General features: G+C 34.8%; 17 protein-coding genes, 1 long non-coding RNA gene and 1 pseudogene across 25 annotated transcripts; 11 read left to right on the top strand and 8 right to left on the bottom strand.

Annotated features, from left to right (window-relative positions):
• Positions 1–2006: 2006 nt before the first annotated feature.
• LOC142551763 (putative L-type lectin-domain containing receptor kinase VI.1) lies at positions 2007–4362 on the bottom strand. The gene has a single exon (XM_075661151.1). It carries the CDS (start codon positions 4137–4139, stop codon positions 2100–2102), a length of 2040 nt encoding a protein of 679 aa, XP_075517266.1. The 5' UTR covers positions 4140–4362; the 3' UTR covers positions 2007–2099.
• Positions 4363–10965: 6603 nt separating this feature from the next.
• Positions 10966–11775, bottom strand: LOC142550755 (uncharacterized). The gene has a single exon (XM_075659821.1). It carries the CDS (start codon positions 11773–11775, stop codon positions 10966–10968), a length of 810 nt encoding a protein of 269 aa, XP_075515936.1.
• A 9262-nt stretch (positions 11776–21037) lies between these two features.
• LOC142551762 (patellin-6-like) lies at positions 21038–23069 on the top strand. The gene is made up of 4 exons (XM_075661149.1): positions 21038–21896; positions 22053–22177; positions 22283–22424; positions 22541–23069. The coding sequence occupies exons 1-4, from the start codon at positions 21192–21194 to the stop codon at positions 22787–22789; spliced, it is 1221 nt and encodes a 406-aa protein (XP_075517264.1). The 5' UTR covers positions 21038–21191; the 3' UTR covers positions 22790–23069.
• Positions 23070–24393: 1324 nt separating this feature from the next.
• Positions 24394–27053, bottom strand: LOC142551759 (putative WRKY transcription factor 33). Its single transcript, XM_075661146.1, has 5 exons — positions 26707–27053; positions 26472–26612; positions 25475–26109; positions 25218–25379; positions 24394–25086 (listed from the first exon to the last, which is right to left on the bottom strand). The coding sequence occupies exons 1-5, from the start codon at positions 27004–27006 to the stop codon at positions 24648–24650; spliced, it is 1677 nt and encodes a 558-aa protein (XP_075517261.1). The 5' UTR covers positions 27007–27053; the 3' UTR covers positions 24394–24647.
• A 6517-nt stretch (positions 27054–33570) lies between these two features.
• Positions 33571–41837, bottom strand: LOC142551757 (protein SCAR2-like). Of its 4 annotated transcripts, XM_075661143.1 has the most exons (10): positions 41573–41837; positions 40561–40724; positions 39935–40058; positions 39726–39855; positions 39083–39144; positions 35779–38998; positions 35353–35745; positions 35187–35270; positions 34998–35102; positions 33571–34913 (listed from the first exon to the last, which is right to left on the bottom strand). In XM_075661143.1, exons 1-10 carry the CDS (start codon positions 41725–41727, stop codon positions 34863–34865), a joined length of 4488 nt encoding a protein of 1495 aa, XP_075517258.1. In that variant the 5' UTR covers positions 41728–41837; the 3' UTR covers positions 33571–34862. The 4 variants fall into 4 exon arrangements, with proteins under 4 accessions (XP_075517258.1, XP_075517257.1, XP_075517259.1 ...); XM_075661142.1 differs by having other exon boundaries at positions 35353–38998; positions 41573–41836; XM_075661144.1 differs by having other exon boundaries at positions 35353–38998; positions 41555–41684.
• A 3449-nt stretch (positions 41838–45286) lies between these two features.
• On the top strand, positions 45287–45663 carry LOC142550754 (protein LURP-one-related 15-like). The gene is made up of 2 exons (XM_075659820.1): positions 45287–45433; positions 45544–45663. The coding sequence occupies exons 1-2, from the start codon at positions 45287–45289 to the stop codon at positions 45661–45663; spliced, it is 267 nt and encodes an 88-aa protein (XP_075515935.1).
• A 384-nt stretch (positions 45664–46047) lies between these two features.
• Positions 46048–47334, top strand: LOC142551756 (protein LURP-one-related 15-like). Its single transcript, XM_075661141.1, has 3 exons — positions 46048–46468; positions 46550–46777; positions 46952–47334. The coding sequence occupies exons 1-3, from the start codon at positions 46217–46219 to the stop codon at positions 47096–47098; spliced, it is 627 nt and encodes a 208-aa protein (XP_075517256.1). The 5' UTR covers positions 46048–46216; the 3' UTR covers positions 47099–47334.
• A 6384-nt stretch (positions 47335–53718) lies between these two features.
• On the top strand, positions 53719–56535 carry LOC142551755 (uncharacterized). Its single transcript, XM_075661140.1, has 7 exons — positions 53719–53970; positions 54041–54118; positions 54328–54434; positions 55152–55229; positions 55808–55909; positions 56001–56082; positions 56198–56535. The coding sequence occupies exons 1-7, from the start codon at positions 53844–53846 to the stop codon at positions 56314–56316; spliced, it is 693 nt and encodes a 230-aa protein (XP_075517255.1). The 5' UTR covers positions 53719–53843; the 3' UTR covers positions 56317–56535.
• A 7974-nt stretch (positions 56536–64509) lies between these two features.
• On the top strand, positions 64510–66484 carry LOC142551754 (serine/threonine-protein kinase STN8, chloroplastic). The gene is made up of 3 exons (XM_075661138.1): positions 64510–65166; positions 65293–65466; positions 65554–66484. Exons 1-3 carry the CDS (start codon positions 64537–64539, stop codon positions 66307–66309), a joined length of 1560 nt encoding a protein of 519 aa, XP_075517253.1. The 5' UTR covers positions 64510–64536; the 3' UTR covers positions 66310–66484.
• Positions 66485–67705: 1221 nt separating this feature from the next.
• LOC142551758 (receptor-like protein kinase FERONIA) lies at positions 67706–70833 on the top strand (annotated as a pseudogene).
• A 572-nt stretch (positions 70834–71405) lies between these two features.
• LOC142551761 (thioredoxin H9-like) lies at positions 71406–74775 on the bottom strand. Of its 2 annotated transcripts, none has more exons than XM_075661147.1 (5): positions 74532–74775; positions 74171–74265; positions 73257–73379; positions 71891–72013; positions 71406–71713 (listed from the first exon to the last, which is right to left on the bottom strand). In XM_075661147.1, exons 2-5 carry the CDS (start codon positions 74189–74191, stop codon positions 71579–71581), a joined length of 402 nt encoding a protein of 133 aa, XP_075517262.1. In that variant the 5' UTR covers positions 74192–74265; positions 74532–74775; the 3' UTR covers positions 71406–71578. The 2 variants fall into 2 exon arrangements, with proteins under 2 accessions (XP_075517262.1, XP_075517263.1); XM_075661148.1 differs by having other exon boundaries at positions 74171–74259; positions 74532–74714.
• Positions 74776–76098: 1323 nt separating this feature from the next.
• On the top strand, positions 76099–88696 carry LOC142551753 (vacuolar protein sorting-associated protein 52 A-like). The gene is made up of 20 exons (XM_075661137.1): positions 76099–76279; positions 76373–76455; positions 76578–76635; positions 76732–76827; positions 77216–77317; positions 77721–77804; positions 78063–78143; positions 79019–79162; positions 79663–79754; positions 81707–81788; positions 83615–83797; positions 84597–84712; positions 84861–84919; positions 85159–85259; positions 85982–86032; positions 87139–87318; positions 87421–87555; positions 87865–87939; positions 88113–88170; positions 88259–88696. Exons 1-20 carry the CDS (start codon positions 76253–76255, stop codon positions 88561–88563), a joined length of 2112 nt encoding a protein of 703 aa, XP_075517252.1. The 5' UTR covers positions 76099–76252; the 3' UTR covers positions 88564–88696.
• A 467-nt stretch (positions 88697–89163) lies between these two features.
• On the top strand, positions 89164–90538 carry LOC142551752 (uncharacterized). The gene is made up of 2 exons (XM_075661136.1): positions 89164–89500; positions 90246–90538. The coding sequence occupies exons 1-2, from the start codon at positions 89223–89225 to the stop codon at positions 90448–90450; spliced, it is 483 nt and encodes a 160-aa protein (XP_075517251.1). The 5' UTR covers positions 89164–89222; the 3' UTR covers positions 90451–90538.
• Positions 90539–91322: 784 nt separating this feature from the next.
• Positions 91323–93716, top strand: LOC142550960 (xyloglucan endotransglucosylase/hydrolase protein 3-like). Of its 3 annotated transcripts, none has more exons than XM_075660012.1 (5): positions 91323–91648; positions 91729–91835; positions 91941–92803; positions 92905–93005; positions 93112–93716. In XM_075660012.1, exons 3-5 carry the CDS (start codon positions 92599–92601, stop codon positions 93682–93684), a joined length of 879 nt encoding a protein of 292 aa, XP_075516127.1. In that variant the 5' UTR covers positions 91323–91648; positions 91729–91835; positions 91941–92598; the 3' UTR covers positions 93685–93716. The 3 variants fall into 3 exon arrangements, with proteins under 3 accessions (XP_075516127.1, XP_075516128.1, XP_075516125.1); XM_075660013.1 differs by having other exon boundaries at positions 91323–91835; positions 91941–92019; positions 92691–92803; XM_075660010.1 differs by having other exon boundaries at positions 91323–91835.
• Positions 93717–94996: 1280 nt separating this feature from the next.
• Positions 94997–100098, bottom strand: LOC142551750 (tubulin-folding cofactor E). The gene is made up of 15 exons (XM_075661135.1): positions 99721–100098; positions 99185–99355; positions 98929–98975; positions 98531–98677; positions 98363–98437; positions 97671–97780; positions 97467–97567; positions 97313–97374; positions 96545–96652; positions 96414–96448; positions 96041–96106; positions 95781–95872; positions 95610–95686; positions 95449–95526; positions 94997–95354 (listed from the first exon to the last, which is right to left on the bottom strand). Exons 1-15 carry the CDS (start codon positions 100025–100027, stop codon positions 95256–95258), a joined length of 1575 nt encoding a protein of 524 aa, XP_075517250.1. The 5' UTR covers positions 100028–100098; the 3' UTR covers positions 94997–95255.
• Positions 100099–101105: 1007 nt separating this feature from the next.
• Positions 101106–103352, top strand: LOC142551749 (uncharacterized). Its single transcript, XR_012821619.1, has 2 exons — positions 101106–101305; positions 102939–103352. It is a non-coding gene; the product is annotated as an uncharacterized LOC142551749 (long non-coding RNA).
• On the bottom strand, positions 101792–103637 carry LOC142551748 (GDSL esterase/lipase At1g71691-like). The gene is made up of 5 exons (XM_075661134.1): positions 103131–103637; positions 102915–103036; positions 102549–102788; positions 102216–102465; positions 101792–102134 (listed from the first exon to the last, which is right to left on the bottom strand). Exons 1-5 carry the CDS (start codon positions 103408–103410, stop codon positions 101914–101916), a joined length of 1113 nt encoding a protein of 370 aa, XP_075517249.1. The 5' UTR covers positions 103411–103637; the 3' UTR covers positions 101792–101913.
• An 869-nt stretch (positions 103638–104506) lies between these two features.
• Positions 104507–110550, bottom strand: LOC142551747 (suppressor of mec-8 and unc-52 protein homolog 1). 2 transcript variants are annotated; one of them, XM_075661132.1, is made up of 16 exons: positions 110385–110550; positions 109602–109812; positions 109281–109433; positions 108894–108942; positions 108378–108461; positions 107688–107791; positions 107230–107316; positions 107101–107154; positions 106407–106502; positions 106017–106144; positions 105720–105846; positions 105567–105626; positions 105334–105441; positions 105108–105208; positions 104926–104977; positions 104507–104766 (listed from the first exon to the last, which is right to left on the bottom strand). In XM_075661132.1, the coding sequence occupies exons 1-16, from the start codon at positions 110414–110416 to the stop codon at positions 104668–104670; spliced, it is 1545 nt and encodes a 514-aa protein (XP_075517247.1). In that variant the 5' UTR covers positions 110417–110550; the 3' UTR covers positions 104507–104667. The 2 variants fall into 2 exon arrangements, with proteins under 2 accessions (XP_075517247.1, XP_075517248.1); XM_075661133.1 differs by lacking the exon at positions 110385–110550 and adding an exon at positions 110009–110166.
• Positions 110551–111173: 623 nt separating this feature from the next.
• On the top strand, positions 111174–117401 carry LOC142551746 (uncharacterized). The gene is given in 13 exon segments (XM_075661131.1): positions 111174–111278; positions 111602–111964; positions 112039–112141; positions 112636–113111; positions 113274–113495; positions 113602–113928; positions 114077–114430; positions 115007–115087; positions 115158–115259; positions 115340–115513; positions 115515–115712; positions 116854–116985; positions 117076–117401. Coding segments are annotated over 12 exon segments (2676 nt in total). The 5' UTR covers positions 111174–111278; positions 111602–111610; the 3' UTR covers positions 117229–117401.
• Positions 117402–118562: the final 1161 nt, after the last annotated feature.

The following is a 118562-nucleotide window of genomic DNA, read 5'->3' as shown; positions in this document are numbered from 1 at the left end:
GATAATTAAATTGGTCTTTTAAAATACGTATTAAAAAATATTGGTTTATAGACGATATTAACATGCATGTTTAAATTTTATACCATACAGGAACTGATATAAAATAGATCGGGTCAAATTTTAAACCCGAGAAGATAAAGACACACAAAATTAGTACACACACACACACATATATATATATATATGTATATATATATTAATATCATCATCGTCGTCGTCATCATCATCATTTGTTTCTCTCTTACAACCCATAAATCCATCTTCTCCAAACCTTTCCACCATTTTTAAAACTTTGATAGCCGATTGTGGCTACACAAGTTGCTGAAAAATTTAACTAAATATATGGTTCGAAAGCTCTCGACTTCTATTGATACCTCTTTTGCTGGGTAAAATTGCGACTCTCGGAAAACCATCGGAAATCGTGGCTCAAAACTCAAAATTGATGGAGAGGTTTTGTTCCTTATGTCGTAAGATTTGTTTTGATACAAAATTTTTGTAGAAAACTCGTGACTCGATTTTCTGTGTGATTCTGAATGTCTTATCCAGCGAGTTCACCACCTGTTGCCAATGAGGGTTCGATTTCGGCCTGGGTTTAGCGAGTGTCAGATGGCTATGTCGGGATACCCTCTCAGCCTTGGTCAAGCAGCGCCTTTAGCTGTGTTTTGATGTATCACGTGTCTTTGACTTGAGTGTCAGATAGGATATATGACTATGTCGGGATACCCTCTCATCCCCTTGCTAATGGTTTATTCACGATTTCAAACTTACACAAGGTAAGGTGTCTGAATTCTGATTATTCTCATCCATCAAAATTGAACCTTACATTTTTAATAAGTATAATATAATAACAAAAAAAAAAAAACTCAAATTTTATTGTTTTTATCAACGACAATTAATGCATAATACTCGGTCCACATAATTTGCATTACTTTGAAAAATCAATCATTTCATTTTTTTCTCGATCTGTCCGAGGGAGGAAAATAGTTTACTAGGTCCACGATATTTAAATTTAAACAAATAAATATATTTTATTATTATTATTATTATTAAAATCTCTATAATAAATAGAAAAAAATAAGTCATGGTGATTTATTCATTTATTTTTTAAAATTTTAGTGTTCTTTTTCTTGTTTTTTTTTTTCATTTAGTAATTTTGAATTATAGTATAGCCCTCATTAATTTTTACAAGTATGAGATAATCTATATTTAAATATACTCATTTAAAATTTCACGACTCGTCATTAATTTTTAAAATTATGAGATCATCACTATTTAAATGTAATATAAATTAATTTTTTTTAAAAAAATTATATGAGAACGTAAAGACGTTAATGCATAAATATATATAGATACAATATGTCAAAACACACGCCTTGAGGTGCGTGTAGGTGAAATATTAATTTTTTATAATAAAATTTTAGTATGTTGTAAAAAATCAATGATAATTAAAATAAATAAATAAGATAATAGGAAGGAAGTTATGAGAAGTTAATTAAGTTTTAGATATGTGAAATTATAACGTAGTCAATTCTAATTTTTTCCATCTTTCTTATTTCGGCACGAGCATGACATCATATTTTCCCCCAAATTCGCCTTACATTGTATTTTATATGTAAATTTGATTTCAGTACATATATTAGTAATTTCAAGCACATCTTTCAATTTTTTTTGCTATATTTTACTCAACTAACTAACTATTGTGGATGTGATAAATAATGTTGTAATTTGTTGGATATCGTTTCAGAGTAGGTCTCTTTTGAGATGGTATCACTAACTTTTATTCGTGAGATGAATCAACTATTCCCATGTTTATAATAAAAAATAATAATTTTGTCACTTTTCATAAGTGATTCAATAGAATATATGTCTCATAAAACTGAGTCATGAGATCGTCTCACATGAGTTTTTGTGATTGTTTTATATGTAAAAAATCACGATTAAATCGGTTATTTGAGAAAATCCTTATTTTACATGTAAAAACACATAACTAAACTAATTATTCATGAGAGTTGTAATGTTGTATTTCTGAGTTATCAACAATAATTACATACCTTAAAATTTGTTATCGATTGAATCATATGATTCTGCTAACAAATCATTTATCTACCACTGTGAAAAGAACTAGCAGATATTCTCCCTACAGAAGAAGAAGAGTTGTACACTGAAGCGATAAAGCTATCACTGAAACCCAAACTCAAAAATCTTGATGTAATTTCATCGACTCTCCTTGAGCCAGCTGAACTTAAATGGTCGAAAACTGGTAGCGCTTCATCCCTATTCAGATACCTCGTCACTTGCCTCACATTAGGCCTTGCTTCTGCCCTTGGGTGAGAGCACAAAAGACCAAGTCCCAGTACTATCTCCATCTCTTCACTAACGTAATTTGACCCCAATCTAGCATCAACCGCATCATAAATGTTACCCACTTGCATACACTCCACCACCCAATCCACCAGTATCACGTTTCGAGCCGCCTCGCACACCACCGGTGCCCGCCCGCAAGCCACCTCAAGAAGTAGAATCCCGAACGCGAAAACATCCGTGCTCGTTGAGGCCTTCCCAGTTCGAGTTAGCTCTGGTGCAATGTAGCCTATTGTGCCCACCACGTTTGTTGTGTGCGTGTTTTTCCCATGATCGTATAGTCTCGCTAGCCCAAAGTCTCCTAGCCTTGCGTTCATGTCCGAATCGATTAATACGTTGCTCGATTTCACGTCACGATGTATGACCACTTGTTCCCACTCCTCGTGTAAGTACAGTAGCCCGGATGCAATGCCTTTGATGATATTGAATCTTTGTTCCCAGTTCAAGAAAATGTTGCCATTCTTTGAGTTATTGTACAACAAAGAATCCAGGCTTCCATTTGGGACATAGTCGTAGACTAGGAGAAGATCTTTCTTGTGCTTACACCAGCCCTGAAGATTCACTAAATTCTTGTGCCTTAGTCTTCCAAGGCTCTCAATTTCTGCAGCGAACTCCCTCAATCCTTGCAGTGAATTGTTAGACATGATCTTCTTCACGGCGATCTCAGTCCCATTTGTTTGTAAAACACCTCGGAACACTGAACCAAATCCTCCAATTCCAATAATTTCACTCTCCTTAAACCCTTTAGTTGCCTTGTAAAGGTCCCTGTAACGGAATCTACGGGGACATTCCAGTTCCCAATCCTCCAAATGTTCAAACTCCATCACTCTCCTATACACAAGTATGCTCCCTAAAGCTATCAACAGTAAGAAAATCATAACAGAAAAGGTCACAATAAGTGCCTTTTTCAACTTAACATTAGATGTAGAAGGTGATTTCGAATTGGGCACGATAGGAAGCCTGTCAATATTGAGTGGATCAGCCATCCCATTTAGCTTGAAACTCCATCCCAGGATGTAATGAGAGCTGAATTTTTTTCCTGTGGCAGCCGAAAATCCAGCATACATCTTATCCTTCACAACATTCGACAAGTCAATGGGTTCAGACAACAAAGACTCGATTGGCTTGGAAGAATTTATAGGGGCAAGTGTTACATTCAAAAGTCTCTTCACCCCATCATACTCAATCCAAGCCTGTGTAGGCTCTCCACTCTCCAAGTCAATCTCCTCCTTTGCTCTAGTCCCATTCTGAGAGTACGTAGCCGCATCGGAAGCTATTGGTTTCATCCCATTAACGTTGATTCCGACATGATTCGCATCTCCATCTGACTCTTCGTTATATCCATTCACCGTATCGAATTCCACAAGAAAGATATGGTTTGTTGGGTTCCTATCATTCGTCGAGTTGAAAATTCCCAAATAATGATCTCCCTCCGCGCCAGGAAAGCCCGGTGATGGAGACAATGTGAAGGCAAACCCAAAGCCTCCACGGCTCGCGTAATCAGGCAGGATTTGGAAGACGAAATATGTGGAGAATGAAGAAGCATTGGGGCTGTTATTGAACATGGGAACTGAATCGCGATGAAACGCATGGCCTATACGATTTGGTCTTTTGTCTGTGAGTCTTAGAGCTCCACTCGCCTCTACGGAAGCTGACCCATCTGTAGTAACATCCGATGTATTGAATCCTTCGTAGACAAACTCCAAAGATTGGGAAATCAAGAAAGAGTTGCAGAGGATTATGAAACATAGAATTAAGAAATGGGAAGATAGAGCCATGGAGCAGAGAGGTGGTGGCGGCAATAATTTGGTTGAATTAATTACTATAAACTACTATAAATAGCGGATTCAGACCGGGGAGAAGATTAATTGATTGTAAGGAGTTGAAAAGTCAAAACTAATTGACCTAGACATGGTCAAGTATGCGATATTATTGCAGCTGCGTTAGTCCGAGACTGCAATTTCGGAGCTACGGCGTCTCTTTTCCCCGACTTGGTAAGTGTGATTCACGTTACACTGTTTTCATCCACTTGTCATGTCATATACACGTTAAATAATGAATCATGATTATTCATCTATGTATCATGATTAAATAAGTAATTATAATTTATTCATCTATAATCTCAATCATCAAAATACAATACTGTAACCCGACAACTTTAATTAATATCTTCTTCATTTATTACAAAATATCATAAAAATTATTCTAAGTAAATCTGCACCACATATTTGAATTTTGTAATCATTATATAAATATATATAATATTTGTCATATTTGAAATTTTCGAAAAAAAAAATTGTTGTATAAAAATATATTTATTAATATATTAACTTATCGTATTAAATATCTGAAAATAAATAAAAATAAAAATTTTTTATTTAATAATTTTTGTTGATTATATGATTTCATTTAATTTTGAGCTTCTCTTTTAAATCAAACAACTCTTATAAATTGAAAATAATTTTGATTTAATTGTTCAGTATTATTTGATGAAATTAAAAATAATAATAACACATGCAACGCGTGTGTATCTTTACTAGTATTTATTAGTTTTCAACACCATCTATCATATTAAATAAAATATAATTTTTTATATAGTATTACGTCTTCCGACTTTTTTAAAAAGTGTCATGTGATTTTAGTTATCGATTATCCGTAAATTTCTGTTATTATTATTATTATTATTATTATTATTATTATTATTATTATTATGTATCTTAATTAAAACATTAATAAAATTTTAAAGATATTAAAATTTTTAATCAAAATTGATTCATCTAAGGAACAATAAAAATTTTGATTTTTTGTAAAATATTTATTTATATTTTAAAATTTTGAATCACAAAATAATATATATTTTTTGTTATGTTTTTTTATTTTTTATTAGTAACTATTTCACTCAACCAAAATAAAAAAATCAATTTAAAGTTAAAAGATTATTATCTTTATTTAAATATTATCTCAATGATATAAATATGTTTTATATAAAAATAATATTTAAAATTTAAATATATTCATTATATTATATTAATAGTTTAAATAATATTTAAAATTGCATTTGTGCTTAAATATAAATCCATGATTATTCTAAAGTTAATAAACAAAAAAATATAATTAATTATTAAAATATTTGACTGACTAATTATTAATGATGATTAAACAGAGTCCACAGCTATAGCTGGATCGGTTCCCTTTTTCTGTACATTTATGATTGATTCTTAAACATTATCCGCTACTGCTGTACGTAAGTGTCTAGGTTGGTTAGGTTCTAATATGCACAAATTAAGTAAAATTTTGAATGTGGCGATTTCTTACAATCAAGTTCGGCTATCTTATAAATACAACTAATCGGTATTTTGTTCTTCTCAGTTAAAAAGGATAAATCTAGTCCACCATTTGGGTGAGTTCGAGAATTATCAACTCAATCAACTTATCCATGATTTTGTTCGAATTCATGTCTAAGTGGGATGAGATATATTAGTAATGTGTATCAAATTTGAATTATAAAGCAATTTGTATGTAAATATATATACAGCAGTTGAGATAAAATTAAATTTTATTCGATATGTTTTTTGTAGTTAGGATAAAAGTGTGAATAATTATCCAATGATTTAAATACCCATGTTTTGAATCAAATTTGAAATATCCAATTATTTAAATACCCATGTTTTAAATCTCAATTCCGACGACTATACGTCAAACTAAAAAATTCAAGAAAGAACTTGCCATTTTATGAAATTGCACTAGAATTAGCTCGTAATCAGTGGTTTACCTTGCACAAATTCAGATTTCCGAACAATATTGAAGCAGGCGAAATACTTCGGAGTTTCATAGACCAAACACAGCCACATACTATACCGAATCGAAGTCTCCCATTAAATATAAGAATCCCACCCGGTCTTTGTTTCAAAACACCAAAAACGAAATGTTTTTGTTCTTAACTAGGAATCGTGTTGATTTTTTAACTCATTTTATTTATTTTTGCTTCAGTACTGATAAAATAATTGTTTATAATAGTCACATGCATGGTAAGTTTGTATCTTACAATTGATTAAAATCTCGATCACAATTTTAATCAACTTATTATTATTTGTCTGTTATCATTCAATTATTAAAAATAATCACATTAAAAAATTATCGACTGAATCCCATCGAAAAGTCACCGTATTTTCGTTCAAATATCTAACCAATTGAGCTAAATTGAAACCAAAACATGATACCTTCAAAAAAGATAGTATTTCTAAATAGGAAACTTTTTCAATGATAGATATTTTTTTTATAAATACTTTATTAATATTAATGATTTCTTGTCAGTTGAATCTTTGGTATTGAAAAAGTAGGAAATATGATAATCTATCCTATTTAGTCACTTGAAGATGCAGAGCCAAACAGATTACGAGTCTGTCTCCTTAACCACTCGGACATATCGACGATCCCCTCAAAGTTGCAAACTAACTATTTTTTAATTATTTTCAACTTTCAAGTGGGTATTCATATAGCTTCAAAAAAAAAAAAAAAAACTGGGTATTCATATCCGTTACTGTACATATGTGGGGCGTAAAAACAAATGCCAGGGAACTTTTGAATCAATAACATTAGACGTTATATTGTTTAAACATAAGCATTAGAAACGATGTTTGAGGACTTGTGCCGGATGGCAGAAATACTATATGTTATATTGCCATGAATTTTTTTTATGTCATAAAGAATTATAATGCTGACAGTTGAGTTTCTTTGGGCACCTCTTGTCGCAGAATCTAACTCTGATGATGAGTGGATCACCTCTTGACGAAAGAATAATGCGGTCAGACTCAATTTTTAGGCACTTGCACGATGGGAGAATGCCGATATACTTATCTTTAATTCGTGTCTGTGGTGGAGGCAGGACCCGGTTAAGCCAGTATCTAATTTGGATCCTACCTCAGAGATGCTCGAGACAGATTTAAGAATATTAAAAAAAATTCATAGTTGGTTATGCAAATTTGATTCTTGACACACGTGTCAACGTTGATATATATATTACATGATCAAGAAAACATGATCTGCAAAGAAATTTTGATGGCCTTGGAGGTCCGGAAATGGCCATGGACGCCTGGGTTGATGGGTATCCTCCCATATTGATCCTCTGGAGAAGTTCTTTTTCATGACCATGTCACCTACACATTTCACGTAAGTTTGCTGCCTGAGTAAAATTTGATTTGATATGGAAGCTCATTTCTTTTTAAATAGGATGTTTGAAACATTACTTTGTCTAAATTTGAAATTGACTGCTCTATGTTTTCTGAAATGCTCGAAACGGCTTAAAAATGTTGGAAATGTCCTCGCTTATCACACCAATTTGAAACGAAGTTATATGCCTTACAAAAGAATAGATGATTCAAAAGCAAAAAATTCCTCGAGTCTGCAGCAGTTATAGAGAATTGTGCTTTATGAAACTAATCATTTTTTTAGTTACTACTTCAAAACTTCTGAAACAGAGTGTTTTTTGTGATGATGAAAATCAAAATCCTGAAACCTTTCACGTTAGAGAAAATTGACGACGGGATTTAAGGCATTTTAATTTGTGTAAATGGGTTGATTTTTGGTGAATATAATTTTTATGTTCAAGTGCACATTCATTTTGCTGATTGTTTGGTCAAAATTGGTGATTGATATCTTTGAAAGAACTACGAGATTTACAGTTAACCATTTAGAACTCGTAACCAAATGGGCCACCAAACATCTTAAACAGTTCCATTCGTTCTTGATGCTGGTTTTCACAGCTCTTATTTAATTTTCTTGTGTATCACGAGTAAATGTAATTATTTAAAAAGAATTGTACTTAGTTAATTTTTATTGGATATCGTAAATTGTGTTATTACCATTAATTCCAAATAAAACTTGAACAATATAGACTTATAATCAATGAAATCGACTTCCAGATTAGAATTATCAGAACGGACTAAGTCGACTAATTAAGTCTGCCGAGTTACAAAACATATGTAATAGATAATAGATTGATAATATCTTAATCCGTTAGAATGACTGACCAATCCGTCTCTTCTAATGACAGGTTGCGGGCCGACCCTTCCTCACATTAACACTTGAGATGCTATTGCATTCAGTACGTAACTTGTAGGAGCCGCGCGTCCCAGGTTAATGGACCCAACTTCAGGCAACTGACGCAAACGAATAACCCTAGCTAGATTGTGTGATGAGAATGTATCATCTAGTTGAACCCCACAAATTTTTATTTTTTGGTTGAGATTCACGACGATCGCATTTAATATTGGTATCTATGGCGCTGTACGTAGCCTGAAGGAATAGGGGCCATAAACAAACATAAATATATCTGTGCTCAATTTATTACGAGTCTGCTACTATATATTATTTTTCTTATGTGCAACTTAAAAAGAAGAAAACAAATGGATTAAAAGCGGTGCGCGCGGCAATAACTTGGATGCACGACAGCCTTTCAGCACCATGTCTGCCAATTTACCTACAACGACACATTGGCCGTGGATATTATTAACTTCCAGTTGACATATGATAATCATGTTTTTTCTTTAGTTCGGGGAAGAGTTTTGTCGTATTTGATTATTAAATTTTGACAACAAATAATGACACGCAAAGTCACTATCCCGGGGAGTTTGCGCCGATGAAACAAAAACCAACGGGTGTCAATAATGGGACAAATTAACAATGGCCGCAATCTGCAAGGACATTTTATTAAAAAAAATTAATTTTTTGGTTAACACATGATATAATGAATTTCAAATGAAATTATTATCGAATAAATTTAATATCTTAAACATTGAATTAGACTAGATTGGGCCAAAATCTAATCTAATTGCAACAGCCATGCCTTATTAATTGTGATCACATTTATATAAGCTATATGCTACAAAAATCATACATTATATTAATTGACACTTAATTAATTAATTTCAACCACTAACGAGTTAAAATCTACAAAAAATTGCAAAAAATATATGGGGTTTTAATTTAAAAAATAACGAAAATAAATATATAGTTTTAAACTGAGTCCTGGTGTCAAATTTTCAGGTGGCAAAATTTGTGAAATCTGGGATAGTGTATAAATATGTAAGTACTCACGACCCTTTCTGCATGATACTATACATCAGGTGACCATTCCTCGTCTCGTGGGGCGTGAAAGTGAGTATAGATTTCAGTGTTTTTGACCTTTCAATCTGCCATGCACCCGTACGAGTCAGCGTAAGGTCATAAGAATGTGGAATTTCCTTTGAATCTTCGCTCTAATTTCTTTATAATTTATACTCGGTGGGTCATATATAAATATATATTCTCCTATAGATTTTTTTTTTTTATTTTCAATTGTCTCGAATATATAATCTAGTTTTTATGTTTGGCAAAAAAAATTTCTTATTTTCTATTGTTATATTCTTGTGACTTAAATAATAAAAAACGTACTACAAGTTTTTAAAATGAATAAAAATACGTCCAAATAAAAAAAAAATTTGTTTGTAAATTTTATTTTTTCAATAATTTTCTTAATTTATGTGAAAAATAAATAATTATACTCTATCCATCCCAAATAATATATAGTTTTCATTTAATCCCAAATATACATATTTGTTTGTTCTTTCACACCGATTAAGAAAATAATTGAAAAATTAAATTCACAACCAAATTTCCTTTTTCATTCTTATTTAATTCAATTAAAAAATAGTTTCATATTTTCCAAAACTTTGTTAATAGTGATATATATCTTAGTTTAAAAAATTTAAAATGTTATTAAATATAGAAATCGGAACAATCGAAATAAGAAATATGATCTATATATTTGAGACGAAGAAATATATATATATATATATAATATAAAATATACAACAAAAAGTTATATTACTAAATAACCATTAACTCTTTCCAAAGGATAACAAGTCACATAGGAGTTTGCGGGGCTGCATTAAAATCATATGCTACCTATATCTTAAGTGTGCCTGTGGTTTTCATGACACGAAAATTTAGTCAAAGATTTCGGAGCTTCTTGTCTCTCTACTGGAGAAACTTGATGACGCACGTTGTTCTGTCGTTGCCCATGTGACTCTGCTGCTATAAATACCCACTCACTCTGGTTCATATGTATCACTTCTTCAGTATGAAGCTTTAGTATTCATGTTACATATATTTATGTGTGCGCTCGCATTTCGACAGCGGCTTGAACTAGGGGGATTGCTGCAAGTATGAGCAAGCCATAAAGCTCAGGAGGGATAGCGCCATGGACTGTGCAAGTAATTTCGCCTGATTACAAGTCTCTGTGGCGCTATCCATCCTGAGTTTCATGGTTTTTACTATACTGTCTCGTATGTATATATATAATTATTATCCGTTACCATAAGTGTGTTTTCTTTGGGTCAAGTAAACATGAAAGATCGGTTAATTTATGTTTGACAGCTTCATGCATTTAATTGTTTCATCATCACTGGTCGTCCATACAATTTCTTTAGATTTTAATGGCGGTCGATTTCTCCAAAAAATAAACTCAAATTTAGTAATTCAGTCGCTTCGTATTTCACTTATATGTTAATTACTTGTTTCTCATCAAGGGACGGATCCAGGAATAAGAGTTTGGGGGGCTTGAAGTCAATATGATAAGTTATATATTATTAAAGTAGAAGAAGTGACAATATTAACAATATTGTCCAAATGAGAAAAGAATTCCCAAATAACACTAACATCCTTAGCTGCAGAAACCAATGTCAGTTGTAAACGATATGCAAAACAGTGGACATAGTATGCATAGGGACAATCTTTGAGAAATAATGCTTGAAGTCCATTCCACGCTCCACGCATATTGCTAGCACCATCATATCCTTGGCCTCTGATTTTCTTAACATGGAGATCATGATGAACAAGAACATTTGATATCTCATTTTTCAAATTCATTGAGGTAGCGTCACTAACATTTTTGATGGCAAAAAATCTTTCTGTCAAAATCCCATGATTGTTCACAAACCTCAATATAATGGTCATTTGCTCTCGTTTAGATATATCTCGGGCTTCATCAACAAGAATACAGAAGTATTTATCTCCAACTTCTTCACGAACCATCTGTCGTACTCTATTGGCCATAATATGTAAAATCTCTTTCTGAATTTCTGGAGCGATATATTGGGCATTTTTTGGAGCATTCTCAAGCACAACTTCATCAATTTCTATATTCATTTTTGCAAAAGCCTTCACCAATTCAAGAAAATTTCCACGATTAGATGAAGATAGAGATTCATCGTTACCTCTAAAAGAACAACCTTGAAGTGCTAGCCAACGAACAGCTACAATTGAGGTGCTCAAACGCAGACGATTTTTCTCTTTTTCCTCTTTAGATTGTGCATGCATCACTTTATCAATATGTTGTGAGGACTTCATCAAATTTTCAGCCCTTCTCTCACACATAGTATGAGGTGAAGAAGCTGCAGAACCTATATGGGCAAGAAAAGCACATGTTTTTCCTTGGTTTACCCTTTTCCAATTGTCAAATCCTTCATTGACCAATGCCGAGATATTAGATGAATTAACATCATTCAGGAAAAGAAAACAATAGAAACAATATGCCTTATTTGTTGAAGGCGAATACCCCAACCAATAAAATTTCTGAAACCATTTTTTCTGAAAACGACGATTCTGGCTTCCAAATTTTGTACCTGGATACTCCAACATATCTGGTTGATAAGGCCACATATTTAGATATGAACGTCTTATCTCATCTCGTACATTAACATGATATTCACATATCTGTTTTCTTTTTCTCGGATCTCGTTCAATAAAAGTAGACGAAGACTGATGATCGTCTCTAGGAGAGGAACATGAAGGAATTTGGATATTGGGAAATAGAAGACTTTCACTGGATTGATGTTGCATTGTAAGGACCGTAGGAATTGAAGTATCTTCACTAGCTTGACGATCTCTCTTCTTAAAGAAAGAGGATATCAATGTTTTTCCTTTCTTTGCAGCAGATTGATATTCCATTTTGAAATAGTTCAATTTATAATCCTAAACAAGAATAAAATAATTATTAAACAAATAAACAAGTAATAGTCAATCAACAACTCAACAACAAACAATCAAGAAACCACAAATCACACACAGAGAAGCTATAAAAAACAAAATAAAAAATGTATGGCCGATTCTTACCTGGATTGTTGCCTTGCCGATGAGCAATTCGATTTCTTCAAGAGTCCGCAATTCTATTCTGTCGCTAAAGGACTTGGGACTTGGGAAAGAAATTGTGTAGAATTGAGGTGGGGCGGATCAGAGGATATGGGATGAATTTGGTCTCATCCTTGTAAATGGACGGGACTTGATTGTACTAAGACATTGATGTACGACGGTTTTTGAAACAACCGTCGCTATTAGCAACGGTTTTTCAAAAAACAGTCGCTAACAGCGACTGTTATTAGCGACTGTTTGAATAAACCGTCACTAGTAGCGACGGTGTAATTAAAACCGTCGCCGATCCACATCGGCGGCGGTTTTACTAAAACCGTCGCAAATATTAGCAACGGTTTTGAAAAACCGTCGCTAAATTATTAAAAAAATGGGCTGGGCAGTACAGCCCTAAAATACATCCGTCTCTGTTTCTCATTATGTTTCTATCCTCTCCAAGATAAGCATATGTTTTCAGAATGTTAGAATGCGTTCATCTCAATTATACATAGTTTTTTCGTTTGTCTTAAATATATAGTCTAGTTTTTTAAAATATTTTTATTTCACTAAAAATCTCGAAATACATGTAATTATTTATTGAATAAATTAAATAACGATAAAACATAAAGTTTGTTAATTGTAACTTTGTTTTTCAATTAAAAAAAAATTGTGTGAAAAACCAAACAATCTCTCTGATGCATATCAATAATGTAGTGAGGTGTATTAATGTGTGGATCAAAGTTTAACCGACGTTTAAAATGCTATATACCTTCCAATACAATCTTGTATTTATTTTTAGGCAAATCTATCTATTTTTTTGTTGAGTCAATGCTACACATATATCTTATATTTGTACAAGATGTTTGGCCGATCATATCATTATAGAATAAAAAAATAACGATGAACTCTATATTTTTTGTTTCCAGTATGACAAAAACTAGGGGTGTATCTCCCCGTACACTTTGGGAATTGTGGTCTATATTATAATCTTTGACATCTTTTCGGTGGAAAAATTCAAAGTTTAAAAAGTGGAAAAACAGACGGGTTGAATAGTTGCTAGCTACAAGCATATATATCTATCTATCACATCAATAGGACGGAACATGTTTCTTTCATAACACCATTCATTTCGGAAACTCATTGAGATTAATTAATAATAAATTTGCAAAAATTTACTGTGAGACGGTCTCACGGATCGTATTTTATGAGACAAATATCTTATTTGAGTAATACATGAAAAAATATTATTTTTTATACTAAGAGTATTATTTTTTATTGTAAATATCGGTAAAGTTGACTCGTCTCACAGATAAAGATTCTTGAAACCGTCTCACAAGATACCTACTCTAATAAATATTGGTATTTTCCATAATCATGATATCGAGTTATATGGATTCAATTCTTAATTTATGATACTTTGCACCGTTAATGAAATCATCATTCAAAAAGCTAAAAGTAAAGTAAAATAAAATAATCATGGAACTAGCCAAGACGAAAAATCAAATCAAACTGTTGGTAATTGAGATTGGTTTACCCTGTAACTCGCTGTTTAGATTGATTTTAAAACAAACTAAATCGAAAAAAAACTTAAAGCTTAATTAGATCAAAAAATTCCAAATCCAAACCAATCCAATCTTTTGCAAATTTAGAAAATTATGTAGTTGACTTTATTAGCCTGATGTGGTTTTTTGAATTATCGAAACTCGGTTTTTTGTAATTGATTTTATTTCTTTTCTAAATCTATTTATTTTTCTTTGCTATTTTTCGAGGGATGTTTATTAATGTAGGTCATAACGGGAAATTTCATCATAGCTTTAGGGTATTACTCCAAAGTAAATCTAAAGGTGGACATTTATTTTTATATGTGAGATTCGTTAAACAGAGTATGAACCCGACATGTATTGATAAATATAACCCTTTGATGTATTTTTAGGGCATTACGCTAAGGTTGCGATCTTATTTCTCGGTCATAACATATGATTATTAAAGTTTCCTTCTTAGATAAAACAAAACATTTTGAGTATTTATACTTTTATGTAAAATTTGTAATATCATCGTCATACATTTCATTGTCGTTTATATCAATATTTGTTTATTCATTGCAGATTTTCTATTATATTTTAAAATTAATAATCAAGATATTTCATTTGAAAAAAATAATAATAATATCCAAGTTTAAAATCGACCATCTAATAAACCTGGTTTCGTTCCGATTTTTTCAGACAACTAATTCCATCCATTCCTTAATATCCACAAAACGAAATTCTACATGTTCATAAACAATACTACAATAAAGATAAGTTATGTTAGCAATTAATTTATCGTTTGTCGTTGTTCCTGTCTAAAAGCTGACTATTATATCGCATGAATCAAGTAGTCAATTAACGTTAGAACATGAAGTCTGATTATATATATAGTACCAATGTGGAAGACATCCATTAATATACATAACCCATCGACCTTAAATTGCTGTGAATAACATAAACAACCACTCACTGTTTCGGATTCGCTTTTCGCCCGTCGAAGACCTTGAGCACGAATCTGGTGTTGGGAATGGAGAGCTTGTCGTGTAAAATTGATCCGATGGTGGCAATCAACTTCCTTTTAACCTGCGAATTGATCTCGCCCATGGATACAATCTCAGCCGATGCAGCTGGTTCTTTATTCCCTCCAAATGTTATGGCTACTGACCCTTTCACAAGAATCATCACAAACTGCATATATATATATATATATATATATATATATATATCGAATTTTCATGTATCACACATAGGTGTACATACATACATATATGCATAAAAATATATATATAGTTAATGGACGTACGTTCTTGGGTATGCCGACAATCTGAGAAACAGCTTCTGTGAGTTGGGAAAACATGGACTCGGCGTCCACTTCTCCTTCGTGGATGTTAACGTTGGTGGAGATATCAAGGCAAGGCATCTTGATTATTTTAATGTTCACTTATGTGTATGATAATGAGACACATATGTATGTGTGCATATGCCAACTATTTATAGACCCATTAGCAAGTCACTCTCCAAAAAATGAACAAGACAATAGCTCAAGTCATAATGTCACGTTTCTTTTCAAAAATATCAAGTGAGTTTCCATGTTTATATGGTACTATCTATTATTTTATTACAAAACTCCTATGAGAATATTGTGTTGTGAGTTAATTTTGTGAGACGGATATCTTATATAATACGATCCATGAAAAATATTAATTTAATGTCAAAATATTATTATTAATTCTAAATATGGATCGGATGAACCCGTCTTATAAATTGAAAACCTACTCTTATTTTATTATTTAGATGGAAGGTATTAGAGTTCAGAACTATCTTTTTGATCGGTACTGCAATCGCTCTTTGGTTGGGTATTGGTGGTGTGTATTCTTTAAGTAGTCGAAATCATCTTTGTTCATGATTTTTGTACATTAATATTTGATATTTAAAATTAAAGTCACGGATGCACAAGAATATTTCAATTTTATCCAAATTTATCTTCCGCGTGAAAGACTGTTTCAATCACATTCAAGTTTACCTCATTTGTATCATTCGTAATTCTAAAAATCTTGATATACTCACATGTTGTATTTGGATTGAGTCATTTGAAATCCATAGATTTCGAATTGTTTTTAAATGTTGAATAAATTTAATTTCTCCAAGGATTTGAAATTCATTGTGATTAGTTCAATTATAGTATAAACAAGTATCAGATAAATTTGAATTTTTTTTAAGTTATTAAACAATGAAAATGAATAGATTTCAAGTCTCTTCATCCAAATACAAACCTAAGAACTTTTATTTTTACTTTTTCTTTCGGGGGAAAAAAAGTTGACACCCAAAACACACTTACACTATATAATAGTATAAAACCAATAATTAAAACGCGTGTAAATGGGATATATAACTAATTAATCTGTGGTCCACTTGATGTTTAAGTTGTTAGTTTCCCACACTTCTTGATTTCCCACACTTCTTGGATTTCCCACACTTGTCCTCGCAAACACGTAATTCAAATTACATTATGTTATTATTATTATTATTATTATTATTCTAAAATTTATCTAGACCGGAATCAAATATTCATGGCAAAAACTTGTATGAGACGGTTTCACAGGTCGTATTTTGTGAGACAAATATCTTATTTGAGTCATTCATGAAAAAATATTACTTTTTATGTTAAGAGTATTATATTTTATTGTGACTATCGGTAAGGTTGACTCATCTCACAGATAAAAATTCGTGAGACCGTCTCAAAAGAGACTTACTCAATATTCTTAATGGAATTTGGCTAGGTAAAAAGTGGATGACATGTTTACCTTTTTTTTTGGCTACATGTTTGAAATTTATAAATTGACACGTGGACAAATATTCAATATGAAATTTGGAAATTTTATAGAAGATTATGAAGCTATATTTACTACTCCTTCGATCATAAAGTTAATAATATAGGTCATTGGCATATTAAGAGTGTTTGAGTTGATAGAGTAATAATCGTTTGACATATTATTTCAATTCATCCTACTAATATTGAGTAGGTCATTTGTGAGACGGTCTCACGAATCTTTATCTGTGAGACAGGTCAACCCTACCTTTATTCACAATAAAAAGTAATAATCTTACCATAAAAAGTAATACTTTTTTATAAATGATCCAAATAAGATATATGTCCCACAAAATACGATCCAGTAGACCGTCTCACACAAATTTTTGCCACTAATAAATTTTTTACGAGCATGACGCACAAGGTTTTTCCAAGTACGATTTGTCTGATTATCGTAGTTTGCTATTGTTTAACCAAAACTTTTACCTAGTATGCAATGAAGAATGACGATGGAGATTCCATCGTAGTAAAACAAGTATATAGATCATTATTTATAGACGATCAAAATCTAATAAAGTGATCTACCCCTTAATAAAACTCAATCTAATTGGATAATTATTATTAAATAGAAGAAGAGATTCCGTTTACATAGTAGTAAGATTTATTTCATTCCATCGTTATGTGAAAGTTGTACCCAATTATTAATCTACTTATTATCTCCACACTTTTAGCATCTATTAATAATTAGTTATTGTGATCTCCGTGTTATTTTATATTACACCTGAAATATTTCTCTCTATATATTGTGATCAAATATTAATCTTAAGATTTTCAACATATATGTTAACTTCATCGAAAATGATACAAATTATCCTGATGTATTGTTACTGGAATACGAGGAGAAACAATCATGGTTAAGAATAGACTAGCTCATGATCTTCACAACGATATAAACTATATTATAATTTTTTATTATTCTTAAATTTGTCTTAAAGTTAATAGACCAAATATCGATCGATACAATAGTTATAAATGAGCTACATGTTCTTTTTCACGTGAAATATTAATACATTGCATCACGTGAAAAATTGAAATGATCTCATTGGTTTGTTTCAGATAGGATCAAACTAACATGAGAACGCAATGTACACATTCAAAATGTCCAATCGCTTCTTCTTGTTTTAATATATAAATATATAATGTCGAGATATTTGTCATATGTAGTGTGCGATCCGGAATGACTGAAGTACCATATCATCTAATTGGATATTTTGCATTTGCATCCCTTAAATTTAGTGTATTTGTCGCTTATATCTCTTATCAAATATACATGAGTAAGTCTCTTGTGAGACGGTCTCACGACGAGTCAACCCAACCGATATTCACAATAAAAAGTAATACTCTTAACATAAAAAATAATATTTTTTCATGGATAACCCAAATAAGAGATCCGTCTCACAAAATACGACCCGTGAGACAGTCTCACACAAATTTTTGCCAATATACAGATTATAGTATATGAAAGAGATATATCAATTACATTAAATACAGGAATTAATTAACAAAAAAACTCTTTTCATGATTACAAACAACATAAGATCTAACGAACTTGATAAAAATAAAATCCAGTGTCCTATATTTGAACGAATGGGTGTCATGAGTATATAGATTCATTTTAAATTTCAAAATTTTAAAAAATGAATCAAATTGGAAAAACTTGGCACGCATTTTCTTGAGCATAGACTATTCCATTCAAATAGTAATGATGGATCATTTTCAATGTCAGGGTGACAATTAATCATGTGGGTATGCAAGAAAATTCAAAGGCTAAGCCCAAAAATCCAAATGGGGCCATTAAAGTTCCATACTTAAATTGGGGAAGTGTAAACCAGCCAGTTTTTTTGTTTAAATAAATGTATTTATACATAGGGGGGGCTAGGGCTGGGGAAAAAAACCCGAAAATCCCGACCCAACCCGAATCTTACCCCATTTCCGTTATGAAAAAATTCCGACCTGAATTTTTCTCGACCCGAGTTGTTGGATTTTTCTCGTCTCGATCAATTTCGGGAGAGGGATCTGGAAACTAATATTACTCCGACGGGATTCTCGACTGACCAGATTATTTTAATATATTTTTTTATTTGTTTAAATAAATATTAAAATACTATTAACACATAAGGTTGAAAATTTTTAATTTTAAGTGCAATAATATTGTATCCATATAAAAATTGACTAATATATCTAAAAAGGGTTAGACCATAAATGGTTAAGAGTTAAATTAATTTATTAACCAATTCATCTAAACGCAATAAAAATTCAAATAGACAAATGTTATAAATTATACATAATTTTCTATCCTTTAGCCTAAAATTAAAAGAATGGAGGGAGCACATTGTTGTTCTCACCTCTATATTTAACAAGATATTCTCTCCGCACTCGATGGGATCTCAAACTTTTGGGATATCCTCTTCTTACCCAATCGGATCCCGAATATTCGGGTCCTGATATTATCGGGTAATAGGGTATGAGATGGGAAGGAATAATAGTTTTAGATTTTTATCAGGACGAAAATTATATAGAGAGGTCACATGAAAGGTCTCCACCTGATCTCACCCTTATTTATACATTCTTTAATTTATGTATATCGATAAAGTTTCTAGAAACTCGGTAAACTGAGCCCAATAAATGAATCCAACTAGGCCCAAATGTTGCTTACGCCTATTAACTAAGCCCAAGTTTGTGTGCTCAAATTCAGATGAAATTTTCTTCACTAGAGAGGCAAGTCCAGTAAAATCTATGCCTTCCTTTGTCGGATTTGTAAAAGAGGGGGTTGTGGTGGGTTGTGTTCCAGTCTGCCTTGTATAACTGAAGCTTGCTGGGCTGACCCGTCCTGCCAAATGATGAATTGTGACGGACTATGGGTCGATCTGTCTCGTTGACTCGTTTTGACGACTCTAAATACACTACACATTGCATATCACCACATTGTGTTTTTAAAAGAATGATTTCCTTAATAATTTTTTAATTTTACTGCCGCGTTTAATTAATTAATTGATGCAGTTATATAATGATATTGCATATCATACCACAACATTAATTTTCAGATCAATATCTTTGAGTTTATATCAAATACTATGAACACACGTTCCCGACAATTTATGATTGACCTAATACTCATACGAAGACATCTTTTGCGGAGGAAAATAACGTAGAATATGGCAAGCACAAGGCCGCCTCAGGTCCAAGCGTGTAAGAAGCCCAAAAAATTTAGAAATTGTATGTTAATTTTGTTTGATACCCCGGGATATCCCGGGTCATGGATGGTGTCCGGGTCAGGATATGGATTGTGCCCAGGTTATGGATGATCCGAGACGATTGGTGATGTCTACAAAGAAGTCCGATTCATGTGTGACCCGAGATATCTAGTAGATAACTCGAATCGGGGTGAAACTATAAGAGAGGTCACTAGAGGCCAGACAGTTAAATAACTGAGACGTCTTCTCCTCGGACTATTGGGTGACCGGACTCTCATTATCTTGATAGCAGATTCGGTAGAGCACCCGATCTTGCTCATCTATTTCATCCGGATCGCATCATTGTTGAAGGTAAATTATATGTTAATTTTTAGGCAAAAAAATCGTTTTAATTATAAAATTCATACCAAAACTAGTCAGTAAAAGAAAGAATCATAAATAATAATAAAAAAAATCAACACAGTTGATTGTTAAAAAGAATTTAAATTTAATAAATAATATATAAAAACATTTTTATTAAGTTATGTATTACATATTACTGGTCATTTGAATGTATTGTGTATTTATAGCGTGGAAATATTTATCTAAACATGATAATATTCAAATTAATGATTTTTCATATTTTTATTAAGAATAATAAATTATTTTAAAAAATTAAAAATAACGATTAAGCTTAAGATATGATTGACGATTTTAAAAAATATTATTTTAAAACAATTTTAAAAATTAAACAATAAAATTATATAATAAGAATATAACTATAATTTATTATAAGTCTTCATCAAATCAATTAAAGGTTAAGTTAATACAGAGACACAATTTACATATTAAAAAAAAAAACTTATTAACACAACACGTCACATTACTTATTTAGAAAAAAAAAAAAGAGAGAGAATAAATTACTGCATACGAAGCAAAATTGTAAAAATATACACAATATCAAATTTAGGAGGCCAGTCTGACAAAGCAGAGGCACAAGCCCCCACGTCCGTCGCGTGTTGCTAAATTCGATCTTCGCTCTTCTTTTTCTTTTGCTGTGAATCTGTGATCACTCTTCAACACTCCCACAACTCGAAAATGGAAGCTAGCCAGCGTCTGACTCCTGAATCCTCCCCAAAACCCTTCAACAAAAGCATTGTCGGTTCATTGATCGAGGCTACCTCATTTCGAACTCCATCTTTCAAGGAAGACACATACTTCATAACCCACCTCAAGCACTCCGAAAGAAAGGCTCTCCGGGAGCTCAAGGACCAGCTCATGGCATCTCACGGCCCTGATTCCATGTGGGGCGTCCCGTTGCTCGGGTCCGAAGACGAGAAGACTGACGTCATCCTGCTTAAATTCCTCCGAGCGAGGGATTTCAGGGTTCAGGATGCCCTCACCATGCTGCTCAAGTGCTTGGATTGGAGAAAGGATTTCGGAGCCGACGGCATTTTGGAGGAGGACTTGGGATCGTTCAAAGAGCTGGAAGGTGTTGTGGCTTTCATGCATGGATATGATAGGGAAGGGCATCCGGCTTGTTACAATGCCTATGGTATCTTCAAAGATAAGGAAATGTACGATAAGATTTTTGGAGATGACGAGAAGCTGAAGAATTTCTTGAGGTGGAGGGTTCAGATTCTCGAGAGAGGGATCAAGCTTTTGAATTTCAAGCCTGGTGGGGTGAATTCTATCATCCAGGTCACTGATCTTAAAGATATGCCTAAAAGAGAGCTCAGGGTAGTTTCTAATCACATTCTCTCTTTGTTCCAAGACAATTACCCTGAAATGGTAGCCAGAAAGGTATTTCTTTCCTGAAATTTTTGTGAGTTCAAATCGCGGGTTGTGGTTTGTGGGATTTTCTGATTATCAGATGAACTTGCATAATTTTGATCCGAACCCTTCATCGATGTTGAAAGCACGTATCTTGTGTAAAAAAATTTGATTTTTTTGGTGCAGATATTCATAAATGTGCCGTGGTACTTCAGTTTGCTGTACTCAATGTTTAGCCCATTTCTGACTCAAAGAAGCAAGACTAAATTTGTGATTGCCAAGGAAGGAAATGTTGCCGAGACTCTCTACAAGTAACCCTGCTTTCGTATTTTAGACTCATATCCGAAATGAATCACAAAGATCATGTCGGCCTTTTTATAATGTAGAACTGAGCATGTTATGACGATAACGTGCAGATTTATTAGGCCGGACGATGTTCCGGTTCAATATGGCGGACTGAGTCGACCCAACGATGAGTTCAAGGATTCAGAAACAGCAGCATCAGAGTTCACGGTCAAAGCTGGGGAGAAAGTCAACATTGAAATAGAAGGCATAGAGGTCGATCGTGTGATTTTGTCGTGTATAATAAATTTGGTGTTTTTTAATTGGTTTGTCTGTCTCTGAGTAGCTGTATATTTACGTCTGTATACTATGTGTTGTTTACTGCTTATTAGGGAGGGGCAGCGATTATATGGGACATAGTGGTTGGAGGATGGGAAATAGATTACAGCGCTGAATTCCAACCAAATGCACAAGGTAGGTACAGCATTGCCGTGGAGAAGCAACGGCGGCTCCGCGCCACGGAGGAGGCAATTCACAACTCATTCGCCGCCGCAGAAGCTGGAAAATTGGTGCTCTCCGTGGATAACTCCGCCTCCCGAAAGCGGAAGGTGGCTGCGTACAGATACATGGTCAAGTGTTAATATATCCACCACCAAGTCATATGAAGTATTTGATCAATCGTTTTATGTAATAATGGCATGGTATAAGCAAAATAATAAACTCGGAATGATTGGTGCGTTGGTGGGGACTCAATGGTTTGATTTTTTGGTTGTATTGTGCATGTGGGTTTAGTCCACTTTTGCAGAAAAGGTACGCATGGTGTTTGTTGTGTCCACAAATTACAAATAGTTTGGAGTCAGTTTCTGCTTGACTTTTTCTCTTTGTTTTTGCTTGCGCTGCTCTGAAAACTTCTGAAAACATGCACGCCTAAGGGCCCTATGGCTATGCCCGTTTCCACTCTACTTTATTTATGGAAGAGGAAAAGTCGGAGATTGACAATGATACTGACTACTATCTGTGTGTGGAGAGTTGGAAATTCATGGTAGGTATGGGTGCTATGTTCTTTTACCAAACTAATCTTGATGGTATGGATAAAGAGAAAGTTGCCCTAAAAAAGATGAAACACAATAAAAAATGTTAAAAGCATATAAATCTTGGCTCCTTCAATGTTACACAGTGAGAAACGTCGATGCTTTTTGTTTTGAATTTAGATAATATCTTATGTAAAATGTACCAGAAGTAACAATCATAGACCAAACCATAAATCTGGCACGCTGTTTGTGGGTATTGATACGAGTTTCAACTTTTTGTTGTTTTCCAGATATTTTTATTCTATGCCCAAGTTAAATCTTGAAAGCGAAAACCATAGACAGGATTTGGTCCAAAGAAGAAAAAAAAATCATAGATAGGATAAATTACATAGTTATTTGGTAAATGATTGGATGTAAAAGGAGAATTGGACCTTGTGAAATTTGAATTGCAATATAGCTCAGACAAAAGAATTAAGACTAAAACTAAAATCTTTGGGGTACAGTTCGATGGAACAAAAGAAATACCACTAAAACTAAAATCTAAATACATTAAAAGATCAAAATCGCAAAAAAAAAAATCGAACAGAAGAAAATACGACTAAAACTAAAATCTAACTACATTTAAAACGACAGAAATCCCAAACAAAAGTTCAAAATTACGAATATTTCTTAAAATGTCCATTGTTTTTTTGTCATTGAGATACAAGTACTTCGTTGCCCTGTCTATTTTAACACACCAGAACTATCAAAATACAGCATTTCATCACTCCATTCAAAGACTTCCCGGTTGAAAACAAACACAAGCCCATAGCATGTCCTCTCAGTACTAATACAATTCTCGGAAATTTCACTCGACGCTGGAGCCACACGACTTCATCAACATATATATAAAAATACGTATAATCCTTCTTTCATTCTTTAAATTTGGCTGAATATGGTAATTAGAATGGTCTCTGGAACATGCATGGGCTGGCTGTATCTCAAACACACCAGAAAACGGAACTTAAATCATATATATATGCACTAATTAACTTATCATGCAGGGCCAGGGGTACCCAAGATTCAAGAAACACCTAAATCTCAATCATATCATTGACATTGCATCAGCATCGTTGACATTGCATCAGCATGGTATTCAGAATGAAGGAGAACACAGCGTTTGGAATGCAGAGGGGTCAGTTTATTGAATATTTAGCGGCAGAAAAACAAACCAAAAATTGAAAATATTAAGCTCTATACCATATTTTTGTTTTTTCTACTTTTCTTCGAGTGCTGCAACTATCAGGATACTATTCTAAGCTTAAACGGACTTGATACAAATGAAAAAAATTCCCCTTAATGCTGTTATAAGATATACATATACAACATAAAATTAAATATCTTGATACCATCACAAATAACTGTCCCACAACAGATGCTTCAAAAAGATTTGCATGCCACAGGGATTAACCTTCCAAGCAGCAATGCTTCAGTTGAGAAATGAGTCAAAAAATGAGTCATCTCTAGGTTCTTCCTTGGTTATCAACTGGGAATTCTCTGTCTGTTGCATATGATTGGCATAGGCACCCGTAGAGTTTCCAAAACCAGAGAATCCAAAACTATCGGTGTCGTGCAGCATTTGAAGTGTGTATGGTGTTTGGTGTTGCATTGTTTGCATTCTCGTTGGGTTTGGGTAGCTTGTCCCGTTAGAGTGGTTTCCGGTTGCAGAGGGTCTTATTGCTGTTGGGGCATTGTTAGTGGCGGTTGGTGGTGGTCTGCTCATAGTGTAGCTGCCACTACCGCGTGCTGCGGGAACATCATGGTTGTGCTTCCCTTCGTATGTAGTGACCACTGCCCTTAAATCGTGGGATGCTCGCTCTACATGTTTCCTGACCGGACAACCGTTGTATGTGCATTTGTAGTAGCTCCTGCAGGAATGTGAGAATAGCAGTCATGAAGGTTTATTTTCTTGCACAAGAAACGAGCAGATAAAACATCTGAGATACGTATATATTTGTCTCAATTTGCTCGGCCGACTTAGACAAAGCCAGAAATTTACCTAGGATTTGGGTTGCCCTTAACCACTTTCTGTCCATACTTCCTCCATCTATAACCATCGTCGAGAATGTCGATATCACTTTTCGTTTGAACAACGATTCTTGGCTCTCGAACGGTTCTACTACCAGCAGCTGATACCCCCTCATTCTCATTTTCCCCTTTCCTGAAAAATAAAATTAACATCCTGTAAGATTTTAATTCATGCTATTTATTTGATACATCATCTAAATATAGAAATTTGGTGCTAAACCCACTCACCATCTCTTGGCCTCTGGTTCATTTTCATCGTCATCTTTCGAGTTACTAAGTGAAGATCCCTGTTCAAAATCATCATCTCCAAAAGAAGCAGATGAATTCTCTGGTGGGGTTGCCACAGATTCCATCTGACCATTCTCAAGAAACGAGTTTGATTGATTATGGATTCCAAAATTATTGTATGTAAGATTCTGAACCGAATTAGAAGATGATCTCCTAGTAGATTGAGGCTTCGAATGATTGTGAGTCCCTTTGTACACTATTTCAGTAATATGTCCTTCCAAATTCCTCTCCACCTTCTTCTTCGTGGGACAGTTTGGAAATGTGCACTTGTAGTAACTACGAGGATTTTCGCTTCCCTTGACTTGTTTTTGTCCATACTTCCTCCAGTTGTAACCATCGTCGGATCTTTTTTGCTCCCTAACATATTGAGATGGTTGAGCATATAGGATTGATTGATCAGGTTGTGGGGCAGATGTATTCTCCAAGCTGGTTTGAACTGTGGAAATTTCTTGAGAACTGAAACTATGCATTTGGGATGGTTCTGATTTTAGTGCAGACTTTCTTGTTGCAAATTCAGGTTGCTTGTCAGGTAAATGAAACGTTCCCTTTTCTTGCTGTTGTCTTCTGAATGAATCCTGTTAGATAATGTTTGTTGACTTGTCAGCAGTATTATTAAATATATATACAAGCTCTAACTATATATTTAACTATTGCTTTGACATTTCAAATTGCATATACATAGGTTAATCTAATCCTTGATGCAATTTCACAAGAATTTACCAAGAAATTGCAAGAGATCAGTCCCTTGTGCAAACCTGACAAAGTTGGATTTGATATAATTAATTTTATAACATACAAAACCACTCAATTTCTAACTTCATCGGCAACGGCAACTTGGCAAAGCATACAATACAGCCTATCATTCTGTACATACATGGTTTTTTTTCAAAAAAAGAAAAGAAAATATCCATGATTAAATTAAAGAACGTAAATATACCGTTGAATTTGAAGAGGGAAAAATGGATGATGTAGAATCATGAGAAGGCCTTGTTAGGGAATGGAAAGAGAAATCAGAGAACTTTGTGTCCTCCTGATCCAGCTTAGCAGTAAAAGCCCCGGTAGTTGGAGAAGGAAGAACCTGAACAAACAAATCATTATCGTAAATAAACATAACATCTGTAATACATACAAGGAAGAGAGATGAGAAATGAATCTTGAAGAAACAAACTTACATTAGCAGAAGAAAAAAGAACAGGAGAATCAAGCAGTACAGAAGGGCTCAAACTATGAGGAATGGAAAGATAAGAAGAAGGAGAAACAGGTGGTGGGGATACAGGCAACGAAGATGGCGGAAACGACTTGTACTTTGGGATTTCTAAGCTTTTTTGGTGATCTGAATTGACCCAGTTGAATGGAGATTTCTCTTGATTCATGGCCGATGCCGATTCAGCAGCAAGAAGATCAGAAGTGAAGTATTGATTGGAGAAGCTTCGGTGATGACAGGTATTCAAGCTGCCTCCAGAAGAAGCCATATAAGTTGTGGATATTGAATGGATCAAAGATCTTTTGATGCAAAGTAGAAGGTGGATATAAATACGAATAGATTGTACTAAACGGAGTTTCTTAGAAGCTTACATTTAAATCTGACCGTGGAAAGTTTGGTCAAATTTTGTGGATTTGACCGGCTCTTGGCGGCTGACTCAGACAAGAGTTGTGATCCCCTACGGACGAGTTCACGAATGCATCCCACCCAATCTCACACTACACGTCTATATTTATTTATTTATTATTTATTTAATATAGTATTATAGTATATAGGCTGTAGGAGATGATTCCTCCATTTTTCATGTTGACGTGCATGCTCGTTATATGAGTTAAAGAAACTCCTCAAGCCCAAGATACAAATCCATAGAACTCATTGTATTAAGCCCATAGGATATATGGCAAGCCCATTTATTTAAGAACAATCCAGAGGAATCAAATCAATTACAACGGGAGTGTATATAACTCTGTTCAAATGTAAATGCAATACAGTTGAGAAATGAAATTCACATTACGCGTCTCTTTCTTCCTTCTTCTGTTTTTCTGATTTGGTATCAGAGCCATATCCATGGCTGACGCCATCTCCGGCAGTGGAGTTTCAACTCACACCTCTGTAAATCCATCAACCAATACAAGCTTCCTACTCGTGAATCCAGCTAACCAGATAAATTCAGTTAAGCTTAGTGATGAGAATTTTCTTCTATGGAATCTCCAGGTTGTTGCTGGAATTCGTGGGTTGGGGTTAGAAAATTTCATACTCGAGCACCCTCATGTCCCTCCTAAATTGGTTCCTAATGAGAATACTGCCGACGACGTCAATCCCCAGTTCATTACCTGGAGTAGACAGGATCAACTTCTATTTTCCTTTCTATTATCTTCCATGACTGAATCTGTCCAAAGCCAAATGATCGGGTGCGATACATCCTCTCAACTTTGGCTTCGGGTATCAACATTATTTGCCTCAAGATCAAAAGCTAAGGTGATGCAATACAAGCTACAACTACAAACCATGAAGAAAGGAAATCAGAATATGAAAGATTACTTAAGCAAAATGAAAAACATTATGGATATTTTAGCTGCTTGTGGTCACTCAATCAGTGAGGATGATCAAATTTTATATGTTCTTGGTGGAATTGGATTGGAATACGACTCTGTTGTCGTTCACATTACTTCAAGAATTGATACTCTAGCATTATCAGAGGTGAATGCTCTGCTGTTAGCTCATGAAGGTCGCCTGGAGTCTCATAACGCTAACAATGAAACGTTGCCTCACTCAGTTAATGCAGCTTCGTTTGCTCATACTAAGAAGACTGATGATTTCTTTTCATCACGAAGCCCCTCTCCTGATTCCTTTTCATCAAAAGGCTCCTTCCCTCGAGGCCGCGGTCGTGGCAGAAATACTCGGGGAGGCAAGCGTTTTTGGAACAACAACAATGGCAGACCTGTTTGTCAAATTTGTGGAGTCACAGGTCATGTGGCTGGAATATGTTACTACAGATTTGATGCCGAGTACACTGCCAAACCTCCAAGTTCCGTTCGTTTCCCCTCATCGGGTCCTTCTCGACCACCACAACAAGGTCAATATCGATCTCCTCAGCCTTCCTATCCATTAGCAGCTATTGCAACTACCAATTCTGAATCTGCAGGGGATGAGTGGTGGTTTCCAGATTTCGGAGCATCTCACCATGTTACGAATGATCTTGGTAATCTCACACTTGGGTCCGAGTACACTGGCGGTGGTAAGGTTCATATGGGGAATGGTGCAGGTCTGTTTATCTCACATATTGGTGAATCTACATTTGGTTCATCTTCATTTTCTCGTCCTTTCCGTTTGAAAAACCTACTTCATGTTCCTCAAATAACAAAAAATCTTTTAAGTGTTCATCAATTTACCCGTGATAATAATGTCATGTTTGAGTTTTATCCTTCTTATTGCCTTATGAAGGATCTAGCCACGCGAGTTGTTCTTCTCCGAGGAATTTTACATGAAGGCTTATACAGGTTCAACCTTGGGCCACTTCATTCTACTGCTGCATCCCAACCTACATGTCTTCACAGTACTCTTTCTGACAAGAACTCCAGTCCTCCTTCTTCACATCAGCATTCAATTAAGGCATCATCAAGTGTTCTAGATCAGTGGCACTATAGATTAGGTCATCCTCTCCTTTCTACTGTTAAGCAAATTCTATCAAATTGTAATTTTCGCTTTCCAAGAAATGAACGTATGCATTCATGCGAAGCTTGTGAACTTGGAAAAAATCATAAACTCCCGTTTCCCTCTTCTCAAACACAGTTCACCGAACCACTTGAACTTATTTTTGCAGATGTTTGGGGCCCTGCCCATACCCCTTCTCGAAATGGGTTCAAGTATTACATAAGCTTTGTTGATGACTTTAGCCGTTTTACATGGATCTACTTTCTTAAGTTAAAATCAGAAGTTGTTCAAGTATTTGCACACTTCAAAACTCATGTTGAACTTCAACTAAACAGAAAAATCAAAGCCTTTCAGTCTGATTGGGGTGGGGAATTTCAAGCTATGAGCTCATTCCTTCAAACAAATGGAATAAAGCATCGTCTCTCTTGCCCTTACACTTCGAAACAAAACGGGGTTGTTGAACGAAAACATAGGTACATTGTTGACACTGGACTTTCTCTTTTAGCTCATGCATCAATGCCTTTATCATTTTGGGATGATGCTTTCTCCACAGCAGTCTATCTTATAAATAGATTACCTACTGTAGCTCTTCAAGGACAAATCCCCATCCAATATTTGATCAAAAAGCCACCAGATTATTCCCATCTCAAAACGTTCGGATGTCTTTGTTTCCCATGTCTCCATGATTATAATATTCACAAACTTGACTTCCGCTCAACCCCATGTACATTCATTGGTTACAGTGACAAACACAAGGGTTACAAATGCATTAGTGCTACTGGACGAGTCTTCATTTCTAGACATGTTAAGTTTCATGAGCAAAGCTTTCCCTTCTCCAAGTCCCATGTTGTGTCTAGTCCCACAGTCACACCTCAATCTTCCTTTTACTTGCCCAAAGTCCCTGCATCTACATCTGTTTTTCCTTCACATTCTTTGCCTTCACCCATCCACACCACAGCTCCTTCTTATCCTCCACAATCAGATGATACACCTCCTATATCATCCTCTACTTCTCCTCAATCTCAGTCAGTCCCTACATCAAGTGATACAATTTCCCCATCTCTTTCACCTACTCTCACAGCTCCTATGCCTCCCATATTGAATCTGCATCCAATGGTTACTCGCTCCAAGGACGGGATTTTTAAGCCTAAGGTAAATCTATCTTTGCATTCTAGTATTTGGGAACCCTCTTCTTTCCAGGAAGCAAGTACACTTCCTGAATGGTGCAAAGCTATGGAAGCTGAATATCAAGCTTTGATGCAAAACCACACATGGACCCTTGTTGCAGCACCCTCTAACGTGCCCATCATCGGCTATAAATGGGTATTCAAACTGAAAACTAATCCCGATGGTTCCATTGCTAGACACAAAGCCCGTCTTGTCGCTAAGGGCTATTCTCAAACCCCAGGACTTGATTATACAGATACATTCAGCCCATTTGTGAAACCCACAACCATTCGACTTGTTCTCTCTGTAGCTGTTGCTAAGGGTTGGAAAATTAAACAAGTTGACGTCAATAATGCTTTTCTCAATGGCAAACTTACTGAGCTTGTGTATATGCGTCAACCCCCAGGTTTTGAAGCTCCGAACAACAACAATTCTCTTGTGTGCAAACTGAATAAAGCCATATATGGACTCAAGCAAGCCCCGCGAGCTTGGTTTGCTCGGCTCTGTCATGCTCTCACACTTATGGGTTTTGTTGAATCCAAAGCTGATGCCTCCTTATTTGTTCAAACTCATGCTGATTTTGTCATTTATGTTTTAGTATATGTTGATGACATTTTAATCACAGGAAGTGACAACGCTCGGGTTCGATCACTCATCTCATCCTTAAACAGTCAGTTTTCCCTTAAAGATTTGGGAGATGTGAATTATTTTTTAGGCATTGAGGTTTGTCGATCATTGGATAAATCAATAGTTCTTACTCAAACCAAGTATGTGCAGGATCTGCTTCTTCGCACCAAGATGAACAATGCCAAAGCCTTGCCAACTCCGATGACTGCAGGCCTTCGGTTATCTTGTAAAGATGGGGATCCATTTCCCGACAGTACTCTTTACCGAAGTACCGTAGGAGATCTTCAATATTTAACCATTACCAGACCTGACATTTCATTTAGTGTCAACAAAGTCTGTCAGTTTATGCATGCTCCCTCATATTCTCATTGGAAGGCGGTCAAACGAATTCTACGTTACTTAAGTGGCACTCTTGGTTTTGGTATTCGTCTACATCCTAGCTCTGCATTTACCCTTCATGGTTTCTGTGATGCCGATTGGGGTAGTGACCCTGATGATCGTCGCTCCACGTCTGGGTTTTGCTGGTTTTTCTGGCTCCTCTCCTATTTCTTGGAGCTCCAAAAAGCAACCTATTGTATCCAGATCTAGCACTGAAGCGGAATACAGAAGTGTTGCAAATGCTACATCCGAGTTGTTGTGGATTCAGTCCCTTCTTTCTGAACTCTACATTGCTATCTCAGATCAACCCATTCTATGGTGTGACAATCTCAGCACCATTGCACTCACTGCTAATCCAGTGTACATGCAAGAACAAAGCACCTAGAGCTTGATCTTCACTTCGTTCGTGAGAAAGTTTTGGCCAAACAACTATCAGTACGCCATGTTCCTTCGACTGATCAAATTGCAGACGTACTTACTAAACCATTATCTACAATGATGTTTCATCGACTTCGGTTCAAGCTTAGCGTGGTTCCTCATCCCCTACTAAGCTTGAGGGGGCAAGTTAAAGAAACTCCTCAAGCCCAAGATACAAATCCATAGAACCCATTGTATTAAGCCCATAGGATATATGGCAAGCCCATTTATTTAAGAACAATCTAGAGGAATCAAATCAGTTACAACGGGAGTGTATATAACTCTGTTCAAATGTAAATGCAATACAGTTGAGAAATGAAATTCACATTACGCGTCTCTTTCTTCCTTCTTCTGTTTTTCTGATTATATGTACATACATATGTACGTGTATATATATATATATATATATATATATATATATATATATTGGTGTTTTTTTTTATTACAACACACGTGGGAATGAGAGATCGAACCTGGGAAATCGACTAATTTGGTAAGGAGTGAGATCACTGTACTACAAGTTCGATCTATTATATATTGGTGTTCTGATACATACATGAATGAGCTCCACGTCATTAATGAGTTTTGACTTTTTGGGTTCGTGAATTGTCCTGTTTGACGAAATAACCAAGGAAGTTGATGTTCAACATGTTTTCAAGTAATAACAATCGAAACTAATACTTATATATCATATATGCTTGAAAAATAAATAATAAAAGTAATACCGAATAAATTGATTAATGACTGATTTTACTTGGCCTAGACAACATTTCGAAGTTGAATTCAACAAGATGGATGGATTTTGTTACCGGAAATAGCATTTGTAATGTTATACATGGAATCCTTGTCAACTCGAGTAAACAATACATGCACACTTTAATTCAAATATTACAATTTACTTAGTAATTTCTGGAGGAGACCTATAAACATACATAAAACATGTCGCAATTATTTATTTAGATGAACAATATATACTTTAAAAAAAAGGTTAAATACAATCGTAAGCATGAAAACACTAAGGTCGTGATTAGATTGGTAGATTTGAAATGATTGTTGGTTTGTTTCGATGGACAAAAATTCAAGTTAATTTCAAATTAATTATATATCAAATTAAATAAGTTATATATAGTAATTATAGTGAATTTTAAATATTTATTCATTCCTCAAATCATTTCCTAAAGTTAATGTTTCATAATCAAACTCATCAATCAACACGCAATATAAGCTAATGTTACATTTGGAATGAAAGATTTTGATTTTGGTATGAATTTGAAATTAACAACAATTATTTAAAAATTAACTATTTAAGATATATAATCATTTGTCAAGTGAATTTCTCAAACAAACCAATAACTTCGCAATCCCCATCTTAAAATTCATCAAGAGTAGGTATCTTGTGAGACGGTCTCACGAATTTTTATCTGTAAGATGGGTCAACAGTACCGATATTCACAATAAAAAATAATATTCTTAGCATAAAATATTTTTTATAGATGACCCAAATAAGAGATCCGTCTCACCAAATACGACCGTGAGACCGTCTCACATAAATTTTTGTACTTCATCAATCACATGTAACATAGGAATATGACCGTGGAATATAACCAAATATTTCTTTTCTGATAAGATGTCATTTTGGTATCATTCGAAGGAAAGTGCAAAATACGTAACTAATACACGTGGTTCTATAAAATAAAATAAAAAATGACGATAACGATAAGTCTTGCACAACAGCTTTATAGGAGTAGGACCGACATTGGATACTTAACAGCCACAATATTTAAATTGGCCAGCGTTATACATATATAATTATATTATCATTTATTTAACAGTACAATAAAAGGAAATGAAAGGCTCCTCAACTTTTGAGTGCAAAATACAGGTCCTTTATGTTGTATCAGGAAACACTTGATATACAAATTATTAAGCAAGAAACAAAAAAGGTCTCCTATCAATCCTCCATTGAAACAAACGGAATAAGACTCGCAGTATATCCCAATTGATGGTCACCAAAATACCTGATATACAAATTATTATACAAATAAAAAGAGTACCTGGGAATGGGAAGAACTAACAGTCACGAGCTTCCGAATGTTGGAAATAAGTTGACTTGTGGGAGCTTCAGCTAAAATACCAAAAGTGTGGCAGGCAGCCAAGTCCACTGGGAGTCAAGCTCTCCAGGTGGAGAAGAGTCATGACTTGTAAATAGCTGATTCTTGCTAGGGACAAAACACCTGCGTCCTCAAATATGTACCATACCATACTGATTTACATGGTAAAGAATGATGGCCAAACAACAACCAGTTTTGATCACCAGACTCCAATTTAATACACTTAACCGAATTTATGTAAAGATTGACAGGTCCATTTAGTTTAAGTTTACCCCATGTGTCAATTTTCATTGTTCTCTGTAGCTAACAGCAGCATCCATGCTGATATTCGGGTCAAATGACCACAGCATTTCACTCTCCAAAGCACTTTGCAGGAGACTACAAATCAGGTTTAAGTGAGAAAATCACATATATCAGGGGAGGTCGAGGTCGGAGGGAGGGGGCTCATGTCTGATAAATTGCAGTTACTGGCAGCTCCTTTTCGATCCGTATTGCCATTTCAATACCATTTATGGAAACATTAAACCTCAAATTCACATGCTTCAATTTTTAATATTTACCATATCCATTGTTAAACCAAGGAAACTCGTTTCCAACAGTTTTTATATTCAACATATTGTGTCATATGAAGACAAGCTAAAATGCTGCTAACTAAGAGCAAAACTGAAGAACGCAAGCTTTTACAATTCAAATCCGTGGCATCAACTATACAGAACGTGTGCCCTCGACTATTTACACAATTAAATAATTGCGCATTTATAAGCTTTGCTATTTTCCATGTATAAAACAATATTTATGCCACGTTTCAGGATAAAATCAACACTAGGAATCGGTTATATTTAAGAGATGAAGGGGGGTAGAAGAAAAAACCAAGAGGCCTGTCGCAGCAGATAAAGGATCCATGGTATGATGTTCACCCCCCATTTCACCGTGCGCTATGAAAGTTTCCTATAGCAAAAATGCTTTGGCAAAAATAACTCTTGACTACTTTTCATGAATCACTCCAACTATCCTCAATGTCTTCATCGCTGCCAGCCTGGGCCTGTGATGTTCTCCAGGTTCATTAATATGAATTTGATTTACATAATACTACATCATAAATGCATGTTCAAAGAAAACAACAAACCTGTCGGATTGCATTCGCTTTCTCCAAAATTGCAGCAACTTTAAGATTAGTTCTGGGACCTCGAATGCTAGGCTTTGTCGCCAGTGCAGGTTTCAGGTTGAAGGACTGTCCGAATGGAAATGATATTGAGTCATCTTCTGAAAATAACACAATAGATAGTAAAATTCATGCCAATCAGTGTGCACTCACCTTGGTCCTTATTTGTTCCAACAGTGAATCTCTTTCCTCTTCTTTCTGTATCTCAGCTTTAACTCGTGGGGTAACTTTTCTTAGCTGCAAAACAATCTAAACTGAAAATATGCACTTCAAAGAATCAATATTGTTTTTTTAGAGCAATAAAGTTATAGATACTTACTTTGCTTTTATCAAGAGCAGTAAAAGTATCAATAAGAGGATTTCTCTGTAGAGGCAATTTCCTTGTTCGACTCTCAATTGCATTTCCACCCTCCGCATCCGGTGATGCAAACTCAATCGCTGAAGATGGAACGACAAGCTCCTGCTTTACATTTTCTATCTTTTGTTTATGATCAATTGTCTCACGCGTCAAGACATTGGACTCCAAATTAGTGGAACTTTGCTCAACCTCCTTTTTGCTTGATCCAATGTCAGGGGAAATTTGAGGAACATCTTCCACATATGTCAAAGCAAATATCTTCGAAGATGATATGGTGACCTCTAGCTTCTCATTTTCCGTGTTTGAAGAAATGTCAACAATCTCCTGAATCAAGGGATTGTGCCCTACCTTCTCCTTATTTGATATTGTGTCTTGAGAAAATTGAACCAAACATCCATTCAATTCTCCATGGAATGAACTAATGTCATAGGTGGAAGCGGAAGGGGTGGAGGTTCCTTGAGAGAACTCCTCTTGTTGATTCTCTCCCTGTATGGTAGAAGATGCATGTTGAACCTTTCCCAGTCTCCACTGAATGGGAGGAAGAGGTGGTAAAGGAGGAAATTCTCCCAGATTGAGTGAATTTACTTCCAAAAAACAATTACCAGGTGGAAACATAGAACCTAAAGGATAATTGGAATGCTTAGAAACGTCAACTTCATAGTTGCTTGGTGCTGGAAGCTCCGGTGTTGAAGGCTGATCAGGACAACTAACAAGTGAACAATTTGAAGCGGAATTACTGACTGCTTGATGATCATCGAGCTCTAGCATATGCTGGTCACATGAAGACCCCAAATCCATTCCACCAGAATCCATGAACTCTTGACTGAGTTGGGTAGGTAGCACACTGGCTTGTTCTTGTGGCGTTGTTTCTATTATATTGTGAAAACAAACATCGTGGTATAAAAGGTTCCTTTGTAGGCACAACTTTTGTTCTGGATCTAAGTTAATTTGCTCTGAGGAAGACTGGGTGGTGGCGGTATGGACAAAATCCATGCTATGTTCATTTACTATTGAACCGAAATCCAGATTAACAATGGTATCTGCTTCTTCAGACTTTGGATGATTGTAACTGATACAAAAGACTGTGTCCAAATCTGATTGGGTTACATGTCTTTGACTCACTTCCTCCACTAAGCCAGATTTCCCCTGACTTTCCAAGAGAAAATTCTTGCCATTTTCAAGTTTATTGGGATTTGAATCCTCGAAACAAGGTATACCATCTTCTACCAACTGATTGATACCAAGAGGTGAATAGACACCATTTTGGCCGACATTATCAGCAACTGAAACCACACTGGAGGCCACAATTGCAATCCCTGATACATCAGACTGTGAATCAGGTTCACTCAACGAGACATTATTATCATTCAACGGTGTAAGTTCTGGAGATGCAGGGATATTTGTTGCTTCTTGAGCATAGGAGCTCCTACATGAGGTGATTCCGCCCTTTTCAACAATATCTGTCTTTCCGTGCGGCCCTACAAAATTCTCTTGGATGGAACACAAACTTTCTAGAGCCATTAAATCATGGGAGGGAGCATCATCTGTGATTCCTGTGGCCTTCAACCCCAGAACTTCACAAGACTTGAGAGTTTCAACTGCCAGAGTTTCATTAACTGTTGTCTCCTCATCAAGATTAACAACATAATTGTCATGAGTATCTAAACCTGTCTCTGGCCAATCTTGAGAGCATTTTACATGTGATGCCATTATATTTGGTGAACAAATCTGATTGCGAACTGATCTATTACAACCATTCCCTTCTATGTCAACAGTTTGAGCATTACCAAGGGATGGTTTCTTGAGTTCTTCACCGAGAGAAGCCTCCATGATAGATGAAAAGTCATTAGAAGCATTAGCAAAAGCATTTAATGTCACATTATTCGACTCATCAATTGATTTTTCTTCTTTTGGAAGTGCTGACATGAAACTATGTCCATCATGAGCCGAATTAGGAAAATCAAATCTATAGTTTTCAGAAAACTCTAAATCTCCATCATTTGATTCATCCACGACTAGAGTCTCAGTAGAAATCATTTGTGGCAAGTTATCTTTGTTTGGAGGAAGACAGGTTCGATTGTATAACAAAAAACCAGTAGAATTGCATGATTCATTCTCACTATTTGATCTCTGAACTGTATTGCTTACGGCAGAGGAGCTTGGGGAATTATCTCTTAATTGAGTTTTAGAATCAGAGACACTGAAAGAACATCCTGGATCTATGGCCAGTTTTTCTTTCTTTGCTTCGCTATTGGCAAGGGACAACTTTTCATTACACTCAGGTTCCGACAGGTCCCCCGGATCAGGGCTATCCACTTGCACGAAATCGAAAGACACGGCAATTGGACTATCCGTGGTATGACACAGATTAGTATATGTTGCATTCCCATCAATTGATTTACGTACCAGATGAACTCCTGAAGAGGAAAGCAGGGTACTATGTTCTGACTGCAAAATGAAATCAGAGAAGCTGGGAGAATATGCTGCATCAGTGACCGGATTTGTCTTAACTTCTTTATCTGAAATATTTAACTTTTCAACTAATTCAGGTGCCCTAGATATAATTTCTCCCAAAATGTATTCTGAATCAGAATCTTCTAATGTAGAATCCAAATCTGTAAGGTTCCTATCAGAAGTCTGCTGCATAAAGTCAGGACAGTGGTTGGTGATAGCAAGTGCACCAGTGCACGTATCATCAGAAACTGCAGATCTTGTATGGTGAGCCACAGGACAAACTTCATCTGCCGTTTTATGGAAAAATGGTGCATTGACGATCTCAATTTCAGGTGTACAGGCAGCAACATAATCTTCATATTTTGTACTATCAGCCAAAGTATTTGGAAAGTACAAAGCAGAGAAACTAGAAATCTCTTTCCCAGATGAATGATTCTCATTGTCAGACAACATAGAGTTTCCAGTAGATTGAGAATCTGTAGAATGAAAGTGTTGTTCCTCAGTGGCAATTACATCAAAAGTCGATAGTTGCCTGTCGATATAAGAGGCGATATCGGTCTTCTCTCTGAGTTCAGAGTCCGTATCAAGTTCGGACTCAATGGTTATTGGTGCGTCCACGAAATTGTCTATCTCACTGGCAAAATCATCAGTTAGATAACCAATTAAGATGTCATCTGCTTTACTTTCTCCATCAACAACCATATCCTTTTCACTGGTTACCCGATCACAAGAGTATGTGACACTATCTTCTACAATGCTAGGATAAGAATTGTCTTCCTTCGAGATTTTACATTTGGAAACCTCATCTTGCTCGTATATGGATGGTTTCAGAATAATATCCTCTCTTTGTGGAGATGGAGGACTTCTTTTCCTCTCCACAGTGTCTCTGTCAGCGCTCATTCCAAATTGAAGTACTCCAAAACTAGAGTCATCGTGATCAGTTGTTGGCAATGTCCTCAAGGATGATGAATTCATGGTGATTTCATGAAGCACTTTATGCTCCGGAGAAGGAATTTTTAATATTTTTTCGATGTAGCTCTGCCCAGTTTTCAAGTCGAATGGTAATACATTCAGCCTCCTTTTTAATTTCACACGATCTGCAGAACTGCTTTCACTATTTCCATCATGATCCTCCATGAAAAGTTGATGAAGCCTGAAAATTTAAGATTAAAATAAGATGTATGTGATGTGCAGCAATGGCAAATAAAAAAGGCACCAACAGGTACTATTGTCTCACTTTGCATGCGATGACGGTAAAACTTCAGGGGAGACTCCATTCCTCCAGTATGTTCCTTTTCTCTGTTTGTCATGCAAATAATTAGTCAGTCAATAGACAGTTCTGCAGGAGTGTAATGATGTAGGAGGAACTGATAGACAGAACTAAAGAAAAAGAGAAGCAGGGGCGCGAAGGAAGATTTCTAATGATGCTACCACTGAGGGCTACCATACATGATTACCATACTATTTAGGTGTCCGTATAAATGTACAAGAGAGTATGTCTTTCGAAATAAAAGAAAATTAAGCTGTCATTCTTATTCTTTCCAAAAAGAGCGAGTTTCCAAAATGTCCAGGTCAAAATACAGAGTGTAGGGACTGACCCAGGATGTGGAACAGGATAATCCGAGGTAGCAAAACAAATTTTTTTGGAAGAATTATTTATCAAATTTCAAAATTTTGCTGAATACTGACCCCTCGCCCTTCCTCTCGAATCTCGATTCATCTGAGTGTAGGTGAAATATTATAGGGGGCTATATATTGTACAACAAAACATATGGATTTTTACCACTAAAAAGACAAATGAAGTTAGTGGGAGTTGAAACTCCGAGTTAAAATTCAGCAGTGCTTGTGCTAAAAGCTGCTATCAATTGTTTGGGAATTACCTTGGCTTTGCTGATCTTTTTCTCCCTCTGAATACCTGTACCATTCATTTTAATGGAAGAAGTCTCTGTTTTGAAAAATGACGGATCAGTGTAACGTTCCAGGCATGCCCCAGCTCCCGCAGTGTCAAATCTAAAGGTTGATATCAATGAGATGGTAATTTTGATGGGACACATTAGTCAATCAATCTAAAAGGATCAAAAGCTCATACTTGTCTAAAAGAAATAACCGAGGAGGACCCCTGCATTCTTCATATGACTCCATTATAAAACGAGGTAAATTTCCCTTGGTCACTATATTATGGTCCATCTGTAGATTAGGATGGCAATCAACACCTGCATCCCAATATTTAAAGCATAATTTTTAAATCCAAAACATATTCAGGACTCTTACAGCAAAAGACGTGGCGCGAAAAAAGACCGAGTCCCTTACAAATTAAAATCCTTATAAAAAATAAAATTCATATTACTCTCTAGAACTAGAAGCTGGAGGATGGTATTCTCGTATTCACTCTCACATAGAGCTCAGAGAGGGGAACACGCGGAATAAGGCTGGAAATCCAGTGGCCAGATCTGGAGATTACCCACCTCAACGAACCATTAGTTAAAAAACAGAATGATCTTGCGAGTCAGGCCGCCCATTGGATTCAGCAAATCATTGCGAAAGCCCCAACAATAAGAGTCAAATGAACAACCATTTAGCCTAGATTTTCTCAGAAGTACATAACCAAATTATTATTGTCATCAGGTTGTTGACAAGCAACTAAGAATCCTCCATAACCAGGTTTCCCAGCAAGGGATGAATCAGAATGTAATCAGAACAAGAGTTTGTCCTAACCAGCATGGTACATTAATGAAGAATGATCAGTCTGGGAGAGAAATGCCTTCTGGATGGACGGAAACTCATCCTCGAGTTTTTGGACTCGAGATAATAAGGTGTGTCCTCTTGTAGCAGTCACCATCACTTTGTCATGTAGTTCATGAAAAATCACCGCCGCAAACCTTCAAAGAAAAATAAAAAACAATGATATCAACAATCAGAGGCATTTCTCACTATATTTCAAAGAGAACTATGGGGTGAAGATCAGTTGGTGTGACTGATGGTGGGTTATGTAACATTAAGAAATAACACCATTAATGTAAAAAGGTCCAAAACACATGAAAGAACTATATCCTATTCCTATCTGCATTAAAAAAGGAAACAGAAAAAGGAAGAAAAGAAAGAAGAAAAAATTGAAAGTTGGAAATGCACAACCACTAATACTAAATGGACTGCAGGCTGTTATATAAAATGGATCAGTCTGAAGTGGAATCACAAAGGCTAAAAGTATCTTCGTTTCATGTGAGCAGGCGAGACTTCATATATGTGGAAGCACATAACAACTAGCTTTAGTATAACTGAGAAGGTAAATTCACATTGAAATAATAGTAGAGAAACCATTGTCGGTCCCAAAGGTAGCCTGACCTGCGTTTCTTATCTGTAATAAATAAAAAGAATGGCAATATGGCATGTCCAGATTATTACAACACACACAGTAGTTTATTGTGAAGATATTTCCAGCAAAGCATTTGCCAACATAAAATCCCGCAAGCACGTACATCAAAAGATTTGAATAAAATTCAGGGGGAAAAGTCCGTAGGTTGTAATCTAAATAACAAAATTTAAAAGGACCAGCAACACAAAAAAGAAAAGAAAAAACGAAGTTGCAAACCATAGCCATAAATAACTTGACATAGATCTCAACCCCCACAAGCAAACATTCAACCTGGCTTTTCCCCGCATAAAATTTTAATACAAAAAGGCAAAATTCAGACACAAAGAACATCCAAACCAGATTTAAAAAACTGACTCGGAGAGGTCCCCCAGCTGGCGGAGGAGGCCGACGAAACCAGACATGGCCACCCCTTCGAGCAGTGCCTCCGGATCATCCTTATCGACGGCAGTGTACAGATGCGGATCAGCTAAACTATACTCGGACCTTATCTCGTACCTAGTAATCGGCATTTCCCTATCTTCAAACCCTAACCAGATTTCAAAATCTCCAAGGAACTCTCAAAATTCCAGTTTCTAAACCATCTAACCACATGCTATATTATATGTATGCATGTGAGTGAGGAGAAGGAACTCCGTTAACCTTATTAACTGACAACGCTGTGTTTTTATTAATTATTATTATTAATGTCTATTTTATTTAGTTACATGTGTTAACAAATAATAATAATAATAATAATTTTTTATTTCCTGCTTTTTTTTATTTTTATATATATACATACGTTTATCATACAGTTGGAATATAAAGGCGTGATCTAACCAATAATTTAATAATAATTTTTAAAAGAGTGGGGCTCCAGCAAACTATACATATATAAATAATGTCCGCTAATTGTGGAGGAATATGGATGTCACCGATCTAAAAAGTTGTTTTCTTTGACATATACATGTGTTTGTTAGCAGATATTTACTATCAAACGATCACATATTTTTTTCACTTCTCGTTATTTTCTCGATGTGTAATAATTAAATTTATAAACTAACGTATAATAACTTACGAATTATGTTATTAAAGTAAATTACATTAGACAAATCTTGTGTGACAAGTTTATTCAAAAAAAATTTGATAAAGAGAATCAAATTTCTTGCTATAAACGTTCTTATGCTTCACCGATTCAAAGAAATGTTTGGAACGACATTGGTCTACATTGTAATCACGTAATCTTTACTTTAAAGCAGCTTGGTTATTTGCGTGTTAAGTTTTCTACCATTATGCCTACCGAGGCAAATAATTGATTGTGTGTGCAACTTGTATATAAAATATATATATATATATTAATAAAAAAAGAATTTTTTAAGTTATTTGTGAAAATACTGGCATGTTGTACGTGGGGGGTTAGGAATAGAGGTCGACATAAAACCCGAAAAACTGAAAAAATCGATCGAACCGAAGAATTCGGTTTAAATGATTTGGTTTTTCGGTCGGTTATGATTTTAAAATTTATGAAATTCGAATTTTCGGTTCGATTTTTGGTTTCAATCTCCCAAAAAATCGAATAACCGAACCAGCCATATGATTGTTAAGATAGAGTTTTATGTATAATTGACCATATTATTGTTAAGTATAAGACTTGTACCTATTAGGATTTAGGAACTTGATATCATTACCCCTCAATTTTCAATCCGATCGTTTTTTCTTATTTCTCACAAATTAAATGTTTGACAAATACTGTGATTTAGATTTTAAAGGCATAAATTGACGTATAATTTTATTTCTTAACAAATTTTAGCTAACCGTGTATAACCGACCGTATTACGAAAAAAATCGAACCGAACCGTACTAAAATGGTTTGGTTTTGGACTAGAGATATTCAAAACCGAAAAATCGAACTGTTGTAGGGTAAAACTGCATCAAACCAACCGTTGCCCACCCCTAGTTAGGAAGCAGCCGCCACCTATACATGAAAATAATACTCCATCTCTTGCAATTGTGCACTTGATTTAATTTGGTGGCTGCTTTATTAAACATGCTATGGTGAATTATACTTGAACACCCTAACCTGAATTATTTCAATACTCTATAATACAGGCATTAGTTCGTGTAATTCATTAATGAAATCAGAATTTCGCTTCACAATACAATAATTGTGTATCGGCATTGAGTTTTGGGAAACTCTACATCTCTATACTTTGGGGACACATTTGTTAAGTGGGGGATCTATCAACTCTGTCCTCCCCTTGCCACTGGTGATACTAAAGAACACGGTTAATTTGAAAAAGGGCAGCAGTCAATCTTTTTTAAGAAATTTATTTGTAACCTTCATCAACCAGAGGCACATAATTCAACCTATTGGGCAATGTTTTTTTTGGCAGACGGAGGTCAATTTCAAAGATTAAGTTTGTCCAAGGTTATGTTTTAAATTATTCCCAGTGAATGGATGTGCTCAAGCTAGTATACCGTACTTTGGACTGGAAGCTAGAGCCCTCTAATTTTATTGGCACATATTTGCAGCACTGAAGTAATCTATACAGCTTTCGAGGGTAAATCTTCTGTGAATAGGCAGAGGATGGTGTACAACGCAATATGGGAAGAACTTCAGGACACAGTTCATGCTGTTGATCAGATGACTACCAGAACTCCTGAAGAAGCATCGGGGAAGTGATAGAATGCGACAAAATAGTTGCTATATCGTCTTAGTTATGTTATGATGCACCTGCAAAGAATTGAGAAATTTATTGTGAGCAAATCAATTCACGTTAATCTGATAACGCATTATGCTATCTGTTTTAAAAGTATGTGTTAAGCTTATCAGCTTATGGTTCAAGAAGCCCGAGGAACGTGTGTTTTGTTGATCATATTTTTCTTTATGAGAATAATTCACAAACCAACCATATAATTGAATATATGGTCATTAATATTTGCTCTTTCTTGATTGATCTGATGGACACAATCCTCATCATGGATACTAATAGCATCGCAGATAATCAGCAAAAGCATTCAAAATATTGCCGATGATCATGCAATGAATTCCAGCGGATAAAAATAGATAGTTATTGTGTAGGGAGATATTCTCAAGTTGCTTGCAGTTGGTTTGCATGCAATGATACATTTGAAGGTGTCAAGCAATGTTCACGCCTCATTCCATTTACAATCCCGAGTTACTAAGCATGATAACAGCTTCTTTGGAATAAATTATAACTTCCAAGATTATCTTCTTGCCTCTCAATTGAGGATGATAACAGAATATAGAATATAGTCCTGCCCCGGCCTGGCCACCTCTGTCCTTGATGAAGGAGAACTCGTTTACAAGAAAACAAGTGCACATGCTTTCTATCTAAATGAAGTAAAAGTACAAACGAATCGATGACTTACTTCCACTTAATGTAACCAGGATTGATTTTAAGTTCCAAGCTAATAATAGTATAGATGTGGCTTGAATAATATCAAAAGGTTAAGATCGACATGGATGCTATATGGCGTCTTTTTTCCTCCATAAAGACATGAATCGAGGTCAGAATAACTTTACATGTTTAAGATCGATACGCAATTAATATGCATTTGGTGTTGATTTACCATTTTAATGTGATAACGGACAGGCTATCAACTATGTATGACAAATAGAAATATTCGTCTCTGTTGTGTGTTAACTTTTTTTTATATAAATCGGGCATAGCTTGCAGCATAACCTCTGATGCTCAAACAGAACCTTCTATTTATGCCATCAGAATACATGTTAAATATCCACGAGCCTAGCTCCTACACAACTGAGTTTTAGCTTAATAGATTTGAGAAGAAAAACGGATAGTTCGACTGTGGTAATCAACCCGAGATTCTGTTTTCCAGGGAAAATTCGTTTAACAATTGTGAAGAATATCATGCCAATCAGTGGAGGCAATTTTATGGTCACCAACGATAAAGGCGATGTTATATTTAAAGAGAGAGACTGTTAAGTTTTCATAGCCGCCATGTCCTCCTTGATGCTGCGGGCAATCCCATTGCCACCCTGAAGAAGAAAAAGTTGCGGTTTGCACTTAGGAAGCTTCATCTCTCTTTAAAGTGTTTCAGTATTACATGAGTTTTCTTTGTCTTGACCTAACGCTAGCTCTATCTCTTAAGATTTTGAGTGCACTCGAAAGATGGCAAGTTTACAAGGGAGACAGCTCAGATCTCGGTGATGTTGTTTTTAGCGCTGCCCAATTCAGGACTGATGAAGTAGAGGTAATCCTAGGCAACAAGAAGGAAAAGAATTCATGGGATTTTAAAGTTGTTGGTAGTTGGTTGGAGAGGTCATGGATCATATACAACCACCATTCGACAGGAAATTGCAGGTGCAGATGAAGCACAGATTTAGATACGTGATGAAGGGCAAGGACACTCTGAGCGTGACCGTGAGTCCGGATGTCGACTATTCCTTCGTGGTTGCGTTGGTGGACGGTGGTGATACTTGATCGAATCAACAATGGCGTAGATGATTGAACTCTGGCTGCATTTGGATGGAGATATAATATAAGTTTACAATAACTGAGAATCTTGGTTTCCGTATAAAAAAAAAAAACTCTTGCTTAGATCTTAAGCTGCCAATGTGGTCATGGAAAAAAGAACAAGTTTCAAACTTGATAATGCCGCGTATATAACGTGTTATTGAAAATGATCTACGTCAATGTGTGAACCGCGTCATTTATGAGTTTGACTTGTTCAATTTACTGTTAAAGATGACATGGGAACAGATCCAACGACTTGTATCTTGACACCTTCCTTCCTTATTCGCGAAAGAAACTCTCGAGACTCCTTCGTAAATTATGTTAATAAGAATTATTATATAAAGGAAAAAAGGAAACCTTATCATATATTCGTATCATTTTCCAATTTTCTTTAAATCCTATAATTCTGCACCGATCTATATATCATCATTGGGTGTCTGTGTCGGCAGATATAATCCTCCAAACTCACCGCAAGTGCAGTCCCTGTATTCTTGATCTTATCAGCAGATAAAACATACTTATGATGATGGGTGGATCGAGTTATGCGCCAGGGCCCCAGCAGGTGGCGGTGATCAGCCCGCAGTTCTGCGTGAATTACCCAATCGATCTGACTATTGTGCGGAAGCTGATGACTCTGTCGGAGGGAAATTTCGGAGTTACCGATGTAAACGGTAACATAATGTTCAGAGTCAAAGGGAAACTCTTCAGCCTCCGTGATCGCCGCGTTTTGTACGATCTCGCCGGGAACCCCCTCATCACTTTTCACCAAAAGGTTGTTTTTTTGTTCTTTCTCGTTAAGTTTCTTGTGTTGTGGGAAACTTTTATTCTAAAAAACGTGGTTTTATTGTTTCAGATGCTATCTGCACATAGAAGATGGGTGGTTTTTAGAGGAGATAGCACAGATTCAAAGGATCTTCTTTTCAGCGTGAAGAAATCTTCGCTCTTACAGATGAAGACGAAGCTAGATGTGTTCTTGGCCTCCAACACCAGAGAGGATTCGTGTGACTTCAGGATCGAAGGCAGCTGGTTCGAGAGATCCTGCGTCATCTATGCTGGAAATTCTTCCAACATCATCGCACAGGTAAACGATTCCACAACACACAACATCAATTACATTAATGTTTCGCCGCCGCTGTTTGTCCGTCCCAAGTTAAATAATAAAACAACATGTGTAACTATAACTTGATTCACGTTTACCTTTTTAAAATTTTGTTTTGTTTATTGAGTTAAGTTTTAAAAACTGGAATTGATGCAGATGCACAGGAAACACAGTGCCCAAAGTATCCTACTTGGGAAAGACACATTCGGGGTGACTGTGTATCCTAACGTGGATTACGCCTTCATTGTTGCGCTTGTTGTTATTCTCGAGGAGATCAACGAGGACAGGTCTGGTGAAGACTGAAACAACAATTAGTGCCATTTGTTATGTTAGTTTTTTTTGAAAATTTATAATCTATCCTATGATGTGGGAATGTTGTGTTGTGTTTAGGTTTTTACTTGAGTGAATTCTACTTTATGATCGATTGTAAGACTTTTTTGTAAATTAATTTGCTGCTTTGTGTAAAACATATATATATATATATATATATATATATATATATATTTTAGTTTGCACTTGTGTTTATTCTTGGGATGATCGATCAAGTATCCATCTTTAGCAACATTCCTTGTCAGAGAATCTATGGTTTTAGAATTGAGAAGCCCGAATGATTTCAATAATGCTAAGACGACTGCTAATTAAATATTGAAAAGAAAATTGACAATCAATTCATTTTGTATTTAAGTGCCTAAAAATAATCGTTAATGGGTAGCTTTTTCCATTTAAATTTGTTTTCCTACAATCGGTAGCATATTTTAAATCTAGTAAGCTTCATATTTGTCTATTGATAGTGAGTTTGTTTACTGTAAAATGGTTTTAGATATTTTTATTCGTGATATGAGTTAACTTCGTTCATATTTAAAATAAAAAGTAATGTTTTTTATATAAAAAAATTACTATTTTTTTATGGATCGGATCCTATTGATGATTCATCTTACAAAATTGAACCGTGAATTCTGGTAAAAGTTTTTGTCGTTAATTTACTCATTGGATATATTTTCATTCCGTGCTTATGCAAGAAGATTTCTTATCGGAACACATGAATAATATACTAAATTTGAAAATTCAATAGCAAATGATATACTGTTGTTGAGCGTTACTTAGTTTGACGTAATTAGTTTCGATTATAAAATAATGTCCATTCCTTAAAAAATTGCGAATTTTTTACACTGAAAAAATTCAAGCTAAGAAAAGCTTATATAAATCCAACCCTATTTTAAAAAAAATTTAATAGAAATTTGTAATTATTTATATGTTAATTAATTTAACGGTAAATTCCAAAAAAATACATCTGTCAATCTTTCAATTAAAATTTAGTACCTAGTCATAATTTTTTAGAAATCAGTACCTGACAAATCTATGCTTTTAGTTTTAACTCCTCACAAAGCAAAAGTTACATTTTTACCCTTTATTATTTAAATAAATATATTATTTTAGTCACAAAAATTACATTAATCTTCTTCATTTAAAATATAATTTTATAAAAAATTTGTTTCTCAATTATCATGGAATAAAAATAAATACTTATTTTGATATATAAAGTACCTATTATGGGGTTTCAGATACTTGATTTCGCTCTTTGAATAATACAAATAAATAAATAAAATACTATATTTTCGAGCATTCACCATAAATTCTGTCATTGTTAGTCTTTTCATGAAAAATGCATTAGGATGACTTATTCATGTCATTTTATTTTTTTAGAAAAAACATAGGTCATCACTCATCTTGAAATAAAATTAAGTATTTATTTTGACCTACAAAATACCTATTTTGGAGTTTCAAATGCTTGATTTGACTATTTTAATAATCCAAATGTGTAAGAAAATACTGGATCTTCGAGCTATCACAATAAATTCAATAATTGTTGGTCTTTTCATTGAAAATACATTAAGATTACTTATTCATATCATCTAATTTTTTAAAAAACATAGTTTCTCACTCATTGTTGAATTAGAAAAAGTACTTATTTTGATCGATAAAATACTTATTTTGAGGTTTCAAATATTTGATTTGGCTATTTGAATACTTCAAATGTGCAAGAAAATACTTAAGTTTCAAGTAATATTAAGTAACTTTTGATGATGTCATTTGTGAAGTTAAAATGTGATATTTAAATTGGTACAAATAGTATCTAATTAGAGTCTATAAATACATGATTTTACCCCGTAAATACTCATATACAATAATATTAGGATGCCAAAATATAATTTGAAGTTAATATTAATTGACACCGATGATGATATTCGTGAAGTAAAAATGTGATACTTAAATTAATACAAATAATACATAATTCGAGTCCACAAATACTTGATTTTATCATTTAAATAGTCAAATTCGATTGAGTATGTAAAAATATATAGTTTGAAGATAATATTGAATGTTCTTTGATGATAATATTTGTGAATAAAAAAACGTGATACCTAAATTGGTACAAATAGTACCTAATTTGATTTCACATATACTTGATTTTATCTTTTTAATACTCAAATTTGATTATTTTGGTATATAAAATAATATAGTTTCAAGTAATATTGAGTGACTTTTGATGTGTCATTTTTGAAATTAAAATGTGATACCTAAATTAGTACAAAAAGTATCTATTCGAGTCTACCAATACGTGAAGTACTTAATTTGGGCAAATACTTGATTTCGTAAATGAGATACTCACAATATGTACTAAAATACTGGATATTCGAATAAACAAGGTAGGTTCACCAAGTGTTGGTATTTTTATGAAATATACATTTGGATGACATATTCATCTCATTTAATATTTTTTTATAAAAAAAACAAATTTTCAACTAAGCATGAAAATTTTAAAGTACTTATTTTTACTTAAGAAGTACCTAATTTGAGTTTGCAAATACTTGATTTCGTAAATGAGATACTCACACTATGTATTAAAATACTGAATATTCGAATAGGAAAACGTAAGTTCAACAAGTATTGATATTTTCATATAATAAGTATTTGGATGACATATTCATCTCATTTAAAAAAAATTGTAAAAGAAAAAACAAATTCCCAACTAAGCATGGAAATTCTAAAGTGCATATTTTTATTTGAGAAGTGCCTAATTTGAGATTAAAAATATTTGATTTAGTATATGAGATACTCATAATATGTAATAGAATACTGGATATTCGAATATGGAGGAACGTAAGCTCACCAAGTTTTTATCGTTCCTTCGAAGATGCATTTAGATGGCATATCCATCTCATTTAATTTTTTTTTTTTTGTAAAAACAAAAAACAAAAACAAATTCTCAACTAAGTATTGAAATTTTAAAATACTTAGTTTTATTTGAGAAGTATATAATTTGAGTTTGTAAATACTTTATATCTTGAATTAGATATTCACAATATGTATTAAAATACTGGATATTCGAATAGGCAACGTAAGATCACCAAGTGTTGATCTTTCCATGGAAGATGCATTGATACGAAAAGTATCTAAATTGGTGAAGTTAAAATATGGTAGCTAAATTGGTACAAAGAGTATCTAATGCGAGTTCGCAAATACTTGATTTTACTCCCTAAATTCTTATATCCAACTATTTGAGGATGTCAAATTATATAGTTTGAAGTTAATATTTAGTGGTCTTTGATGAATGACATTCGTGAAGTAAAAATGTGATATCTAAATTAATACAAATAATACCAAATACGAATCCACAAATACTTGATTTTACTATTTAAATACTCAAATTTGATTATTTGATGATGTCAAAATATATAATTTGAAGTCAATATTGAGTGGCCTTTGATGATGAGATCCGTGAAATAAAAATGTGATACCTAAATTGTTACAAGTATTACATAATTAGATTCCACTGATAATTGATTTTACCATTTTAAAACTCAAATTTGATAATAAGTATAATGAAAGAATATTGACTACATATAATGAATGATTACCAATAAATATTATGAATGAATACTAATAAAGATGATATACAACGAGGTATTGTCTTGTCATTTAATGAATACCAACAAGTATTGTGAATGAATATTAATGTTATTATAAATTAATACTCATAAGTATAAAGAAAAAAATACTAATAAGTATAATGAATAATTACCAATAAGTATTATGTCAAATAAGTATAATTGTCAAATAAGTCATTCAATGAATATCAAAAAGTATTGTAAATTAATATTGATGAGTATTTTATAAATAATTAATCTTAGAATCGATAGCTATACTTAAATTGCAAACTTCAAGCTCATTTACGAACTATGTTCATAATATATATCTCCCAATTAGTTCATGATGAACAATGAACTATGTTTATTTATTTAAATGACATTAATAAGTATCCTAATGAATTTTTCATGGAATTATTATATATTCGAATATCCAGTATTTTAATACATATTGTGATTATCTCATTTACGAAATCAAGTATTTGCAAACTCAAATTAGATACTTCTCAGGTAAAACTAAGTACTTTAAAATTTTCATGCTTATTTGAGAATATTTTTTACCAAAAAAATATTAAATAAAATGAATATGTAATCCAAATGCATCTTCCATGGAAAGACCAATACTTGGTGAACTTACATTGCATATTCGAATATCCAGTAGTCTATTACATATTATGAGTATCTCGTGTACCAAATCAAGTATTTGCAATATGAAATTAGGTACTTCTCAAGTAAAATTAAGTATTTTTAAAAATTCATATTTATTTGAGAATTTGGTTTTTTTTTTACAAAAAAATATTAAATGAGATAAATATGTCATCCAAATGCATTTTTCACATAAATACCAACACTTGGTGAACTTACGTTGCATATTCGAATATCCAATATTCTATTACATATTATGAGTATATCATGTACTAAATCAAGTATTTGAAATATGAAATTATGTACTTCTCAAGTAAACTAAGTATTTTAAAATTTTCATGCTTATTTGAGATTTTTTTTACAGAAAATATATTAAATGAGATAAATATGTCATCAAAACGAATCTTCCATGGAAAGCCAACACTTGGTAAACTTACGTTGCATATTTGAATATCCAATACTCTATTAAATATTATGAGTATCTATTGTACCAAATCGAGTATTTGCAAACTCAAATTAGGTACTTCTCATCCAAATGCATGCATATTTCATGAAAATACCAACACTTGGAGAACTTACGTTGCTTATTCGAATATCCAATATTTTAATACATATCGTGAGTATCTCATTTACGAAATCAAGTATTTGCGAACTCAAATTAGGTACTTCTCAAGTAAAACTAAGTACTTTAAAATTTGCATACTTATTTGAGAATTTGGGTTTTTAACAAAAAATATTAAATGGGATTAATATGTCATCCAAATGCATTTTTCATTGAAATACCAATATTTGATGAATTTAGGTTGTCTATTCGAATATCCAGTATTTTTAATACATGTTGTGAGTATCTCATTTACGAAATCAAGTATTTGCAAAATGAAAATAGGCATTTCTCAAGTAAAACTAAGTATTTTAAAATTTACATGCTCAGTTGGGAATTTGATTTTTTTTTACAAAAAAATATTAAATGAGATGAATATGTCATTCAAATACACATTTCATGAAAAGACAAACAGTGACTGAATTTATGGTGATCGTTCAAGATCAAGTATTTTCTTACATATTTAGAGTATTTAAAGAGCCAAATCAAGTATTTGAAACTTAAAAATAGATATTTTTTATGTCAAAATAAGTACTTAATCTTATTTTAATGATGATTGATGAACTATATTTTTTTAAAATAAAATGACATGAATAAGTCATCATAATATATTTTTAATGAAAAACCAACAACGACTGAATTTATGGTGATTGTTAGAAAATATAGTATTTTTTACACATTTGATGTATTCAAATAACAAAATAAAGTATCTGAAACCACAGAATAGGTACTAATATTTTGGTAGATAGAAAACACACAATTAATTTGGTGAATAAAATTATATATTTATTTAAATAGTAAAATGGCAAAAATGTAAAATTATCTTTGTAGGTAGTTAAACTAAGTTTGTAGTTTTGTCAGGTATTAATTTGTAAAAAAAATCTTCTAGGTACTGAATCTTAAATGAAAGATGTGCAGATATATTTTTTTCAAATTTGCCCTTAATTTAACTTCAAAAAATTTAATTACAAAATTATTCTTGAAAAAAAGATTGATTTACACACAAAGTGCATGAATTTCACTCAGAATAATACCTTAATGTGTTATGTTTAATGGGTCAATTACTCATATTTTTATTCTGAATTCAAATAATTATTTAATATATTATGTCATGCCCCGAGCCCAGATCCACGCCTGCGTGACTGCACAATGGACCACTATAGCAACTACTTCGTATTCGTCCTCGCTTTGCGAAAATGATTAACACAAGTTGCTATAAAAGTCCATTGTAAGCCATTATAAACTCATTTTAAAATATTTCATTTTTAAGATGTGGGATCCCTCGATCCATCAGCGCCGAGAATCTAGAGGTGGCTCCTGTCATGTAGTACTTTGCCCCGCAGGTTCAAGAGGTGTCAGGTGGCTCCTACATGTTCAAGAGGTGGCTCCTGTCATGTAGTACTTTGCTCGCAGGTTCAAGAGGTGCCATGCACGTAGCACTTTGCCCCGCATAACACTTATTTCTCGGTGTTCTATGCAGGTGACCGGCTCCGATACCATTCTGTCACGTCCCGAGCCCAGGCCCGCGTCTGCGTGACTGGATAATGGGCCCCTATAACAACTATTTCGTATTCGTCATCGCTTTACGAAAATGATTAGCATAAGTTGTTATAGAAATCCATGGTAAGTCATTATAAATTCATTTTAAATATTTTATTTTTAAGTTATGGGACAATGATATCACATATTATATTAAAAAACATTAAATTATTATATTATATATGTAGAAAATGGTAATAACAAGGGATAGAAGGGGGCAAAAATAGAGAGTAGAGTGAGATTTGACTTGGAATCCACAGCCTTATCCAACTCAGGTAGGTAAGCCGGCCGGCCATTTTTCTGCTCACCTTCTCCGTCCATCACTGCCACGACCATGGCGAGAATCCCGACTTTCAATTCCCATTCATTTCGTCCATTATCTTCGTCTCTTTGCTTCAAACCCCGCCCATTATTCCTTCTCACTCAACTCAGAACCCCCTCCCGCCGACTTACGTTTCCCAGTATGCTAAAGCTTCAACTTTTCTCTTACCCATTTATAGCCATGATCTCAACTTTTCATTTTGCTTGCAGGAATATATGCGTTGTCGAGCAATGACATAAAAGTAGGCCTCAACATTGAAGTGGATGGAGCTCCTTGGCGGGTTCTTGGTAATTTTTATTACTCTTTGTCTTATGCTTGGTTTTCAATTTTTTTATCACACAATGTGTGGAATGAATCCATTGCCTTCAATTTTACTTTGACTTTTTTACTTGACAATTCTTAATGACATCTATTCTGGTTTATAATTCTTATTTGGTTAGTTTTCGATTCATTATTTCATTAACCATCTTGAATTTGGTATTTGGGCATTATTTAGAGTTTCTCCATGTCAAGCCTGGCAAAGGCGCAGCGTACGTGAGGACCACATTGCGCAACCACGTGACCGGAAACCAAGTCGACAGAACTTTCAGAGCTGGAAGTAAGGTAAAATCTTTATAGTCTTTTGTATAGTCTTTTGTTATGTACTCGCATTGTTTCTTGTTAGTTTACTCTATCGAAGTATATATATCATGTGGTGAACGCTTTTGAGCTTGGATGTAAGTACATATTCACAATGGAGTTGTATAGGTAGAGGATGTCTAAGGTTGGTATTTGTTGGAACCTAATTTCCAGCAACTCTAAAACAAGTGACTGAATGAAAATTACTCACAGAATTACCTCAATGAAATATCATTTGAAGCTTGAAAGTGGATTGATTCAACAATGAATGCCATTTACAAGAGAAAGAAAAGATTAATTCCCTAGCACCTAGTACAGGGTAGTCATAACTGAAAATATTTACTCAAGTAGCTCAACAATCCCCTCTTAACAGACTCTAGCCATATTTTATGTGATTTCCTCCACCCGCAAACCCTTTTCTCCCTCACCGACTTTTCTAGCATATTCATGATATATTGGGGACTTGTATTGACTTTCTTGGCCTAACTTATTTAGGACCATAACAGTGTGATTATGGGATTGAAACATCCACAGGATTATATGACCTACATATTTGGGGCAGTTAAATTTGCGCCGATTGGATACTAATAAATATTATTTATATCAAGCCAGAAAATCTTTTGTTCTGTGGAAACTTGAGTTTGAGCTTTCCATATTAGCTGCTTTATCGCTAATGTTATTTTTCCCCCTGATTTTATACAGTTAGAAGCGGCAGATATAGTGAAAGAAACCAAGCAATACACTTACAAAGATGGTGTTCAGTATGTCTTCATGGACTTGGTAAGTTGTTAGTACTTTCAATTTCGTTAAATGATGTGTTTCTTAATTTTTCTTATCCAGCTTTTCGTCATCCAAATTAGAGAAGTAGAAGTGATAATATTCAGATTTAGTGCAATAATCCTCTGTCTGAATAAATAAAAATAACAATGACGAGGAAGATGCTCGTCTTCAAATCGAAATGTAATTATGGTTTTGGGTTCAAAATGATAGGTAAAATATGTTTACTCTTGTTAGGTTTCAATGGAAACATGCCCACCTTCTGTTGGATTTAATATGTTATCATAAGAAATTTATCTTTCAATTTTCATTTTTAGTTCACTCCTTTTATTCATTTCATTGCTCAAATCATCTAGTTTGGACACTTGTTTGTCAACCCAACCTTCTTAACTCCTAATATATGAACAAAATCAATATATTTTCCGTCTTTTGAACACTAATCACACCATCTAATTTTACTATATAACCTACTGGACGTATAAGCATGTGGTGATGACTGGAAAAAGCTAGTCTTCATTGACGCATGGGCTGTGGTACTAATTGGGTAGTGAGATTGATGAAATGCATGGAATTCATTTCAGACAACATATGAGGAATTCCGTCTGGATGAGGCAGAAGTTGGAGATAAATCGAAGTGGCTAAAGGAAGGAATGGACTGCAATTTGCTTTTCTGGAATAACAAGGTACCTTCTAAACGTCGACTGTTTTGTTTTTGTTATCCGAGATGCAAAAAGCTACAAAACACAGATAATGAATTATCATCCCTTGTCGAAGGTTATTGATTTCGAGCTCCCTATCACAGTGAAGTTAACTGTGGTTGAAGTTGATCCTGGACTCAGAGGTGATACAGCCCAAGGTACTTGCTATTAGATGCATGCTTTATTGGTTTTAAAAGTAATTTTTGTGTTGTTTTAGTGTTCTTTATTCTAAATGCTTTATATGTATTTGTTGTTTATATTGGGGGATTGCAGGTGGATCTAAACCCGCGACTCTTGACACCGGTGCTGTGGTTAGCGTCCCATTGTTCATAGACAAAGGCGAGGAAATTTTGATAGATACCAGAACTGGGCAGTACATGAGCCGTGCATAGATCTCATTTATGTGGAAGTAGAGAAATCAGAGAAAATCCGGTTGAGGGAAATTAGATACAGATTTTGTTTTGAAAGACATAATCTACCACCCATTAATTCTTGTCATTATCATCATTAATCACTATAGTAACGTATTGGCGCATGCATTTTCTCGATAACTTCTGACTATTTTCTCACACCATTACTCACAATGCAGATATTGGATGTATATTTAATTAGCAGTCGGTGGAAGCAACCAAACTAATTATAATATCCTAAAATAATAGATGTACATCAGAGAAGAAAATGAGATATTAAATAATGAAACCTTCTCTTTTTGTGGGAGTGGAATATGAAAGGCCATGCAAGAAGAAAAAGGACAACACAGAGAAGAATGAAATGGGGAAAATAACCAGTTACAAAGATTCTTTGGATGGTTATTTGCAACGGATTACGACAAAATAAGACCACAAAATCTGATCTTCCCTACACACAGACGAGGGCCTGATCAGATTCTTAATGATCTGCTGCATGTTTTCCAGAAGAACGGGTCCTTTTGATTTTGGGGAGCATTTTTGCTTGAACTCGATTTCTTCCCAAGAATTGGTCCCAACATCTTCTTCATCACCTTCCGGAAACCTGACTCTCGGCCTCTTGGCTTCGAAACCAGGCAACGCTGAGCAGCTGCCTCGGAAGGGCTACGCCCCAAAATGGCTTGGTTTAGCTGCACCTCAAAGGAACGCCGCTCGTACTGATCCACCAACGTGCTGTATTCATCACCAAACCTCCTCAAACTCACTTCCATTTTAGAATCAAAATTCTTCACATCCACTGAGATTTGCTAGAGAGACAGTGATTTATATCTTGGGAAAGATGCGCCTTGAAAATTATGCATATTGTCATTAATTTCATTAAAATTTAATTTTCAAAATTCACATTAATTCCTTTGTTCATTTAATTACAAAGCTAGTCCTCATACGCGTTAGTCTATATCCCATCTGGAATAGTTCTCTCCATATTCCAATATTAGATATGTGAATCTCGCACATTTTAATGAAATTTGACACAATGGGTTGGCACCAAAATTCTTATTAATGCCTTTCTATTATTTGTACCTTCATTAAATACAAAAGCACCCCCTATACTTCTCTTGGGTTTGTCTACACTCCACTTGGAAAAATGAATTTCTTTGTTTTGAATTTTGATGATTAATTCGCATGGAACCAAATAAAGATGTTTTTTGTGTGTGTGTGTGTGTGTAAAATTAGCATTTGATTACGGAAAATTTTAATAAATCACAACGTGTATGACAGCTTTATAAAACAAAGGGCTACAATTTCAAATATTTGGTTTGGAAAAAAAATTGAGTAATTTGGATGAACAATTACAAATAATGATTTTGAAAAGGGATTATGCTTTAACTGAAGCAAGAATAAAGAAGAAAACTGGAAAATAAAGCTGTGCATGTTTTCAAGCATTTTATGCTTTCTTGTCTGATGAGAATTCTTTTAGTGCACCTCGATTAATACCAGTCTTATTCAACACAAAAGTCTTGCGACATCATGTTCAGATGTATGTAGAGACAGATTCAGGAAATAAAGTTAGGGTAGATTTGAACTTAATATAATAAGTTATATATTCAACAATGAAATACTATATACGAAGTAATACAACATATTACGTCGGCCAACTTCCTTCATCCGTGCTACCGATTCCTCGAAAACGACCTTGTTTCCATCCACATCCACATATAAATCATCTCTCCATTGATTCAAACCTAGATATTTCAGTTTTGTAAAGGTAAAATAGTTTGTTTATCACTTTTTCTTTTGGAATAAATTCGAGAAATATTGTGCATTTTATGTTAAGATGTATATATATATAATAGGAAACAGTGATAAAAAAAAAATTATGCATGAAAATTTGAACAATATAATATATCATGTTAGACCATATGCATGTTTTTTAAGCATTTAAAGGTAGCAAGAAGCATACGCTAAGATAGTGGGGACAGTGCCTCTACAGGATCTGGACCATTGATTTTAAAAAAATTGGTGGACCCTACATATACGTGATTAAAATTGGGCCTTTGATCTTCTCATGGGGACGGTGTCCCACAAGGTAGGGTGAAATCTTCCGCTAAGATAGTCTGCATTTTTTGTCCAGAGATGAGTGAAGTGCTTTCACGAGACTAATTCCTCGTACGTGTTCTGTATTGTTCTTTGATTTTCTCAAAAAGCAAGCATACATCTATCTCGAAATAATACATACATGTAATATGTTCAAGAACCAGAATTCTAATAGCTGCAGCATACATTTATATATACTAGAGAAATGTACGTGCGTTGCACGTAGAGAAATAAAGATAATTTGTATATGATAATCTTATTTAAATATGTTGGAATTATTTTTGCAATAAGAATAACTATTAATAGATTAATAAATAGTTATTTGGTAACAAATAAAATCATCACATTTTTTTGTCTTTGATTTAAAAACCACTGAAATCTTTTTGTACCAATCGATTTTTATCTTCTTAGCTCTTTTTTTGTAGGCGGCAATTGGTTCGTCATCTCGAATCTCTATTTCATCTTCATCTTCATCTTCATGTATCTTTATTTTTGTTGATGCTTAATTCATTTGAACTTTCTACCTTTGGCGGTACATTGCTTTGTTTAGTTTGCTTGATAATCTTCCGAGATCTCCATTTCTTGATATTGACATTTGTTGTTGGATAATTGTCATGTATCTCAATAGCTTTTGCCACAATCTTTAACACCCCATCGGTCATCACGTATTTCTACTGAATTATCCAACTTGAATAAGAATGTGTGGAGCTTGGTTGACTTAATTAGCAAATCTTTATATGGGTTATTTGGTAAATTTTGCATTGAAAATTTTTATTGTTAGATTGAAAATCTAAATATTCTATTTATGTAGATATAAAATCATTTGTTTGTTTTTCTTATACCTCGTCATGAATTTGAATGAAATCTTCAATAGAACATCCAACAAAAGATGATGCAACTTTTCCAAATAATGTTATTCTTACCGTCTCATTCACATATTCAATTGTGATTGTTATTCTATACCTGCAACATAAAAAAGTAAAGAAGTGATCATCTCTTTTTTTTACCGTGATCTAAAACTTGGGTTGGGTATTGATATTTTTTATTACCTTGGAATGATCTTAATTGGATAGTTGATGCAATTGGCACAACTTGCTTTGTTGTTTGTTTTTGTAGCATCTTGAAAACAATGATCACATGCTTCATACCATGGAGTAGCTTTGATTTCGATTTCCTTTATCTTGCTCCGTATCAAATAGTAGTTGTTCTATGTAAAAATAAGAAGCATTTCGAATCTTGGTTTAGTTTGAATGTTAGTTGTTAAAACTTTTAATATTTAGCATGGGCAAATTATCTGGTTTTTGTTTTGTATCATTTTAGTAATTAAAACTATTAAGATTCATAAACAGTAAATGCAGTACCTCCGTCAACATAGCTCGTTTTTTTGTTACATCATCTAATGTCACTTGTTTGGCATCTGTGAGTGTCTTCGTAACCCAAAGTTCTTTTAATTTATCTTGTTTTTGGTCTGCATCCAACCTACAAATTTATTATAAATAATAGTCTTTAAGCATTCATATATTATAAATAACAAAATGTCCACTGTTTTTATCTAGTTTCTAACATCATTTTATATATTTAAAAAGAAAGTTGTCATGCTAGAATAATTTTTGTGAATAAATAAGTAAGTTCATACAATTTATACAATGAAATGTATAACTCACAAATACGAAGAGTTAGAAATTCAGAAATACGTATCATGTTTGTATTTCTTTGGCGATATCACATAATGGGTTAAGAATCATTGCAGTTGTAGGCGTAGTTTGTAAATGTTGTGCATCTGTTTCATTTTTTCGATTTACACCACATATTAGTCATTTTTGCTATAAAAAATACATTTAAAAAATGAAGAAAGAAGGTTTGTTTTATAACATACTGAGAAAGATTTGCATAGTCAGATTGGAAAATTCAACAATAGGATGTTCAGACTCAATGCGCTTCATCAATTGCCCTTCGTGTATTGCCAAGTCATCCCGCGTAGTGACAGAAATAGTTTCCATTCTAAACAAAATATTTATATGTTACAAATTTTAAGATATGCATGTTTATATGTGGAATTTTTTTATTTAAATTTACCTCATGTTGAGAAGCATAACGTGTCTCATTTGATCTTCTGTTTTATCTAGTCTGGCGAAATTGCTTAATGGCATGACTTTATTTGGTATACCGATCACATCTGTACACATTTCATTGGTGTTATAAATATAAATATGACTTCTATTTTCAGTTGGAAAAATTATTTATTTACGCAGAACTTCTTTTGCATTCATGATATTGACGAGTTCGTCAAATCCCTTGAATTTAAATGTTAGGTGTGGCATCTTTAGCACCCGAGATAGCTCTGAAACTATGGTATTTTTTTTGTAAATTCAGCTCAAATTTGGGGTTGACATTTGAATATATGGAGTCTATGCATGTGATAAGAGGGTTGTATATTGTATACCACTTATTGGTTTCCAATAACTTGCGAAAATATATTTTCATTGAAATTTGAGAAAATCAATCCATTAATCATTGTATCCTGTTTTTTGCAAAAAAAAAAGTAAGAAAGATTAATTTGATGGTAAAATACGTGAGTATGAATATTAAACTTGAGGCATAAGTAAACTTATATATGTCTGTTTTAATTTTTTTTCAAAGTTAAAGAAATGAGCATATGCTGAGAAATAATATTTTTTATTACTCTGATGGTGGAATTATGTTTTTACATCGTTTTGCGGTATATATATATATATATATATATATATATATATATATATATATATATATTTTAGTTATAGTAAAACTTAGAAATATAAAAACTAATAATTATCAAAAATGAAAAAGAAATATAAAGGCTAATTATTTTCATATGAAATATATAATATTACAAAAAATAAAATGAAATTATTTATTATCTAATTAAATTTTATTATTTTGTTGGTTTAGTTTTGACAAATATATCCCTACTTGAACAATATAAACTTTATTTTTAATATTTATATGCGAATAAAAAAATGATTTGCATCTCATTTTGGTGATTTGCATCTCATTTTGATTCAATTTCTTTTCAATTTTTTCAGTTTAGATTTATGGTTTTTTCGAGTCACATTAAAAATTAACACCCCTATATCAAAATCAGTGACTTGCTGATACATTTTGAACTATGTTGTATCTGGTTTTCATAATGAAAACAAAAAATAAATATGTTGCACCTAAAATATTTTTCACATAGAAATTTTTTTGCTAACTCAAAATTTAAATTTTTTTATCACTTTTTGTGTTTCATATATAAATTAATTTATATGTAAGATAATTAAATGAAGAATCAATTATTAATTTTTTAATAGTGGTTCAACGTTTATGAGACAAAAAATGGTACTATAAGATAATTTTAAATGATCGTACTCTCTGTTAAATAAAAATATTATAAATTAGTTTGAACATCAAATTTGTTGAGGGAAAAATAATTTGGTCGATCTGATTTAGTTGATATTTTCTTGTAGAAATGTTAATTATCAAATTATAATTGAATGTTTTTTATGAAAAACTGGTTGAAGTAGTATTTTAATCAAATTGATTAAATAAACTAATTTTTGTTTTTTTCCATTTTTTATGTAATTATTGTGGAGTGTATAATTCGGGAATTTTTAAAGAAAGATTAAAAGAATAAAATAAAATTTGTGATAATTTGTGTTATGCAGTTTTACATAAAAAAATACAATAATAAATCATCGGCGTAAAATTTCAATTAATGAAGATGACATCGTTTCTAGAGTAGATTGTTCGAATGATAAAAAATCATACCAACAGAAGATATCTACTTTTAAAACACACAACTTTAATATCATATGTGTATGTAAGTTTTCAACTTCAGAAATCAAACTACTATTCTAATTTTAAATTTTCATTTTCATCAACTAACAAAAAGTTTTTTTAATAAATTGTCGCTGAAAAAAATCAACGAATTGTGGTATAAGAGTCAAAATGCATACTGCTTCCAACTTTTAAGTGACCATAATCGATCAAACATGTAGAAAACATAAAATGAAACATGAATCTATCATATCAATATTCCACCAAAGAATTGAGCAAGAATATTCAAACAAGCCCATCAAGCAATTCTCATAGAAAGATTAATTTGATGGTAAAATAAGTCAGTATGATTGTGTTTGTAAATTTCAGAATACAAATAACTATAGGTACTATAACATATGTCACTGGAAATGTTTTTTTTTTTTTGGTGTAAAAGAAGTTGAGATGTTTAACAATTATTTACTGTTGTGCAACAATTTGATGATAAAAATGAGGTGGTCAAATATGTATATATAAAAATGAGTGAAAGAGAAAGTGTACATGCATGAAAATGAGTGAAAGAGTCAATTAAATAAATACAAGAATAACCAATTAAAGATGAGGAAACAATTAAAGATGAGGAAGAGAATGGTACAAATTTAATGATGACAACTAATTAACGAGGACAATAGAGTAAAATCACAATTCAATTTGTATATTTATATAGATATAGAATAGAATAGATAGGCAAGGCAACCATTACAAATATTACTTGTGGTATAGCATAAAGAATGTGGAGGAGATTACTACAAACAAATAAATTCATTCCCAACGCCACTGTGCGATGGATGGCCTTTCATCTTTCTCCTCCTCCCTTCCATTCTCCTGTAAATAAATTAAATTCATGCAACGTAACTCGCCGTTAAATTGTAAACTTGAATCAGAATATCTACAAATCTAAGGCGTCTTTTCAATTGTCTTTGCTTGACTTTCCTTCAACACCTTCTCTTGTTCCTTTTCTCTCAGTGATTTAACTGCAGATGTTCTCTATAAACATCAACAAAAGAAACAAAGTATCACTAAAATTTCGATTCGTGACACTCATAAAACACTCAGTTATTCAAGATTCATCAAGCTAAATGAAGAAAACAAAGAAAACTGACCATGCAAGATAATCTGATCTCTTTCAAACGGTACAACCGATCAACCTCCATCTCCAGCTGTTTTTGGTCTTCCCATCTATTAATAATTCCCTTCATGTGGGAATCCAGCATCATCCCCCTCTGCCTCAGGACTTCATCGGTATTTTCCCTGTCAATCGTCAATCTCTCGAGCTTCTCAGCGGATGGCGCTGAGCTCCTGGGCAAGCGAGGAATCGAAGCATTGGATCATGGGATGAATGTTCTCCTTGTTGGAGATGTCGACGCATTGCGTTGACTTAGGCTTCGCATTAGTATTAGTAGCCATATTGATGAGTGCATTAGTAGGGAATATATCGATCTTGGGCTGCAGAGCTTTGCGGTTGCTGCTTTGAGGAGATTGAACTGCAGCTGCTGGCATATTGACGACGACGATGATGGATGACAAGATTATTTTTTTTGTGTCTCAGTGTGTGTGAAAGGATAGTGGGAAGCCTTTTAATTTGAAGAGTTTCTTGGGAGTGGAGTGGGATCGGATTTGAATTTGAAAAGAGTGTGGCGGACTAACGGCTACTATTTATGAGGAGCGACTAAAGTCTCAGCTTCCAAACTCAAAGCATCTGCGCTCCAATTGGTTAAGTTAATAATAATATTCATCACGAGAACTAACTTAAAATTAACACATAAATATATATCGATTTTACTGTCATAGCCTTGCTGTGAAAAATCATTTTTTTAATAGTAATAACACATTTTCCCTATGCATCCAAGAGACCTATATGATTGAGTTAATGGGACCATGAGAACATTATTTATGCAAGTTTATAATGAGACAGTCTCACGAATCTTTATCTGTGATACGGATAAACTATACCGATATTCACAATAAAAAATAATACTCTTAGCATAAAAAATAATACTTTTTCATAGATAAACTAAATAAGAGATCTGTTTCATGAGACCGTCTTACACAAATTTTTGTCTAATTTCGAAATATAATCAATAACATATATTTGACACCGTATTATGTAGATTATGTTTTATTGTTTTATTAATAATAATTTATGTGTAATTTTTAAAAAAACTAAAAATATTTTTCAAATAAAAATTTATGGGACGGGCCCATGAGGTATACAAGTAGGAGTTGTTAAAAATTTATAATGATATGCATGGTTGTTTTCTTTCGCTCCACATATGTATGGTAATTGTGGATAAACCTTCGAATGACGCGACGCACACCCATCTTGAAACATTACTTCGTTTGGGGATCGGAGAGCCATTGATGATGGCTTCTCTTCTGTCCCCGGCTGTAACTTCATTTACCTATCACTCCAAACCATCCATCTACTTCTTCAAAACCCCCATTTCAGTTCCTTGTAAAAGGAATTCCATCAAATGCAATTCATTTCTTGATGACATCTCTCAGGGCCTGTTAAATGATTCCCTTCATCTGGACCGGTTTGCTGCTTTCCAGCGGCTCCAAAGTGCTGCCGGGGAGCTGCCAGAAGTTCAAAAATGGGAGATACTGATTTTTTCTGTTCTCGTTTGGATATACCTGACTGCTAGGCCCGGAGTTCTTATGGGAGCGATCGATACGTATATTTTCGCCACTCTGCAACTGGGATTGGACAGTTTACTAGGGAGAAGGAATCTAAAGAGAAGGGATTTTTTGGTTGGTGATAGATTGGGTGAAGGGTCGTTTGGTGTTGTTTACTCTGGACTGATCGTTCCCAAGAACGTAAATGTGGATCAAAGTGTGACCAAACGAGCGAGTGCGAAAGCTGTTCAGCTTAAACAAGGGCTGAAAGATAAAGTTATTCTCAAGAAGGTTTACCCATTAATTCTATATAAGTATATTTTACATGTGCATTTCTTTCATGGGTTTGTGCGTCGCTCTTTGCCTTGTTGGAGATAATGCAGATAAGATATATGCTGATATGGATGTAGTGTATAGGTAAAGATTGGAGTTCAAGGTGCGGTGGAGTGTGGGGATTATGAGGAGTGGTTCAATTACAGACTGTCGAGAGCAGCTCCAGATACATGCGCTGAGTTTCTCGGCAGCTTTGTATCAGATACAACTGATACTCTGTATACAAAGGGTGAGAAATGGCTTGTCTGGAAATTTGAGGTACTTGATTCATAGTAACATATGATAGCTTGTTTTATGAATTCAAGATTTGGTTACAATTTATGTTTTGAATTTGTATTCGTTCAGGGAGATCTAGACCTCGCCGATTACATGAATGATCGCGGGTTCCCATTGAATTTAGAGTCTCTGGTGTTTGGTCGCAAGCTGCAAGGCCTAGAGCCCAATGAACGCAATGCGTTGATCATCAAACAGATAATGCGCCAGATCATTAGTTCCCTTAAGAAAATCCATGACACGGGGATCGTTCATCGAGATGTAAAGCCATCCAACTTGGTTGTCACGAAAAATGGACGAATAAAACTCATTGATTTCGGTGCAGCAACAGACCTACGAATAGGGAAAAACTATGTCCCCGACCGTGGGCTGCTAGACCCTGATTACTGTCCCCCCGAACTGTATGTAATGCCTGAAGAAACCCCAAAACCACCACCGGAGCCCATTGCTGCACTGATGTCCCCAATCTTGTGGCAACTCAACAGTCCTGATCTATTTGACATGTACTCGGCGGGGATAGTGTTGGTGCAAATGGCAATACCAAGCTTAAGGTCGAAAGCGGGATTGAAGAACTTTAACTTGGAATTGAAGGGAGTGGGCTATGACTTGAATAGATGGAGGGAGAAGAGTAGGACGAGGGCCGACCTCTCCATACTCGATCTCGATTCGGGGCGAGGCTGGGATTTGGCCTCGAAACTGATAACTCCGAGAAGTTCCTTGAGGCGAGGGCGTCTATCCGCGGCAGCTGCTCTAAGGCATCCTTATTTTTTGTTGGGTGCGGATCAAGCTGCTTCCCTTCTCTCCAAATTCACTGTAATCAAACGCTGAATCCATGCGTACATCTACGCGTGAGACTCGATACTTGGATAATTCCATTCATATTGTCAATATCTCCTCCGCCTCTAATCCCTCTCTATTTATCATTCTGGTGCGACTCATAGACCACATTATTATTTGTATTCTTTATTATTCATCCATAATTCTTACTTACTATCTTTAAGCATGTCACAAAGCGATATTTTTTTTGTTTGGGTATTGAATTTAAAGCAAAAATTTGTGTTAGACGGTCTCACGAGTCGTATTTTGTGAGACGAATCTCTTATTTGGGTTATCCATGAAAAAGTATTACTTTTTACGTTAAAGTATTATTTTTATTGTGAATATCGATAGGGTTGACCCGTCTCACAGATAAAAATTCGTGATATCGTCTCACAAAAATCCTACTCTGTTCAGGTCCTAAATCAGAATGTTGGTACCACGCCTAGGGTCTAAAAACAATCATGATCCATGTTATCTAGCAGTGTGTGAGTATATTGAATTTAAATACAACGTCATTAGGGTATCAATAACACTTACGAGTTGAAAATGAGACAACATTTCTGGCAAAAATTTGTGTTATAGACGGTTTTACGGATCGTATTTTGTGAGACAGATCTATTATTTGGATCATCCATGAAAAAATATCACTTTTTATGTTCAGATTATTACTTTTATTGTGAATATCGATAGAGTTGACCCGTTCACAGATAAAGATTCGTGAGATCATTTCACAAGAGTCCTACTCTATTTACTCCAAGCTAATAGGGATCATGATTTTTTTTAAACCCTAGGCGTGGAAATGCTACCAGCATTCCGGTTTAGGACGTGAAGTTGCAAACTTATGGGCTGGGCTCCATTGATAGATAACGTTAATTCTATTCTTGGTGGCGTTGATTGGACTTGGGCCCCACACAAGTCCGCGTTCGTAAAAATGTGTGCACCTCCTTTGTTTCCTGTATATCCTCGACGCGTTCTAAAATTAAAATAATAATAAATAGCCACCCAATAAACTATTATAATATTAATATTATTATATATATATCGCATATTTGTATTTTGACCTGAACCAAAACATGCTCGTAAAAACAACATTAATAGACTAAACAACTGTCGATATCTAACAGATTGAGTATTAAATTTAAACTTAACCTTTTGACTTTCTATTCTTAAACATCTATGTATATATATATATTGCCCTCAAATATCTATAAATTTACTTAAAAATATATACGCCTTTTACCAAGGTGGGTACATGATTCATTGGGTTAATTGAAAATTTTTCAACGAAATCACAGGCAACCTGCCTGCCTGTCTGTCATGGATAGAAAATAATCGTTTATTTCATTTTAGTTATACTTTTTCGCAATTAATAAATTCACTTTATTAAATCTAAATATATATGTACAGAGAGAGGAAGGCCGAAGGAGAACTGGAGAAGAGACTTCCTCACCACATTTCTCTCTGTTTTTTTTTAAAATAAAAATAAAAAATAACAAACTACTGTTCAGCTGCAATACAAGCAGAGCTTTTCTTTCAATTTCTGCTGCTGTTTCGTTTCAGGTACTCTTGGTGTTTTTTTAGATTAAATTAGATTATATTTGTGTTTTCTCTTTGAATATGTTCATATTTATGGTTTGTGATGGATCTGATATTGCTGCGGCATTCTGAACTATTAGCAGATCTCGTTCCTTGATTTTTTTAATTTTTTTCTTAGTTAATTAATTCTAGTCTTTGATTGGGGTGGATTTCCAGTCGTCGATGAGGAACCGCAATAGTCCATGGATCTTGGCGGCCCTTAGTTTTCTGCTGCTGCTATTTGTGATATCAGCAGTCGATTATACACCCACGGAGAAGATTTTCATGAGCTGTGGAGGTCCCCCTGACTCTACCGACTCCGATGATCGAAAATGGACGTCAGATGTTGGCTCAAAGTTCATGTTAACGAGCAGCAACTCTTTGACCGCCACCGCGGCCACACAGAAACCCTCCGTCCCCCAAGTACCTTACATGACAGCTCGAATATTCCAATCTGATTTCACCTACAGTTTCCCTGTGGCACCAGGGCGTAAGTTTATTCGTTTGTATTTCTATCCCGCGTCCTACGGTGGATTGAATGCTGTCAATGGTCTGTTCTCGGTGATTTGTGGGCCCTATACTCTTATGAAGAATTTCAGCGCTGCTCAAACCACCGAGGCCTTGAATTATGATTATATGATGAAGGAGTTCTCTGTTAATGTCGCATCTGATGTTTTGAATATAACATTCATGCCGTCCCGTGATACTTCTAACTCATATGCATTCGTGAATGGGATCGAGGTTGTTTCGCATCCTGATATATATAGTTCAGATGGAACGGATATTGTTGTAGGTCAATCAACTGGATTCACTATCGACAACACTACGGCTCTAGAGAATTTGTATCGGTTAAATGTGGGTGGAAACGACATTTCACCCTCCAAAGATACTGGTCTCTACAGGTCGTGGCGTGATGATTCGAGTTACATATTTAGTGCGGCCAATGGAGTTACTGAGGTCCCTGATCCAAATGTGACGGTTAGCTATCCTCCAGGATCGGCAACCTACATTGCTCCACTTGATGTATACACTACTTTGAGATCAATGGGTCCAAATGCTTCTGTAAACCAGAACTACAATCTAACTTGGCTTTTCCTTGTTGACTCCGGCTTTTCTTATCTGGTTAGACTCCACTTCTGTGAGATAACAGACATTGTTTACAAAGTAAACCAAAGAGTTTTCGGCATCTTCATGAATAATCAGACTGCAGAACAAGGGGCAGATGTTATTGCCATGGCAGGTAGGAACGGTGTCCCTGTTCATAAGGATTATGTCGTTTTTGTTCCCACTGGACCGCCAATGCAGGATCTCTGGCTCGATCTACACCCTTTTATTTCCTCAAATCCCCAGTTCTATGATGCTATCTTGAATGGCCTTGAAATATTCAAAATAAATGATACCAACGGGTATCTTGCTGGCCCGAATCCAACTCCACTCCCACAACCGAAAGTTGATACTGATGAATCTTCTGGATCTGTTCAATCTAAAAGTCACAAAGCTGTTATCGGAGGTGTTGGTGGAGGAATTGCCGCACTTCTAGTTGTCAGGTTTGATTATATGTATTGTTTCCCGCCAACGCCAAAACAGAAAGGATCCCAGCAATAGTGATGGTTGGCTTCCGTTATCTTTGTATGGAAATTCACATTCATCCGGATCTGCGAAGACAAACACCACTGGAAGTAATGCTTCCTCACTTCCATCAAACCTTTGTCGCCACTTTTCATTTTCTGAGATCAAGGCTGCAACAAATGGCTTCGATGAGGCTCTTCTCCTCGGGGTTGGAGGTTTTGGTAAAGTCTATCGTGGAGAGATTGACAGTGGCACAAAGGTCGCAATTAAGCGTGGGAACCCACTCTCTGAACAAGGAGTGCATGAGTTCCAAACTGAGATTGAAATGCTCTCTAAACTTCGCCACCGTCACCTTGTATCTTTGATTGGGTATTGCGAAGAGAACTGTGAGATGATTCTTGTATATGATTATATGGCTTATGGAACTCTTAGGGAGCATCTTTACAAGACTCAAAAGCCGCCACTGCCATGGAAGCAGAGGCTTGAGATTTGTATCGGTGCTGCCCGTGGTTTGCATTATCTGCACACTGGTGCAAAACACACCATCATCCATCGTGATGTCAAGACAACAAACATTCTCTTGGATGAGAAGTGGGTGGCAAAAGTTTCAGATTTTGGGCTGTCAAAAACAGGCCCTACTCTGGATAACACACATGTCAGCACAGTGGTGAAGGGTAGTTTCGGTTATCTGGATCCAGAGTATTTCAGAAGGCAGCAATTGACTGAAAAATCTGATGTATACTCATATGGAGTTGTACTTTTTGAAATCTTATGCGCTAGGCCGGCATTAAACCCTACACTCCCTAAGGAACAAGTTAGCTTAGCTGAGTGGGCACTGCATTGTCACAAGAAGGGAATTCTTGACCAGATTATCGATCCTTACCTTAAGGGTAAGATTGCACCGGAATGCTTTAAAAAAATTGCTGAGACTGCGGTGAAGTGTGTGTCTGATGTTGGAACTGAGAGACCTTCCATGGGCGATGTGTTGTGGAACCTTGAGTTTGCTCTGCAACTTCAGGAGAGTGCAGAGGAAAGTGATTCATTCGACGTTAAGAATACTACCAACTCATCCCCAGGTTTTGATGGAAACATAACGGATTCAAAAAGCAGTGGATTGTCAATGAGCATTGGTGGACGCAGCCTTGCCAGCGAAGACTCGGATGGGTTGACGCCAAGTGCAGTCTTTTCTCAGATAATGAATCCCAAAGGTCGCTAATTGACGCCAAGTGCAGTCTTTTCTCAGATAATGAATCCCAAAGGTCGCTAATTCCACGGAAAAGGGTCGTGCATGTATCTTTATTGTTTTTGTTTGTTTATGTTTTGCTCAAATCTGAGCCTCCAAACACATTCTCGGCTTATGATGATCTGGTGAAAGATCAGTTGCTTTTACGTATGTTGTTAAATCACGTGCTGATATTTAATTGAATGGATGGTCTCATGCACTAAAACTAATGTTTCATCGATCTTGGATGCTTGGTTCCTACTACTGTGAGAAGCAGACTGTATGAAATGAATTACATGGTTACCAACGCGTTCAACAGTAAACTAAATGTGGCTTGTCATACTCAAATGACAATCGATATGACAGGTCAGGTGGAATTCGGTTTTCTTGATTGGAGATTGAACTTTCGCAAGCATTATCAGAAAAACAAATATTGCTTTGACAGAAAGCTCTCGTCGTTAAACCATATCTAATTCTAATTGAGCGTTGACAATTAATACTCAGCTTCTGATCTGAATTTTAAACTTGAAAGTTAAAACGATTTCTATTTTTAAACCGCCAGATTTAAATCCAACTTAAGATTACGCGGTCCAAACGAAGTTGCTTTGGTAATATATTATACATCAGAGGGGGGAAAATTTCGTTAGAAGGCACCCCTTTTAACGAAAACCTTTAGGTATGGCAGGAAAGAAATCTTGTGAGTGATAAAGACAAGTTGTACGACCAAACTCGGCACAAATATCACATCAACTTTTTCAATAATTTTACCACCATAATGAACAATTCCAAGACAAACACCCACACAATAATCTCGTCCAATATACAGTCGGATATACATATAAAGGAAGATCAACAAAATATCTGTCTTGTGATCATACATACAGAGTCGTAAAATTTATGTCTCGCGTAAGGTTAAAAATCAAGTATCACAGTCACCTTCTTCTGCAGTTCTGACTTGTTGGCTCCTACAAGTTTGTCAAGTTGTCGCCCGTCTTTAAGGAAAAAGAAGGTTGGCGTTGCTTTGATATCCCATGATGTGCTAAATTCCTGAAGCAAAGAACAATTTTAACAGCTGCATTACTCCTGCATCATTTTTGCGACCCAAAAAAGTATACATCTGCTTAAGGTGCCTGAACTTAAAAATTTACACTGCTCCATTTAAAGACTTGAAATGCACAAACATAATGATTTCAATTCAGGTAGCCAAGTAGATGCAAAACTTACAGTGAGCTCGTCCACATCAACTGTCAAAAACATTAGAGATTGGTGTTTCTCAGACAGCTCAGCATAGAAAGGTGCAATAAGTTTGCAAGGGCCACACCATGAAGCACTGAAATTGGCGATTACCTGATGCACAATCACAAACTGTTAAGACAGAAAATGCAAGGTACAGGCATATAAGTTATAACACAGTAAAAGCCTATAAGTCTCCCTGACTATTGAGGCATTGAAAAATTGAAAAGCACATAATATATGCAATGATAGTGCTCCCCTGCACATGAAAATCCTATTACATAACAAGGAAATGTTTGATTACATGAAGCATGATGCAGCTGATCGCTGGGATTGAACGATATAACAATAACAAAATGCTACCTCAATGGAATAAAAAATTTGTTAAAGACAAGACAAATAAGGGGGAACAAGTCAACGAAACATATGGGTACGATACTCTTTTATAACTCCAAAGATACAAGGGTTATAGCCATTGTTTCAGTACAACGGGATAGAATTTCATATCACTAAAATCAGAACCGATCATTTTCTTCCCAAAAAGTGAAGAAGGAAATATTTACATGGCTAAGCAGAAAGAGTATGGATATTGATCAGTGAACCTCGAATATCCCCATTGAATCTTCATCAATGACTCAGGTGACACGTTTTGCATTTTAAGGTACTGACAAAATTTACTAGGTGAGGGGATGTGAAAAAGAGTCGACAATTCAAGAAAAATACGTGAGGTGGCGATGAATTTAATATTTATGAAAGAATATAAGTTGACAAGAATTTTGTGCTAGCTAATGCATGCGAGTCTCACTTTCTTCATATCAAGTTCAATAACGAATCACGAGTATGATGCAGATCTGCATTCATGATTTTTTAGCAACAGGTGAATGTCCAATATAAAGAATTGCTCGAAGGACATGGTGGTAAGTTAAGTGTATCACACAACCTAGTCAAAAGAAGCTCCGACATTAGAGACGGAAGAGCTGGTCAAGGATTATGGATAGACAAGAGTGATTGAACCTTTGAAATTTCTTATTGCATTGCAAAAAAAAATTACGAGACCAAGAATGGATAATACAACATTAAGGTTTTTCCTTAAAGTAACACATATACTTGACACTCCCTAAAAATTTGAAACCAGTTTTCCATTGCGCTATATAATATATGCAAATCATAACAGGAGATAAAACAGCTCATTTGAAGTGCTTGTATAAAAAAGGCCAACACACATTTTTGACTAACCGTTAAATAAATGAACGGATATGGTGCTTAGACGCCATCACATTCTTGGAACAACCCAATAATGCAACTTACGATATTCAGACAAAAAATAGAATCAAATAAAAATAGAAAGAATGCTCACAATTTTTCCATCTGTCTTAGCTTCTGCCATCTTTTGTTCCCAACCTTCCTTTGTCGTGATAAGGTGCACATTTCCACCAGTCAACTCAACATTATGATCAGAATCATCTCCATCATTTGTAGCCTATTAAGTTTCCAATAAAATGATCTCCATTTCACAGAGCATATCAAACTATAAGGTAAAACAACAAAAGACGTGATAAAACACCAGTAAGCCCATTTAGACAGCTATAACATGTGGAAGAATTTTAAAATTCCAAGGATTGAACACTTTTTATTTAATAGTAAAACACAATTAAGATTCTACATCATTCAGACGATGATTGATGGCAAAATATGATAGATATTGAACCCATTAATTAGCAAACATATATGGAACTGAGAGTAGGTAACAAAAGAAAACGAAGACCCGTCGTTTATTTGACAAGACTGAATAAAACTATTACAGTATCTGTTCTCTAGATATCTGTATTGAATAATCAACAAAAACTAACATGTGAATCATTATTTGCAACACGTATATCTATTGGACCAAATCAGATGCTATATATATATAGTTTGATTTGTTGCATATCAATTGTGCACATTTCAATTTCTTTTATGTTTCTTCACATCATATAGGACAAGTATACATGATGGATGTAGCATAAAAAAACTACATATATAATGCTTTTAGCTTAGAAAAAGAAAAGGGTAAAAAAAGGGTTTGGGCCTCACAGTATTTTTAAATATATCATCACTACATCAACAGCAGTTGAATTATTCAACCATAATTTGGGAGACAAATAATGAAGAGACTGCTAATGCAACGGATAAATACGCATTTGGGCAATAAAGACAGCTGGCCGGACCTCCAAAAATAATAATGCAAGGAAAGGATAATTCACATGAGAACTTAGAGCATTGACACAGTACCTTAGCTAAGCAATGCCCCATTTTGATGTTATAGAGACGGTCAAATTATTTTTGGTGCATCCAGAAAATTGAACCAGCCTCACCAAAACCTGTACCTAAATGGTTAATAAGAAGGAAAAAAAGAGACAGAGACGAGAGATCGATTAAAATCATGTTCATATCAGCTAAAAATGAATTGCACGAATCAAGGTGGACAACAACTAGAGACTGTAATTTGAAAAGTCGATCATTGAAGGCAAAAGTTAACTCCCAGACACAACCAAAATGTTGTAATAGAATGGGAAAACTTCTTAAATCGCAGGTGAAGAAATTCGAAAACTAAAACTCGGTGGCGGGGCGGTGAAGTCAGAAGATGAAGAACCTGGATCAGCTACGGCGACCGCGCGACAAGAAGATTCAGCCCCGATTTCGCAATCACAAATCAAAACCAAACTCTTGGGTCTTCTTATATATATTTAAAATTTCCTAAGTAATGAACAGGATTAATTCTGGAAATGGAGGATGATGGAAAGGATGTGCGGAGAAGAATGCCCGATGGACTAAAACAAAGAATTAGAATACGCGGTGCACGTGGGCCGGGTTCCGAACCGGCGGTTTGAAGGGCGGGCTTAACTGCAGTTGGTTTGGTAGTTCATGGACCGGTTCTCAGAATTAACGGTTCGACTTTGTTCCTTTGATCAATTTTTTCTGACGGCTAAGATTTGAAGGAATTCAAATTTTTTTTTTCCAGATGTGGATTTCAAGTTTTTTGGAAGCGATTTGTGGCAAAACCTTTCTTTCCGGGGGATGCAGGGGTTTTTCCGTGTATAACCCTTGTTTAAATGGTGGAGAGTAAAAATAGAAAAGATTACGAAGGAAATAAAAATTCATATGTTATAAAAGACAACAAATATTCGATACTACATATTTTCTTCGGAGTATTTTTTTAAGCTCTCATCAATTATATTTTTAAGAAAATGATATAATACATTTGATGATAACATTTTCTTAAACATAAATTGTTTACTAAGTTTATTTTACAAATTTCTCTCATTTTTCTTTATTTTTTTATACCTATTCTATGAGACATTTTTTACTCTCATAAGTTTAGATCTTGACTGATCATAATATATTTTTAAAAAATGTTATGATGCTGCCAAATATTTTGTGTTTCTTTTTTGCATAATTTTTTTTTATATAGAAAAAAAACATTTTCCTATTTGAAGACGTAGAGCATGTAGATATCTCTTATGAGTTATGAGTTGATATATATTTTATCTCGAATTATTCTCTCAATGATCCAACTTCATTAGATAATGTGCTTTTATCGTATTTTAATGAAATTGACTAAATGTATTGATAATCTAAATATTAAAATTTCAACATATCATTATAGAGGAGAAATATTTCAAGTGTAACATTCAAAATATGCTGTAAACCAACAAACTTGAATAGAATGACACACTTTCTACTTGTTTCCTATTGATTATTATAGATTTTTATAATTTATTTTGATTATATTTGTGTTTTGGTTAATAACCTTCTGTATATAAAATATCTTCCATTATCATGTGTCAATGCTATCCATATTATGCTAATTCGATTTTCTTTGACAGAGTCGTAATCGATTAAGTATGTCAATATGTACGATTTAAGGAATCTATATCTCTTGTCGCATTTTCATTTATCATATTAATATCCTTCTTCAAAATCATTCTCACACCCTTGATCAGATATTCATATCATACCCAAATGTTCTATTATTGTCTATGATCGTTTTTCAAAATCGAATTATTTGATGAAACTATAGATATTTAGATCGACCAAACCCGAGTTGACGACTCAATTTGAATGGGCCTGCTTGAAATAGGTCCATCTTTCCATGCTCGGTTTTCAATTATAAGGCTCACCTGTGTTTAAAGAAAGATCCGGTTTTCCAATAATAATAATAATAATAAAATAATAACTGGCGAAGATCTACTCTGAAATCGGTCTCTCTGCCTGCATCTGGTTCCTTACATTTCCTCTTCGTGTCAATACGGCTACATCTGTTTCCATTGCAGTCTGATACATACTATTGCAACTGCGAAGACATCCGAGAAGATGGCTGATGCGGTTTCGAATCGAACTGTAACCAATTCTCATCTTATGCTGCAGATTTTGCAATTTAAAACTACGTCTGTGTGAATCAGAAAATGCATTTATACTGACTTATTTGCGTAGGCTGAGGCTAACAATGGATCGAGAACCACGACGGATTTGCGAACCTTCGTTGAGGAATTGACTGTTGAAGATGATGCAGCCAGGTTCTGAAGTCCCGAAATCATTTACTTGATCTAGTCTGTATGCATATATTGGGTTTTGATAATTTTTTATTTTAATTTTTTGTCCGCCTTTGTTTGTTTGTTTTTTGTTTTTATTGGAATAGCGATGATGTCTCATTGGAGGGACTGGATCAAGAGCTTCAAGGTTGTAAAAGTGACGATGTAAGCACACATCATTTTCTGCACTACAGTCATTGATAGCACCTGGTGTCTTCTTCCAATTGAAATTTTAATGAGTTTGTGGTGTTTGTTTTTAAGGTGGTTGCTATGATACTTTCTAAAGGTACGAAATTGCGGGATTACACCAGGGATGTGGAGAATAATCTACGCCAAACTGAATTGGACTCTATCGAGGTTTCTGATTCAGTACACTAGCTCCTCATGTATATATTAACAGCTCGTGATATTGATGCTTCACATCATCACATGTTTCTTGTGAAGTTAATTTATCCATCCTGAGTTTCTGGCACTTCAATTGATTCTCGAAAGTTTGAAGTACGCTCATTTTGGGACATGGTTCCGCACAAGAAGAGTATCATATTTTGAATTTTGCATGCCAAAATTAGAAAAAGAAGAAAGAAAAGAAAAGAAAAGAAAAAGACACCGTTTTGGTGGTTGGCGTCACTGTGCTGAAGCTCTGTCCAACCCACCTTCAATATGGCCTTGTCTATTGTATCTTAACATGTATTCATGAGTGAAAACTAATTTAGCTTTCTTATGGTGCACTTTTTCATCTGACCAGGATTACATTAAAGAAAGTGACAATTTAATCTCACTTCATGATCAAATTAATGACTGTGACACCATTCTGTCACAGATGGAAATCTTACTTAGTGGATTCCAGGTATCTGTTACAGACATTGGTTCTGATGCTTCTCATTTTGCTTAGTATGATATAGTTGCCACTTGCCGGGAACATCAGATTCCACGAAGTGAAGATAATGTTTATTCTTTAATAGTTGTCCCATATCTATTTGGTGGAATATGCATGGGCTTGTGATTGGGTGGTTAACTATTGCAAATTAACATGGTGGGATTGCGAAATGTTCAATTTGATTGCTAAAAGAGGGAGAATCTGATTCTCTTCGGCAAAATTTATATGGCTATTTTTTCAATGCTGTTATAATTTGGTGTTTATTGTTGTGAATAAAATCTACTGTGAATCAGGTGAATAATTATTGATGCTGCTGCGATTGTCTTAAAAGTTGCACCAGAAGGTTCTCAGATTTTATTATCATTTTTTCCAGGATGAGATAGGTTCTATAAGTTCAGATATAAAGATTCTTCAGGAAAGATCTATGGATATGGGACTCAAATTGAAAAATCGGAAGGTAATGTGGTTCGTCATGGTTCTTTAGAATTTTAAAGCGAACATTTCATAAAATCGATAGAAATTAGTAGAATCTGCATTCTTGTATATCCTTGTTTTTTTTTCTGCTTTTGTGTACAACCCATGTTAAAGTTGGTGGTGGTTTCATGGATGGAATATTGTTTCCAGCAAAATCTTTTCACAGCCTTTTAGATGCTTCATTTTTTATCTTTCCCCTGTATTTCTGGTATCATATGGGCTTTTATCATGTAACTAGCAGGCAGCAGAATCTAAATTAGCAAAATTTGTTGAGGATATCATTGTTCCACCAAGGATGATTGATATAATAGTTGATGGAGAGGTACCTCAAACTTTTGTCAAGTTCTCCTCTTCTTCCTTTTTGTTACTTTTGGTTTTTGATTTAAAAGAACTTGTAACCTATGATTTTGTATGTCAATTGCATCTCTATAATCGCATTATAGATGTATTTTTAAAATTATTATTCAATATGATATTTTATAAGTATGGTCTTGAAATATCAATATTGATGTTCTATCTACTAATGTAATGCCATAGTTATTTGATGAATGGTGGCTTTATTGTGAAACATATTAACATTCCTATCCATCATATTTCCATCTAATGATGATGACTCAAACTCTAAGCATTTTACCAGTATGAGTTATTTGATTTTGGTAGCTTTATCTTGTTAAGAGAGTTTGAAGGAGAATGCAAATAAAGATTATTGTAATATGTTAATTTGAAGTCTAGGTTTCAGGATTCTTATTTCTTTGGGTTGTGAGATTGTACTATGTAAGGGCCTATAAAGTTGTTTCCGCCAAGTTGGACATCAAGTATTGAATTCATTCCTGCTTGTGCATTAGAAGAAAGGACTCTGTAATCTGTTTCCCAATGGCCCAATCTATGAGAATACGGACGGCTTCATGTCCTCGAATATAATTGGTGTAGCTTTCGTCTTTTTTATGAGGGATTTTGGTCTACAATATCCTGGCTCCCCCAGTGGGATTTTATTTTTTTGCCTGACATCTCATTCATACAATTTGCAGTAATTGAATGTGGATTACAAGATCAATAATTTAATCAGTTGCTTAACCAAGATCAGTTTTTATGTTTTGATTCTTGTTAAATTGCGGCCATTTTCGGCTTGTACTGAATAATTTGACTGCACTTCATTGTATGTCGTTTATACACTAGTTTGTTAATTAATATCTTTAGGTGAATGAGGAATATATGAGAACCCTTGAGATTCTTAGTAAAAAGCTGAAGTTTGTTGAAATTGATAGCATGGTGAAGTCTTCAAAAGCTCTGAGTGACGTTCAACCTGAATTAGAAAAACTTCGCCAGAAAGCAGTTTCTAAGGTATGTAGAATCTGGATTATTATTCACGTTGGGAATGTATTGCTGGATCATTTTTTCTCATTATTGTTTTTACATTGTTAACGAATATTTCAATAAATGACATTTGTTTTAGTTTACTATGTCCTTTCTCAAAAATTACATTTCATGGGTACTGATGGGGTGCTCCCTTGTACGCTTGAAGATGGCAGAACCCAGAAGATTCACATATGCTTAATTACATCAGGATTGTATAAATATTTGAGCCTAAAACATTATATATCACATGCAATTATCTATAAAACACCAATGACTATCGTTTTTCTCCATGACTTGTTTGAGTGGTTAGCTTTAAGATACATTAGATTCTCTCTCATTTATTTGATGAAGTCTAAGTAGCTGATCTCAATTGTAGTTAATTTGTTGTTGTTTAGACCTGCTGTGATTTTACCATTTTCATTTTTGAAGTTCCATAAATATATAACTTGATCCATTTCTTTCGTCTTTTTGGCCTGTTCTATCAGGTATTTGACTTCATTGTACAAAAACTCAATGCTTTAAGGAAGCCTAAGACAAATGTTCAGATCCTTCAACAAGGTGTTCTTCTAAAATACAAGTAAGCTACTTTGGAAGTGAAACTCTACAATTGTCCATTGCCATAGCTTTTTCGAAATGATTCAGTTCCTAATCCCTTCTTGAGGCATTCTGTTGTTATTGCTATTGTTTATTAGCTCCATAGAAGTCTCTTTGCTGGTTTTTTTGGTCTTTTTAGCTGCTATACTTGACAAATATTGTTGTAAGCATGTCGGTTCTAGATGAACAACATGTTTATGGATAATAATCCGTAGTCGCTGAATTTGAGACTGAAATTGACTTGAAATTGAGTTCATTTTAATCTTTACTGATCATCACATTATGGAAATTAAACATTCGTGAGAACATATTTCCCAAGTAAAGATGATACTTTGAGCCGTTCGAGTTCTTGAAGTTGTATTGAAATTATGTTAATAGTTAACGTTTACCAATTATCAAGACACTTGTACAAAATAAACATCCATAAAAACAGATTTTCTCAGTAAAGATGAGTATTTGAACTGACGTGCTCTGTTATTGTGGGTAATGCATCAAACTTTAAGTTGTTAATTTTTCGGATTTGGTAATTAAAGACTAAATTAATTGACTGACCTCGGAAATGATAAAGGATAAACAAGAATTGAAATTGGAATGGTCGTGTTTACACACGAACACTGGAAGAACAAGTAGCTGAACACGTCATAGGTGAACAAATTGGGCGTGTAAAATGACACGTCCACGTCCGAAAATTAGGAACAAACAAGATGTGGACACATGGAAACTTGTTTTAATATTTTTAAAATTTAGGAAAAATAATTAAATGCCCATAAATATCCCCTAATCTTTCCTACTTGTCATATTTTCTTACAAACACATCTCAACTCTAGTTTCCTTCCATCCTCCATAATTCTTCTAGCACATCATTTATACAATTAAAATTATATTTTTTGAATCTTTACAACGTGGGGAGTTTAGTATTATATTATATTGAGTCGTTCTTTTGTTGGGCTAGAAGAAGTGTTCAACCAAATCATTTTTGGTATGGCATGGTCTCTCATGTGTATCTTAAGGCAAATCTATGAAAACCTAAGATTTAAATTTTTTTTAGGTTTTCTAGGGCGTTTAAAGGCTAGATAATAATAATATGAAAACCATATTATGTTCAGATGATTATTAAAAGAAACAGTCTTTGATTTTAAAACTTGGTTGTTGATTTATACCAACTTGGAGATAAGATGAGTTCGACTTTGTATTTTTATAGTCGCGTTTATGCACTTTACAAATGAATTAAAATAAATAGTCGTAGAATTTAGTTCTATTTTAACATTTTGTTTATGAAATTGAAGATTTTGAATTATTGTTTGAAGTAATTATGTATTTTGATTTGAAGATAAGTTTGAAAACTTAATTTTTAGTTGTGAATTAACTGTTGTTGAATTTGTCATGATAATATTAGTTATTACAGATATGGAAAGAAATCTGGCTCGGGTTTTTCTTGATTTAAGGTTGTATGCTATTTACCTGTTTTGTTCGGATGATCGGATCCCAGATTGAGTATTTAATTTTGGAAAACAAAACAAATTTTTGCATGTATAGCTGCAAAGTTGACAAATGAAAATTATGTATTGTTCATTATTTCTTGCATTCTGAGCTGGAGTAGGTTCCATCAAGTGCTTTTAAAAAATTTAAATTATGTTGGCAACAACGTACTTATAGTTTGCAAATAAATAAAATAAAATTTGTACAAGTGACTCCTGTTGATTCAACGAAGACGCTCATTTATCCTGGCTGTTCATTTCTGTTTAAAATAGTTGTTCAGATGGTCTCTAATCTTAATGGTGTATTTTCAACAATGTTATTAATCAGGTGAGGATTACTTTGTCACTCGCCTGAACAAGCTTCAGATTTAAATATGTACCGAACGCTTAATAATTATAAGCGATATGGTATATTATCCCAACTTGGTGGAAGCCTGTATAACTTTAATATTTGTAGGTATGTGATTTTGTTCCTAAAGGAGCATGGGAAAGAGGTGTATCTTGAGGTTCGTGCTGCGTACATTGACACAATGAATAAGGTAAATCATCCATAATAATTTAACAAATATTTATTGCTTGTGTCATCGAACATCATATTGTGGACTGCCTCAATCCTCATCTATGTATATCATCTCAAAAAAATTGGATGACGCCATCTCTTCCTTTTTGTTGTTTGATGAGAAGAAAAAGAGTTATTGAATTATGAAAAATTGTTCATAGCTCTCTCTTGTGTAAACGAGATATAAAATGCAAATAAAAAATTATCGGGCCTAAACGATTATAACACCTAAGGCTCACAACCCACACTATAAATAAATACATTTTATACCATAATAAAAATGTTATCTAGGACTCTCCCTTGCTGGAGCCTATAAACCGATAATCCCATCTTGGAACAAAAGGATAGAATATGCAACTGCCAATCCTTCATGAAAATATCAGCGTTCTGTTTTCAGAAATATGTAAATTTCAGAAAGATGTAAACTCAATGCTGATTCCCTTGTTCCTTACAACATCACAAATTATTAGTAAACAGCAATGTGGATAGCCACCTGATCGTCACAGCGGATGTTGGAACCGAACATTCTTCATCTATGTCAATGAGGTCTTCAACCTCATAATTTCATTAGATAGTTTTATCTTTGTTTCAGCCCAAACCTTGAAACCACGTTGTGGTTTTTACTACACCCTATTTCTACCATTGTAATTACAATACCTGACATGGATTTTCTATTTGCTATTTTGTTTTTCAATAGAGTTTCAAATGTTCATTATCAATTTATTTCTATATTGCAAGTCTTTTCAAGGAGATTTTTAATATAAACAACTAAACTTCTGGCAGCCTTCTGATGTTCAACCTTGTAGACTTCTGCATAAAATGACTTGCAACTTCCACAGAAAATTTTATATCAGGTTTGATAACAGTCAAAAATATAAAATTTTCAACAAATTGGCGATACTATGACGTGTCTGCAAACATTTCTCCATCTTTGTCCCAAAAGTGAGTAAATATCCATAGTTATGTCTCAGGCTTCCATCCAAAATATCTGGTTATTGTAAAATATCAAATTTATAATTCCATGTAGATCAAACAACACCAATTATATGAGCTATCTCCTCATAAAATGTATCTAGGCAATTATTTCTTGTCGCAAAATGTGGTTTTGGATATTTTCTGCCTTATTTGTAAAAAGTCATATAACTATCAGTCAAAAAGAATATCATCAACATCAACTAGTGTTAATGTCCCAAATGAACTATGACAAAACATATGTAGAAGGATCTATATGCTAACAATGAAACTCGACGGACATCACAACCTTAGGTTGCACTTAGATTGATGAATTTGATTTAGAGAAAAATATTTGACTTGAAGGAATTAGTGGATTTTAAATTCACTTGAATTTTGTCCGTCCAAATAAATCAAGAGATTTGAAATCCATCAATCCAATTAAAACCATATAAAATTTGTCAAACCATGCACGTGGAATTTTTTCCAAACTATGAATAGCTTTATTTAAGTTTGAACACCATCTTCTCCCCTCAAGACCATGTCCTAGAGGTTGCTTCATGTATACTCAATCTGACAAGTCACCATATAAGAAGGCATTCTTGACCCACCCCTTATTCATGACAATAAAGAGAATGATTTGAATTGAATTTAGGAGAACAGCAGGAGAAAATATTTAAAAATGATCTATTTTGCGAACCCTTCTGCAAATAATGTGGCTTTGTACCTATCAATATTACCATGATGCCGGTATTGATGGTAAACACCCATCTACAGCCAAGGCGTATGAACACTTGTATCCTATTCCTTTTAAAGTGGCCAGGTTCTTATAGAGTTGCCTTTTCTGTTTTTCAGGTCCTTGGTACAAAAATCCGAGCTTATATTCAAGCATTAGAGAAGTTGCAACTGGATATAGCATCATCAAGTGATTTAATTGGTGTCGACACCAGAAACACCAGTCTTTTCTCACGAGGAAGAGAGCCTTTGAAAAACCGGTCGGCTGTTTTTGCTTTGGGAGAAAGGATAAATGTTCTTAAGGTCTTTTCTGTCACCAGATGGCATTATTCTAGATTATTTCTTCTCGAAACTATGACAAGCTGCTTGTTTTTTGGATGATATATTATGTTACTGTCTTCGGTATATTATCTTTTGACTTCATAATTTGAAAGGCTTTATGTGATTTATGAGTGATGCATATTTTTTGGAGCAAAATTTTTTTAAGCACTCACCTGTAACTTAAGTCCTGTTGTACTGATGTCATTAAACGTGAGACCTCTCAGAATTTTTGCTTCAGTTTTAGCAAATCTATAACTGATGGCTCATACTTTTCTGGTTGGTGATCATTGTATTTTCATTCGTCTTTTTACATCTTTCCTCCGAGTAAATTAACTGCTATTTAATTGTCATTTAACAACCAGTCACACACAAGTAACAAAAAAAATCAAGAGAAAATTATCTGTGACTAAAAGTTTTGGATTGTTTCCCATCCTAGTACCCGCATCTTGTTTATAAGTTCATCCTTCTGCCTTTTAACTTCTTTACATTATTCCTACAGGTATTCTCCTTTAGTATATTGTGAGATGAAAATCGACTTAGAGCATATATGAAACTGACAAAAGATAAATACTGATTGGTATTGGTAGCCATCTAAGAGTTGAAACATATTTTGTCATCGCCTGCAGTTGTGCTTTATCCTGTCACCTATATTTATAATCAACTTCTGTGTACAAGTAATCAATATTCTGATTGACATTCCTTGGAGTATACGACACTCTTCTCTCAGCTGGTTTCTCAGAAGTGAATATTTGACTGATCTAGTGTTCTCTTTTGATGGCAGGAAATAGATGAGTCTGCTTTGATTCCACATATAGCCGAAGCCAGCGGTAAAAAGTACCCTTATGAAGTTCTATTCAGGAGCTTGCACAAGCTGCTTGTGGATACTGCTGCTTCAGAGTATTTCCGGACTCTTTCTCTCCTTCTGTTTCAACATTTGTTATATTTCAAGTGTATAACATAGCTGTTAATTCTTCTATAGGATGTACCTATCTTATATTGTATAACAGTGAATATTTATAATGATATATACCTGTTCATCTTTCAGATACCTTTTCTGCGACGAATTCTTTGGAGAAGAATCTATGTTTTATGATATATTTGCAGGTATTTGCAATTTACACTGTATTTAAGTTTGCACAATTGCCATCGTCTAGAATGTTTTAATATTCTTGTTGGTAGTATGAGAGTATGCGTCAAACCTTTTAGTGATGGTATAGTAATTAGTATACTTGACAAAATAAAACTATCAACCAGAATACATAATTCAATTATAACAACTTTTTAATGCGTAATTTGTCTTACGATAATGATTTTTCTGAAATACCTCGTGCTTGGATTATCAGGGCCCTTCTCAGTAATTGACGAACATTTAAACGCAATTCTCTCTAATTGCTTTGATGCAATTGGTTTGATGCTGATGATCCGCATTATATACCAGCACCAGGTATGCAACACAATTTTATCTTTCTGTCTTCATATGTTTCTTAGAGAACCATTTTATTTTGTTATTTGAGTGAATTTGTCTCTTTAAATTTTCTCCCCTCTTCCATGTTGATATTTCTAGAATCCATTTTTCAAAATGTCATGTACTGATGTATACTTTTTTTATAAACTGATGTGGCAGGGAAAGATCATTGTTTCAGAATTAAGACTTAACGATGTTGAAAGCCTGTATTATATCTGATATGTTTATCTTTCTATGAGATGATTAACTGTGTTGACGCCATGGTTGGATCGTGAATGTTTGGATGTTGCGTGCTTAAGAACATGTAAATATTTTAATACCATCCAGAGTTCCTTTTTGTTTGGCTCCAGACAACTGCTAGAGTATGAACGTTTTTGGGCCTGGGGTTAACTTTTGTATCCGTGGCAGCTATTTCTGCATCAAATAGAAAATGAACTTTTTTCCTCTTTTATTCATTCTGCATGTTTTCTTGCCATCAACGAGCGTTAACACTCGTTGGTGGTTCCAGAAATTGATGTTTATCTGCAGATATGACATCTGGCTTGCGTTGCCAGTACCTGACGTGAAAGTTTGATGTCTGCATCTGATCAGTTCCTAAATTTGCTGTTGAAATCATATACTGACATTAAATAATTGCTATGTTAAATATTAATTCCCAGATTTAATATTTCTATTTTAATGTTAATTTATTTTCCTCTCAGCTTATAATGTCTCGACGACGAATACCATGCCTAGATTCATATTTGGATAAGGTATGTATCCTTGACTTTTCTGAATGAACCTTATGATAAATCTATTTGTTATTTCTGCCTACACAGTTTGCCAATTCTGGCCTTGAGTTGTGTAACAATTTAATAGTTTTTTTTCCTTTGCATGTTTGTTTCTTGGTTCTCAATTCTCATACCTTTCAACGGGTGATGATAACTGTGTTATGTATAGGCTGAGACTGTCACCTCATTTTAATTTTTTCCGTCAGCATTTTTCTTCTTTTCAGTTTCTCCAAATGTAATCATTACAATTTATTCAACTTTCCGAAAATACTCAATTATTATATCATATTTTATTCAAATATATTTTTATATTAAAATATCTCACCCATAATCATTATCCACACATTATCAATCCAAACATAAACTAACATTAATAGAAGTAAAATTTTACCTGATTTGATGCACGTAAAAAGTTGTCTTGTAATACCATACATACATTTTTTACTCCGAAAACATTTCTCCAAATCTTTACTGAGAACTTTTTCCCAAAACATTAAAGCTAAAACCAAACATTGCGTCTGTTTCATGGTTGTGACAATCAAATAGGAAAAATGAAGTCAGGTTTTTTGCCACAAGGACTATACCTGTGGGCAAAGGCCAAAAGTTTTAATTTCTTTTTATTGTTTCTTAAATTCTAATATGATCACAGCATCATCATACAGATTATGTAGTAAATGAAATAATGGTGATTATCACTTGTGAAATTGTCAATTAAGCATCAATTTTGGAGCTCCTACGAAATAAAATGTGATTATTCGAATATAAAAGTTATATATGAAAGAATAAAAGTAAGATAATTGGCTTTTGAGAAATTTATTTTATTTCTGATCCTTGAGAAATAAAAAAAAAATGTATCCCTTTATGTGTATTATACATGTGCCCATTTTTCTTTTATTTTTAGTTTCTTAGCCGTGCCATGCGTCATCTTTGACACAGTGTCGAATGTGTAGCCCACATGATAAGAAATGTTTTTTGAAGTGTCTGTTTACCATTGCTGGTGTAATTCTGAAAGTCACTGTTTATGCTGGAAAAATCAAAATAATTTTTTGGCAATGACCGTAAATGCATTATGTTCTCATTATGAGCAGGTCAACATTGCTTTATGGCCTCGATTTAAGATGGTATTTGACATGCATCTCAACAGCCTTAGGAATGCCGTTGTCCGGAATCTATGGGAGGATGATGTACATCCACATTATGTCATGAGACGCTATGCCGAATTTACAGCTTCACTAGTTCAGCTTAATGTTGATTACGGAGATGGTCAGGTAAAGTGATACACAAAAGTTTAGTTTCCTTCGTTATTTTTTGCAGCATGGGAATATAATTATTCGAAGTTCTTAGTTTTCTGTGTAAACCGTCTATTGCAGCTTGAGCTAAACTTGGAAAGATTGCGAATGGCTATTGATGATTTGCTGGTCAAGCTTGCCAAATTGTTCACAAGGCCAAAGTTGCAGACAGTATTTCTCATAAATAACTATGACATGACAATTGCAGTACTAAAGGTATGATATGGTGTCAAATGGATATTATTAAGATAGGGGAGTTGAATTCAACTTTTTGGCTACGGGCACAAATCCGTGTTCATATCTATTTACAAACTTGCATACACTTTGGGATCCCAGGGGTTGGATACTCCGTCTATATTACCCTGGTTCATCAAAACTGAAAGCTATTGCTCCTTCGCCATGTGTGCATTACAACTATGTTCACAATTGCTTGCATGCTGAAATAAATTTATTCCTGCATGCGTTGTGAGATACGCTTCACTTGTTATATGTTTATTTTCATCAAGTTTTCCTCGTATGCATCAGGAAGCTGCTCCTGATGGTGGGAAAATTCAAATTCACTTTGAAGAACTGTTGAAGAACAATACAGCCATTTTTGTGGTAAATGTGGAATTATATTTTGACAAGCTCACTAACCACTTCAAGTATTTGTTTGTAAAGTTTTGACCTGCTATATTATGACTGCTTGATGTCAATAAGGGTGAATAATTCAGTTCACCTAAAATAGTGTATTTGGCTGATTTCATTACTGACAGATGAAGTTTTGGATGCAGGAGGAAGTACTGGTGGAGCACTTCAACGATCTAATCAAGTTTGTGAAGACAAGGGCCTGTATGTTTCGAAGTTTTATTTTGTTTGAATAAGATTTTACCAATAGTGTTCTAAAATTTGGTTATTTTACTGTCGCCATCGTTGGCAGCTGAGGACCCAACTTCTGCTTCAGAGCGCCCAATTACTGTGACTGAGGTGGAGCCTATTGTGAAGGACTTCGCGAGTAGATGGAAAGCTGCAATAGAGCTTATGCACAATGACGTGATTACTTCATTCAGTAACTTCTTATGCGGTATGGAAATTCTGAGAGCTGCATTGACACAGCTATTGCTTTATTATACCCGGCTTTCAGATTGTCTAAAGAGAATTGGTGGTGGGTCTGCATTGAACAAGGATTTGGTTTCAATATCGTCCATAATGTATGAAATTAGAAAATACTCGAGGACCTTTTAATAGCTTTCCCGACACCTACATTATACCTGCGCATGGCCAACATTTTTTTTTTGTGTTACAAGCTTGTTTACGGCCAAATTTTATCTATAATTACTTGCGTGGTAGATTCAATGAAAAAACAGATCTTGACTCTCATTGTACTAGTTGGTTTTAGACATGGTTTCCTTCGAGCAATCATTTGGACTTCAAGTATAAGAATGTATTAGAAACTGTGAGAATCATACTAATTCATGTGGGATTCAGGCAGTTCTGTTGGTTTAGCATGGTACTTTAATTTGCCCGTTATTTTAAAATTATAAAGTAGTTTGATAAATCATTTATAATTTGACTCCCTAGAAATTAAAACTTAAATAAAGTTGGAGGGAATAAACTTTTTAAAAATAATTATGAATTTTTCTTTTATAAATTTATATTATCAATAAATAATATACACTTAAACTAAAGATAAAAAAACCATATTATATAATTTATTTCTTACGTCAAGTTGCTGTGGTTACCACCGATAACAAGTGTGTGGATGAGAATATGTAATATATTATATACTCCCAAAATTAAAAATAAAAATAAAAATCTAATATTATTTTATAGGAGAACGGCGTTGCCACAATTATTTCAATCAATAATTTTGTAAATTTAATTCTTCCGCCCACCCAACCCGAATGACAACATTTGTTGGTACAAGTCCTGTAGCTGCAGCAGCTACCGGATTTCCTAGCTTTAAAACCCTAACCAAGAACCCCGCGTCCTTACGTCCCAGTGGGAGAATCGGAGCATCGACAGGGTTCACCTTCCGCCGCCGTATCGCTTGCAATACCGATCACAGAGGTGCAAAAGTCATGGCCGCCTCCATAACAGAAACGGAGAAATGGGGAATCAAGATAGTCAGCAATCCCACCGAATCTAAACTTTCCGACCTCGGTGTTCGCTCTTGGCCCAAGTGAATATCTCTCTCGCTCTCTTGTGTATTTATACACTCATTTGAAAAATCTTCTCCAGCTGAGATGACATGTTTTTTGTTAGTCTTGCTATTGAGGGGTTGAAGGTCGATAGACGAAAAATAATTGATTAGCATCTCGCCATGCGTTTGATGAAATGCGCGCTTCTAGGATAGCCTGAGTTCGGCGTGTTGTTTGAATAATTGAATGGAAAATGGAGCTTTAGTTTTAGTAGGGTCTTAATCTGATTTTAGTATGTGATTATCCAGTTGCCCTTTCGAATCCTATTAATTATGAAATGATTGATAAATATTGAACATCTTTGATGTCTAGGAGTAGATGCAAACTTGAACGGCATTCTGGTGGATTCAATAAGAAATTAAGGAAGACATGATAGAAAGAAGAGTTGGAACAAAGCATTCAGAACAATTTTTCTCCATTGTAATGTTTCCTCTAGAATTTCAATAGTTGAATACAAAATCAGCAGTTGTTGAATGCTAACTCGTGGAACCGTCTTTGCGCGAGGCTTATCGATTTGAAAACAAAATCAACAGTTTATCGATTCTATCATTTCATTACAGATGTCATGTTTGATGGACTCAATAGATCAGTACTGTGAGTTCTGTAAATTTTATTCAGGTTGCTTGTAGTTGTAATATTTGGCACTCTGTTCAGTTACTTTACGAAATGTCTCTATTTGTTTTCTCACACAACCACATTGTCTGATCTTGTTTGCTTTGAATAAAGGTGGGGATGTCCTCCAAGCAAATTTCCATGGACATACTCTTCAACCGAGACCTGCTACTTATTGAATGGAAAGGTAAAGGTGTATCCCCATGGATCTGATGAGGAGGTTGAAATCGGCGCAGGCGACTTGGTTGTGTTCCCCAAGGGGATGAGTTGCACTTGGGATGTGTCTGAAACCGTTGACAAGCATTACCAATTTGAGTAATTTTCAAATAATATATGACCATGAAGATATGTATTTCTTGAATCTAGACCACTTATTATATCCTCGTTCCATTATCGAAAACTGATTACATCCCGGCCACCCTTATTTGGAAGAGTCTTTGCTACATTGGATGAATGGCATGGTTAAGGTCTATTGCATAGACTCTCCTCGGAACACTGAAATGTCTATAAGTGACCGTTTGCAAAAGCTTTTGTACGAGTGATTAAATCTATAGGTTATAAAAATATCATAAGCTTGAAGAATAAATTATTTTTATACAGTTTTTTTTTAATAAAATAACGAAAATTCTCATTTTAGAGAATCTATTTATCTCATCTATCTAGTAATTTTGGATTAAACAAAATTTTTTTGTGAGAGAATATTATGAAAATTTTGTATTTATTTCGCAAAATATTATAATAACTGTTACTTTCAGATTTTACTTAAACTAAGCAGAATCAAATTATGAGTTAAGAAACACTGAAAACTAATTTTTTAAAGCTGAAAAGAGTGATCGTGTTTTTTTAGCGATCATAGACTACCATCCTTAATTATCATTTGTGTGTGATAATAACAATTTATTTATTTATTTTTAGGTAGTAAACGTAATTGTTTAAGTTTAACAATGATGTTTAATTATGTCAGGAACGTAACATTGACTTGGATTATAAATTTGACAAAAAATGTTGTGAGACGGTCTCATGGGTTATTTTGTTGAGACGATCTCACAGGTTGTATTTTGTGAGACGATTCTCTTATTTGGGTCATCAAAGAAAAATATTATTTTCTATTGTGGATATCGGTAAGATTGATCCATTTTACAGATAAAAATTCGTGATATCGTCTCCACCCGAGACCGTATAAATTTTATCCACATATTCAAAAGCAGCATTGCATGTGTATTCGTTCTCTATGGAACATATATATACATACACGCGAGCTTATATAATGCAACATCTGTATCATAATACATTTTTTACCCGTAAAATAATGAAGGGAAAAAAAAATCTAAAACCCAATTACGGCACATGCGAACGAAATCCAGCACAATGGAGGAGCTCCGGCCGCGCAACTCGGCGGTGTAGGGAGTCGAGACGGTGGAAGTTACTGCAGGTGGAGCGGAAGGATCTGAAGGCGGAGTCATCGTTCAAAAAGCAGAGGTTTCTGAAGATGAGCTGGATTGTAGCAGGGTGGAATAGTGAGTTGTTTGCATTCACGGTACACAAAAAATGAATATGACTACCAGGAGAATAACAGAGAAATCTGCTCTGCTCTCAGAAATGTCATCTGCATCAAGGCCGTGGAGAACGACGTTTCTGACACTGAGGGATGAAACCTCGGCGTCACCGCCTACCTCTACCGTCCTCCGCCTCCTCGACCAACTCGTATTTTCTCAATATGATTCTCTCCTCTCTGTCTCTCTCTCTTTCACCCCGTGATCTGGTATGATGGGGTGCATTTCTTTCTGATGTTGTATTTTTCGCTTGTAGGTTACGTCTGACTTGAAGTTTTTAATGGAGTTGGCTCGGCATATATCTCCTTTTGAAAGATGAAAAGAAACCGAGCCAGGTGAAAATCAAGTGAGAAAATGATTGAACAAATTATAGTTATTCGGAATGATATATGAACTATAAAACAGTATTAATTATTTGATTATATTCATTTGCAACTAAAATACTAATTTTATCCATTGAACAGTAAATACTAAATATGGTGCTTAAAAAATCAACATATATCACATTAGGAAAAGCATTAATGAAAATAGCACATATATATTATCAACCTACGTGGCAATCTTCAAGGAATAATGATTTTGATTCTATTCGCTCACAAATTTGCTTCTGATATGGTTAATCTTGACCAACATTGAACTTCTTTGGATAGTTTGATTCATTGAATTTGCTAACTAATTGACTGTACATGAACATAATACATCTTCAAGTTAATCACATAAGAGAATCATGTAATATATTGAAAGAAGTCAACTGTGTATACATATATGTGTGTGTGTGTGTCTGATGGAATCTTTGACCACGTAGAGTGAGCCTCTGTCTCTCTATATATAAATACCTGTCACCGACGAAATTCATGCATGTTTATTAGTTAAAACATATATACCCAACTGGGAGCACCTGCACTCATTATTTAATGGGGTATTTCATGAATATTAGTAGGAGTAACATTCCAGTTTTGTTGGCCATTTTGTTCATTCTTAGTTTGTTTAATCCACTGGCAATTAGCGTGGATGATACAGTTCATTTCGACCTGAATTACTCTCCAACTTGGGGAAGCAACCATGTCACAGTTCTTGGCAATGGAACACAAGTTCAACTTTTGTTAGACCAACAGTCGGGTTAGTTTTCACCTAATTTCGTGATTTGTTTATGAATGAACATTGATCAACGAATTTCAGTCCATGTATATATCTCCTGGTCACATTGCAATATGTTGCAGGAGCGGGGTTCAATTCAAAGAATAAATATGGCTCTGGAATTTTTAGACTGAAGATAAAGGTGCCGAACAAAAAAGATGCAGGAGTAATCACAACTTTCTACGTATGTATCGATGAATGAATACATGTAATATGTGTGTTTGAGATCATGAAGAAAAAGTACTGATGAATATGCTTTGATATATATATATGCATGGATATCGTTGCAGCTGACTGGGGTCCCAATCGACCAACCAAATGGAGGTCACGATGAGGTCGACATCGAGTTCTTGGGAAGCAATGGGAAGCCATTCATTCTAAGTACGAATGTTTTTGCAAACGACGCTGGAAATAGAGAACAACAGTTTGCACTTTGGTTCGATCCAGCGGAAGATTTTCACGTTTATGAGATACTGTGGAACCATCACCACATAGTGTTCTTTGTGGACAAAATACCAATAAGGGTGTACCATAACTTGAAGGCAAGGTTAGGCGTGAATTATCCATCGCGGCCGATGCACGTGGAAACAAGCATATGGAATTTTACATCTTGGCTAGGGCCAGTTGATTGGAGCCAAGCACCTTTTGTGGCTGAGTATCGCGGATTCGGGGTCGAAGCGTGCGTGCATGACTCTCTTGATCCTCGGGGATGCCACTCTCAAAATTACTATTGGAATGCGCCAAAATATTGGAAACTCGGTCCCATCCAGCAAATTTTTCTTCACGAACATGTGAGGAAGAATCACATGGTCTATGACTATTGTGCCGACGAGAAAAAACATTTCATAGAGTGCAAGACTTAGGATGTATTTTATCTACATATATATCAGATTAATAAAAATTAAATTTCAACACTTTTCGAATTCTTATTATAATTCAAATTTTAATCTCAGGACTATTGAAAATATAAAATACATTTTAATGCATGATGTATGCATCAATTATAACATTTTATTAAATTTAAAATTTCCACTTTGGTTTTTAGTTTTTCTATTTAATTTCATATCAAGTGTTTCCTTATTATTTAATATCATATTCATAAAATAATAATAATATTCTTCATTATTTCTCTATATTGATTTTGAAATAGTATTAAAAGAAAAAAGTACTATATAATTGTTCTAATTAGCTCTAGGCAACGACTGACTTCCTAGTCGGAAGGCATGAACGAATCCTTTCGTCTATGAGCTAAACCCTCCGAGGAGCTCCCCCGTGAGCCAAAAAACGTGATATTTGTACATGTAATTAAAGCAATAATCTACCTATTAAAGAAATATTTATCAAAATTAATGTTTCATCTATCGCTTAAATATTTGAAAATAAATAGAAATTAATTACGCAATTAAATGTGTAGTCTTAAAAAAATTATAATTTAAATTTGAATTCGATGTCTATTGAAAAAATAAACTAAATTTATATATCTGCATTGATTATATCATTTCACTTCATTTCGATCATGATTTTTATTTTTTTTTGTTACTTTAGTATATTGAATATCACTATAATCTATCATTTTAAATAAAATATAATTTATTATTTATAATATTAAGTTTTTAACTTTTAAAAAGAGTATAATCATGAATTTTTTTATATATTGATTGTTAATAAATTGTTATCATTAATATGTATCTTAATTAAAATTTTAATATAAATATTTTTAACTTATCTTAAAAATAATTAAAAATTTTAATCAAAATTTATTCATATAATAAATTAAAAAAATTGTGACTTTTTGAAAATTATTTATTTATTATTTAAAATTTTAATAAACAAAATAATATATATAATTTTTTAAATATATTTTTCTATTCTTTTATCAATAACGGTTCTACTCAATAAATATAAACAATTCAATGTAATGAGTCTAATGACAGAAGATTGGTATCATTATTTGAGTGTTATCTCAAGTTATTTTTAATAAAATAATTTTTATAATAATATTTGAAATTTAAATATATTCATTATGTTATATTAATAATTTAAAATATTTATTCAAAAAATAATACTTATTAATTTTAATATTTAGTTACATAATTAACACTCCATCCATCTCATAAATGAAACACAAGTGTATATAAAAGCTAAGTTGTTCGCCTAAATTAGTAAGTTCTGGCCAAAAATAACACTCTGTTTCCCTTTTTTTCCAAAGTAATACCGCGTCGTCGAAACCGTGCATATTTCCAAAATATATGCTTGAGCATAAAAAGATGATGAATCAAGTTTGATGGCGAAGGACTCCAAACAAAATTCAGTATCCAACGTAAGTAAATAAAGAAAAGAAAACGTAAAAAAACGATGTCATAATAAACAGAAGATCAAAGAAATTATATCTATGTATGCCACTCGGTTATTAACTTTGAGATGAACGATGACATCAAGGCTCTTCATCTACAAGAATGGTGGATTCATTACCAATCCCAAGCTCCGTAAGAGATTCCATGTCATCATTAAGCAATGTAGGTAGGGGCGAACCCTAAAAAATAAACCCCACGAAGATAGAATTAGTAGTGGTCAAGAAAGTAACGAGATTGGGAGAAAAATCTGGTGAGGAAAAAGAAGATTCCCACCTCTTCTTGGAGAAAAAGGATGGGCTTCACCGATTTTAACTTGAAGAAAATCTCACACAAATTCTTCAGCTTTCCAACCTATGCGACAATATTCACGCATTTACACTTGAAAAAGCCCATCAAAATAATCAGCTTAGGGAAATGGCAGGCAGATGTATCACCGTTGTAGTTGCAGGCAACTTTTTCACAAGGACGGGTTTTTCACCCATAGAAGCTCCAATGCATTTCAAAGAAATAGCTGCATGGACAAGTCTAGCTTATAAAAACAAAATAATATCATTCCAGAATAATAGAATATGGAAGCGGAAGCTAATTCAAATCAAAGTTCATACAAATTAATCCCGAAGCCATTTTTTGATTCCCTGATGCACCTATTGATTGTTTTTCATCCTCAATTCCAAGAGTACTTTTAAGCTTAGCAAACCTGTTTACCCAATGCATACAAGGAGATGCATCAACAAAGTACTAAGACACACTGTTTACTACAAACCATGTCAAGCTTATAGCATATATTTCATATGGTGGCACCAATGGTCTCCCGTATACACCAAAAGTAGCTAGGTAAGAGGAAAGGGAGCTGACAAAAATTAACCTGGGATGGAACCTTTTAATTTCTTCCGGACCGCCATGACACTTTGACATGACCAAGCGGACATATCTGCAGGAGAATATTCAAGTAACATTATCTGCATGGATATAAATTATGATGGTAACAGGAAGATCGCAATTGATATGACCAACCAAACAGCAGCATGCAATCCATGCCCATGTACGTTACAGCAGCTAGCCACTTTTCCCGTGGTTAAGTTTCAGACTATTTTTCCCAGAAGATTTTTTTATAATTAATTAGTTTGAAGAAGCATTTTGTTAAGGAAAATTTAACAAAGATATATTTTTCTCAGTCCCTTGTGTGAAAAACATAGTATGTATGCATTATGGCAAGCATTCTGAAGAAAAAGCAATACCGAATTTCAGAGTCCTTCCGCTCTCGAGGACTAATCTGTAGTAACAGAAAGCCTATCAGAAAGATGTTAACTGCAAAGCAGGATGACCTCACAATCACCCTAAAATAAATTATAAATTATCTTAAACTTGCCTCACTGCCATTAAATATTTTAATTTTTTTCAAACGTGCAATAAAAACAAATCTGGGAATGCCACCTTTCCCCAGATCTGCAACTGGATTTCCGGAAAGCCTGACATCCTGCATAACAAAGCATTTGTTATGCAACGCTCTGATGTTATCAATTATATCAAAAAGGTTCATTGATACAATAAATTATCACTAGCAAAGACAGCAAAGTAAAGCAAGAATTTATCACACACATAAAAGATGGGACTGAATTTGTTTTCCATTGTCTCGCCTGAGACACATAGCTAGTTCTTTCCCAGTATTAGGAATTTGTTTTCCACTGTCTCGCCTGAGAGGCATATCTAGTTCTTTCACATTATTAGGACTGAGTATTTGAAATGTACATTCTTTAGACTGGATTTTTAGCTATCTTATTGCTTGACAGCGATATGACAGGATATGAACCTTGAGACCTCCTTGTTAAAATAATTAATCATGTAAGATTTAGATGAGACCAAGAGACTACATGTTAGTCCTACCTTTGTCCGAAGTCAGACCTAAAACCAAGTAAGCAGGTTTACAGTTGTGCTATGCATACACACCACCTGATCTTCACACTCCAACCAACTTTTGTGATATCTTTCTTTCTTTGCTATCCCAACACAGTTCATGACCAAAGCCAATTAAAATATGCAGGTGTGGGTAATAGCATTCATCATTTAATCCCTTTACTGCCGATCATGTACAGAAGTATTAAGGATATCTCAAACAGTGCCCAAATTTAATGCTCACCATCAAGCTAGGGAATGAATTAAGTGAATCAACAGATTCGAGGTCTTCAATTTTGTTATTCGCTGAAACAAGTAACAAACTAGATGAATCCTCAAGAGTGGCAGTATTAACTAGTAAGTATGAAAAAAATTATTGCACAGTATTGGAACGTTACCCAGAAGAAGGCCACACAAACTCTTGAAATGATTATAACCACCACAATCAGGATACCATATGTGATTCAACTCATTGTTGCTCAAAAATAGCTGTTCCAAACTAAATGCAGGCACCATGATGAAATAGCATTACAAATAACTGAAAAAACAGAGTCGTAGAAAATAAATACATGGTGGGAAAGTGCTCTTTCCTCTTTGCGTACCTGTTTAACTGTGACAATTTCATGATTTCATCCCAAGCAGCTATACAATTGTTTTCCAGATTAAGCAGACGCAGAGAATTAAATCCTTGGACAACAGTTGAAGCTGCGGGCTGGACAGAAAAAAGAACATGTTACGAAAAAATTCTATAAATATATGTGAGTAGATTCTCAAAAAAAAGAGAAGTTTGACAGGGAAAGAATAACAGAAACAGTAATCACTAAGGCAGCGAAAAAAATCCCAGATCGAATATAAACATATCAAAGTATAAATGCTTACAGGATGTGCATTACAGTGTTATACACGCTACAATGATCCAAATGGGTGTCCCCTTGCACATGCATCGCAGGTAACAGTCCATTCAATACCTTCCCCAGAAGAAAGATGCTTTTCAAAAATATATTTTTTTAACAAACACCACGTGTGCCTTGGTGGGTGTTTGACACAAGTAATTGCATTTAGGATAACAAGAGCATGAGACCATACGTTAGCATATTCGATGTGACTAATCTGATGATCCATATGATTTTAACTAATGCAATCTAGCACAAGTTTTTACCAAGCATACAGCCGTGAAGCAATTCACTTGTTCTCAGTTGAAAACTAGTTGTCGGAAATACACATACAATCATCACCAAGCAGATAACATAAGTCGGAATTCAACTCCAAACATCATTGTGTAATAATCACTAACGGTTATTTCTCGTAAGTTATTTCCCATTAGATGCAGTTCTTCCACATTTTGCAGTGAATCCTTTAGAATTTCCACCTGCCATATTAAACAAAACCTCCTTTAAAATTATCCCCTGATTTTCATAAAGAAACTGAAATAATATTGCAACATAGAAACATAAGCCTCCACCTGCTTCCAGATCACGGAGGTGTGGTTCAAAACTAAAATTCGGATATTTGTCAGCTGGGGTATGGTAGTTATAACAGTTGATAACGAATTATTGGAAAGATTGAGGGCTTCAAGAGAAGGCAACCCTTCATTAATAACACCTATATCCTGCGAGGATGATCAAATGGAAGAAAATTGACTTTTATCAACTTTGCATCACAAGCTGCTGCATCATTTCCAACCAGAGGTATCAACACGTCAATATTCTAATAATGAGAGTAGCTTCATTGTTAAGTAAACACGATGCCCACAGATTTTAAGAATGTAAAAATATTGATACTCCCATAATTCTCTACATATACAAATGGCAACTGAAGCTTAATAAATTGATACATTGTATTCAAGCAAGAAACACATACTTCCCATTTATCAACCAAGTTTCCAGTCAAGTCAAGCTCCTTCAGATCTGCAATTATAAACACTTGAGAATTCGTGGAAAACGAACAACAGCACTGATGAGTATAATACCTAAGAGCATAACTGCAGACAGGTGCTCACATAAATGAAACAGGAGGTGTCTAATAAATGATATGATCGAACACGAGTTCAGATTTGAATATAAAAGAAAGAAACAACACTGAAAAATGTAGACAGATTGGGAGATAATCAACTTACTAGGTAGCACCGAACTGACATGGTCAGGGGAATCAGGAAACTTAACTCCCAAATGAGATAATGACGCACTTGTCAGGTCCTCGAATCTGCTCATTTTGTCTTGGATTTTCTCTTTCCCCAGAAGCTGGACGGACACTCTATTGTTTCTCGCAGAGAGGACATACATCTCATCTAAGCGAGGATAATACAAACAAACGATAATGATCAGCCACACAAGTGACTTTGAAAACTTTACAACGCAGCTGGACTAAAAAAATCACAGATAAACTCAGCTTATGAACTTCTGTAAAACAAATAACAGGAGCAACACCTAGACTTAACCCTTCGATCATTCAAATGTGATAAATTCCTATATCTACTAGTAGCCACGAAGCCTCACACATTCGTCTCAGTTGACACAGAAACACACACAATGCCAATTCAATCAAGTTGATACGCTGATCACGTTTAGCATTGCATTTATAGTGATACATCGCACAAAGCACTAATTCCTTCCAATCGAAACAACGTACGAAATCTAATTCGCGTGACCTCACCTTCTTCTTCTTTCGTGGAGGCAGTTTGATAGCGAGTTTGAAGTGCTTCTAACAGGGAAACTCCGGCGCTGAGATTATGCGGGCGAAGGAAGGACGCAGTGTCGTGGCCCCGTGCGATGAAGTAAGCAACACCATTATGAGTTCCATTATGCTTGCCGACGCCGTCGGCATCCCAATCTACTCCGACCCAAGCACCGGAGTAGCCCTCTAGCGGCCCCACGTACTTGACAACTCCGGTTCTCTGAGGTTGTCCGGCATAGTGGACCCTTTGATCGACCTTGAATGCTGTTTCCGATGAGCTCTGCATCTCTGGCTTCGACTAACGCATCCCCCTTTCTTCTAATAAATACACATACTGTAACAGAAGCCGGGGCATTTAAATTTTATTAATTGATCTGGCCCCTTTGATTTATTATTAATTATTATACCTTTTTATATAAATAATATTATTTATCATTGTTTTAAAAAAAAAACCTAATATTATCGAGCAACTTAATCCGATTTCTATTTTGGATTGTGCAATACATCCTAAACCAGTCCAATCCGTTGTTTCGATTTCATATGTTGTGAATCTGGAACCAATTTAATTGGTGCGGTGACATGCCTAATTTTTGCATGACACAGAAAACCTCAATCAATTCAATAATGGCGAAAACGAAAAGAGAGTTGCTCCGGTCCATGGAGAGATGTTCTACAAGATGGCGACAAAAAATTGGAGACGCGAGGCTTAAGGTGAACTTAGAGCCAGGTACAATGCTCCTTATGCATGTCCCTGGCAAGAAGGTCTACAACTCTAAAATTGATGGTTTTGGGGAATGACGATGTTAGGATAAATTGGGTAAGTTGGCGGGGCAGAGGAAAGTTTAGGCGGGATGATATGCACACTTGATATTGAAAAGATTAGGTGAGAAGTCGAAAAGATTTCTGACTTAACCACGTTCCAAGTCAGTCGATAATTCATCTAGAGGAAAGAAAAGTGTTATAAAAAAAGTTTTGTGAAAATGTCAAGTGGATGTCCTGCGAGCAAACATGAATATTTATAGTGAAAAATATAATGATGACTTTGTTTTCAGTGTTCGGTTACTTTTCATGATCAAACGGCTATCCATGTCTTATCCCTTGACATTGTCACGACTTACAACTCATGTCGCTTTTAGTTTTGTTATATCGTTCCTTGTGATTACTGCTCATGATTTCAAGATATGATACATGTGCACCCAGAATCGATATCCCACCAAAGGGCGCTCGGGCACTAGCCATGATGCGAGGAGACAAGAGGTCCCGGTCCCTGGACTATCATTGGACATGATCTCTGATCTATTATCTTGGTCTTCTTGTGCTGCTCGGGTTAGGCTGGGAGTCCGAATTTGTACGAGTATGTAATAATCTGATCAGCTTCCGTAATTATTTCATACTTGAGACTCTCTTTACCCGAGCCAACTCTCACCCGACTTCTCGTGGCTTTTCATTCTCTTCTTATTCTGCCTGAATCCAAGAATGACTTGAACTCTCTCCTGGACAGGAAAGAAGATTCCTCACTGAAATCGATCCCGAGCTTGGATACTGATTCCAACGAAACTTCCTGGTAAATTCTCAAACCAGTTCGCTTTTACCTAATTATCATGGGTGCGTATTTGATGTTGTTTATATTGGCACGCATGTGCACGAGTGTGTGTGTGTGTGTCTGTTTGCAGGTCTTGAGAGGAGTTATATGGTTGGTTCTCCGTTCTCGTGAGCTCTTTTAATTATCAACGTTAGATGAAGTTGTATTGGGAGGATGTTGTACAATAATTGAAAAGTTACAATCTTTGATGAGGTATACCTTGGAGTTTCCTCTGTATGTCGAGATAGTGTTTAGATAGAGGGGTAGAGTCTTGAGGGGTGAGGAGAAAAATGCTAACATGCCTGCCTTTTCATCCTACTGAAGCCGCCAATATTTTACCTTCAATTATTTTAATTAGCTAATCCTTGGGCGTTACCAGCTTTTAGACTTTTTAAAATTCAGTTTAACATCCTTCCTCGTCAGCTACAAAGATCTATCTAAAAAGACAACACATCAATCACAAGCACGTAAAATAAACAGATATTCTTTGATGCATTTTCCTTACCACAACGTCTGCTCCCTCTGGAAAGTTAAAACTCATGAATTCAGGGAATCACGAAGAAAAGAAAAGAAAAAGTCCATTGATGAGATCAAAGACTGGCTAGCTGCTGTATGTTGATGGGATAAGCAAACTCTGTATTCCCATTGAAAGCTTTCTGTCCAAACAATATGTTTACCGCTTCCGTGGGGTGGAAAGCGTCCCAGAATATGTACTGTTTCCTGTCTGGGCATGGCGTCTGGAATGGTAGGCAAGTGATTTGCCCTCTGTTCCTCCCAATGCCGCAGCACCCACGATTCACCGCACTAAATCCTGTACAATTTAGTATGTAAAAAGTGTGTACAAAATACTGAAAATCTTGATTGAGAGAGAAAACTGAAGATCTAAAAGCACCATATGTTCCAGCATTTGCAAGGAGATCTTGGAACATGTTGCGAGTGTCAACGTAAGAAAATCTTGAACCGGGTAGATTAGCGCTGAGATTGTTGATCATGGCCTTCGTGTTGGTGTTGAAGGGAAGCACAAGCTGGTTAACTTCTTCTGAGCATATACCATTGCTACTCTGAGCAAGAATGCTTGGAATACACCCCATCAGTCCAAGCCCTGCTATCGCAAATCTCCTAGCTCCAAGATTGTACAGTCTCTGCAATTTTTTAAAAAACACTCAAGAAAATACAAGTATATGTATCACATACAGGTATGTCAATGTAAGTCTAAGTATCTTACAGTGACTTGTTGGGAGTACTGTTGAGACAAGAGATCTGCATATTGTTGAGCATTGTACTGATACTTGGTGTTATAATTGGGCATGAGGTAATTGTTTAAATAGTCGTTGCTGCCCATCCCTATAAAGAAAATGGATTTGGCCACAGATTGCGACACATCAGGCGCACTGAGGATACCGGTGATTTGATCAAGAGTGCTCTCAAAATTTTTAATTTGCTGATTAAATGGAATCCGACCAACCTGTCATGTTAGAGTAAAAGGGGTGACAAACAGACATGGTTACATGGTCATATATACTAGGTTGTTGGAACCAAAAAACATGTGCCCAAGTATCATGCATCATCAAATTATTTTAACATTACTCACAAAATTTCTTCCTGTATCATCAAGGATACCAGCAGCTGCAGAGGCATAATTAACACCATATCTGATTTGATCCCCAGAAGCCTCAGAATACGGAGGAATCAGTGGTAATCCAAGCAATTCAGCTGCATATATGTAAGAAACAAACCAGGCTGAATGCAACAGATTTTTTCCGTTTACACAACTGAAAAGCGTTGATGAAAGTGGTTTTCTATTTACCAATGGTGTCAACCATGGTATAACCATTGGAGAAACGCCCCGTGGAGCCGCCATTAAAGTCGATGCCATAAGGAAAATAGTTGGCTTTTGCCAAGGATGCCAAGTTGTTGTTGTTGCCATTATCAATCAGAGAGTCACCGAAAATGAACAAGGCAGGCGCCAAAGCTTTCCTCTCAGTGCTACCAGCTCCATCTTCTTGACCCCTTACAAGATATGCATCCATGTTACATACTAACAACATCACAAGAAGCCCACAAAGCTTCAACTGCTTCTCAGCCATTCTTTGTGTGTGAAAATGTGTGCTATTGTGTGTATGGAATGTTTGAAGGTGGCCAAAGGTTTTAATAAGCGGAGGAAAGGCGGTGGGTAGGGAGGAGTAAATGAATTCACCTGTATTGTTCTCTCTTGAAGTAATTACATGCAATAAATATTGTCGACAGGGCTGTGGTCTCTCTCTTTTTCATCTCATTTTCTGTCTTAGACTTTCTACGTAACTCTTCAATGTTTTCCATTTCCATTTTCTGTGGTTTTAGAATTGATTGATATTTCGGTTAATTTTGTTTCAAATTTCTGTTCTATTTCTCGTAGTTTGAACCTTTTTACATGCATGAATTATGTTGCCTCGGAAAGAAACACACTGACTTAATTGTTTGCCATTTATTTACCAATTTCTAAAAATTAGAGCTACCACATATAACACTCACCAGACTCGTATGTTTTCAACCTTCATAATAATAATAATAAGAGCGACAGTTGTAGTAGAGAAAATTTGCTATAGCAAAACCAAAATCCACCGGATTGACTTGACCATGAGTAAAAAGAGAACAGACCAACATGCAATGAAAGATTTTATGGGATTGATGTAAAATCAAATATTTTATGGTTGAAATGCTTTCGTTTGATATTTTAAATTAAAATGAGACCATTATAGGTTGGTATTCGGGACTCGGGAATCTAATATTTGACAGCTTCCACAAAAGTTGAGCTCGGATCAAAATCAAATGACCATGGAATCTCACGCAGTCTAGAGTTTTGACCCAAAAGAACAATTAAAATAATATCTGCTACATTCAAATACCCAATGAAGATGATGAAATTAATGTGTTTTAATTCAAAGCACTCACTCTCTATCTCAATGTAGCAGCAGCAGTAGCAGTAATATGGCAATAAGTGAAAGGGCGCAATAAAGGAAATAAATACAGAGGCTGGGATGGAGATATTTAAAGGAGATTGGACACCATGGTCGGCCTCATTGACTCACACATTCCAATGGAAACAATTGCTCTGGATCCTTATTTAATCAACCAATTCCATACTGGTCTGGGACCGCTGAGATGCATGTCCACCATTTATCACCATATTAACAAAAATAGCACTGAATGAAATCTAATTTATAATTAATTTCAATATATTCAGGTAGCAGAAATAAATATAAAACAGATATTGCTATAAAATTACAAGTCATTCGCCACGCAAGACACCAAAACTACTACAAAAAAGATGGTAGAGAAAATATTTTCATTCCATTTAAGAATGGTCATGGCTTCCATAATTTCATGCTGCAGTCAGCCCCATAAGTTGCAACAAGGTTTATATGAGGATGGTGAGCAAGACCAATCACGTCCTTTTCGTGTACCTGCTCATCAGACAAAGCACAGTGGTTTACTAATATGTGAATTGCTTCTATGAAAAATCATCCGGGAAAGAAAGTAACACTAACACACATGGTAGAATATTTAACAAAAGGGAAGTAAAGGTTGATTGCTTTAAACTATCCTTAAATTCAGAAACTTACCTTCATCAAATGCTCTAGTTTTCCAGATTGCTGACTGAAGCAGTATAAATTTCTGCATATTTAATGGGACGTTCTTAGCAAAGTAGGGAAAGTCTACAGTGACAAAGAAATTAGAGAGAACTCCTAACAATGTCAGAATTTTACAGTACTGAAGATCAAAACCCATTTAATTTGCAGTATACCTGTCTTCACCAACACAATAGATCCATTCCCCTTTGGGTGATACACAAGCCGCCAGAAAATCTCCACCTTCTCTTTTACCAGATGAAAAACTTTTCACAACCTTTAACAATAGATTAGATACATCTTAGAATAAAAGCATCATTTAGATGGAAATAACATAGCAAGAGTGATGCTCCCCCCCAATCTTGTACTATTTTAACTACCAATCAAAATTGAATAACGCACCTGCCCTTGAAGTGTCATGATATATATTGACGATGTCTTATTGCACACAATTATATGATCGGTGTTTTTAGGGAAAAGATGAATCGAATTCACTGATGCATCACCTCCCTGTAGTTGACAATAAAAAAGAACCACTAATTCATCATATATCGATCCTTTTTATAACAAAGAAAAGAACTTAGTACAATTATACCAGCCTAAGGAAAAAAATCAACCGCAATAAAGATAAATACCCTTAGAGGCGGTGGTGGCTTGAAGGTCTGCAAACAGTCTGTAGTCTTCATATCCCAAACCTGTACGTCATTATTGGCATAAATAAAAAACTGATACAGTAGAATGCTGCAGATATTGGTCTTCAACGAATAACTTAAAACTGAGGTGCATACTTTCACAGTGCAATCACTCGAGGCAGTTATAACGCAAGAACCATCATTGGTAAAGATGGCATCATTAACATAAGATGTATGGCCACGAAACTCTTTCAACATCTTTCCTGACTTCATACCATGAATTCTGTATGAAATATGGAAACAATAAAAAAAGTGACTTCCAATTCAAGAATTTGCAAATTTTATACTTCCACTATTTCTTCACTCTATGTCTTACTCAGCAGTTGTAGCTTTAAGGAAGTTGAAGAAACGAAAACGATGTTAAAAAATACACCAGTTACGAATTCAACAAACCTGGCTGTGCTGTCAAATGAGGTGCTTAACAACTGTGTTCCATCGCGAGAAAAGGCAACACTAGTGACACCATCAGAATGTGCTCGTTCAAGACGACGCAAGCACTGGCCAGTCCTGATACGCCAAACCTGTAACAGGACAGTGAGTTAGCTAAGTTTGCTTGCGGTCACAAGAGCCGAGTTAGCCAGAAACAGCATAACAAAAACCTTCATTTAAAAAAAGTGGTGATGGTAAAGTCATTAGCTACATTATCGCATCATTGAAGTTATCAACAACTTTTTTTACCAGCAAGTTTTTTTGGGGAACAGATTGAATTTCCTTCAAATGTTAAAGATATTATGGCACAATCGCATACAGGAATAAAGAAGTACAAAGACGAACGAGCCTTACCTTTATTTTCCCATCCTGTGATCCAGAAGCTAGCATCTCTGAGTCTCTACTGAAATCAACACACAGGACAGGATCATCATGCATCATGAATGTTTCCTGCCAATCGATACCAGATAAGTACAGTCAAGCATCACAATCATGCATTCTACATATTTAAGCATCAAAGGAATAATACCACAACCAATATATATTGCATCTCTAATATCTAAAACATACAGTAAACAGCAGCCTATCAAGAGGCAAAAGGGTGGACCAAAGAGTTTGTTTTCGGATTGTAATACGATCAGGAAAAAATAGTAAATCAGCATATATCTAGACATTCTTAAACTCAAAATCAGGCCCAATGTGTGGCTATATTTGTATCAATTATTTTAAATCATGTAATCTTAAAACCTTTTACCATGGCATGTTCTTCCAAGATAACTTTCCAGAATAAAAGTTATCACATAAAGTCATAAACTAATGTCAAGAAACAAAAATGTAACTCTTTTCATTGTTGTGTCATCCTACCGCGATAACTAACTATGCATAAGGCTGTAAGATACTGATCATATAAAAATATACTACTTTAGATTGACACAGTATCTTAGGTTTCAGCTGCAGCATTAAATCTCGGAGTAGAAATTGGTGTTAGAACTATATCAGGAGTCAAATAGGCTGTTAAAAGAAGAAGAAAAATTAAAAGTTGACTTACATCAGCCTGGTATTGAAGATCCTTTTTTAGTTTTCCACTTACATGATCCCAAACCTGAGATAGACTAACATTAGCAATCAATGATCTTAATGTAAAAAATATTCAACGAAGGTACTTCAAAGGAATAACCTCAATAAATCCATCAACTGAACAAGAAACAAGGAATTGTCCATCTGGAGAGAACCGGGCACACTCCGGATGACTGTTCTTCCCAAACTGCAGTCAATAATCACTGTCAAACTTTGGTCATGTTCGAAGGTAAAGTAACAGAGAAAAGAAGAGAAGCAAGGTCAAGAAAATAAACAAATTTTCAGAAGAAAAAAATAATCGTCAGTGTTTGCTATACACCATCTTGATTTACATCACAAAAGATTCACAAATAACAGATCAAGAAGAAGAACAAATTTAAAAGGTTCCAGATCATTAGAGAATATTAAATACTATGTGCCAGTTTGGTTTCAATGTTACAAAATTCGTAAAAATTAAAATTGCAGCAATATGCTACCTAGCAGTTCAAATAGAACTTCACGATAGAAAACAATCATATATGAACCAAAATCTCTATCAAAATGAGATATATCGATTACCTTTATAGTATGCCCAAGAGTTGTTGGATACATATCCTCCACATCTTGTTTCATGGCAGCTGTTCCTCTAAACAGATCAAATTGTGTTCCCGGCGGAAGTAAACCTGACAAGACCAAATAAAGAGGTTAAGCAACATTCAGCGATGAACATAACAGGTAAACAGAAATTTTCGTAGAAGCCAAGATAAAACTTCAGAAGATCCGTTGGATTAGTAATGAAGCAGTAATGGGTGTATATCATGGCTACATCTTTCAACTAGGAAACATCTAGAAAATGGTTTGATTTGAAACGGCAAGCACCAAAAGAATTTATTTTCACATTAGTTTGTCCTCGATAATTTATTCTTCTATCACTTCCATGATAAGAGTACTTTCATTAATACCAGGTATGTCCAAATTGTGCTGATAAAGTAAGGTATCTGAAAACAATATAACAGCAGACAGAAACTAAAGTAGGGTTAAACTCTTGACCGATTCTAAATTTCATCACGTGTTCGTACAAAGTGTTGAGATGTTGAATAAAAAGTTTAAACTATGAATATCTAGCTATATTTCATTATTTCTATCAGAAAGGAGAACCTTCAAGTGATAACAGCCATTTTTTTAATAGCAAAAAACACACATCAAGAGTTAGAATCAAGATTCAGGCATAACTTGACTAATCACATAAGAAACTTCATCCTATAAAACCTTGGTGCTGCTGCCACTTTAGAGCTTGACCGATCAAAGCCATTAAACGTGAAGGTGGAACCACTGAAACTTCTGAAGCGACAGCTGAAAATACAATAGAAAATGTATGTAAGAACAAGTGTCAAAAACAAATTAAAACAATATAAAGATACTTCAAATGCATTCAGCTTCCTGATGATTATGAACCCATGCAGCACTTTTAATCCTCAGTTTCCAATGAATGTATAAAAATAAAGCTAAAATTTTAAATAAAGAAGGATAAAATGTTTTACATAGGCTGCTATACCATTATTTATATGAAAATGAATCACATTTTAAATAAAGAAGGACAAAACCTCCGCGTTTTAAAATGTTAAGTATGCTGACTGTCTTTCAAGAGGATATATCAATCATTTAACTGACAAACGATGGGTAAAAATACACTTAGAAATTGCCTTTAACTGATCTCTAAGAAACATAAACAACTTATTATGATACAACGTGCCAGCTAGAACAGAGAAAATATAAGGCCTATACCTTGTGCTATTTGAGAACGGCGTTTTTCCTTTGATGAGTCTTGATACACCTGCGCATAAATTTCAAACGGTATTATTTTAAACGAAAAAGTACCAAATGGAAACAATAAAAAGTTTTCATAGTCAAAAGGACTAAGATAACCTAGTAATTCAAGGATCAAGCTGTTGGTTAACTGGACATCATAACAGAGAAAAACATGACATAAACATTAGATTACACGATAGACTTTATGATGGCACAAATCTGCTATGTCTAGGCATTAGGTGGTCAACAAAATCATGGACCAGCCGATGAACTGCGAACCAAATGTTTCTGGAAGCCCGTAATCATAAGACTGTACAAAACAGATAGTAATAACAGAGCCAGTAAATAAGATACAGTTCTTACCTCATTGGGATCAAAGTAAGTCCGAACTAGTAGATGCTCAAGCCGTAAGTATCGTTCCGGCTGCTCCTGTTTCATGACACCCATCACCTGGGTTTGCCTTAATATAGCGCGTGCTGTATCAATTTCTCGAAGTTCAATCATTTCCAAAACAATCTACAAAAAGAACAGAAAGTGATGAACTTCGGCAATATATTCTTCCAAAAGTATCTGGTTTGCTTTGGGTCATGAAGTGGACTCGATGCATCAAACTCCTCAAAAGATCAATGGCTGGCAACAAATGGCGCATGCTGACCTGGCTGCCAAAAGTATGGAATGGCTTACCTGCTCATAAAGATCTTCAAGCTTCTTACGAGGAAGCTTAAGCTGTGCCAATTGCGGTAAAATCGCATCCCACCTTCCACTATTGATGTCAGCGGTAAGTGTTTCGAGACTGTCCACCGTGTTGAGAGAAACTTGGCATTCATTCTGTAAAGTTTGGAACGTTTGATGCAAGGAATTTTCTTTGCAGAATTGAAGAACAATCTTTATCACACTGCAGGCAAACACAAGGAAAAACAAAATAATATTCAAGACTAAGTGGCATAAGACTGTGGTGGAGTGTTATCTCAAAATGATTTTCTGGCAAAGATAGGGCATAAATCATAGCCAATTCAATAAAAAGAAGGATAAAGAAAATATAACGCGTCATCAGAAAAAATACCGACCAGTCAAGGAAGTACAAAACATACCAGTATAAATGCCAAAGAATGATGCATTATACAATATATGACAACGTCTGTCGTGACAAATTCATCATACCGGAAGATTCTTCTCCAACCAATTAACTACCCTCGGGCAAATCGTCAAATTAGAAAGCAATCAACAAATCGGTTGCAAATTATTGCCATAACACAATACTAATCACTGATAATAAAACCACATAAGAAAAAACCGCAAAACAATACAAGGGAACTTCGGACTGCAGCAATATACATATTCAAAATTTCGAAGCTTTTCAAACTCCATTATCAGTTGGAGAAGATAAAAAGCATTCTCAATTAACAGAGAACGTACACATAAGGGAAACATGAGTAAATGCAGAATAATAGTGGGGAGAAAGCTTACTCCCGAGCTTCAATTTCAAGCGTTGAAGACATGGCAGCAGTGTTCCACAAAAGTAATAGCCGCTGAAACCCTAACTTACGACACCAGCTGCATTGGACTCCAACACTTTTTGTGCGAAATTTGAGTTTATTATATATATATATATATATATATATATATTTTAATAAAGAGAGTTTATTCGCTTTTTTTAATCCATTAACTTTTGTTTTTCGAGTGACAAGAAACAGAGGGTAGTAAGTTTATATATATATATTACATCGGATCCCAGTCTTAGGACTCCGAACTCGGACTTAACACGAACTCGCTCTCCAATCGATTAAACTTTATTAACATTAAACCTTGAAGCTATTGACATCTCTCTCCAGCCAACCAACATTTTTAACATTAAACTTTGGTTCCATTTTGATTACCAAAGACTCCGAGGTTGGACTTACTACAAAATCCTTCTCCTATCATACAACAATTCGATTTTAATAATTAAATCTTGGAGCTCTTAGGATTGCCAAGAACTCCAAGCTCGGATTTATCACAAACTCTCCATCCAACCAACTAAAATTTTCTAACATAAACATTGGAGCTTTTAGAATTACCAAATAGGTATGTGCTTTTCCCATTGTGCCTGGGCCGAAGTCACATCAGAGAAAATGGGTCCAATAGCTGAAAAACTAGTAGGCATTAATAACATATCGATCCTAATGTTCAATATTGTGCTGTAGCACTTGGGCTCTGGACTGGGCCTTGGCCTGGGTCTGGGACTGGGCCGAAGTCCAACAAGAGAAAAAGGGTCCAATAACTGATAACCATTAGGCAAGTAGCCAGCCAGCCAGCCAGCTCCTCCATTCGGCTAGTTCAGTCACGCACGGCGCACCACCAATCTTCCATCGTCCGGTGGTGGTAATATGCTCCTGCATCTCCGTTAATGTCCTCTAATACTAAATTCTACGGGTTTCTCTATTCTCAGAGCAGCCGACCTCCCCCTTTTTGTGTGTTCTGCCACGTCTTTAATATGACTTCTACAATTTTCACACAACTGTTGTTTTGCTGTCTATTTATTTTCTGAATTTTGATGATTAAGAGTGATGTTCTTATCTGGAACCTTTTCAAAATGATATGTTAGAGTTTTAGTATTCTTCCGCAGATTATGAGCTAGCTGTGTCAATTTTTGTTGGTGCCGTATCTGTCTTTTATCTACTAATTAACTTCGAGTTCTCTATCAGACGACAACAATGGCAGAAAAGAAAGGGAAATCCAGGGATGGAAGCCATAGTAGTCGAAGGAGAGATGGAGAAATTATGAATAAGAAGAGAAAAGGTTCGAGCTTTGGTAAGAATAAAAGCGATAAAGCTAATAAGAAGAGGGATTGGCGTGGGCCTCGTTTGCCCAATGCATTTCAGAAGGAGCTAGATCGCCGCTACCCTAAGGGTGGGCCTTCAGATGATGAAGACGAGATGGCTTTTAACGATGACGTTGGTGATGATGTGTATGAATATGAAGAGGCTATTCCACAGGAGGAATCGAAGAAGAATAAGCGGTTTGACCCCGTTGAAAACTATCAGTATGAGCTTCCTGAAGATTTTGAGGTATCTATCACTGACACGTACACACAAGCGCAGGTACTCTTTATCTGATTCTAGTTGTTGCCATTGACTCTTAGGATGAGAACATTGCATCCGATGAAGGTGAGGAAGCTGAAGATGATGGAAGACATGCAAGGATGTTACAAGAGATAACTGGACTTCCAAGTGACTCTTTCTCTGGTAGTGATCTACCTTTCACCCCATACTAATTTGTTATTACAAGTAGTTTTAACTAAATTTAAAAATTTGTTCAGTCTGGCATGCCATAGGTTTTTGGTTTATCGTGTCATAGCCTCTGAAATTCAAGGATCTTCTGCGTAGTTCTTTACTGATTTGGGGTCTCACGATCCAAGAATTTGTTTACCTTTAGTATTGCCGGTAAGATATGAAATCCATTAATTAATGTAGAAGTGCGATTGAAGGATAAGACATCCCTCTGACTCATTTTACAAAATACTTGTTGACAACCCAATTTAAATCTAATTATTTTCCCAACTTTGTTGTTTGGAAACCCATACAATTCTGTAGCAACCTTTTTTTTTACTTCACAAATTTTTTCATGTGTGTCTCATGCTCAGCGAGTTTTAAAATTAACCCAGTCAACTGTTCAGTAATTCAGTTGTTTTTTATAGATACATTCACTGGTAACTCTAATATGTTCTTTCCACTTACAGGTAAAAAGAAGAAAGATTTCATCTTGTCTGAGGCATATCCAGAGTCCGAGTATAATCCTACTAGTGATATTCTTGATGGCAAGGGCCTGATCAGCATTCAGGACCTTGTGGAACCACTGCATGGTATGTCAGGTTTCAGCAAACTTAGAAAGGACCTGCGTCGGATGGAAAATAAGTCAGCTTCCATTATCGCACCACTTCCCAAGGCGGATCAAGAAAGATTGGAGCGAAAGGCTGCTTATGAACAATCAAAAAAGGATATTACCAAGTGGGATCCTTTAGTCAAGAAAAACAGAGAAGCACCTACTTTATATTTTGATGAAGAGATGGACTTGGGATTTTCGACTATAGGAGCAATAGCCTCTGAATTTGAACCTAGAACTGATTTTGAGAAGAAAATTGCTTCCTTGGTCAGCCATAATGAGGTTGTTGAAGCTCACAAAAAAGATGGTGCGAGGCTTCTTGAACTGAATGAGGTACAAAGGTCAAATACATCTATAATTTACCTCAAATATGTCATCAACCCTCTTTTATTTTTTATTTTTTTTATTTTTGTCTTCTATTGTGCTCTTTTCAAGTAACAACAATGTAAATAGAATATCGCTCAAATCAATTGTTTGTGGGATGATACGTTGCAGGTGTCAATTGAAGATATGAAGGATCATCAGGATCGGCTTGCTAAAATGCGTGGTCTTCTTTTCCGCCATGAACTGAAGGCAAAAAGAATTAAGAAGATTAAGTCGAAAACATATCACCGTTTGTTGAAGAAAGATAGGACAAAAGCAGCTGACCTGGCAATTCAAATGGATCCCGAAGCTGCCAATGAACTTGCTATGAAACAAGAGTTCAAAAGAGCTGAGGTGATTAAATATATGTTGACATAGGATTATTTAAAATTGCTTCAATTTGTGTCCGGTCAGTCTTGTTTCAGAATTTTTTTATCACATTACTCTTCTGTTAATGCAGGAACGAATGACTTTAAAACACAAAAACAGCTCAAGGTGGGCAACTCGCATCTTAAAAAGGGGTCTGCAAGTCCAAGATGATGAAACTCGGGTAGCTTTTGCTGAGCAACTTAATAAACATGCTGAATTGACTAGAAAAATGAGTTCTGTGAATGAAAGTAGTAGCAGTGATGAGAGCAGTGATGAAGATTACGGTGATGATGTGGCAGATGGTTCAGATCTGGATAAAACGTCAAAACTGTTGATAAAGGCCAAGGAAAAAACACGGAAATTATTAGAAGAGGATGAAGAAACGACCCAATCAGGAGTGCTCGCTCTACCTTTCATGGTAGTTTGACGCATCTGTTTTTTCAATGTTCTTGTCCCTGTTATAAGGATGCATGGATGATGTTTTAAATTTGTAAATATTTTTTGTCAATAAATTTTTATATAGTTATGAAATTGATACGTTGTGACCTTGATGTTTCTTTGCAAAGGTGCGGGGGTTGAAAAAGAGGAAGGAAGCTGCTGATGAAGAAGCAAATCTTGCTCTCAAGGAGTATGAATTATCATTAAAGAAATTGGATGATAAAAGTGAATTAGGAGGTTGTGATATGAATGTCTCAAGTGGAAGGAGGGTGTTTGGTGTTCCTAAAAAGGCAGTTTCTAAGGCTAGTAAGAAGGTCAAATCAGATAGTTACTATGCCAACGGTGATAGTGAAAATGATGATGAGGAAAGAGATGATGAGGTTATTGAACATGAAAAAGATAATCATTTACTGAGATTATCAGACATTGATCCTAATTTCCTTCGTCACGAGTTTGAGATTAATCATGATTCTGCGTTTAAGGTGATTGATCTACTTATCTTCATTCGATCGTTGAAGATTTTTTACCACGTATTGGAAACACTGTGATCTTAGTCTTCAGTGGAGCATGTTAGAAGTGAAAGTCAACTAGGAGGCTTTATTAACAATTGCTTGTTGTGAAAATGCGAACTTTGTGTCTCAATAATGATATACATTTGTGTATTTGTAATGAGGATTAATAATGTGTTAAAGTATTTAGATTTCCAAAACGTTGGATCATGATGCACTAACTTCAAAATGATTTTTAGACGTTCCTGAGAATGTCTTTGTGCTCACAAAGATGAGAATGCCTTTGTGCTTGCAAAGATTGTTAATGGCTTCTTGTGCGTATCAGGTTCCTTAATGTCAGGCCCATGCTGCATAGTCTCAATATTTCTCAAATGTTGTTATCCTATTGTCTGTCATGAAAAAAATTGCTTAATGAGATTTGGTGGGCTGTAATATTCATCTCAGTTATATATCCCAAAACCCTTTCTAGCTATATATATGTTCACTTCTTGTCGCATATTGTGTGTTAAGACTTAAGATTAATTTAAATTGTAATTTGTTGCATTTCAGAGTTCTGAGGCAAATATTGAAGTTCCAGAGCCCAAAATCAGACATGATGTTTCTTTCTTTGCGTCGGACTCGTGGAAAAAGGTAAGCTTGGTTTCTTTGTAGAGATAAGAACTTATCACGATTGGTTCTAATTTATGATATGGTTGAATAGATGAAAAAATCATCAGCTAATAACCAAATTCAAGTTAGCAATGACAATATTGGCAAATCTTCAGCGTCTGTAAGATCTTTGGAAAAAGATCCAATGATGGAGGTATTTCCTGCTCTCACAAAATTTACGTGCCTCACCATTCCAATTGCTAGTGTGAGAACTCTTTTCTTATTGTTTAGCAGGATGATGATGGCGATAGTGATGCTGATAGTGGTGGAGAAATGGTGGATGGAATTTTATCCAGTGGCGGTAAGTCTGCTTATGAACTTCCATCCCAGTCAGAACTTATACAACGTGCATTTGCTGGTGATGATGTCGAAGAAGATTTTGAGAAAGATAAAGCGGAAGTATTGAACTGAGGAAAATCCAGAACCTGAAAAACCTATTTTACTTCCTGGCTGGGGTCAGTGGACCGATGTACAGAAAAAGAAAGGTTTACCTTCTTGGATGCTAGACGAGCACGAGACAGCTAAAAAGAAGAGAGAAGAAGCTCTCAAAAAGAGGAAGGATGCACATCTGAATAATGTTATCATCTCAGAGAAATTGGATAAAAAGGTCATTATATGCTTATTTATGGTTACGTTTATTCCTCGAAAAGCTGCATGCTCTGTCTGAATAATCCGGTCTGTTATCCATACGTCTCTCCGATGTGATTTTCCCTGCTAGTTGTCCCTTACATCATTTGTGCCATGCTTGTTTGTAACTGAATGTTTGCTTGAAAAATTTATGTTGTTCATATATGCTGAGAAACTACATACAAAGTCGCAGTCTAATTTTATATATACTGATGATCATTAGAATGATTTTTTTACTTGGTATCTTGTTGTCTAATTGTTTGGGTTGAGGGTTCTGTTGTTTTTCTCATTGGTGATCTCTCTCTTGAGTTATTTTGTCGAACGTTAGTCCTACTGGGTTTTTATGATACAGCATAGGTCTTAAACCTTAAGCTCATGGGGTACTTGAATAGCAGAATAGGTGGTAAAATCTTGGTTAGTGGGTGAACGCAAGGAAAGAAATAATATTTGGTAATTGACTCTGTTAGTGCATTCCTTCTAGCCCTCCCACCGAATGTTCCACTCGGTGACTTGACATTGCAGTGCCTATGTTGTGACCTCAATGAGGGTCATTATCTCTCTTTCTCTATTGACAATCTAGGTTTCATGTTCATGCAGTCCATGGTCACTCTTGGCTTGTTGGCACGGATGTTAGTGAGCCTGCCAGAGTGTAGTTTAATCATGTTAATGATTTACTGCATTGGCGAACTTGATTATGTTAATCTTTGTAGCTTTAGGGAATGTGTAACGAGGTTTGACAAAGGTATGGCTACTGTATGCTGCAGTTCAATCTCTAACTCTCGGGGTGCTTGCATATATTTTCCATAATCTATGCTCTTGTGTCGTAATTCATCTGAGACTCAGACTTCTCCGAATAAGTTGATCATAGTTCAAAAGCATATATTAATAAACATATGAGACCCAAAATCTGCTAGACGTGCTCTGTAAAATTAATAATTCAATCTGAGATTTGTTTTATTTTATATTTATTCCTTGAAAAGCTGCATCCTCTGTCTGAACAATTCAATCTGTTATCCATATGTTGCTGCATAATTTTTTCCTGCCAATTGTCCCTAATAGTATTTGTTTCATGTTTTTTTTTTCAGCTGACAGTTTGTTTTGAATAATCTTTGTTCCTACAGGCTGAGAAACTACATACAAAGTCCCTTCCTTACCCCTACACATCCAAGGAAGTTTTCGAACAAAGTATTCGGATGCCGATTGGACCAGAATTTAATCCTGTTTCTGCTATTGGAGCTCTTAACCGTCCGGAGGTGCATCATTTAAACACATTCTGACTTTAATTCCATCATTCCTAGTATTCTTTTTAAATTGATTCGTGCTTGTCATTTGTTGATGGACAGGTGGTAAAGAAAACTGGTGTTATCATCAAGCCGATCAAATTTAAGGAGATTAATACTCGTGCGAGAGATGAAAACCATGCTCGCAGTGGACCGAAGCAGAAGAAAGGTAAAGATAAAAAAATGCCTGTGAAAAAGAAGACTCCTAAGGTGTAAAACAAAGAGATGATACAAGTCAATCAAATTTTGTATTTGGTGAGTAGATTACCTTTATTAGCTTGGTTACCTGGTATTTGATAGTGGTCCATGCTGAGTTTGTTTTGTTTTCCTTCCTTGAAGATGATCTAGCTTTATTTTATGTGAGCCAATCAAATGCTACATTTTCTTCTTTTTTGGTCATTGCTTTATGATGAAGAATACATTGATTCACAGTGAGCCGGTTGGTTTCTGGGAACACTTTTTTACTTCACTTTTTTTGGTCAATTGAGGATTCACTCGCCCTACAAGCAGAGATCCAACAAAGAAGAAATCAACGACAAATCGCAAATTCATGATATTTAATTTTATCTTCGGAACATAAGCGGGGCTGCTATTGACAGAAGCTTTTGGTCTTCCTTTAATAGTTTTAAAATTGCAATTCCAGCCCATGCATGTCTTATTGAGAAGGTTGTGTTTATGGAATATTCGGACAAAATATTGACTTGAAAGGACCTAAGTAAAAAGAATGGAAAGGAAGACCGAGTGGGATCAAAGAAACTAGCGAATTCATCACTAAATAGATCAAAATAGGTGAAAATTCGGACATCACCACAGCACACTTCGTTCTTTCACTCAAAGTCTCCACAAAAATGTGGTACCACTTTCAATGCCCAAACTCCAAGTGCTGTCCTACTTCAAAATAACTCAATTTTCCAAAAGAGATGGTTTAAAATATATTGAAGTTATATTGTTATCATATGTTATAGTTTTTGGTAAAATAACGTTTAGTCCTACACGTAATGTTAGTGAATTTTAATCAATTAATTAGACAACATTTTACATATGTTAGCTAATCCACTCGTATTTCATGATAGGGACATAAAGCATCGTGCTCCCATTATTGTGCATTATTTTATTAACCATACAAACTTTGGCTTGTATCCTTATTTTGCTTCGTCTCTAAGCCTGTGAGTCAAGAGTATAATTTTTGTGAGACGGTCTCACAAATTTTTATATGTGAGACGGGTCAATCCTACCGATATTCACAATAAAAAGTAATATTTTTATTATAAAAAATAGTACTTTTTCGTAGATGACCCAAATAAGATATCCGTCACAAAATACGACCCGTGAGATCGTCTCGGACAAGTTTTTAACTTGAATTAACATGATCATTCTTCGGATTTTAGCGGGGATGGTGCAGTGCTATTGGCATGTGAAATCAGTGGATGCAAGAAAACAAAAAATTATCTACTTACCGTACCACATGCCTCTCTCTCCGGCCCCTTTTAAATTTAATTAGATTCCCTTGTCATTTATATGCTAAATTACTTTAAATTTGTAATCCGGTC

The sequence above is a fragment of the Primulina tabacum genome, chromosome 7 (assembly GCF_025594145.1).
Source record: "Primulina tabacum isolate GXHZ01 chromosome 7, ASM2559414v2, whole genome shotgun sequence".
In the NCBI taxonomy this organism is placed as follows: Eukaryota; Viridiplantae; Streptophyta; class Magnoliopsida; order Lamiales; family Gesneriaceae; genus Primulina; species Primulina tabacum.
Note: the sequence above shows the minus strand (reverse complement) of the source record. Positions and strands in the feature narration are given on the sequence as shown.

Excerpts from the sequence above, each read along its gene's own strand:
- LOC142551763 (XM_075661151.1), bottom strand. The coding sequence starts at position 4,139 with ATGGCTCTATCTTCCCATTTCTTAATTCTATGTTTCATAATCCTCTGC.
- LOC142550755 (XM_075659821.1), bottom strand. The coding sequence starts at position 11,775 with ATGTGTGAGAGAAGGGCTGAAAATTTGATGAAGTCCTCACAACATATT.
- LOC142551762 (XM_075661149.1), top strand. The coding sequence starts at position 21,192 with ATGGAAGCTAGCCAGCGTCTGACTCCTGAATCCTCCCCAAAACCCTTC. Across the intron at positions 22,178-22,282 it reads GTTGCCGAGACTCTCTACAA|ATTTATTAGGCCGGACGATG; the intron begins GTAACCCTGCTT and ends GATAACGTGCAG. Across the intron at positions 22,425-22,540 it reads TTGAAATAGAAGGCATAGAG|GGAGGGGCAGCGATTATATG; the intron begins GTCGATCGTGTG and ends ACTGCTTATTAG.
- LOC142551759 (XM_075661146.1), bottom strand. The coding sequence starts at position 27,006 with ATGGCTTCTTCTGGAGGCAGCTTGAATACCTGTCATCACCGAAGCTTC. Across the intron at positions 26,613-26,706 it reads TTCTTTTTTCTTCTGCTAAT|GTTCTTCCTTCTCCAACTAC; the intron begins GTAAGTTTGTTT and ends TTGTTTGTTCAG. Across the intron at positions 25,087-25,217 it reads AAGGGCAACCCAAATCCTAG|GAGCTACTACAAATGCACAT; the intron begins GTAAATTTCTGG and ends ACATTCCTGCAG.
- LOC142551757 (XM_075661142.1), bottom strand. The coding sequence starts at position 41,727 with ATGCCGATTACTAGGTACGAGATAAGGTCCGAGTATAGTTTAGCTGAT. Across the intron at positions 39,856-39,934 it reads CGGTTATTTCTTTTAGACAA|ATTTGACACTGCGGGAGCTG; the intron begins GTATGAGCTTTT and ends ATCAACCTTTAG. Across the intron at positions 35,271-35,352 it reads CTGCTCTTGATAAAAGCAAA|CTAAGAAAAGTTACCCCACG; the intron begins GTAAGTATCTAT and ends ATTGTTTTGCAG.
- LOC142550754 (XM_075659820.1), top strand. The coding sequence starts at position 45,287 with ATGAGTTTTCTTTGTCTTGACCTAACGCTAGCTCTATCTCTTAAGATT. Across the intron at positions 45,434-45,543 it reads TCAGGACTGATGAAGTAGAG|GTGCAGATGAAGCACAGATT; the intron begins GTAATCCTAGGC and ends AGGAAATTGCAG.
- LOC142551756 (XM_075661141.1), top strand. The coding sequence starts at position 46,217 with ATGATGATGGGTGGATCGAGTTATGCGCCAGGGCCCCAGCAGGTGGCG. Across the intron at positions 46,469-46,549 it reads TCATCACTTTTCACCAAAAG|ATGCTATCTGCACATAGAAG; the intron begins GTTGTTTTTTTG and ends TTATTGTTTCAG. Across the intron at positions 46,778-46,951 it reads CTTCCAACATCATCGCACAG|ATGCACAGGAAACACAGTGC; the intron begins GTAAACGATTCC and ends GAATTGATGCAG.
- LOC142551755 (XM_075661140.1), top strand. The coding sequence starts at position 53,844 with ATGGCGAGAATCCCGACTTTCAATTCCCATTCATTTCGTCCATTATCT. Across the intron at positions 53,971-54,040 it reads CCGCCGACTTACGTTTCCCA|GAATATATGCGTTGTCGAGC; the intron begins GTATGCTAAAGC and ends TTTTGCTTGCAG. Across the intron at positions 55,910-56,000 it reads TGCTTTTCTGGAATAACAAG|GTTATTGATTTCGAGCTCCC; the intron begins GTACCTTCTAAA and ends CCCTTGTCGAAG.
- LOC142551754 (XM_075661138.1), top strand. The coding sequence starts at position 64,537 with ATGGTAATTGTGGATAAACCTTCGAATGACGCGACGCACACCCATCTT. Across the intron at positions 65,167-65,292 it reads ATAAAGTTATTCTCAAGAAG|GTAAAGATTGGAGTTCAAGG; the intron begins GTTTACCCATTA and ends TGTAGTGTATAG. Across the intron at positions 65,467-65,553 it reads GGCTTGTCTGGAAATTTGAG|GGAGATCTAGACCTCGCCGA; the intron begins GTACTTGATTCA and ends GTATTCGTTCAG.
- LOC142551761 (XM_075661147.1), bottom strand. The coding sequence starts at position 74,191 with ATGGGGCATTGCTTAGCTAAG. Across the intron at positions 72,014-73,256 it reads CTAAGACAGATGGAAAAATT|GTAATCGCCAATTTCAGTGC; the intron begins GTGAGCATTCTT and ends ATTGTGCATCAG. Across the intron at positions 71,714-71,890 it reads TTGATGTGGACGAGCTCACT|GAATTTAGCACATCATGGGA; the intron begins GTAAGTTTTGCA and ends TCTTTGCTTCAG.
- LOC142551753 (XM_075661137.1), top strand. The coding sequence starts at position 76,253 with ATGGCTGATGCGGTTTCGAATCGAACT. Across the intron at positions 87,556-87,864 it reads TGACAATTGCAGTACTAAAG|GAAGCTGCTCCTGATGGTGG; the intron begins GTATGATATGGT and ends CGTATGCATCAG. Across the intron at positions 88,171-88,258 it reads GTTTGTGAAGACAAGGGCCT|CTGAGGACCCAACTTCTGCT; the intron begins GTATGTTTCGAA and ends CATCGTTGGCAG.
- LOC142551752 (XM_075661136.1), top strand. The coding sequence starts at position 89,223 with ATGACAACATTTGTTGGTACAAGTCCTGTAGCTGCAGCAGCTACCGGA. Across the intron at positions 89,501-90,245 it reads GGTGTTCGCTCTTGGCCCAA|GTGGGGATGTCCTCCAAGCA; the intron begins GTGAATATCTCT and ends CTTTGAATAAAG.
- LOC142550960 (XM_075660012.1), top strand. The coding sequence starts at position 92,599 with ATGGGGTATTTCATGAATATTAGTAGGAGTAACATTCCAGTTTTGTTG. Across the intron at positions 92,804-92,904 it reads TTTGTTAGACCAACAGTCGG|GAGCGGGGTTCAATTCAAAG; the intron begins GTTAGTTTTCAC and ends AATATGTTGCAG. Across the intron at positions 93,006-93,111 it reads GAGTAATCACAACTTTCTAC|CTGACTGGGGTCCCAATCGA; the intron begins GTATGTATCGAT and ends ATATCGTTGCAG.
- LOC142551750 (XM_075661135.1), bottom strand. The coding sequence starts at position 100,027 with ATGCAGAGCTCATCGGAAACAGCATTCAAGGTCGATCAAAGGGTCCAC. Across the intron at positions 97,568-97,670 it reads AAATTGTCACAGTTAAACAG|TTTGGAACAGCTATTTTTGA; the intron begins GTACGCAAAGAG and ends GCCTGCATTTAG. Across the intron at positions 95,355-95,448 it reads TCCTTTTTCTCCAAGAAGAG|GGTTCGCCCCTACCTACATT; the intron begins GTGGGAATCTTC and ends TTTATTTTTTAG.
- LOC142551748 (XM_075661134.1), bottom strand. The coding sequence starts at position 103,410 with ATGGCTGAGAAGCAGTTGAAGCTTTGTGGGCTTCTTGTGATGTTGTTA. Across the intron at positions 103,037-103,130 it reads TACCATGGTTGACACCATTG|CTGAATTGCTTGGATTACCA; the intron begins GTAAATAGAAAA and ends ACATATATGCAG. Across the intron at positions 102,466-102,548 it reads AGTACTCCCAACAAGTCACT|AGACTGTACAATCTTGGAGC; the intron begins GTAAGATACTTA and ends AAAAAATTGCAG.
- LOC142551747 (XM_075661132.1), bottom strand. The coding sequence starts at position 110,416 with ATGTCTTCAACGCTTGAAATTGAAGCTCGGGA. Across the intron at positions 106,503-107,100 it reads ATCTTCAATACCAGGCTGAT|GAAACATTCATGATGCATGA; the intron begins GTAAGTCAACTT and ends ATCGATTGGCAG. Across the intron at positions 105,442-105,566 it reads AGCCACCACCGCCTCTAAGG|GGAGGTGATGCATCAGTGAA; the intron begins GTATTTATCTTT and ends TGTCAACTACAG.